The sequence below is a fragment of the Malurus melanocephalus genome, unplaced genomic scaffold (assembly GCF_030028575.1).
Source record: "Malurus melanocephalus ecotype Western Australia unplaced genomic scaffold, MMel_1.1 scaffold_31, whole genome shotgun sequence".
Classification (NCBI taxonomy): domain Eukaryota; kingdom Metazoa; phylum Chordata; class Aves; order Passeriformes; family Maluridae; genus Malurus; species Malurus melanocephalus.
The window spans coordinates 3,442,093-3,586,271 of NW_026623263.1; the positions used below are offsets into that span (position 1 = coordinate 3,442,093).

Below are 144,179 nucleotides of genomic sequence, written 5' to 3' on the forward strand. Positions count from 1 at the left end.
AGAAGGATAAGCAAACAAAAGGACATACCGTTGAGGAAAGTGTCCTGATCAGGAATGAAGAAGGCTCCTGAGCACATTGCTGCCAGAACTATGAGTTTAATAAGCCAGAATCTGAATGTGAGGAAACAAAAACAAACAAAAAAAACAAACTAGTTGTAATAGGAATTAGAGATTTCCAACTCTAGTAAATAGAGTAAAACTCTATTTAAAGCCTAAAAAGAAAAAAAAACTTACCTCTTTAGTTAGTTTTTACTTGACTGCATTATTTCTGACAATAGGAGCAAAGTAAAGATTTTTTTTCTTTTGGTTTTTTGATTGGGGGTTTTTCTCTGCCTAGTACTACACCCAAGTGGAAAGTTGGTGGCACAAACTTGTAAAGAGATGTGAAAATTTGATATATCAAACAAGACACTCACCCATTATGAATGTATGCTCGGCAGCTTTTGCTGCTGTCAATTTTGATGGTGAACAAGAAGAACAAAAAGAAGAAACAGGCCATTCCAAAACAGACTTTGTACACTGCAGAGTATCCCACCAACTTCTCACACATCTCTCCCGCCTGAATACCCTTGCACATCTCCTTGTAGAAAGGAATCTGAAAAGCAGAACACATTATGAGATGTTAGAAAGGAGATGAAGCACACATAACCAAGCATCTCTACGTCTGTGCACCACTGACTTTTCACTGTCTTTATTTAATACCTTTCACTTTTGATACCTCTTTGGTCTGGATTTCAGGTTTCAGGGGATATAACAAAACCTAAACTAGAAGGGATTGAAGTTTTCCAGAGCCTTCGCTCAGCTCCTTACAGATCCTCTGTGGTGCAAATCCACTTCTCTTCAGCTCTCTTGGCTCATACCTTCCCTGTCCATTACTGTTTATTCCCTCGCCCCTGGGGGAATTCTCCCTTCTTCCCACGCTTTACAGCAAAATACTCTGATTGCTTCAATAATTCAGCTTACATGAGACAGACCAGGGGCTGGTGCTACCCCAGATGGAAATGCAGACAGAAGCACAGCAAAGTGTCACAGGGGCAGCAACCACCATCCTCTCCATCACGGCTTCTGAAAGCGAGCTATGCCAGTTGACCTGATTTTGTTTTAAATTAACAGAAACGTGGAATATTCCTGCCTCTCTTGACTCATTAAATATTTGCCTTTGAGGCCTTTCCCCGAGAGGGGAAAGCAAACAGCTGCACATTTTGGTTTCAGCTTCATCACATGAACATGATTCTGGGTGCTCAAAAAAGCAGGTCTGTGTGGCCAGGACCCGCTGCTGTGAGGCACCTCTGTGCAGACATCCGCCCCTCACAGCCAGGGAGCTATTCAGCTGCACAGAAATACAGGAATTTAATTAGAAAACCACAATCCATTTCAAAGAAAAAAGGACTTCTCTGTATGTTTACAGCCTTCAGCTGAGGCTGGAAAGACCAGTTGTACCACATTATTAAACTCTCTGGAGCTGACTGCTGCTACCTGTACAGGTGACGGGAGGAGAGAGAAGACAACATATGGCAAGACACAACATGCACAAATCAACAGCTGTGGCAAAAGACACCCCTGTGGCAAAAGACACCCCTTCATCCAGCAAGCAGGTCACTACACAAAGCAATGACAATGAAAGAATAACAGGGCCTGGGTGCTAACCATCAGGCAGCATTCCCAGCTGGGGAGAAAGCCCTCCGAGATGCAGGAAACAAGGGATAAACAACTAAACTGCCAGCTCCCAGCCACCAGGCTCCCAAAGCCTGCCTCTCTCAGGAGTGTATGTAACTTCTATCCACTTTCCAGGAATCCAAGAGTCACGAGCTCAACAACCCTCTAAGCAGTTTCTCAAAAGGTGAAGCTACATTAGCAACTCAAAGCAACACTGAGTCGCTGAGCTAAGGGCAGCAAACCTAACTAAAACATGGAGCTGATCCTAGGTGGGCAGGAACTAGCTGAGGAAATGAAAACTGGGCTCAGAACAGCTGTGTGGTGCTACGAGAATGGAGTCAAGCTGGGCCACTCCAAGCCACTCTTTTAGCACTAAATCAGAGAGGAACAGCCACTGTGTAAAGAAACTCGATTAAATGAGTAGCTGTGGTTAATTTGCATCCAAGCATTTTTGGAAAGCTCCTGAGAAATTGTCTGAAGCATCAGTGATGCTTTTCCCAGGTCTTGGAAGGCAACGAAATGTCAGACTGGGCAAACATGCCAGCATTTGAAATGAGCAAATGGATTGACTGGAATAATTATGAGAACTATCAACAACCACAGTGATGCCAGGGCAAGCCGAGGGGCCACCGCAATGCCAGAGAAAGTGACTGAGCTATCAATTAATGCTTTCCTATTCTTTGCATATAATAACCATCAATCAGGAGAGGTTAGAAAGCAGTGTAATTCTGAACTAAAAACACTTCTGGAAAAACTATCTATTTGTTTGATACACATTTCTACAAGATCTGTTCACTTTACTTACAAGACTTACCAAACAAAACAAAACAAAAATACCACAGAACTTGATTAATTGATTAGCTAATTAAAACCAGATCTCTGGGTAACCATAAATAGGCACCTTCTGCAATTGAAGATCTATGTAGAAACTGCATAGGTTTCCACCTAGATCTTCATGGGATTTTTGACCCTATATATTCTTTTCTCGTGTAAGTATTAACTTCATTACAGGTCTGGCAGAGAGAAAACAGATGGATTCCCAAGAACATAGGGCTCAGTTTGCCCTACACAAGTAACAAAGACCTTAGTGATCATGTGGTATTCACCACAGTTGCAGCAAAAAATGATGGCCACAGGAACAGTCCTGTGTATCAAATGTCCTTTTAAGACCTGGTCCTGAAGGAACAAAACAAGAATAAAATCAAGCTCTTAAACACAAACACATTGCTGGGTACAATAGGACTGATGTAATAAAAAGGGCGTATTTCTGCAAAAGGATGGTCTACTGCTGGCAGCAATTTATCAAGTCTAATGTGACTTCAGGGAAAGACAATAAATATTAATGTTTTCTTTCAATCTATACCTCTGAAACACATTCAGCTGCTGAGAAGCCTGCCCACCCCATGTGATTTACCAAGCTTTCCATTTGCTGGGTATTTTTGACAGCTGTTAAGTCACAGATTAGTTATTTCCCAAGATACAGTGAAATAGCTACTTTTATACCTTTAAAAGCAGCAGAAGCTGAATTCTTTGCCCTCTGAGTAGAGGACAAAGCATTCTTGTTGCAGAAACTCAGTATCCACTCCCATAACACAAACGCCTCAGCTGCTGCGCAAGCAATGATGCTATCACAGCAGAGCTGGCAATTTTCCTGCATGCACTCAGAGATGATCAACAGCTTTGAGTAACATCTACATAAACAGGGTGCCCCAAATTTGCTCTTCTCTCACTGCAGGCACACGAAACCATCTCAGTGCAAGAAGCCAACAGGGCCATGCTGCACCAGGCCCTGGCCGGACAGGGTTTGGCCACCCCCAAATGGGGTCTGTCAGCACCCAAACATGTGAGTGCAGAAGAGTGTTAGGAAAATTAATCCACAAACACCAGAGGTTTATGTCCAAAAAGAAGACAGAGGAATCCTGTAACTTTATCTGAATAAAGGGAGAGGCCATGGGACATCTCCATGGGGTCTCTCAAATTGCTAGAGAAAGCAGCCTCCTTTTTATCCTAATTTCCCAGCTACATTTCCCTCTCTTTCCCCACTGGTTGAGGTACTTGAGAGGTACAGACTTCCCGAATCGCCTAATACAGACCCCCATCTGATTTGCATTCCCACCTGCCCCCTTTTTAATTTGTGTCTCTGCTCTTCTTCTTTAAGTCCAGGGATTTAGCACAGCCTTGGGTGAGTAACAGTCCTTGTCAATTAGTAGAATTCCTCTGGAATTTATGGTTCCTCCCATTGCTCCTTTCACCTATCAGTATCTGGCTTTATCTACCAGCAGGCCCTGCAGTTTGTAAAGACACCTCCCTCTCATTCCTTCCAATGGCAAAGAGCATCAAATGGGATCAGAAATAAAGAAGTGTGTAGAAATAGGCATGAAGGCGCCTGCTTTCATCTGAATGTCCTCATCCATGGAGGGAGAATAGGGCAGGAAAACTCTGTTATGGAAACAGAGGAAGCGTGAAAGAAAATCTGCATAGGTGGGAAAGCAAGCGCAAAAAAAACCCGGTAAAACCATTTGTCCTGGGCAGCTGAGAGAAGAAATTAAAACCCAAGAAACAATCAGACCAGAACACATGTAATCTTGAATCTATGGCTAAGTTTTTATCAGAAATATGCAATGAGCACCTGCACTGACAACTCTTGGTTTTGGTAGCATATTTGGGATGTAATATACAATAGTGCAGTTAAGGGCAAAGATACAAACCTAGCTGGGGAAAAGCTGAAGCCTGAAAATATGTTTCGCCAAAACATGTGTCCACCACTTAGTACTGAAATGCTTTCACACAGTTAAACTGAGTTTTACTGGTGCTTGTTTTCCTGAAAACGTCTCTCTTACTTTTCATTATTTAAGTAGGATATGAATATTTTCAGACTGAAACCACTAATTTTGGAAGAGCATGAAGATCAAAATTTTAATTTAAAAAAAACCAAAACATTGTTCTTTCCCTTTCCTTCTTTCAATTATCCTTTCAAAGCCTGTGATATGAAAGGCTTTGCTTCAACAGAACGTATGTGAGTAGAGCTGTACCCATTTTATTTTAAAAATAGCGTAACAGGAAAAACAAAATAATATATGGATCAAGGTATAGAAGCACTTCAAGCTGGGTCCGGCTTTGCTTCATTCTGGAACAGAGTCAAGTCTCTAAAGCATTTTGTGCAACTTCATGTTGGTCTTTTCTGTATTTCTCAGGCTCATGTGTCTTGACTGATGAACACCCCCTCTTTTGCCTTGATACACAATGTTGCCCCTGCAAAATCTATTTATATCCTACTATCCAAAACACTTTCCTGGACATAACCATCAGCTTCGTCCCTGTTCCTCCACTGTCTCTTGCTTCTTCTCTCAGAGACCTACTACTGTAGATTTGGGAATCTAGAGCAAAACAACTAAAGAGAAATACACATCTCTCACTGACAAAAGAGAGATTCCTTTCATATAAGATCAGGATGAGTATTTGAACTCTACACTGGTAAAAGAGACATTATTCTCTGCCAAGATTACAGCTCTGTAAAGGACTGCACTACAATTTTAAATTCTTTGCCTAAATACTAATTTTTTAAAAAAGATCTAATTAAAATTAATGTAAAATCTGGCTTCTCTCAAAAAAAAAACCCAACAAAACAGAGGGTGAGGTCCCAAAAAATCATGCAAAGTATTTGCTTACAGCCTGGCTTTAGGAGCTAGGAGAGTTGCATGGCCCAGCCAAAAACAAAGGAATCAATAAGTGGACAGCACATTCAAAACACAGCTCATCATTGGGAAGCTGAGACTGGTTAGTCTGAATAAATATTTTCAAGGTGCAGACTATCACAACTGTACTGAATTAGCTTCAGAGGTCTTTGAACTTTTAACAGCCCTGAACATAATTATTAAATTAGAGAGCAGATAAAGAAAGCCTACTTTCAGATGGTCCATTTCCCATTCAAAGACATCAAATGCTCTAAACTAAGAGAGTGATTATCTTTCCACTTCACACTAACAGCTACTCTTTGTGCCATTTCTTCCCACACCGAGCTTTCAAGACTATGAACTGGAAAAGAAATTTGGCAATACTGAAAAGCATGTTGTTGAAGGCTTCTTGAATCACTTTTCTGTTGGATAAAGACTGACTATTTTTTGTTAGGGATACAAGCTGCATTAAAACCACACTACTGATGGAAAATAACTTTATGAAATTTGGATATGAGCACATAATTTGTCTCCCACACACATAAGTTCCTTGGGTTATTCACTTTATTGCCAAGCTAAGCATCCAGTAAGTCAAAGTAATTCCTGGCAAGCAATTTCAGCATGCACATGTTGAACAGTTTTTAAGTCTCAGCTCGCAAGCATCATGTCTGTGCTGGGTGCTCCTGCAGGGTGGTCATCAATTCCTAGTAGCCCAGAGAATAGAAGGTGGCATTAGGATAACTCATTCAAAGCACTATTAAATGAAAGAAAATTAAGACAGAGCATACCAAAAGGGTACAATGGGAAGAAGGAAAGGTCACGGGAAGCAGAGCATGGAAGCCCTCAGATCAGCCTGCTACAAACCCGCTGGTTCATCTGTGTTGCAGGAAAGAGGAGCTGCCACCAGCTTCTGCATCTGGGATGCTTTGGCGGGAAGTGCTCCACAGATGACTGAAAGTCAAGTGCAGAATGTAACCAGGGCATCAGCTTGTTCAGCAACTGGTTCAAGGAGAAAGGAGCCCTCACTGTGCAACCACAGCACTCTCCTGGCAGAGTAGCACAAAACAACTGGATGCCCAAATTGAGAAAAGCCTTCTGAACCTCCAGGACCAGCACATACACTGGCCCAAAGCAGGCTCAGTGACACCTTTGGTGCAGAACCTTCATTTTTAAGAATTAAGCAATGCATACCTTGTTCCCTCTACTTAAAAGCAGACTTTAATTATTGCAGTTTGTAGCGACAGAGAGGATTTGTGCTACTTGGGTGGTTTACCAAACCAAATGTGTGGTACAACAGGACCTGTGTGTGAGCACAAGCAGGCTGATGAGCATTTAGCTTATGAAAGTTATATTAAGACTGTGAAAGAAACTTGAGTTTTAAAATCTAGCTTTAGCCACAGCTTCTTTCATGCTTCTGAAGCTCTTTAATTAAAAAGACAATTACAGATGAAGAATATTTGCTGTGGTTAGAGGCCATGTGAACACAATGACTCAATATACACTGAAGAAAACCCCTTACAAAGGCTCTGCAGTGTTGTGCTTTGCAGCAGTCCCTCACACCAGGAAGGCAGAATTAAAACCGTAACTTGAAACTTGAAGAGACATTTTCTAATTTGCTGCTTTGGCTACTAAACAAGCTGCCAGAGACAAAATCAAGGTTAGACTGAACTAATTTGTTCTACTAAAACAAGTTCCCTAATACTTCTCCTTCTTGTGACAGTGCCTGCACAGCAAATCTAGGGTGGGTTCACTGCAGCGGATTTCTGCACCAGAGAGGAAGGATGCTAGGCCTTGGCTCTTCCTGTTGTGAAACATACTCAATGGGCGACAGGAAGAGGCTAAGCATGGAAAAATCAAGAGACTGAGCATGGAAAATCATCCCATGTGSGTTTGGAAATAGATGGGTGGAGGAAATCATCCGCCTCTTCTGATGGAGCACCCCTATACACCAGCAGCTGTGGAAGGAACCACATTTTCTCCCAGGGGCAGTGGTGACCACATCTCTGTTACTTACATGAGTTTTCATTTCGTTAGCTACTGTTGTTGACATCATGACACAGCAGATGATGGTCACCAGGATGAAGTAAAGCGCATACATGAAGCGGGTGCTGGTTGACTGTTTTATCTTGGGGCAGCATTTGCAGCACAAGGAACAAGCAGCAGTACCACAGCAGCAGGCCAACTAGAAAGTAAGACAAAAAAAAACAGAGATCAAAAACCCACCAAAACCCACCATCCTAAGGTTTCTATTGCAAAAGTCAGACAGGGCAGTTGGAAGACTTCCTGAAAAACTCCAGAATTTCTCATGGCCTCTCCTCCCAGCTGAGCAGCATTTAAGCGGAAACAGACTGTCTTGTTCATCAAAACTCACCAGCTTCTAGCTTTTCCAGATTTGCTAAGTATGAGAGATGATCCCTTGTGTATTTTAGTCTTTTTCTACCAACAGCTGAGGGTCCACCAAGATAAAACCCAAAAAGCATAGAAAAAGCATGTAATTACCTTATTCAACAAGGGGAAAGGTACTGAATAAATCTGAAAGGGATCTAGATTGATGCTCATAATTTTCTTGCTGTCAGCAGTATCACTGACTTTCAAAGAACCTGTATTCACCTTCCCTGCCATCTAGTTTTAGCAAAGGAGTATATAAAATACACAGGTAAGCTTTATTTATATGCATAAGGCAGCATTGTCCATGGCCAGGCCGTTCCTTGAAATAGGCAGCAGCTCCATATGGCTCCTGTGCTTAACCCACCAGCCATGAGCACAGGAGGGATTTATGGACATCAGCAGGCAGCCAGGAACAGGGACCTGCCCTCCCAGATCTCACTGCTGCCAACCCAGAATAACCTCACCTCCCTGAACTCCCATTTGCCAGGGCTCCCTGAGGCTAGGCATGGTGTGCTCCCAGAGCTGCTTTTCACCGGTGTTTTGGAGGGGCCATGGGAACACTCCGAGGACCCTCTGATTTCAGCAAGCAGTTGTAGAAGGTGGATGTTTGCTGAGGGATTGAAAACCCACAAGTACCACATTTGAGTCATCCAGGCAAACTTCACTGGTTGTATATGCCTTCAGGTGCCCAACCATCAGGCACTATTTTCCTCCCAGGACCCTTTCTCTTCCAGCACCCATGACTTCTCTGATAAAGCGGATGGGGTTTCATGTATGTTAGCATATATATCTAACTCCACAGAGTCTCACAACCAGACTGATTGTTCAAAGAGCCCCAAATCATTTTGAAGAAGCCTCTTGAAAAGATTCCCAGTTTATCATTTCCTTGCCATGACTCCCTGTGCAGCACTCAAGCTCATGTTTCCTTGTCTCCAGCTCCCAAGAAGGGGGTGGCAGACAGGCCCTTCCCTTGCTCAACAACAGCTCTTCAGTTGCAGAAGACATAAAATGGGGACAGTCCAACCCAGTCCCCACACTGCTCCTCTCTCACTTCAGCGCTGGATTTCATGCCAGAGGAGGCAGGGACTGAAAGCACACAGCTGCTAAAACTGCTGCTGCTGCAAACAGAAATCCTCCCCAAAACACAGAGCTCCAGCTATAGGGAATAAACAGAACAGGCTCATGTTGGCACCAAAGCTGGAAATTAAAAATGCTGTGTGCAAAACGCACATCGTGCAAACATACTTTCAAAATAGAAGGTTGAATGGCAATTCCATTTTTTATAGGTAGTAAAATTACATTACCTTTTACCAACATGAGTCCAGGAAATAAGGAAGCTTATTTCAAGTTATTGATTCAGCAAACAAACGGAATAACATTTCAAAATAAATGCATAACAGAAAAGTATAATTCATGCACTTCACAATTATAACAAAAAACCCAAAAAAAACTAGTAAGACCAACGGTCCTTTTAACCTGAAAGGACTTGGTATCAGCCTGATCCAAAGTATCCACAATGAACTTGAACTGTTGGCTTTAGCATAATATTAACAACTACAGTATGGAAGTAAAAAGGTATGCAGCTTTGGCATTTGTAAGGAGAAAAACATTTTCCTATACCAGGTGCTAGAGAGCGCTGCCAGTAAAATCTCATCTACGTCCAGCAATGTCTGCTATTCTACTCCTGGGTCCCTAGAGCTGCTACTTAAAGCAACAAATACTTAAAATAGACTATATAATTAATTTATGTACTTTTCTACATTTATTTAGACTTTAATGATAGTTTCTAATACTGACCACATATCCTATAAATAGGAGATATTTGTGAAAAATACCATTATTTCCATCATTTTCCAGGTGAACCTCTTTAGGCACTGTGAATAACCATGGAAACCATAGAAAGTTGCTTAGATTATTCAGCCACAGTCCCAAATTTGGTGGTTTGTGGTTAGTTGTGAAGGGTTGGGGTTTTTTTTTTCTTTTTTAAACTGTACCGCTAACATTCCAGGCCACGATGAAATAGGTGTTATTTGAAAATAAATGAGAGCAGCTTCTGTCCCAAAGAGTAAGCTCCTGGCCACAACTTGCTGACCCTAGAGGTTTCAAAGATATTATCTTTGGGTGGCAGACTTCAAAGCCCACATCTACAAAGAGCTCTCTGTTAAAAAGTTTTGGTCAACATGCAGGAAAGCTACATTCTGATGCCACATGCTTTTGGCCCATCTCACTTCTCCTCTGCCTTTCGACTGCAGCAATGGTCTGCCCAGGAGCTCAAAACCCACTGCAGGCCAGCATCAAGTTTTTGTCACATTATAAAAAACAGTCKGTGAAAGAAAGAAAGTAATGTCAAAAACCTTTTACAGATTTAGCTTACTGTTAAACAAAAGCTCCTCCAAATGATGTGGTTCTGCAGGATGAAGATACTGGACCGAAACAACCCAACAACGAAGGTCTGTGACCACTGCCAGCAGGCAGGCCTTGAAAATCCAGGTCTGTATGTACAGAGCTCCTTCAGAGTATCATGATCCTCCCAAACCCACATTCTCCAAGAGCTCAGCACAATGGCACCTGGAAGCCAGGCTGCTCTGGCAGGTATCTGTCATCCTGCAGCAGGATTCAAGTCCTTCTCATCCAAAGGGTGGACAAGTCAGGCAGCAAACACAGCCAGCCCAGCTCTCTCTACAGCTTTACATCTCACCGGGTGAACACCACAGTCTGACAATAGTTACRAACATTAGGCAAATATTTATGCTTTTCACAAACACTCACCATCAGCCAGCTCGCTCACACTAACCCACCACACCACCAGAGCACACACCAGCCACCTGGTTTGATCGKTGCTGCTCTTTTGGAGTAGAGGGTACAGTGCCAGCTTGCCTGAGACCTCAAAATCTAATACCTAATATATCTGAAAACAGACTGCACCAGGATTTGAACTGTATGGATGATAGCTGACTTGACTGGTTTCACAACAGCAGCTGTGCAAAGCTGTGTGGGAAACTGTTCTGTTAAAATATATCCAAAGCACAGTTCCACAGACATTTCTTCTGGTAGCCAGGCTGGCTTAACAAMCCCTGGCTCCCTCCAGCCTTCCTCCTAATGACGCGAGTTGTGGGTGTGATCCCCACATAGGACATTCACTTAAGAGTTGGACTCAATCATCCTTCCAACTCAGACTAATCTGACTCCTCTGCCAGCCACTCACTCCTACTCCTGCTCCAGCATCTCATGAGCCCTGCCAGTTCTTTATTCTGCGGGGGGGGGTGACCAAAGAAAGAAGCCTAGTGGCTTTAAAATAAAACCCAAGGCATGAAAATCCTTCTCAGCTGCTGATTTATTATGCAACAGCAGCAACAGTTCTACCATTTCATGTGAGGGCACAGTGAGCGGGCAGGAGGGAAGGCAGTGGTGAATGCCTTGCAGCTGTCATACACGCCTTCTCCCTTCTCTGAACAGATGTTTTCCTACCACCTCATTCGATTTGAGCGCTGTAGGTGCCTGCCAATGCAAGGAACAGGATTGTTGACATCCACCCCGCAAAGAGCAGAAGTAAGCAGACACGTAACAGCCCTAGTTCGTGCAAACCACCTTTCCAAGTGCAGGCAGGCCCGGACATATTGCACAATCCCAATCTTACAACAGCCTGAGGAGCACCTATGGTTAACACGAGCTAGCCAGTTAACGAAAGAACGTARAAGTAAAAGCAGGCTTACCAACATGCACACAAACCATCAGCTGTCTACAATAAATACTCCACCAACACACACTTAACATCTGCCACACACTCAAGTCTTGATTTTTGCAAGCTGTGATCCAATCTGATAAATCACTGGAATGAGGTATGAGGCTAATGTTCAGCACATGTAACTGTTTACATACAAGACTGAGAAGCAAGGGAACCTATCTTGCATGCTGCTTTTATAGAGACAGTGAGATTTTAGAACGCACTTTCCACACACGGTTCCAAAAAGATCTTGAACRTTTTAGAAAATACTTTGTGTAGTCATTAAAGTGAAGAGTTTCAGGATCACTGCCCAAAATAGCCTATGGTATTTTTAAATTACACAAACCATAGGCAAGTATCAAGCTTATCACAACAAAGCACTTCCTTTTGGGAGACTTCAGCAGAAATTGCAAAAATCGAAGGGGATAAGGGTACAATGGGAAAAAAAACTTGCATTCTTTAATGAAATGAAGACTTAGCAGCTTTTAATTCCTTCCCTCCTAACTGACAGCCTGCCCAGAGCATCCRGGGAGACTGCGTGCCTTCCAGCCTGTCCACGGAGCACAGGAATGTGCCTTGCTGAAACTTCTTTTCATGGGGGCCTAGAGCAGCTTAGTTTTTCATGCACTGCWTGATTACTTGACTACCAGCATTATCTGGGCCATAAGATTTGCAGATAAAGCAGTCACTGAGCTGTTAACAGCAGCGTCTATTAAAAACATCCAAACATCTACTCTCACAGCTACAAGCAGCATCCAAGCAGGCTGGACAGGCAAAGCAGCCAGCCCAGCATCACAAAGATCCTGAAGTGGCTACGTACCTGCCCTTGCTTGGCTTGTGGTTTCAGGAAAGAGCGTCTAGAAGCAGACATTTTGTTAGTGCACTGGTTCATGAAAACAAGAGATGTCTGATGCCAGGTGTGCTGAATTAGAAGCTGGTCTCAGATTATCATGGAAAACCCTCTGCTCTTATGCATATGCATTTTCCAAAGACTTCTTCAACTGCTCACATGATTGCACAGCTGTTTGTCTCTCTGAAGCAACTAAATTCACCAAAAAAGAGGCTTTGTTTTGTCCTCTGTGTGACTTAACTGGCTTTCCACTGCTTGTTATTTAATATTCAGACTCACCCTGTGACTTAAGCTAGGAGGTTTTGAGAATCAGCATACCAGTTAATCAACTGATGACCTATTTTGAGGAGCATGTCTCATGCTGCAAACTGTGCAAAATCAAAGACTTCAGAGAAAAGTCATGCCAGCCCAGACACAATGCTGTCTGGTGAGGGTTTCCTGCCCTCAGCCAGCATGGGGCAGAACCTGGGCACGAAAGCCACACAGAAAGTTGAACTGTGGGTGAGCCACAGCCAGGCACTGGTACAGCTGAAGCTAAGCTGGACTGGAGGGTGATTAACTTCTGTCTCTGTGCACAAACGTTACTAAGTGGTGACTCAGCTCAGCACTAGAAAATAGCATCACTGCAAAATGTCTCAATTCAACTCTGCTCAACTGCTCTTCTGATGATTTTGGAAAAATCAAGTCAATTGTTTTGCCTGACCTAATAGTGTATCACATCACGCATCTCCTCAGTAGCATGGCTATTTTCCATTAGCATAGACCATCTGGATTTGAAAGCAGTAGCAGAAAGATTGTCCATCCCTCTGGTTACTTGAATCTGACACTGAATTTAAAAAAAAAAAAAAAAATAATCCACCATCTAACTCTGCTACAGTTCCCCAGGCACTGGCTCCTGGTGAGGCTTCCTTCACTAGCTTGGAGWGCCTTTTAACTACCTGGTCTTTCCTCCCTGCTCATCAAAGGAAACCAAAACATTTATCCTCAGTCTCATCTGAAGGCTTCGAGACTTCTCCTCCCAGCACCTAAGTTGTTCAGGGCCTTTTTTCCTGAAAAAAAAAATCAAATTTGCCCAGACCCTCCCACAAAATCATGGCAMTCCAACTGCAAAGAGCCCAGCAAGTGACCTGACTCCCCTCCCCAGCATTCAGCCACAAAGAGGGTGAGGCTTGGCCTCACAGTACCCCMCACACACGGGGGCAACCAGCTGCATGGCTGTACTTAAAAAGTTTTATTTTATTTACAGTGGTGTCATGCCATCAGGTTACATCAACTTCAGTAGTAGTGTCTGCTCCACCAATCCTGTGTGATTTTGGGAGCAATTTTAAATATCATCTCAAGTCACTGAGGAAAACAGACCTGATCCTAAATCTTCTTTGCACTGATCCTTTAACATTCTTCACCAACAGCAACAGGAYGACAAGTTGAGCTGTCCTTTCCTATAATTTAATATTTGACAGCTTTCTCATCTGCAGGTAGCTCAAGCTCACGCTGCAGCCACTTCTCAAATATTAACAGAAGAGGAAATATTAACAGAACAATGAAGATGAAAGACAAGCCAACACCGCAAAGTCTGAMAACTGGGGCCATCACTTCAGACAAAGAGATGATTTTCTTCAGCTTAGCTCTGAGGTTTGAGACCAGGACTCTAAAGGCAGAATGGCACATGGTAAAACGTGGTGCATCACCAGGTACAGAGAACAAAATGCAGGGCAGTAACTGCCTAAATCCATGTACCACTGGAGTGAAGAAGCAATAAAAATTACATTTTCAAATGTACAGACTGCTTTGCCTTTGAATGAACAGACAGCTTTGAGCCTTTATATCTTTAAAAGCTGGTTTCAGTACTGAGTCCAAGAGGACTTTAGGGTGGTGACTAAAAAAAAAGACATTAACACTTYGTACAGAGTGACAAAACCCAACAAATTGGTACAAAGCCTTAACTCTTTTTCATCCCTTAGTATTAAAACCAAAAAAAATCCACTTGTTCAAAGCATTGTTAAAGATGCTTCAGTTTAGATCAATGTCACAACATTCACACAATTTTCTAGACTGACAGGTTCAAAGGGGAGCCAGCTCATGTCTTGACAATGCCTGCATCTGCCTGATATAGGAAATATTCCTGAACCACAGTTTTGCCMGTGACTGCAATAAGCCAAGAGAAAAACCTTTAAGACAGGTGTTCTCAGAAAACACTAGGAACAGTTCCTGTTAAAATTCAGTACCAGAGACTACAGGCTGACACATTTTGGATCAACGCTACTGGACAGAAGGAAGAGCAAAACTTTATGTTTTCAGACTGTGAACATTTATATGTTTAAATACTTGAGGACACACTGTCTTTAATGGCTAGAAGATCCAATTACTAAACTGCAAACATTAGCTCAGACTTTCACTCAACTGCTCCCCTGAAACAAGTACCCAGAAGACGTGAGTGCATCCATTGCAATGAAAGTCCCAGTAACGGGAGAAAAATATCCTGGAATACCCAACCTTGCAAAAAATAAAACAAAAGCAGCAGTAATATTTAGATCCCTCTGCAGGAAAGTACTCTCTTGCCCTTAAAATTGAAGGCCCTGCTCGTACACTGCCTTCACTCCACAGCTGTGGAGCTRTGGATATTTAAGGCATTTCTTTAAAACCGCAATATAACAAACTCTTGGGGTGCAAGAGAAAAGGTCTAAAAAAATAGGCAGCAATTGGAAATTAAGCAGGAATCAGAAAGACTATCTTCTGCCTCTTACATAGTGACAGGGAAAGGATTCCAACCTTGAGATGCAATGTCAAGTGATATAACACATTCCCTTTCTGATATAACACTCCCTTTCTGATCACTTCTGAATCCAGCAGTAAATTTTATCCAGCTATAGCAAGCAGATGGGACTTCAGTAACAAGTTATAGTTTCTTTGAAAACAGGCAGAAGTTTTAGCATAGAAAAAAATATATCTCAACCCTAAGTAATGAAAAGGCTGGCAATTTCTATTTATTAGAAAGGGAATCAACATGAGATAGCAACCTCAATGGACGAAACTGCAGAAAATCAGGCTTTGCTAACTAAATTATTCAGAAAACCATTTCTTTAAAGCAAAAACTGCATGTTTCTGCAAACAGGGAAAATAGTCCTCTACCAGGTTGATTTTTCTAACATATTTAAGTGGAGTACACCACATCTGACTTCAGACAGCTAGTTTCATCTTCTGTGATTATTAATAATAGCAGTGGCAGAGGTGTGGAAACACCCATAGCTAAGTGTTCAGGTCAAACACACCCTGTAACCCAGGAAGACCATCTGCAGAACAAGAAATGTGTGGAGAAGAGCCAGGAACACCGCCAGCACCATCCACAGCACTGCAGTACATCACAGCATATACACATCCTGTAATGCTCTTGCGACCTCAGAGGACACAAACCTGGATGAGGGTGACAGAACCACCCTTTTCACCTTGTAATGAAAAGAGCAGACCATGGGGACAGGACTGCAAGCCCCCATGTCAAGCTGCAGGTGCAAATATGCAGTGCCAGAGAGGCAGGCAGTCTCAGAGTGCCCAGGGATCTTCCTCCTTTCCCCAAAAGCTATGAGTCACTGAAGTCATGAGATGGGCCAAGGTAAACCTTATAAATATAGCCACACTGTTTTTACCCTTTTTTCCTTTAAAAACCCCCATCAGAATTAGAGATCTGAGTATTAAATGAAAACCTGATAATCTAACTTGCAGCACACCTTTTATTTACTAMACTGTATGATTTCAAAGTGCGGAACACTATTAAGGACATCACTCAAGATTTAACAGACTTACAAAAATAGCTTCATAAGCTTTAATAGTTACCAGTTCTAATTGAAAAATCAATCTTCTTGAACAACCCAGCTACAACACGCTGCCCCCCCCAAATGAATGTTAATGATCTAAATTACATTTATTTAACTCTGGAAAAAAACATATTCATTGTAATAAAGATTTTCCGCAACAGCTGCTTTCTTTAACCATGATCTCAACTTCATTCTCTTGAGAGTAACTACTGAAGAAAAGCCAAATATAAAATCCTGTTTCCTGTCAATTTAAGCAGAGTTTTTATGTAATCAAAAGCATTATGGAAGCCCAAGCCAAACTGTATTCTCACTGCATTCTCAAAATAACTCTATCAATGAGACACAAGCAAGCTTTACATTTAGCAAGCTTATTACAGCTCAGAAACCAGAAAATCACAATTGTCTTCAAACCAAAGTTGTGCATTGCTTAATAAAAAGCAAATGCACAAATTTAAGTTTGTAATTGGCCAAGTTCCTTCAAAGAAAGGTCCCAGGATCTACTTGGCAAGGATGCAAGTCACACAGTAATGTCCATTAAGATAAATTTAAATAATTTTGCAAATGGAAAATCAGCATAACTGAAGTACACTGAAGTCTGGCAGCTTGCCACTATGGATCTGGGCTGCAAAACCTGAATGCATTCATTCTGACAGGCACCATCAACTACAGATTTAGCACGATTGGACCCCAAACCAAAAGTACCAAYCACACGTCATCTACTTCACACCAGGAAAACTTTCTGGAGTGAAAAATTAATAGTCATGTTAACTCACAATAACATTTTGATATCAGCTACACACATGCACAAATTACACTTAAACAGCTCAAAAAGACAATACCAAAGTTCTCAAGTCAGTTCTAGGAAAGCAGATACACAGAGAGASATGCAGAAGGTGTATACAGGGCAAAAATATTTCCCACAGAAAATCCTCAGGCTACAGGACATCACACCCATTAAACTACTACATTTTAGGAAAAAAAATCAGGGACCTTACATGAGAGGTGTTTTACAGAACTGTCATAAAAGTTTCATCTTTCCTTGAGCACTTAATCTCTGTTTCTGGATATAGGGTTAACTTCATCCTCAGGGGAACATTGAAGGAGAGGCCAAATTCCATCTTGATTTTCCAGCTTGATTAACAGTACCCAGAGAATGCCTGAGGAAGCTTGGTTGAGACAGAATGAAGAACTTCTATCCCTTTAGTTTTTCTTGTGTATTAATCATGTTAAACAAACAACCCTTCTTCAAGGTCTGAATAAATCAAGTAATGAAGGCAAAGACCATTTTTCATTTTAAAAATGTGTCACTGCAAGCTATTGAAACATGGTTTATGCTATTTATTATCTTAGCCTATAAAAAGGTTATCCACACTGCATTTGCTGGTATAACTCCAGCAATATGTCATATTTAGCATAGATAAGTCTTACATCAAAAGCAGTGCTTAAACCAGCAGAATAAATCTCCCCAGGGATTTCTGGCACTATGAGTACATCCACCTTGGGGCGTTTGCTTAATCTTCAACAACATTAAGGAGTTCAGTTTATTTGCAGACTCCAAAGTGACGCATCAGTGTCAATGAAACACRTTACTATCACAGATTACTACACGGGGTAGGGATAGATGCTTTAGGAATGTCTCAAAGGTAAAGCCACGGCATTCACCACTCAGCATCACAACAGTTTCATCCTCTTGATACTTAAGTTACTTCTCCAGGAGAAGTACGCAAAAAAAAAAAAAAAAAAAAAAAAAAAAAAAAAAAAAAAAAAAAAAAAAAAAAAAAAAAAGCACAATAAAATGCAAAGAGCCATGAGCCCCACGACCACAGGGCTGTTTGGAGAGGCCCAGGGCAGCTCCCAGAGGACAGGCAAGTGTATGTATGTTTACTGATCCTCCCGTCCTACTGGAGATTGAAAGAACAACTGACAGAAGACCAAATCTAGCCCAGGATTTCAACTACAGGAAAGACGTAAGATTTTTCCAGGAGGTACAAAAGAGAATAATCAGATTCTGAGGGTGGGCAGAGAGAACAAAGGAAAAGAAATACCAATAGAATTAGGGCTGTAAAGTCCCAAATAGGTAAAACAACATGCATACATATTGTATGCATATTTAAAAAATATAAACCAACAGGAATAGGCTGACCTGGCTAGTCTGCTGCCCACAGAAGTAGTAATGGGTTTCTATGGCAGAAACAGAGATTTCTGTTTCTGAGAGACAGAAGAGAGACAACTATTAGGAACAGGGTTCTTCCCTTGAGTGCAGCCGAGGATGATATAGAAAGAGCCTAACTACTGCCTATCCCCTGCAAGTCACGATCCGTCATTTATGGAATTGATTTAAATAGGAAAACAGGTGCACCGTGGTGACATGTGGGGTACTGAATCCCCACCCCATGGACGCTGAACTGTTAATGTCTTTCTTGCACTGCCCTCCATCACCACTTGCTCTCATCTTTCACTTCCTCTGCCAGTACCTGAATACGACGAAACTTTGCACAAACCGAATTCAAAGGGCTTTGTGAAAGGATCTGAGGACTGCCAGGCTGCCAGTGGCTACGGAATTAGTTAAGACCATTCCAATTCTTCTACCATAGGGTCTCCATCTCCCCAGCCAGTGGCTATTACCCAACCGCCTCTCGAGCTCTGAAGGATCTGTTTTCCCTTTGGGAATTGCTCCGTGCCGTGCAGGGCTTTGGGAAGGCCTCTCCCCTTGTCGGCGCCTCCACCCGCACGCCACTGCCCTGCCGGTGAGTGGAGCGGGTCCCGCCTGCCCGCGCCCACCTCGGGGGACAGCCTGCATCCAGCCTCCCTCCCGAAACAYGGGGGCAGTCTACCCAGGAAACAGGCAGAAACACCACCGTGGGCACTCGGGAGAGCCTGGACAGGCACCCCCGCTCGCTGCACGGRCTGCTTTCCCTCTGCCGCTCCCGTGGCCCGGGAAGCCCGGCCCGGAGCCCGCCGTGCCGCGGCTGAGGGGCAGCGCACGGACGGCGCGCCGCTCCATGCCCGCCCGGCCTCGGCTCCGGCGGAGAGCGCCCAGCGCCCCGGCCCACGCCCGGGACCTCTCTCCCCGCCGCGGCCGCGGAGCCCCTGGGTGCCCCCGGCGCCGTGCGGGGTTGTCCGCCCGCCCCTCACACCTGCCGCCTCCCCGCGCCCCCGACCCTACCTGGCCGGCGCAGCAGCGGGCGGACATGCTGGCGGAGCGGGGCGGCGCGGCTCCCTCTCTGCTCCCGCATGCAGGAGCGCGCAGAGCTGGGGTGTCCCGGGCTGGGCAGGGCTGAGATGTCCCGGGCTGGGCAGGGCAGGGCAGCGCGGGCGGAGCGGAGCGGAGCGGAGCGGCACCGCCTCTGCCCGGCTGCCGGCCCGGCCCGGCCCCGCCGCCCGGCTTCCGCTGTCGTCAGCGGGTGAGCCTCGATACCTCGATACCGAGCCGGCGGCAGCGGCCGTGCCGGGGCTGGCTCCGTGTGCGGCTGGCCTTGGCACGCTGTCCTGCTCGCAAGGACACTGCTGAGGGCACTAGCCTGCTCATGTACGTTCTAAAACACCTGGGTTTGTGTGGCTGGAATCTRATAAATTCACCGAGTGAGGCATTTAAACATGCGGATCTTACGAGGCCGAGCATCACATTGAAGTTTAACGCTGTAGTGCACCAGCCCCGGTGCAAACTGCTTTCCCGCATCGCACGGCCGGCATACCAGCCCGTGCCTGCTGGAAAAGCCGTGTTTGTTGCAAGGACAGGTGTCAGACCGTGCTTTCCGAACGACAGCTGAGACCTTTCCCCGGTTTTCCCAAACACTCTCCAGCCTCCGCCGCCAAGAACCATGCGCAGTACGAGGCAGGAGCCAGGGATTTCTCAGCTTCAAGTGGTGACAGGAACTTGCAAAGCCAAATTCGGCTATGTCAGGCATAAGAYGAATGTGTCTTTACAAACGGACTGTGTGAATCTGCTTGATATAAGGGCAGAGACTTGTACATAAAGAAATAACCCATTAATTAAAGAGATAGATATAGATAAAGAGATAACCCATTAATTTTTGAAAGCTTTACTAATTGACAGGGACTGCTTCTCACTCAAGGTTGTGCTAAACTGAATTTGGTGAAGAAGAAGAACAAAAAATTTAATAGGGTTGTGAATATTTCTTTCTCTGGCCAGGGCAGAGTTGAAGCTAATTCTAATGATCATATCTCATGTTATACAGGAGGGCTGTACATTACGGGGCCATGTAGCAGGCAGATCGGGAAGTCTCTACTTTCACAGGACTTCTCTGTCCCCTTTTACACCAATCTCTAGTGACATGAATTTTATGTGCAGCTAGAAATTACTACTGCAAAGCTGTGAAAAGTAGAAACKAAGGACTCTGTGGAAAGACTCCCTCACCTTGACTGCTTTGTCTTCTGTGTGCATGCTGTAATATTTAAGATAACTATTTAAAACTCTATTTCTAGTCTTAACGGCCCTTACTTTAGGAATTCAGTACAACTAAAAGCTATTAGCCTGAATATGGGTACATATGTGTAGATAATGCAGCAACACCCACCAAGGAAATTTGGTGCAGAAACTTGGATTGCAGAATGTAAAACCCCTTCCTCTTCCCTCATGTATGCAAACAGAGAGTTGATGCTTTAAGAGGTGGATCATATGATGAATCAGCATTACATAATTTGGTGTTACACTAGGGACTGAAGAGACCAGTTACCATAGGGGAACAATTAACAAAAAACAGACATGTACTTGGTTTTTAATGGTGCTTCAAAAGCTGCATATATTTAACAGGTATTTACCACTCCTATAAAACTAATTCTGCCAACCAGATGTTTATTAAATTGCAAAGGACACCAGTTTGTGCTGATCTGAAAGCACATTTCAGGTACTGACGTGGCTGATGCTCCTGCATTGTAGAAGCAGCGAAAGTCCCAACCTCAGGTGAGGACTCCTCAGGTCAGGACTGGGGCTGGAGGCTCTCTGATTGATAGTTCCTTTCCCTGGAAGCTGCACAGACAGGCTCAGTAATTGAACAATGGACAGGAAAGCAGCGTGAACAGCCATCAGRCAGAGGAAAACGACTGGTGTGTTTAACTTTGAAAAACAGTCAGCTTCCCAAAGAATGTGGTTAAGAGACATGGGAACACAAGGATCACAGCATAGTGAGAACTCAGCAAAACTGCAATAATTTTCTTTTTCTGTTCCAGACTTCTTATACAATTGCAAGAAGCTGTCTGGTCAGGCTTTGCTTAATTTCCACGTCTGTAAAATCAACTCAAAACATGAAGCATAATCTGAGTTTAATTTAAAAATTAATTTGTCTTGCAAAGAGAGACTGGTGAAAGTAAGGTATGGGCATGGTGGAAGAGTGAGAGTGACGGTACCACACACCAGCATGTCTGCGATAGCAACAAGCATTCGCTGGGTGGGGAGCACCATTAATTCACTGCTCTGGGAAGGTCTGCTAATGCCAGCCAGTGCTGTTATGAATAAATCCAGCCTCTGCACTGAAGAAAACAGCAGAGCTCTGTAATGGACTTTCCAATCAGTTAGAGCACCCTACAGCTCTGGGATGTGTGCCTTGGCTTTTTCAGTAAAAATCCGTCACCAGAAAGGCTTGAACTCCCCTGCTGTGTTGCTGGCAAACATTACGCAGGCTAATAGCAAAGCAATGTGCAGATGTTACTACATGGAAGGAATTGTCATTTTCAAACTATCAGTGCATTTAGAATAAGATTTATCCACCAAATACACATTCTGAAATCAGAGAAAACTGATCTGACTTACTAGACAGAAATCTTCAAACAATAGTAATTCTTGCTTCAAAATCTTCCTTTTGGCAGGGGGCCTCTTTAAAGAGATGCTAATTCTGATTTAGGGCTTTCAAGTGTCAGGGAATTCACAGCATCAGTAAGGAAAGGCTTTGGTCTTGCTTTGTAGAGAGAATTTTATGCACACAGACTTACAGAGTTCTAGTAAGCCAGGAAGAATGGAGGTGTGTCCCCACAGGACAAAGCACAGCCAAGGAGTAYCCAAGAACGGATCTCTTAAAATTCTGGTTTCCATTCAGGTGCCGTGTAGAAAGAAGGAAGAAAAGTACCAGGTTAAAAGTTATAGCCATGGTCCAACCTGTAGGAAAACCCYTGGTCAGAAGCCAGATCTACCCTGGGAACAAACCGTTTTCCTCACCAGTGTGTGCACAGGTGGAATAGCAGAACCCAAAGTCCCTGAAGAATGTCACTTTGAGGCATCTTCAGGCTGCCTACACGAGATCCAACTCGTTTTTATGCACACCAGTGACCTTCTGTGACACATCAGCTTTGCTCAGGTCACCAGGACAGGCTTTATTACCCTCCAATGCCATCCGCAGCTTCACTTGCATATGTTGCATCTTCAAACATATCCACTTTACTCTTCCCCCACTCATTTCTACATGGATTATTGCTATAAAAGCAGAGGTTCTCACCATCCTCCTTCACTGTGGATTGTGAGAACAATGCAATATTACTACCTCTACAGAGAACTCAAAAGATGTTAGTGGTGAAGCAGAAAGCTTTTTGGTGTAGCACAGAGAAATCATAACTTAGCAGGAATGCTCAAAGACTCTCTGCTTCCTCAGTATGAACCAGCTCAATGTATTTTCAGGAGAAGAATATTTTCACATTTTCTGAAATAAAGCTACAACTCAGAATGATGCTTTCAATATAATGTAACTTAAAGTTCTTTCAGTAATTAAGAGATTTTGGTTTGTGCCAAATGGCAAAATGAAGAGCATAAAAAAGTCTGCATCCTTTTAGAAGGAGAAATCTACCACTTGGCTGCWTTTCAGGTGAAATATAGCAATTTTTTTTTCCAAATGTAAATACAAGCAGAAAGAAAACAAAACCAGATTGTTACACGTTATGGTGGTCACTTCTGTAAATTTAGAATTTCTATGCCTGTTAAATAAAAAAGGCATGAAATTGCTTTTTAAGAAAATGTGTATTTTGGTTGAGCCTAGTAGTTCATGTACCAGGCAAAAACATGATTGTGGGCAGGAGGAGCAATGTCTGTGCATATGTGCACGCATGTTCTGGAAATCACATCTCAGATTCCCAGCTGAGACAGAGCCCRACACAGCCAGTGACTCCACTGTTTGTGACAGTTGTTTCCTGTGGAAAAGGTGTTCCAATAGGTAAGCACTGTGCAAAGGTGTGATCAACAGTAGAAGCTATTTATCACCTGTAGTTTTAGTTGTGTGTCACTTCAAGACCATCTATGTCATGCAGTCYAGGTGGCTGCAGATCCGGATAAAGTGGAGACTTTCTCAATTTTTTCCTAAGGATGCACCAGCACCTGATTATGAAACACTTGTCCCATTCTTGTAGGTAGCCAAGGGTTTCCAGAACACTTGGCCTTTGGACATCTTCCAAAATCCACCGCACCCTAGGAATCATGCCAGGAGCAGCCGGAACAGGAAAGTGTGTCCCAGCTGTGGGCCTAACAAAAAGAAAGTTGGAATAGCCCAGTATTTGTAACTGCTGTAATCACCCTCATGACTCCATGTGAAGACTGGTGAAGCACAGAGAGCAACCACAACAGCAACATGAGCACCCAAGGATCTGCCACTGCGAGGCAAGAGCAGCCTGCAACTGTAAATTCCTGAGGTGGGGTGATCACAGAGACCATCAGTGCATGTGGGGCCTGACACACACATGGATCTGCCCCTTCCAGAACAATGGGTCAGTCTAACGTTAAATTGTGGTATCTTCTTCTAGATCTTTATTAGTGTTCTGTCATTCATGCAAATATTTTCTAGCTGGAAGCAGTTATTAATTTCTAAAAAAATATCCATGCATTTAAGTATTCAAGTTTGGTTATATTCTGCTCAAAAAAAAAAAAACTTGCTGGTCTTGAAAGAAGGCTTTGCATAGCATTTGAAGAGTTTAGTATTTAAAAAAAAATAASGCTTGTATTTCCAGGCAAATTTGCATTAAAAACCCTTTTTTTTTTGAGAATGATAGTTTAATAAGCTGGTTGTCTAATTGTTTTACCACTCCAATATGAGTTAAGAGTGGATCAAGATCTGCATTGTCTGTTAAAGAAATGTGTCAAGTACATGTTTCTGAGCAGGTTAACTTTTGTAATCGAGGCACAGAAATGTGGCGTTACCCAGCTTTGCACTGAACTCCCCAGTGCTGCATTTGCCTGCTCTTTGTTGCCCCTTTTTACCACAATGTCATGCAATGCCATGTGTCTTTCTAAGCCCACAGCCACTGGATTTCCACATTTCCTTCCTAATCAGAATTTCATAACACAATGTCTCAGATTTTCAATCACAGCTAATACCTTAACCTTAGAAACAAGTGACATGAACATTTTAACTTGGGTGATGCTGAGAAAAGGAGAGAGCAGTGTATCCCAGCATATTTACACATTCCTGACACTCAGGTAAAGCCAGCAGCAGGGTGTTTGGTGCTGGCTGAGAGGCACTGAGTCTTACTGGAGTTAATGAGTGACAGATGGAAGAAGGGGAGCCTGTACATCCCCAATAAGATAAGGCCAATTATGAATGCTGTTACTAAGGCAGCTGTACAAGAGTGAGGTTAAATAGGCTCAAGCTGATGGACAACATGGTTCTCCATCCTTACAAGGAGCTTCAAGCTTGCAGAGTGATGACTCTCAGAAACACAAGCAAGCACTAGGTTAAGATTAGACACTTGTTACCACATGTGACCATCTGCCTTATTTCTGTCACACACAGCCTCTAGCAGCAGGAACAACTGAGCCAGCTGTAAATCAGTATTTCAACTCCTGCGATTAAGTCTGATAGATTAAAATCAGTTTCTACCATATTATATAAAGATGAAAAATATGGTGACACTGTCTTTCTGTTGACTTCCTCAGGATGCTAATGTGAGAGCACTGGAGGAAGCTCCTGAACCTACAGGTAAATTTAGAGTAGCAAGAAAAAGACAGTTTTACATTTGTCAGCTCAGCAGGAGACTTCTTCAGGACTGCCAGATTGCAACAACTGTAAATCATCTGTTAATTTTCTTTGACAGTAACTTTTTCTTTTAAAAAAGTAAATTAATTCACAGATGGCAAGTCCATGGAGAATATCATACATGTTCTTTGAGGGGACCTACCTACCAGCCTGTCCCAAAGTGGAGGTTTTCCCAAATCAGAGCACACAGCATTGATATATACCTGTTGTATAAGTGAGCTTTGTCAGTGCCAAAAGTACAATCTCCTGTGGAAGGCAATAACCTACACTACACTAATGCTTTCTAATTAAGAGTGAAGTGCCTCATCTCCTTCTTCCATCTCTGCAGATCATTCTGCTCATATCACAGTAATGAATACTATTACTATGAAGCTTTCTGGGCACAATTTGGGCTGGAAGCACGAGAAGAAATGGTTTCAATKCTAATGGTCTCTTTACTGTCCACACAACAAGCCCCACAAAAAATCCCTGTACAGGACCTGCAGGCCTGTGGATTTGAATCTTTGGAAGGAAGAGATAGAACCTTTCCCCTCATTCTGTCCCTTTATTTAAAAGGAGTTTCTAAAAAGAAATAAACAAATTTTCTGAATAAGTTTCTAACAAAGAGAAGGAAAAAAAGACGGTAAACAGTAGAATGGATCAAAGATTATATGAATCTAGTTCAAGAGCATCAAAGCTCTACTTAGGAAAGCTTTAAAATGAGAAATTGGCATTATGTGATGAAAAAAGTTTGGCCAAATGAAGTTCCCTCACTAGCAAGACCAGAGCTGCTTCAGGAATCTTCTGGGTAGTGGTGAGCTACAGGAGGAAAGATTCTAATTCCCAGAAGGTCTTCTGGAAGATCAGGATGAATAGAGGGTGCTGCTAGGCAGTGCTATGTTTGGCGCCAAAAGAGACTGCAGCCCTGTGTGACTTTTCCACAGCCACTCACACTATTGGGTATCAGCAAGGCGTGTGTCAAAATACAGCCTGCCAAAAGGGTCCAAAGCACTTGCTTTAGTTCTCTGAGAAATTTTTCTATCTCARCCTGATAAACTATATGCAGATGTGTCTGCGGTTTATCCTGTAATCTAATTACAGGCTTGTGGAGAGAACAGTTTAACTCAGAGACCAAGCTGACATATCTGAGTGTAAAATGCAAAGAGGGGCAGAGGGATTAAAAGAAGAACAGGCCCAATGATAGCCTCTTTTGTAATGACCCCTCCCTTCCCTTGGAGTACTAAAAGGTGAAACCTCCTCTGTAAAAGAATCATTACACTGGAGCACATGGAGCATAAACATTTGTGCACCAGAAAAAATGGCTGAGCTAAGTGAGCAGTGCACATGCAGTAATTCCAGAGAACAAGAACAGTAAGAAAAGCCAAGAATAACAGGTAAAAGCAAAGAATTGGCACATCAAAGCCACATCATGTATAGAAGAATCCAAAAAAATGCAAAGCAATGACTGTATTTTACATCTCAATCAGGCTCTGAATGCTCTTTGTTAAAACAAAAAGGTTGCTGGGATCACACAGCATTGGCATCAATCAAGAACCAGGGAGAGAGGAGGATGTGGTAAATAGCAATCCCTGTTCTCCATGCCACCACAAGTAATCCTGGCATCTGTGAGAACATGAAATCAGTTTTAAATCAGAGAGCACCTTTCTGTATGGTGTGCTCATACAATGATTTTTGCTACGCATTTATTGTGGCAGCAAAGTGTAAGAAGAAAACAAAGTCCTAATTCAATTGTATAAGCAATACCAGTAAAATGCCTAGAAGTCCCTCAAATTCCATCAMGTTTCGAGGTAAAAGCCATCACATTTACAAAGAACAGTCTTAACCTTTCAGGAAGAAATAGAGTAAATCATGATAAAAAGATGGTAAAGGCAGAAGAAATGTCTCAACCCAAGGGAGAAGGCATTTAGATTATGTTCCTGTTTGCTCAGATGTACTGCGAGTTTTGCACAAGCATGCACCCTGCATGCTCCAAACAAACCTTATGTGATTGTTGTGGTTCTGAAAAGAAGTCAAATATATTGTGTCAGCTGTATATTTAGTAAGCTGGTGTGAGTAGAGAGAGATTATCATTGCTGCAGCATGATTAGCATGATATAAAGCTTACAAACTAACTGAGTCAGAATTTAGATGACTAATTGCACAACTGCATATTATATTTATCACAAGTCCCAAATATTTCTTCCAGAGTCCTGACTCAAATCACAAAAGTTAAATCAAACCAGCTAAAAGCTTGAGATTTAGAAAAAATGTTATACTGCTCCTTTCTCTCATCTTACCTTACTCTGTGACACACACACATTTTATCTGTGCACAACACCACCACTAAGAGCAAAGAAAATTTTAGTCYCTGACACAGATATCTTCACTCAGCTCCACTCAATTGAAACAATTCAGCAGAACTCAGCTGAAAACCAGACTTACTGCACATACTCATGGTATAGAACAGGCTCCAACTTATAGAGCACATATACCAAATTGCTGTGTGGAAGCTAGAAGGAAACAGCCCCTGAACTGGTATTATACAAAAACATGGCACTTTTTGAGCATCTGCTGTGGCAAACATGATTTGAAGCATACAAGGCAATAGTCCTCTAATAAATAACCTCTCTCTTTGTTTTGCCAATTGACAAGTGCAATTTAAAAAAACATAGACACCATGAGAAAGACAAGTCTTATTTTACGATGAATAGTAAGGMAACACAAAAGTAAGATGACACATTCAGTAAAACAATAAGCTTACTACCTGAGCAGCTTTAGCACCATGCAAAAATAATCAAGGTAATGCACCTAATTATTACTGTATGAGAGAAAGGATAGCAATTTAGAAAGATAAAACACCAGTTGCCTAAATACTTTACCATCATCCAGAGCTCAAMATTTCTGGGGAGCCCCATTTCACAGCGAGGACCTGCAGAACCCTCCCCAGTAATGGGGAAAATCCTGCACATCCACTTGTAGGTAAGTTCTCCAAATTCACCCTGAAAATGAATCCAGCTTTTATAGGTCCAAATCAACAAGTCAAAGTGACTTGATTATATTTGTAGCACAGGCTCTGCTGGTAGAAGGGGGTCTGACAACACACTTCCCTCCCAGCTGGGGCCAGGGCTTGGCCAGAGTGCAGGCCTTGGCTGGGAGGGTTTCCCCTAAAATACCCTACAAACAAGCCTCTATTCATGTCCGTTGTGAAAGTTTCTTAGAAGGATACATTTCTTGCAGGTAACTACACAAGATTATGTGAAAGTTTCAAAAGCAGCTGGTTTGGTGATAAACTGCATAAGCATCTCAGTCATCTATTTTTAGCAAAACAACACCGATGGTGTTAGTCACATAATGGGCAGGATTCRTCTTTTAGATCAGCTCTGGCTTAGGCCTGCTGGTCAGACATTAGCACATCACCTTCAAGCACAGTAACCATGCTCTGTACATTAATACACTGGCTGCACATCTAACTCAGTTCCTACTCTACAACTTTTGCCAGTAGGAGCCTAAAGGATTGCTACTTCTTCTAGCAGAAAAGGTTGCCTTCAGGGAAGGGTATCATCTAGACAGATATAGCYTTTTACAAGAAAGAAACAGTGTAACTGTCGTACAACCCTCATCTGTTACAGCCCATAGCTGGGATACTGCATTTTTCAGTGAGTATCTGTTTTAGGGGCTGAAGGTTTCCAGGCTTTTAGGACCACTTAGAATGATGCATTAGATAAATGCAAAAGTTTACAGTACTCCTAAATCCCTCTTCCCAATTCAGATCAACATATATTTTTGAACATATGCCAGTGAGGACTGTAATCCTCTAGCCTGCAATGAGGAGGATGATATTTGATTAAACAGACTATAAAAACTGATATAACTGATGTTAGTGGATAAAACCTCTCTCWGCAGTGTCAATTAGATCTTAGGAAATTTGCTTACTTTTCAACTGCCAACAGTAGGCTACTGGGAGACTACTAACACTTCATCCTTACAAGGCCAGCACATCATATTGGCTCAAGTAGTAGCAAAATGAAGGAACAGATGAGCAAAGTGATGGCTGCTGTTCCTCTACAAGCCTSAAAGTCTTGTATTACTATACTTGCCACAAAATTAGAAAAGAGAATGCTGAATGTGGTTCAGAGGCAGAAAGAGATCAATGGCTCAGTAGGATAACCCTGAGATCCACTGCAGTGGGCACACAGATGCAGCAACAGCATCACGCAGACTTAGTTCTCTCCACTGCAGAAGTTTGTTGTCCAGCAGAAACTTTGCTACTCCTCCATACTGGAATTAAGGCAAAGCTGAGTCCAGCGTCTGCACTATGGATTGTTCAACAGACACAGGCTAACAGGAGGACCGGTGTAGTTTCCCCAGCTGAATCTCCCTTTTTTATCTCTTACTGCAATCTTTGAGGCTGTGAAGGAAACCATATTTCTATGTTCTCAGGTAACTTCTCCTGAAGACTGGAATTGCAAAAAAACCCCTCCAAACAATTCATGTTTAATCTGCACATCATACTGTTTTCAAGGCAGTGGATGTGTCTTTGGAGAGTCTCAATGCATGACTGCTGAGAGAGCATATGCAAACTTATTTGTTAATACTTGAGCCTACTAGCTAGAATAAAAAAAAAACCAGCCTTTCCTTCCACAGATGCATTTTTATTATAGGTCTGGAAGACAGTCATATGTTCATCTTAGCTGCAGGTGAGAGAAAATAGTATTATTTGTAGTTTTCCCCCTTGGCATATACATCTGTTACAGGACAGCGTGTGATTCAGCACAGAGGTTCAGCAAAATGAGTCTGTGTACACCTGCAGCCTGCAAGCAGTTTTGACAATTAGTGCCTCAGAGCACAACTCAAAGTAACAAGACAGCAAACCAGAGAAAGGTACTTTATTTTTTTTTATTCAATRAAGTTTTTATTGTAGAAAGAAGGGCTAATGAAACTTCTGTTTCAGTAAGGGAATAGTAAATTCTTATTTTACATATGAAAATATTAAAACATAACCATCCAGTGACTATTACAGCATTTCATCAATAGCTGGGACTTGGGTAATTTTCACTCAGTTTCATCCACGGCAATCAAAAAACCAGTTTTTTTGGTAATCCTGAAAAGTATAAATGACATTGTTAGCAAAGTATAGAGGTCCAGCCCCCTCCTCAAAGTTTGATACCATTCTTGAGATACATCTACCCTTAACTTCTAAATGCTGTTTATGACAGTGGCAGCTCATGATGACTTTCTAATGAATCTCTGATAGAGTGCTAGAATTAAAGCTCACTCAAATCAGGATGCATACTCCAAAGGTCACAAATTCTGTAATTAATCACATTTAGGACAGATGTAGGTATTTCTCTTTGTTCATATAAAAARTTAACCAGTCAACTGCTGATATGAAAAGCTAACCAGTTAATTCTACTTTGAAACCCAAGAAAAGCAAGTTGTTCTAAGGCTTAACCCTCTCCCACCACACACACTCTTAAAGATTTTTCTTACGTGCTGTCAAATCCAGGACAAATTCTTAATCTTAAGTATGAATAGGATGTTTCTTGTTTTTTTTTCCAAACCAGTAGTTTTGATATTAGATCCCTTATACTGCATTAACTCAGGAAAACATTTAGTGTGCTATCCTTTATAATCTGTTTTGTGCGCCTGCAGTTCTGTAGGAATGCATATTAATGGGACTAGAAATAGGTGTCATGGGGAAGCACTGCTGCTTTTGGTTAAGTGCCAGAGTGAGATGGGCACTGATGTCATCATAGGTACCTCACTGATAAGAAATAAGTGGTAGCAGTAGATACAAAGTATGCATGCTGAATACTTTTCACAGGCAGTCATCCATCCAGTGATAGTTATCCCCTGACAATAGAAGCTGCTTTCTGAGAAGTACTTAAGCATGGTGAACACTCCCCAYAGACTACAGGGATTTGTTCTTGTGGAAAAGCAGCAGATTTTAGGATAGCATGAATCTTTCTCCTGGCACACAGCTTCTGGTACCAATATTTCAGAAGATACCCATCAGCGAGCACTCAATTTATTCTGCCAAATTCCGGTGCGCTACCTCAACAGGACTAGAGGAAAGAAATGTACTGTGCASGATACAAGCACAGGCCATTCTAAGAATTTCAGGGAATGAAACTTACTTTTCTTTGAAAWAAGGCTTGCACATTTCCACCCTCAAATGCAATTAAAAATACTGTCCTTCAAATTTTTATRTAAACCTGGACTGTAGGATTATTCTTCCAAACCACTATTCAGATTTTAAATTTAGATGGTCATGCCATGTAAGAATAACAAATGAAATCCAGAGCAACAGATTTGCTAGCTCTATCACTGGCTCTCTCCTTTAATGTTTACTGGTACTAGAAGAACTACCTTTGAAACCTTCTGGTTCTGTCAGCCCAGCTAAGGCAATAACAGAACTTTATGGGAAATCCACATCAGCAAACACATTATGTTTCCATTTGCAGCTGGTGGAAATGATACTGCTTTTTATAACAATAGCCAGGGGTCTCAAAAAGTAATGCTGACTTCCTAAATGCATCATTTATATAGCCAATCTCAAAGTTCCTAGTATTTAATGCACAAGCCTGATTTCCTCTTGTTGGAGACTTTTGCAAAGACATTAAAGCAATTATTTTTCTAACTTGATACAGCTCTAGAAAATCTGTTTACTGTCAAATACATAAATTCAAATCATTAAGTCAAGAATCAAGAAAGCATTTCTCTCTTTTTCCTGTCCTTTAGATGACAGACATATTTTAATCTGTATACTCCAAAACATTAATCACAAACCCTCAAATGATCTTTGGAAAAGGAGTTAAAAAGTTTAAAATAATTGCACAAGCCAACGTAACTTAACATGTTCCCACGTGTCAGTTGACCCATGCTAAGGTAGTGAACCTAACGTATTTTACTTTTAATTTGATGAAGACTTAGAAACAACAACTCAAAGTGCCTAAAAAGTAAATTAAACCCTAGCAAGGTAGTTGTTCTTTCTGAGTTCAAGAGGAAATGCACTTTTACAGAGTAGCTCCATTCTAAAAAGTAATACTCTTGTATTAAAATTGAGTCTCATATTGGCAATAACAAAGAGCTGATGCTAACTTGACAGCTATTATTTAGTGTACTCCAGATGTTAAGAAGACCAACTTCAAGTTTAAGAACCAGTATTTGCTCCCTAATAGAAGGTCTGAGTAATATAGATACAGGTCTTGAGTCCTGAGCACTTTTCTTGCCATAAAGATATGAAATGCATGTTACCGTTTGGGGGAGACTGAGGAGGATCACAGAAATGTGCTTAATGTTCCTYACCCAGAGTGATCTTAACTGTTAACTTACCTTACAAGAGAGTGAGCAGACATCAGAGTCTCTTTGAAATCTGATCTACACTCTCCWGCCCACCACTTCTGTGCTATGTTTCAGACTTTCTCTTTTTTTTTTAAGTCATGTGAAGTTAAATTACTACCACCTGAGTAAGATATCTCAGGAAAAAGAGGCTCATCATAATATCCTATAATTTWTATTACATGATACCCTATATAGGATATATGGGCAGCATCACTCTCCATTACAGAAATTAACGGAATAGGATATTTCTTCTAATAGTCTCCTAAACATGGAAGTCTCCTAAAGGCTCATGGAAGAGCCTTTTTTGGACTAATTCTGTTAGAACACGAACTAAGTTATTCTGATCCCAAATCATGTATCATTAAAAGGTCAGTGCCCAGAGAATTAGTTCAGAATTCAGAGAGTTTTTGTTCAGAAACACAGGAAGCTTAAATAGCCCCTATTTAAGACTGGTGACWTATTAGGAAGTTACCTTGATCTATTCCTTCTGTTCTTTTCCTTTTTAAATTTACAAGTGCATTTTGYTGCTCCTTTGCAGCTTCTGCAGGACAGTTTGGTCTTGGCAGCTGATTTCCTGGAGTGGGTCCTGGTCGGTTACTGAAATACTTCTGTTTCAATGCCTTAATGATAATGGAAGAAAAAGAACCAAGTAATTGGTAGGAAGTGCCAGAACAGCATTTATAAAGAGGTTATAATGAAATAAAGCACTTGCAATTGGGACTTAAAAACTACTTGAACACTTTTATACTACAAGGTGGCCTTGAGTCAAATAAAGATTGTGTTCTCAATTGTTGTCCACCCCACCTGGATTTGTAAAGCAAGGGACAATTGTGTATTCTTGTTTTTAACTAGGGCTCAGACATCCTGACAAAACTCTAGACTATTTTCTAAGAGGTCTGGTATAAGTGTTTTCTAACTCTGAAGAGCTTACATTCTGAATAAACAGATGAGAAAAGGATAAAGAAGAAGGCAGGAATAAAGAAAAATTAAACGAATATATACGAAGTCTTGATCAGATTCATGAACTGGACACTAGCTGTTTTGTTAGCTTTTAAGATGGGTCTTTCTCCCTTATTGCTTTAACTATGCTGTTTCTACCCTGTAAACTGTGAGAAAGACATAGCTCATATTAGAACAGAAGGCAAACACTACTTAGCAAGGTTGGTTTCGCGTAGGGAAATTACATATTTTATTTTAAATTTTAGGAACCATGAAGTGTAGTTAACAAAAAGTGACTGTCTCTTAGATAAGCTTTACTCCTGCTAACACCAGTTACATGATATTCAATAYCAGTTACAAATCAAACCAATACAGTAGGCACAAGTTGTCTCCCATCTTAAACTGTGGCAATGTCAATAAAAAGTTTAGCCTAGAAAAATAATATACATTCAAATCACTATCCTACAATAYGAACTGAAAAATTAACTAATTCAGATGAACTACTACAGAGGTATCCCAAGCACAGCAGAACTAATTATCTGGAAAATAATACTAAATSTTCTTAAAGATGGTGGCCAAAACAGCCTGAAAAAGTCTTCTAGTAAAAGGATACATAACAAGTGCACTAATCTCCTGGATTCAGATCCACTGTGTCTAACTAGCAATGAGGGAGTCTTGGTCCTAAGAGGATAGCTCCTTCTTGCATGCTTCCCTATCAGCGTAAAGTGGCACAAAAACAGTTTTCAAACTGCCAACTGGTATTTCTTCTTCATTGCAGAAATCAATATTCTGAATACAACATTCTGCAATACTTTCCTGCAAGTCATTTATTTCTTCCTGTCAGGAGTAGTGAAATTGAAAGTATAATGGAAAAGAATACTTAGATCAGAATGATGGTTTAAATCACCAGAGAATTTTATGTTAAAGAAGTACCATGAACGTTTAAATGAAATTGAAGGAGAGCCTGAATGAAGTACAGACAAAAACCTTTCAAACCCAGGGAAAGTTATATTGAGATTTAACCTCAGTTTCAGGTGACTGAATTTAGCATGTCAAATATGATTGTCTGAAGGTCATGGCTCATACTCATTTTAGTTGTCTACCTTCACTGAACCCTGGGAATGAAGATGATCCATGCCTTTCAGAGTTCTCTCTGTAACACAGTGGGATTACATTTCAGCAATTGTGTGATATTTCATTTCAAACCTGGTTTACTGGCTTCAAAATACATTTATCTGATATTAACAACAGGTTAATGAACATCAGGAGATAACCCAAGTGTACCATACCTGAGTAGCTGTTACTCTAGTGCAAGGATTAAATGTGAATAAGCCTTGAAGAAGATTGAGCAAATCATCACCAGCTGCACTGAAGATATGTTGAAGTGGCATTCCAGGGAAAGGCTTAAATGTGACATAATCTGGAAGACTKGTCATCCCCTACAAAGACCAAAAATGAAATGTATGTTTTTCTGTTAGAAAGAGCTCAGCTTTTCACAGAAAGGGAACTTCATGTGGCTGTCTTTCAGCAGAAGTAACTTATCTTTCAAAACATCTTGCTAATAYTTGGTCATTGAAATAAATGTAGGAATAGTAGATCATAAAAACTTTTTTCTAATAACTGTTACATTTATTTTCCACTTTCCAAATGAACTGTCCTTCCCTTGCTTCAGTGGTGATCACTCCAGAAGGAAAAACTGCTAAAGGAAGTAYGAAAGAATTTTAGAGTGGGTCAGACAAATTAAATAAAACTTCCTTTAGTGAACTGACATGGTGGGAGGAAAAAAATTCACAAAAGAGCCAGTCTTCCCTTTCCCCACATTAGTAAGTTAACTGAACATCATGTGCATTTTGATTTGAAATGCACAACTGAAACTTTATGTGGGCAATGGGAGGAGGGAAGGAAAATATGCACTAAGCAGTTAAACAAAAGATTAATTGCATCTCTTTTTGTCCTGTAGGTATGAAATCAATCTCATTGTGTTCATATTCTAGCATAAAAATTACACCGACAATTGTAACAGACAGTTACCCAAACATAATACTTTAGTAGGGTTTTAAGTAATTTAAACCCCTAGCTGTCACACTTCAAGTTTGTCCAAGTAAAATAAAATATGAACACTAAATCAAATATGCACTCAACCAGTTATAATCCTGATAGTAAAGGTTTCAATTATTAAAATATATGGGTTTGTGAATGAACTTGGGACTGCATCATCTTTGTTGTGTTAGCTAATCTCCTGTTCTCTCTTTTCCCCATTTATATCTTAAATCTTCCTCTCCAAAGAAAGCAGAAACATCACTGCAAAAAAATTCATGAGTTCCATGGGTGTGGGGTTAGCAGTGTTAGCTCGCACTGCATTTCTCCATTCGGCTACAGCTCCATTTTGTGATCACATACCATAGCATTCCAGCACCATTTATACTAAGAAAAAGCAGCACAGAGAAGAGGCAGAGGTTTACAAGTCCAGTGAGTGCTTCCACAACTCAACAATAAAAGACAACAGCCTGATCAGGGAATTCACGACTCCCTCTGCCTGTCAGCTGGTACAAGTTGCTTATCAGATGTTATGTCCCACTTCCCTAGCGTCTGTTTAATAACCATGGTTAGATAGGTCATTGTGTGCCCCGACAGTATGTATGGCCCAGTGTTACTTGATTTGATGCATCTCAGAGGTAACTGTACTATTAATTTGTATTTGTTATAGTACCATTGTTGAAGTAAATTGCTTATCCCTAAAGCTGTTGGTCTGCGTTTTTTTACTATCCCCAAACTATAATCTACCCAGACCAACTTGGGTCCCTACAAATGGTTCCAACTTCTGAAAGTGATTAAATCCTTSCAGGTTAAAGTACACTAATTAAACAAGTATCTCAAAAACATTAAGCAACAACAATAATCTCACACCAGTAGCCTTTCCACAGAAAGGAAATAAAAAAGTGTTGTTACTGTTGCTATTGACCACAAGTTTGCCAAGAGAAACAACAAATCTCAGCTGCTTCATGACATGAAAAACTGCCCTCTGAAAATCTACTCAAGTATTCTGGTATAACCCTTTGTTAAATTTCAAGAGCTAAAACAGAGAGTATCAAGTAAAATCAATGTCAGTCTGTTAAACAAAAAGACTTACAGGCCACTGTTCTTCTGTTGGAGTGCCCAGTGTTTCAAATATCCTTGTCAGCTGGTCAAGATCAGAGTCTCCAGGCAAAAAAGGAACCTGGAAGAAGGCAACAGCATTTGAYTGAATTAACTTCTGAACTTCAATTTTAGGGAGAAATCTGGAGTGCTAACTCCTAATTGCAAGGCAAAAACCCTCTGTATACCATCTCCCCACAAAGAAGTACACTGGATATTTGTGCATACTGTTATGCCCTAATAGATTCTGAAAGTTTCCTGAACCCAGGCTTGATATCATTGACTTGATAGCAGCCAGCTCGAACATAAGATTACGACCACCATGTAAAATAACAAAACACAGAAAAGATTTTATATCTTAAWTGTCAGCCTAAAGCCAGTTGGCCATGGTGATCTTTTCACCACCTGTTCTCTGGAGTTAACTTTTATATATATTTAAAGTSAATTGTAACTCGATTACATAAATTAGACTTATGAGGGATAGAAAACTGCCTGATCAGTGTCACATCTCATTTAAACAAAGCAGAGGACCGAAAAGGGGATATCTGCCCAGTTCAATTTGTAGCTTGTATACCAGGCACACAATGCAAGTAAAAAGAAACTTGATGACCAAAGCAAATTTATGAAGAATGAGAGGCAGTGTTTAATTAATTAGAACAGAAAAACCATAATGAACATCCTAGGAGATAGCATACTAAATTTTGGCATCATGAAAGCCCCTTGAATATACCCTGCTTTCATAAAAAGCYCACATAAAAGTAGCACTGTTCTGAAAAAGGCCAGATACATTTCAAAATATCACAGTGATAAACATTGAACCATCATACACTTCCCATTTAAAGGCAAATCAAAGAATCAATTGAATTCAAGAGTTATTTGCTTTCTAACTTTGCCTAAATGTAAGCAACTTAAGAAGTTCTAATGCATATTTATGTACACATCACTGGTACTGACTGGTGACACCTATTTGGTGTGACCAATCAAAGCAAAAGATGTCTTTCAAGGTGTTTTYACACAGCAAGTTCTCCAGCAGTATGCCACAAAAGCACTCAAAGTAAGGTGCAGAAACCAAGTGGAAGGTACTTAGTCATGAAAGATAAATTATACTGCAGGCTACTTCATTCCTTCAGCTGTGTCTGTGTCCCTGCCTCCATTGCCCTCCTCACATTTTCATGTCTTCTCCAAAGAGCTGTATAACAAACATTCTACTTTGGCGGAAAATACTCAAGGACCATTACGTTTGCGTACCAGACTGAAGGAGTGCCATAGGATTATCCTGATGTTAACCTTCAGCTTAATTCCCAGATTGTCATCTAACCACAGTTCAGAAAAATATTAGTCTTCTGTTCATTACAAATAAACACAAAATTAAGGTACTGGTGATTATTATTGAGGAACAGTGTGTAAGGGACAGCCCCTGCATGCATCTGTGATGTTACATTTCTAGAAGAATAGTGAACTAAAACAGATGTCTGTGTATTGCAGGAGTTACCTATTTGACCTCTCTTGAAGGCAAGATTGAGAATTTGTTGCAACTTTTTTACGCCGCAATTTTTACAGACTTCCAATGCTTATGATGCTTATGGAACCTCAGCCTATTCAAAAAAATCACTTTAATTACAGTTAACAAGCTTTTGGAAACTTTCCTCTAGCATGTCGTCAGCTGCTGCAGTTAGCAGGAAAAAAGAAACCCACACAAAAACCATAGGGTCCTGAAAAGCAAATACAAAATGATTACTTTTCAATACTTACTCKGAGGAGCAATTCAGCTAAAATACAGCCAACAGCCCACATATCAACACCAACACCATACATTCTAGCCCCAAACAACAGTTCTGGGGCTCGGTACCACCTGAAAAGAAAACACATTTTGGGAGAATCACCTGGTTTTGCTCATGTCAAATGCTATATGCACTGCAGCAATGCAAAAGCTAAAAAAAAGGATATTGCTTCTGCCTATATACTTTTCAGACATTGAAGAGCTGTATCCTACCCCGCAGAGTGTTTTGTTTAACAAGGAATGAACAAATTTATGCATTTATGCACTCCTCACCATAGAGTCACCTACAACAACAAATTAACTGCAGTTTCAAATGATCTGGTTACAAGCAYTGAACAGCAGACATGCAAAGGAAGKAAGTTTAAACATGCAGGTAAACTGAAATTTTCTTAAAATTTTATGTTCAAGTAGTCACAGTGAGACAGAATTCCTCCCATTTTCCAAGAATCTACRTATTAACAGACCTAAGTATAGAGACTAATTTTATGCAAAATGAGCCTTGCTGTTTAAAACAATTACTTAACRCTGCCTAAGAACAATCAAATTTAATGCAATAACAACATTTGAAACTACTGTAGATTTTCTATCCTTTGAATAAAGGTGTTAAACCAGCTTTGCCTGAACAGTTTTAGCATTACAGCAGTCAGAAAAGACTGCATATTTTGCAGCCCTCCTTTTTAAAGCATACCTTAAATAKGCATGCCATAAAAAATATTTATAAGTATTTTAACTGGTTCAAGTGTTTTGTCTCAAAATAGGTAATGCGACTAGCTCCAAAAATGGTTCTACATCTTGTGATTATCAGAAAGAAGCAGCTGTCTTGCTCCAAAATCCAGGCATATAAACAGATACATACTATTTCCACACATTTCAAAAGAGTATAATTTCACTAGATACCAGAACCACCCCCACAGATGCATATTCTAGCAGTTCTTGTGGAGACCTGATTAGACAATGCTTCCTTGTGCTTTTTCTATGAGGCTCTTGCCTCATCAGAGTGGCTAGATGCCACTCTGAATATGTTGATTTCACATGGTGTATTTCAAGAAACAAAATAGAATGTCTTACCTTGTYACTACCTGGTGCGTATAAACTCTATTGGGGCTTCCAAAAGATTTTGCCAAGCCAAAGTCAGCCAATTTTAAAACCCCATTTTCATCTAGCAACAAGTTATTTGGTTTAAGATCCTGTCAATATAGAAAGCAAACAATGAGTTTTGTCAGCATTGATAAAAACAGACATACAATGAATCTCCTGGCTGATATGTCATAACAGTATTCTAAAACTAAAGACTTGATTCAATTGTAAAATCTATATTGTGAGCAGAAAAATTTAAACTCCCCAGGAGATAAGTATTTCATCACACATGAAAATCATAGTGATACAGACCCATTTTAATACTAACATATTTAAGCTGCAGAACTAAAAGATCCACTTAAACTGATTAAGTTTTGCTGCAGGAACAGCTGTTTTGTTAACTGCATAGTTGCCAACTGAATAATAAAAAGACMTTGCCAATGCTTCAAATAACTGCAGAAATTACTGAAGTCATACAGTTCAAGACAGTCCAGTGTTGTGCACTGACCTCTGGCTAACAGAAAAGTATCCACACAGCCATTCGCTCSTTCTGTTCTAATCCCACCAGCCACCCTCAGCAATACAGAGGAGAGAATAGCAAAAACAAGAAAACTCCAGGAGCTATTATCTCCCCAACAGCAAATATGAATGCTTATGGAATGAGAATGTTTGAACTACCTTCATTAGACTTTAGACTCTAATTCTATCCAATGTGATTTTTGCTGCAGGATGAAGGCTGTCAATTTAGTATGTGCTTACCCTGTGCAGAATCCAATGCTGATGTAAATATTCTAATCCTTGAAGAGTCATTAGCATATATGCCTTGATGTGAGACTGTGTCAAAACAATACTTGTATCCTTTATAATAACCTGCAGAGTTAAAGGGATAGTAAAGCTCAGCAAACAAGAAAAATTTATTTCCATTCTTTCAGCTCAAAAGTAATTTCAGCATTTAAGACAAAGTTCAAATTGGCAGTCACATATTCTCTACCATTTCACCTTTTTTCCTGAAAAACAGGTCTACTCTGGAGATAAGGAATTGAAATGATGGAGTCCAGATAGCTTACCTAAACTTTGTATAACCAGCCAATGAAAAAATGTATGGGAAACAGAAGTTTTTAATTTAATCTCAGTTCCATGTTGGTACCCAAACTTCCAAGACAAAGATGTACATGCAAAAATGATAAATGTGCCAATAAACTTGAAATTATGTTTCCACTTATCCTTTCTTTCTATTTGCAACCTAAGTAACTAATCTTCATTAATGCAATGATTTCCTCTTCTATTTCTAAAAAGGCCAGAAGGTATGGCCTATCTACTCAAAGAATGTAAAAAACTTAACATTAAAATTCTATGCAAAAATCCCAAAGCTTATTTGTTAATACCACTGTACTGTTCCGTCATAGCCTTTCATAAGTTTCAGCGGTTTGAGTTGCAGAAGAGTACAGAATGCACCAATTTCATGTATGTCACATATGCTTACTGACAATAAGCTGCAGTCTCAGTGGCAGCCAGAGCTGATACCACAATACTGTTTAAAGGCTCTGCATACCACAGCATCATGTAGTACAAGAGCATTTAATTTTAGTTTGTATACTAATCTTCATTTCTAAATGTTGCATAGCTACCTCATAAACAGAATGAAACCTCTAGAAGTCAACTCATTACTAATTTCTATTAGTAAAAAACTGACCTAACCTTTTCAAGTCTTGCATTCACCTAAATTTCTGCAAGCCTGTATCTGCAAGGTATTGACTGGCACATTACTACGTTTGAAACAATGTTTTACGTGTATGTGATTTTACCACCAGCATGTCTCTTGGTATATTTTAGTGTCACACTTACCCAAACATGTTTGATATTATGCTTATCAACTGTATTCCAGAAGCAATGATCTATATCAGAGGTTCTATTGATGCCTGATGATTTTTGCTTTACCTTTTTACACTTTCTGTACCCTCTATGCATCCACCTGTACCCCTTAGCCCACATATTTGTAATTCCTGAAGCCTGATATTCCAGCTTAGTTTAGGAGTTCTCCTGGGCACAGAGACCAAACATCCTGAGGAAGGAGTCAGYGTGCCCTGTGCTATCTTAAACCCGAGGCTCCACCCTTGGGTGAAGCCTTCTCTCTGGAACATCTTGTGTAAACTGGGCTCTGGCCTCATCCAGGGGGGGATTCATTAGAATAGGGGGGCATTACTGCATTTGTGAAGTTTCTTATTGGGGAATCCTAGATAGATATGCTAATTCCTGAAACCTATAAAACTTGTACCCGTGCTGTACACGGGTGTGCATTCTGCCATCAAGTTGTGCACCTGGGATCCCAAATACCAAGGTAAAAGGCCTTTTATCCCCTTAACCGTGTCTGTGTCATTATTAAAAACTGGCCTATCAAGGCAACACTGTGCTCTGACCAGATTTCCAGAAAACTAACATCATAAACATAATTTGTTTCTTTAAGATCATGCTGACAAGCATTTAGAAGTAAAGGAATTAATCAAATGAGAACTCACAAAAACTGAAATTAGTCAAGCTACTTTTAAGGCACGATCTTCATCAACTGACTCAATAAAAGTCACCTTTCTAATATGGGTAAATATAAGCCTGTTAAAGCAGAACTTTTCACAAGCCATCTTAAGATTTTGAAATTAAAAAGTCTTAAAAAATCTTACCTCTAGATCTGTTTCCATAAAATCAAACACCAAACTAATATTGGACTTGTGTCCAAAGGCATCAATAAGCTGCAAAACAAAATACATATGATTACAATGATACATTATAATTAACGGACTCTTCCAGTTTTTGAAATTCAACACATTGTAGCCTGCATGTGGATTTTCAGCTTGTGACAACTTGYTGAAGTTCTTTGACTTGTAACACAAAAAACCTTACTCAGTTTAGCTTCTTAACTCAGTTTCCAAACCAGAAAAATAATCCCAATTATTTTCCAAAGTCTGGAAATAACATTTTACACAAACGTCCTTCCTTCCAGGACATGGGAAAAGAGAAAGAATAACATTGTCGTGTTAACTACAACAGATGATATAATGCATACCTTGTCCTCAAAACTGCGCTGTTCTACAAAACTCCTGCCCTTAACTGAGATCAGACTAAGTTTGCCCATGCACTCAGCTCTGTGTATCCTGTAAGCATATAGTATTTAGAAATTCTAAGTGTTAGGGTTATTAACTTCAGATAGTCTTAGGTGTGTATTCATTTTTGTAACTGGTTTTCCCAGATAAATAAAACTCTTCGGAGAACATCCAAACAGCCCGTTCTTAGCTGTGTAATGACAGAATTTTTAACTTGAGAAAACACAGGTGAGATTATCTAGCCTGGTATCTTCCYTCAAGGTCAGAAAGGTATGCTCTCCATGGTGCAGCTTATTCCTTAGTCTCAGTGGGATGACCATGCAAACTGGCAAACTCAAATTGGCAAGGTACTTGTTTGAATAGCTCGTAATAGCAGTGACTGTGCCCCTCACACTGCAAAAATCCACACAAGTTTCATAAAGACTACTAAGAAGTGCACAACATTATCTATTGCTTTTAGAACTTTCTTTTGGAACAAATTTGAAATAAATTTCTCTAACTCCTTTTTGAACTGCTGATGCCATTTGCTTCTACACTGCCCATGGCAACCCATCCTAGAAAGCCATTACACCCTGACTCAAGCAGTACAATTTCCATTCCCGCTGCCACTAGGTTTTAAGTACGTCTCTTATTTCCAGTACAATAGAGTTTGGAAATAGCAGTTCTGCATGAATGCCACTACCACCTGGTCTTTGTAGACTCCTCATTCCCAGCCTTTTCCTCTCCAAAATGAATTCCTCACTTTTTCATAAAGAATACGCTCCATCCCTTTGCCATTTTAGTTGTCCTCTGCATATTCTCTAACCTTGATAGCAAAAGGAATCCCTTTGAAAGTAAGTTCACAATCCAGAAGAGAAACGTAATTCCAGTTTGAAAAGTATATGGAAAATTCATATTTGATCTACTTGGTTATTTTTGACAGGCATTCTAATCACTRCTATGAGATAACTTCAAAATGTCTTTAGCTCCAGTTGGGTATTGGTAGGTATAAGTCTACTAAAATGCAACTGAAACTGAAAAGACAGAGGTTTTACTCCTTCCAACAGAGATTTTAGACATCATGTGTTTGCTAAAACCTCATAAACCACGATTTCCCCTTTACCATTGCTTAAAAAAGCCTGCTTTTTTACTGTCCCCAATTCTATATGAAGCAAACAATCAGGTAAATCCAGTACTGTGTTCACGTGCAATTTAATCAGAGAGATTAAAAATCWAGTAACCTACTTTTCCACAATTCTTCCCACCATTAACATCTACATAGTTTYTGGCCAAAAAGTAAAAGGACTAAAAAAAATACTTTGCCTTTGTTATTGAAATAGGAGTTTTGCCGTAACAGATGTTTAACTACCAAAAGTATTTGAAGACTGAGTCTAGAACCAGCATCCATTTTACTTACACCAATAATATTCGGATGGCTTAGCTCCTGCAACAGTTTTATCTCCCTGAGGGCTGTCCTGTTGATTCCTAAATTGACAGAAAGAAGAAGATGAAAGAACAAAACTAAAAACTTTGGATTAAGCTTCAAATAAACCTCTCATTCTTGCTACTCACAGATTATTTACCACCGCAAATTACATTCTTAACACTCAACAATTTGCTAAATAACAAGTATATTACCATAACAAGTAAATTGCTGCRGAATAAAAGTGGGCACTTTATTCAACAGCACAGTAATTGCGTTAAATTTAACACCACAGTAATCACATTTATTCATTATATTCATTTATTCATAGATTATGAAGCAACAAGTCTACATTTTGGCAAAAAGAGAAAGTCCAAGCAAAGGCCTAGGGGGGAAAAGAAAAATCTTTTTCATGGTATTGGAAGGCTTGCTTTAATTTTAAAGAAAGGTTTCCTCTTGCAAACATCAGTTCCTCAATATGTCTTATTTCCAGAGGAAGGCATACTAACGAACCTCAATAAATCTCATTTCTTTTTGACATTGCACTATCTACTAATGCAAGGTATGTGTTTTTCTCCATTTAAGCTGCAGMATATGTAATGCATAGAAAAGAGAGTGACCAAAACCTACTCACTTTTATTTGATTTTTTTCACAAGCAGACTTAATAGAAGAAAAGTCAGGTCCCAACAGGGAACAAATGGTGCATTTCAACAGTCACACTGATGGCACTCTATCAAACCATGATTCCTGCAGGGTACCAATTCGTCTCTCAAAAACACTGATGTGTGTGGCTTGTATGAAAACAGACCAGCAAACAAATGCTCCTGTAGTATATCATGCAGGGAATTGCAGCTGGACATAAGCTGAAAAAGAATGTTCTCCTAAAGCATGGGATATGATTCAATGCTAAGACTAGCAAAGTTTTGGCAAAGCTACATTCATTATTTTACACTCCTGCTTTGCCTGTTTCAATTACATGTTTTGGAATCAAATTGACAATGTCTACTTTTGTGTGGGCACAGCCTTTTGAGTTAACTTAGGGAAAACAAACATGATCATTGTTTTTAAAAACGTATTTCATGTACAGACACTGTAGAGGCTGAAAGTAACTACTGTCCCTAAGGGAGGTTAGGCCACTCAAAGCCAGGTGGGTCATGACTCTCCGTCAGTCAGCTCCATTATGAAACTCTGGGATAAGTGATCAGTTTGTCTTTGAAAGAAAGGAACTGAAGAGTTGCAAAGGACTCTTCACTGGAAAGCTGGTAACCCAATGCAGGATTCCTAAAGGACATCAGCCTGCACACAAACAAAACTCTGCTGCACCACAGAGGCTATAAAAGAAGACCAAGATTATTCGGTTTCAATTTGCCGTATCCATGCCTAGAGGCACACTGCTGGTCAGAGCACGTGCTCTACAGTGCTGAACATAAAACAAACTGACAGAAACAAGAGTTTTGATCTTCTTTTTATCAACTTTAGCCTCTGCATACATCACAAAAAATAGAAAAAAGGAAACATATGAAAATGGACACARTCTCACCTGTCTTAAATATTTAAGGCACAGAGATATATTGATACGAAAAGGTATTCTAAACTCAGTACTGCGGTTGTTATTATCGATAGCAGTATTATTAGTATTAGCTATATTCATGTTTGTATTACTTTAAAATCGCTAAGTTATATAATCATATTTAGATATATACCATGCATACAGGYCCTTATGCTGCTTTTGGCTGCTCCTGCCAAAAGTTTGTGAAGCAAACCTCTACTAAGCCTTACAGTGGACATTGAGTTCTATTTTCTCAGCCAATGTATGATATGGGAAATTAATGTATCAATTTACAAAACCAAAACAAACAAAGCACAGCTTCTACAGCATGTATTTGTTTTAAAACTTACCATCTTTAGCTTCTGATCTATGCCCCAGTTTAATCTGAAAATAAATATTTCACAGTAAGTAAGATTAAGATGGTGAGGAATACATTTTTTAGTGTTGCTCTTCTAAGACAGAATGAGTTCCAGTATAATGAARCACTTTACCAGCTAGGTTGGTTTTAGTGGTTTTTTTTTTACCCTTAAAAAGTAAACTATCTCTACAGCATTAGTTTTTAGAAAAAACAGTCATGATGGCACTGAAAACAGACATAATACAAACTGATAGCATAAACTGCTTTGTAGCCACACAGCTTTATTATATCACTAATGAGATTCTCCTCAGGGAGAAATAAGAGCTAAGTAATTGATAGTTATTTTAGAATGATTCTAGTAAAATTAGCACAAGCTGCAAATTTGGGCTGGCTTAAAGTCCTTTTGTCTCGATCATGTAATGCCTGAAATTTCAAGTGCAAAATCCTACCACTGAATATTCCCAGACGATAAAGGTTAAGAAAATATTCTGATAAAACCAAGAATGCTTTCCACCACAGATGCTACCAGTTGCAACCATACAAGAGAAGTATTGCAATGCTAAAGTAAACACTAGAAGGGATTAATGCATTAAACAAAATTACTTACTATTGAAACAAGTCAATTCACCAAGTAGAGTCTTTAGTTAAAGAAACCACTGTAATATGCATTTTTCATTCCTCMAAAAAACAGCTGAAGACCCATTTTTAATACAAAAACTTCCTGCAAATCCTTCAAATAGTAACAAGTGCAACACTTTATGACAACATAAACATTTTCATCATTTGTATGCAAACAAGCATGTTGCAGATCCAAGATCACTTTTGTCAGCCATTTTTTATCAAAAAATTACCATAATGGATAAGGGATACTACTGGAAAACTCGTGTGTAGTAAGTGATTGATATTCATTACTGACTGTTCAAAGTCAGATGCAACAAAATACCAAATAGAAGACTCGGGCCCTCAAGAGAGTTCAGGTCCCCTGGAGAATTGACAGAAGGATCTCGAGCACAGGCAGTGATTTCCTTGACCCTTCCAGTAACAAGAGATATTGACAGGCAGCAAAGGCAGATCTAACAGATTGACACATTACTCTGAGGTTGGTGTAAGCCAAAAAACTTGGGGTTCTTTGACCATGGAATGGTTTCCTTAATACCTGTTCTAYTGCACCTTTCTCAGAGGTGAAAAAGAATTCTAGCACAGGAGCTAGTGGGGCTCATTGACAAGAGCTTTAAACTGGCTTGGAATGGGGAAAAAGAAAACACCAGGCTTGCTAGCAGTGATCAGCGGGATGCCATGCCAAAACTTGAGGAAATGAGCACTCATGGACTACCTCAATAAGCTTCACAAGGTGTTGACTACACAGTACAATTTGTGCAATGTTTCTCTGCCAACACAGGCAGCAGAAGGCACGAACAAGGAGCTCAAAGATTTGGCTCAGTCCCAGAGATTKGAGATCACTGACTTAAATGAAACCTGGTGGAATGAGTCCTATGACTGAGGTGCCCTGTTGAGCTGCTAGAGGCTCTACAGGAGATGTATACAGGGCTCAAGAGGAGGTGCATCATACATAAAGGAAGGGCTGGAATGTACAGGGCTTACAGCTGGCAATAGCACAGTTGAGAGCCTCTGGGTAAGTAAGAATCAAGGGAGAAACAAATAACATGGATGTCATTGTGGGAGTCTGCTATAGCCCTTCCACCAGGGATGATGATGCCAATAAATTCTTCTCTGAGGAACTAAGAGATGCTTCCAAGTCAAGTGCCCTTGCCATTACGGGGGACTACAATCTGCATCTGGAAGCACCACACAACTGGTACAGCCCAAGCCAGAAGATCCCAAAAAACCTGGACTGCTTTGTGGAACAGGTCCTRAGGGAGCTGACTCAGAAAGATGCCCTCCTTGACTTGCTGCTTGTCAACACGGAGCATCTCATGAGCCAAGCGGAGACTGGGGCTATCTTAGCCACAATGACCACGAAGCAACTGAGTTTAAAGTCTCTGTTCATAGGAGGAAAGTTCCAGCAAAACTTCAGCTCTGGACATGAAAAGAGCAGATTTCAGGTTGCTCAGTGAATTATCAAGTACAGCCACAAGAGAAAATGTTTTTGCAGGTGCTTGGGTGCATCACCTCTTAAATGCACAAGAACAGGCAATTCCCTAAAGTCACTAGTCAAGCAGATGAGGCAGAAGGTCAGCTTGGCTGAACAGGGATCTCCTCTGGATATAAGGTAAAAAAGTAAGGTGGAAGCAGAATCAGGTGACATAGGAAGAATACAGAAATGCTGCTTGCATCTTCAGTATTTATTAGAAAGGAAATCAACATAGGACACCAACCTCAATGGACAAGGCTTTGCTAATTCAATTATTCAGAAAACCATTTGCCTAAAAATGRCAGGACTTAAGGTACTGGGTAATTCGGGGACGTTTAGGTTGGATATCAGGGAACGGCTCTTCATCCAGAGGAGCTGGGCACTGGAATAGGCTCCCCAGGGAAATGGCACCAAGCCTTCATGAATTCAAGCAGTGTTTGGATAATTGTGTTGGGTATATAGTGTACTTCTTGCATTATCCCACAAAAGGATGAGAGATGATGATGCTGATGGGTCCCTTTTAACTTGGCATATTCTGTGATTCTATAAATTCTAAGGATTTAAATAAAGGATGACATTCTGGAGTGAAGAAAATTTGGCACAGCAGCTGGAAAAATTTATAATAAAAGAAAAAAAAAAMCATTATCAGGGTGTAGTAAAGTCTTCAGTTTGGAAATGTGTATGTGCTGTTTTGTTGTTGAATAACCCTAACAAATAACCAGAAATTCAAGTCACAGACTATACAAAACTCAGAAACACAGCATCTCGGCATCCAGACAGGTTAACCATATCATTTAAACAGAACTCTCTAGAAACAAAAATGCATATGATCCTATTTCCCATCAAGTCGGTCAAAAGTAATTTTTTAAAAGTCGTYAGGCAGGCAAAAACAACCAGACACCTAATGACACACTGAGAAAACATTCTGACACTCACCTTCTTAATAGCCACGATTTGGTTGTTCGTCTTGTCCTTGGCTTTATAGACGGTGGCGAACTAGGGACAGAGAGAGATGCTCCGTGAGCAGGGGCTGACGGGCCATGCGACGGAGAGGCCGCCAAGCCCTCCTCAGGCCCGGGGTGGGCACCCTGATCATCCCCCGCCCCGCTTCACCAGGCGACACGGGCCGGGCCCAGASGGGTTGCTGCAGCCCCAGGGCCGCGGGCGCTCACCTGTCCCTCCCCAAGGAAGTCGAGCTTCTCGTAGCGCTTGGCGCGGGCCCGCGCATCCATAGCCGGCGGTGAGCGGCGGGAGCGGGAGCAGCCCCGGCCCGGCTCGGCCCGGCCCTTCACCGCCGCGGCCCCGCCGCTTCCGGCCCCGCCCCGCCCGGCCCTGCGCACGCGCCCTGCTCCCCAGCATCGGCGCGCCGCTCGAGGCTGCTGCGGCATCGTCTCTGTCCCCATCTGCTGAAAAGGGCAACTGTATCCCAGAAGCTSTTTCTGTTTTGACCCCAAACTCAGGTCTGATGTTCGGGGAAAATTMTGCATACTCTGCCTAGAGTGCTCTCAGCCACTTCGTTGTGTTCTACTGGACATGCTTCATTTTACTTCTGTAGGTTTCTTTATGATGAACAATTACCTACAATATACTATTTAAAACTACTATTTAACAGCCATCAGAGATAAATACTTCCACAGAAATTCTCACTTGAAAATTAAATTTCTCTACATGTCCAAGCKTTGCATTACTGACTAAATTAGTCTGTAAAACCCATGAAGCTGTGTGAACAACAGCCATCATCTCTAAAAGCACTTCAGTGTCCCTTTCCTACCTGTAAAATTATCCCCAACAAGACACCCTGTTAAGTCAGCCTTACCTCAATCCCTGGAAAGTGATGGAGTGCCTCAAAMTGGAGGCCATCTCTATGTGGACGACAAGAATTTGATCAGGAATAGTATCACGACTTCACTAAAGCTAAGTCATGCTTGACCAACGCCACTGCCTTCTATAATGAAACTGCTACCTGGATGGATGAGGGCAGAGTAGTGGATATTGTCTACTAGCAGGGATTTTCAACACTGTTTCTCACAACATCCTCATAGACAAACTCATGGATGTGTGGACAGTGAGGTGGATTGAGACCTAGGTAAATATCAGATCCCAGAAGGGCACAGGGTCTACTTGGAGGCCTGTCACTGGTGGTGGCCCCCAAGGTTCAATGCTGCCTGTTTAATTTATTCATCCATCACTTGGAGGAAGGGGCAGATGCCAGCTCAGCAAATTCAAAGGACACCAAGCGGGGAGGAGTGGCTGATCCTGGAGTGCTGAGCAGCTCTTCAGAAGGACCTTGACAGCCTGGAGATGGAAAACTCTCAGAAATTCAACAAAGGCAAATGCAGGGTCCTTTACCTGCAGAAGAACAACCCCAGGTACCAGCACAGGCTGGGCCTGACCTGCTGAGGAGCAGCTCTGCAGAGAAGGATCTGGGGGTCCTGAGGGACAGCAAACTGTCCMTGAGCCAGCAGAGTGTCCTGGTRGCCAAGAAGGCCAATGGWGTCCTGGGGGGCATTAGGAAGAGCATTCCAGCAGGTCATGGAAGGTGATCCTGCCCCTCCACTCAGCCCTGGTGAGGCCTCACCTGGAGTGCCATGTCCAGTTCTGGGCTCCTCAGGACAAGAGAGTCATGGAGCTCCTGGAGTGGGTCCAACAGAGGGCAACAAATATTATGAGGGGTCTGGAGCACCTCTCTTATGATGAAAGCTTGAGGGAGCTGGGTGTGTTGAGCCTCAAAGAAATAMAATAGAGAGGGAGGGGACCTCATCAATGTATACAAATATCTTAGGAGAAATTGCCAAGAGGATGGAGCAGGCTCTTCTRARCTCTTGCTGAATAATAGGTCAAGATAGAATGGGCAGAAGTGGATGCACAGGAACATGAGGAGGAACTTCTTTACTGTGCAGGTGACCGTGCCCTGGAACAGATTCCAGAACAGAGGGGTTGTGGAGTCTGCCTCACTGGAGATGCTCAAGCACCATCTGGACACAATCCTGTGTCATATGCTCGAGGATGACCCTGCTTGAGTAGGAAGGTTGGACAAGATGACCCACTGTGGTTCCTTCCAACCTGTGATTTTGTGATCAATCTCAGTAGAAAAAAGAAATGACTCTGTTAGATTGTTGACTTTTCAAATGGCTAATTAGAAAAATATTTTAATGTAGCAGACATCATATATATATTGAATTGCATTAGCCATCAATATAAAATCCTTCTCGGTCACAAATCAGTGCCTTGTGTGTTGTGTCAACCTTCTCACCCATCACATGGGATTTTATTAAAGCTGTTAGTATACAATAATTTTTAATATTAAGGAAACGCCTTTATTGTGAATATAATACTTCATTCTTCAACATGGGCCAAACTATCTTCTATGCCTATTCTGGACCTCCACGCTGTAAAAGAAAAGCATACAGTTAAATATATTCCACAAATAGAATGTAAAACTGAGATAAAATTCTCTTTTGTTTGCACTGTTACAGACTCAGACGTAGTTCTAGTTTTAATTTCTGATTTAAATATTGATGTTTTTATCTATATAAAAAGAGGCACAGAGTGTCAAGTATCAGCATCTACCAGAAATGGATTTTCAAGGGAGAGAATACGAAAGAATCAACACATACAACCTAAAGTTACACCTGATTTCACATCTTTCTCTGAAGAAACCAGACTTTTAACCTTAAAGATGCCCAACAAACACKATGTGAGCAAACACAAGTTTTAAAATTATTTGCACTGCCCACATTCCAAAGTGCAAACTAAAAACAAAGCCAAGTGGAGTCATTACAGTATTTATGAAAAATCAAAATGGTATTCAGTTCATTATTTTCCCAACAAAATGATTTACAACTTACCTCACTGTTAAGTAAACTTATTCAAAATATCAAGAAGTATATGCTATGGGAAATAACTGATTTTATTTCTACCACATAGACGCAGCCTACCTACATATGAAGGAAAACTGATTTAATCTACAAACATGGTTACACTGCACCTGTCCTTATCATTTAACAAAGTTTTGCAAGAATCTTTTTAATTCAAACTCACAATCACCGCAAATTCCTCACATTTTGTGTATTCTCCCTTTTGAATCATCAGATTTTACAACTGAGAATTGTTACAGAACAGAAGCAGGTTTTTCTTGCCTTTCATATACAATGTCCTATTTGCAAGCATTGCAGAAAATATTTATATCAAGTTTAATAATAAGTTTCCACTACTACAAATACAAGAGTTAACTAACTAATAACTAACTTATAAAACAAGTTTGAGAATATTTTGGACTTCGATCACCCAGTAATAGCCTTTCCTGATCTAAGAACAGATTTCTGTGCTTCTATTAAGCACAGTCAAATTACACATTAAATAGCTGTTATAAAACAGGTAGTGGTGGTGATTAATGTAGGCTGTGACTATTGCCAGCTTACCTGCATGTCTGTTCTAAGTCCAAATTGCGCTACTTGGTGGTAGCACAAGCTGCTAACCAGCGAGAGTTGGGTACCCTCTGTATTAAGAATTTGTACCTTGGATATTGTGTATCAAAACCATGAAAGCCCAGAGCACACACTCACCAAGAATACAGTATTATACAAGAAAGTGTAGAAATAAACTAAAGAAGACAACTTACTTGAATATATTCAATCTCTTCATCTGACATTGGTTTCCTTCTGTATTTCTGAGGTAAGCTTCTGGTTAATTCAGAAGTGTCTGGTGTACCTTGTACTCTACTACCAGGTGAAACATTCTGAAACGCTGCTGATATGCCTCCTACAGATTGCTGTACTTTTGAAGCAAGGACAGATGGCATGCTTGCTTGTAGAGATTCCTGTACTGAAATGCAGATTTCAAAGTCATTTACAGAAATATTACTAGACTGTAAAATTAATAAGCAGCTCATAAAACCTACCACTGCTTGAAAATCTTATTCATTACAACAAATACACAAAAGATTAAAACACTCTATTTTTCACAACCTGCTTTTATTGTTGTTAAATGTATCAAGTGCAGAATCTAAAAATTCTGACAGTGGAATAAAGCATATTTGAGTGACAGAAATGCTGATATAGAGACAGAAAACATATCAGCCTATACCCYAACAGTGGCTTTTTCACTGGGAAGCTGTACTTGAAGAAAAAGCATAAAGTTCTGTAAATGTTTGTGTGTGGGCAATTATGTAGAAAGGTAACTGAGATGATGCTTTCCTTTTACTGCAACTGTAAGGACAGAGCTAGGGGCTTATAGAAGGGTAAAGCTCAGAACCACAACAGACCATAACATGCAATGCAGGGCTGTACTCATTTTTAGAATTACAAAATGGCACCCTATCACATTTTAATGATGTGCAAAATAAACCACCAAGAATTGGGCATCAATGATCAATGTTAATGAAATGCAGAGACTAAGGAATGCATGAAGTTCTCTGCAGGTGAGGACCAGGCGCTAAGCTTTAGGAATTCACATCAGAGAAGTTGCCCTGATTGTGCAGACAGGGCACAGCCAGCATTCCAAACCTTAGGTCTGTCCCACYATGGCTGATTTTACAATGGAAATACACCATTATCCTGCCAGATAGGACAGAGATCACAGCAATATGTTTATTTCAGTGCTCAGTCTAAGGCTAAAACACCTGACAAAGCAGAATACTTCCACAGAAGTCCTTCTCAGTGCCTCAGAAAAATGAGCATCTAAAAGCTGGACATCTAAAAGCATGAAGACTGCATGAATCAAAGCATGTGCGCAGCTAAAACACCAGTTTTGCCTGCCTCTGTCCTTCCTAGCTTCAACAAGACCAATGACCATTAAGTTTTAGCTTTAATGAGTCTGAGGCAGTTGCAGGATTGGGACATGAAACAYGTGCAGCATTGTGATCAAGCCACCACTGAGAGGCATATTCAGAAGCTGTCAGTTATTTCACTGTGTCTAAAAGTCCCAAGGTGGTTCAGAAATCATGGRTGATTCCAAACAAAGCAAGGCAGAAATAAGCTCATCAGAAGTAGAATATTCTGAACAGGGGAAGAAGTATTTTTGTTTCAAGAAAAAAAACATACCTTGTGAACCAAAAAAAAAAAAAAAAGCATTTTCTCCAAGTTTGTTCCATCTATGACAAAAAAAAGTCTGGAGATCTATCTAGGATCTCCCTCTACTCTRTGTTTCAGTCTGAAGTGTAGTTGGAGTTGGCTCATTAGCCAATTAAAAATATCACAAGTGCAGTAATTAGAAGAGCAGAYCTTTAACGGCTGCTGCTTTAGTTCTGATACAGTCTCTGCTACATCTCTCCCTTCCCTGCCTGAGACCATAAAGTTTTAGCAGTAATAGGACAGAAGCATTTGGCCRGCCTTTCACGTGCCTAGATGCTCTGAGGAACCATTTAGCTATCTAAAAGCAACAATATGGTTCATTTAAAAGCARTTTTTGCCACAGCAGTCAAGAAAGACAAAGTAGGTTGCAATTTACTAACAAGATGACAGATCAGGTCAGGTAGAAAAGTCTAATGTACTTAAAAGATACAGTCACRAAAACCTTGTGACACAGAGATAAACAAGAGGCAAGATACACATTTCCAAGCTTTTGAGAAAGTAGTTCACTGGCATGAGAGGTGACGCATTTGGCTGAACCATGCAAAATGTACAGAATTTTTACAGAAAGTTATTGCAGAAAATAGTTCTGAAGAGTTCATGGGTAAGTCAGAAGAGGCATTTACATGCACTGTGGAGACTTTCAAATGTTAAACTAAACTGCGATGTTGCAGGCTTGATAATGCTGTGGCAAATAAMATGGCATAGTATAATTTCTAAAGAAGTGAGAATAACAGAACACAGCTTTTAAAAACAACTCCTACTTTTATTTCAGATCCTTTGCTGACCCAGAAGGACTTCTAAACTAACACAGTGCTAATATAAATCGGGGGTTTAAATATAATAGTATCAGGAATACAATAAATATCAACATAGGTATAAACGTTAATGTCAAAGATTGCACTGACATTTTTTTTTTCCTCAGCATTAATCAGTAACAAAAGAAAATATTTCATAAAATGTACACAGGGCAGGCTCTCCCAGCTATAATAATGTTTTAAAAAACAGCACAAAATACATCACACTAAGAAAAAGCTAGGAAAATGCACATCATTTATGCAAATACCACTCAATACCTAAAGCTATTCAAACTGACTTGGGCACAATAATTTCAGTAAATATTAGTATTGGGAAAATGTGGCTTTCTATAAAAGCAGAAAAACAACACTGGAAATCCTTGTGAATCTTTCTTGAGCAAAAAAATAAACACATGCATGCGTTATATATGTATACACAGTTGTACAGAAAAGAAGTTGTAAAGAAAATATAAGAGTTGCCTTCAAACCAAATCAAGTATGTTTCAGAAGCCCTGCTCCAACTCAGTTCAGTTATGTACCTGAAATAGAGAAAACGGATGCTTGCTCTTTTATAAAAYAGTCCATATAAAGAAACGGGGTACAAGCTATGTCCATAAACAAAACACTTACTTTTAGGTCTGGGACCACTTTTTCTGTCTGGGAACTTAATTAATGGAGTATGTGGCTTGACTACCTAGAAGAAGACCAGGTAGTGGGAGAAACAAAGGTTACCTTCAAATAACAAAATGGAATGTACAACGTATCAACCAACCACTTGCTACAGCACTACTATGATATACTTAGTACTTCTTGAAGCTCCAAGTTTACCACAGGAAGAATTTTACTTTAGAAAGTAGTTCTGCATCCTGATGACCACATTAGGTACATGCTTTGTCTTCCTTTTCTCATCAGTGTATATGTGCAGAAACAGTCACTGCCATTGCATAACTGCAATCACATTGCAATCTGCTCTGGTGAGAACCCACCTGGAGTGTGGTGTCCAGCTCTGGGACCTCCAAAGCAAGCAGGATATGGACCTGCTGGAGTGAGTCCAGAAAAGGGCCAGAAAAATGATCAGAGGGCTGAAGAACCTCTCCTGTGAGGACAGGCTGCCTTTTTATTAGCCTGAAGAAGACTCTGGGGAGATCTTACAAGCCACAGAGGACAGGTTTGGATTAGAAAGATTATGAAGATTAGGAAGAAATGGTTTACTTCGAGGGTAATRAAGGAGGTTGCCCAGAGAATCTCTAGTTGCCCCATCCCTGGAAGTGTCCAAGGCCTGGTAGGAGGGCAGGGCTTTGGGACAGGGCTTTGAGCAACCTGGTCTAGTGAAGGTGCCGCTGCCTACGGCAGGGTGGCGTTGCAACTAGGTGACCTTTAAGGTCCCTTCCAATCCAWATGATCCTGYGGCTCCACAGCGCTTTAGTACACGGAATCGCGAYCTGTGCTCTGCCTATACCAAGTACTTTCACCATGGAGAGGCCCAGCCTAGGAAGGAGCTGCCGACCAGCTCCGCGCCCCCTGCTATCACAGTACCAGGCACCTACGACACCGCGCGCGCGCCACCGCATGCCCCTCCCCAAGGACACCGGCCGCCCCGGCGGCGTGTCCTCAAGCTGCAGCCCCCCTCCGCCTGCTGCTCAACGGCGGCAGCAGAGGCGAGCCCCGCCACCCGAGCCAGGGCTCCATCTGTCTCAGGTGCTGCTGTGCCGGGGCCGCTCTTACCTGCACCGTCCTGGTGGCAGCCGCCATCTTGCTACCCATGGTGACGAGCCTGAGGGGCATCGCCGAGCCCCGCCCACAGGCAGCGAGGCCCCGCCCACCAGGCAGCGAGGCCCCGCCCACCAGGCAGCGAGGCCCCGCCCACAGTGGGTAGCACCGGTGCCTCGCTCTCTATGGGCGGGGGGGCCCGGAGCTGTAGGCTGGCCCGCCGGATAAACCGCTTTGTGAAATAAAAAAACCTCCAAATCAAACAAAACATTTTCAGTAAAAACAGCACTTTTATTATTAGGTCAAGGCCTAAAAAAATAGCTGAAGTTAAAAGGAAAGATACATGCCAAGATAAAAAGAGACACTACACACTCCTGAAACATGCTACATCCCAGGAGTTAATTTCATATATCAAAGAAACAACAATTAATAAAAGCACAAATGCTAATGAAAATATGTAATTAAAACACTGCTTAGCTGCATAGTTGACAGTATGAAGTCACCTCTGCAGACAAGAGTAACTGCTACAAACAGCATAACATTTGTGGTATTTAAAATCATACACACTGCCTCAAAAATAATCCCAGCTGTAGACTGCCTGAGCTCCACAGCCCGCTGCTCCCCAGAAAAGGAGAGTCCACTTTTACATGAAACTTTTCTTGTGTTATTTTTGCCCTTCAGAGCAAGAGGAGCACTTGACACAGGACAGCTATGAAGTGAATCTTTCATAGTTTATCACACATATAGCAGAGTAGCTTCACTTCATCAGCTGCACTACCCAGTTCAAATGGTGTCTACCAGAAGAGAAGCATTTCAAAGAATTGCTTGGACAAATTCTGACTCTCTAGAGAGAACAAYGTCTTTCAGAAAGGTTAAATTTTAAAAGTCTTGAAGTGTGGTTTTAAGATACATATAATCTATCAAGTTTAGTTAAAATACATACATTATAAAATTAAACACTACTTCTCCCGACTCACTGAAGATAGACATTTTTTTCAAGCTGTAGAACAATTGCCTTTAAAGATGGATCTTCTGCCCAATTAACTCTGCTTCCAATTATGATGTTCTATAAATAAGAAAAATTTACAGGTTAAAACAAGACCTTGCAAAGGACATTTCATAGCCAAATATCTCAAAAAAAGTCTACTTTTTAATGTTTAATTTTAAAATCTTGAAATTCACAAGTGTTTAAAGTAGGCAGGATGGGAGGAAAAAGGAGAAAGAAGTATTGGTTTAGATACTATTGTTGATACATAGGCAAAAAACCCCCACCAACTCTATGCTTTTTAATTTCCTAAAGGGGCTTGCATATTACTCCTATTTTAAACACAGAAACCTAGCAAATGATTTTAACAAGAAATAAAGTTTGCGTCAAACACAAAATTACACAGTTAACATTTTCACCCTGCCATTCAGTATTGAAAATGGGAATTTAAATTTAACCAGAGGATTTGCTCTACTTAGAGCTCAGAAAATTTCAGGAATACAAAACCAGSAGATAGTTCTAGACTATCATCTAAACCCCAGTAAAATATTAAATTTCTCCATCTCAATTTGAGATGTAAAAATGTTATCAATGAGAAATAGTAGATGTCATAGCATGCAGCACAAAAAGAACACTTTTTCTGTCCTTGTCATTCTTATGCAGCCTGAGACCCTTCCACCCTAACCCAATCCATGGGGTGTTTTGCATCACTCCACACTCCAGGTGACCTGACAGCCAGTTGCATGGATACAGATTAGTCAGCAGCCCCTGACACATGGGTGTGAAGGCTATGCTGCTGAAAGGATTTGGAGATTKGCTGTGGCTACAGACCAAGGCTTTCATAGGGCTGTAGAGGCTGATACAGAGAAATCATGTAGTCAGAAGGGGCAGATAGAGACTCACTGGTAACATGGGATTAACACCTATCTTTTCACATAGTATGTAATCTCAAGTGTAATGAAAAATTGCAAATTGGTTCTGAAAGTCATAAAACATTACCTGGAACACATTTTGAATTATTGCAGTCATGTCTCTTTCTTTTTTAAATTTATCAAACATCTTTGTTTCAGTGACTTTCACACTTGCTTGTTTCTCCTTTTGCCTTTTCATCATAGTCTGAATTTGCTGTAGTTTCTGTTCTCCATCTTTTTTTAATGCTGTTACATTATTAGGAAAATGAAGCATTAAGAAATAGTTAGGTGGAACAGTAGAACTGAAGATAYTCTTTTTTCTTCGCAGCCACCTAAAGAACTTTCATTGCAATAACCCTAACCCGACACTCCACTCCTTCCCTCAAATGTACCTCAAGATATTTCTTTCATGAAAGAGGCAACACATGCTGTGGCTACCTGGTATCAAACTACAACTGGCTCCCTGGCTGATAGCGAAACTTGTCCACATTTCTCTCAGATGGGGATTGTAGTTTGCACATCTGTCCTATATCCTGATTTCAAGCAGCACAACTTTTATAGGACTTTTTTATACGTCTTTAAGATGCTTGCTCCTTTTTCAGATTTCACTGAAACCAAATTCCAAAGTCATATAAGGAGCATATGGGCATTACCATTGAATATTACTATTTTTATAGGAAACCAGGCTATAAACTAGATCACTATTAAAAGTGTTTAGGGACAGTCCATACATTGAAAAAATGCTGACAGAACATTCCTTCCTTTATTTGCAAAGATATGAAGTACGTTCATTTTTCCCATGCAAACAGTTATTTCATTGTATTTGTTCAGTASTGTCAACATACACACAACTCCCTATGTGTGAATCAAACARTAGCTCTTAAAATTGGTGGCAAACCTGGTCATAAAAGGAGCATTCAAAAAACGCATTTACCTCATGAAGTTCTGAATATTGGCTTCATATCTAAATTTGACCCAGACTATGGAATGCTAATATATATGCACACTTCTTTGTAAATAAATCCCCTCCCTATTCTGCACACACCTCATGAACGTGCATACCATAAAAATAGTACCTTTTAGGTGCTGTAGGGCTGATTTAAATTCCTAAACGATGTGTAATGCTTTCTGGGGAACTTAGATTAAATAATAAAATGCTGCCTCATTGTTTCTGAGTGTTGTGTCATTCTCATTCTAGCGTGTCAGCCTCACGTTCACGTAGGGAACACATCAGCTCATCTCTACAGTACTTTCAATAAGTTGAGAGTTCTGTTACTTCCCACGTAAATTAATTCTGCTACAAGAATAACTTCAGACTACATGAATTCTACATTAAAATTATAAGTCAATACAGATAACACACTTACAGAGTCTTTTCCTTTTAATGTCAATAAACTGCTGTTCCTTCTGTTGTACTTGCTGAAAGGAAAAAAAAAGTATTTCCTAGACTCCTGTCTCCAAAAATACTGAAAAGTGCTAATTCAATCCACAAAAGCAGATAAGGGCAACTCTAAAACAGACTTATTTACATATTCACTTTAAGTAATCCTCTCAACATTTTTGACAGCAGTAGGAACTGCACCCTTATCACCACATATTTAGCTTCAACTCACTTGTGCAGTCCTGTTGCTTTCAAAGTGTAYTCCTGCCCATGCTGAGGCTGGTTGACCTGAGCAACAGCAACAGAAACTACAACTGCCACTTACCTCCTGATATTTAATTATCGTCTGGCTGAGTAGTACTATGCGTTTCGCAGTTTCCAGGATCAGACTAAGGAAGAAAATAGTTACATACCTTAAGATCACTAATATGAGTCAACATCATAAGCATTTTAATCAACTTAATTTGGTTAAATAAAAAATTTCTCATTTCTCATCACAGCAAAATATTACATGCCTGCACAGTTTTTTTTTTTTTTACAGTTAATACACTAAGTATCACTAYAGAGTCCAAAGATTCTCTTACTTCCTCTCAATTTCCCTAAGATTTAAGTCTGTCCAACATTTTAAATCACAGTTTGGAAGGCATTAAGAAAGCCTAGACATCTGGAAATGGCTATGAATGAAAGTTTCCTAAATCATGGAGATGCAATCCCTTAGATGCATTTCTGACAGAATTTAAATTTCTCATATTACACTTCATATGCATGCACCTGTTCATATTGGGTAGGAAACCAAAAGCTAATTTTAAACATGTTTAAGCTTTCAGTTCTTTTGCAAAGGCATTTTGCTTCTACATGATTAATTAATAAAGGCAGCAGAGCAGAGGCAAGGCCCTTTTACATATATGTAATATATGCTCAGATATTTTAAATGCAGGTAATTCAGACACAAAAGACAAAAAAGCTCTCTTGGTAACAAGCAGTTCTCACTAGTGAATCAAGAGTTATGATCTCTGTAATCAAAGGTGGGTAAATTCAGAGCCCAACTGTAAATCTACTGTGGGCATATGAGGTCTGATCATGCAGATTCTAGCCAGAAGGTAGACACTGTATCACTGTCAAATCCAGAAAAAGGAAGCTTGCTTTCACAAGATGTAAAATGAGATAATCTAGAAATGTGCCATGATAAGCTGTGCAAAGTCCATTCTTTTCTAGCCATTTGATCCCCAATAACACCTTACCGTGAGTCCTCATCATCAACATGCTTCAGTTTGTTTCTCAGGGCATCCATAATCTGGATCCTGCATAGTGTAAGAAATAACATATGACCGATGAGAACTCGTAAGAAAATGAGAGCAGGAAACAGAGAGAAGATTTAAATAAGTAACCGAAAAAGATAATTGCCAGGATTCCACTTTGTCCACTTTCACAATGGAATTACATAAACAAAATACTCAGTACCTTTTAACTATCACACGCATTAAATAACAGAGATAACTCTCAGAAAGAAAGAAGTATCAATGATTATTTATGAGGGTGACAACTTTTTTCTCTTAACCAACATATTTAGACACCATTAATCCCAGAGGCTGCAGAAAGGAAGCTAGGCAAATGCAGTTCGTTCAAATGAACAACTGTGTAACACACAGGATATCTAACATAATCAACTTCCATTTTTTCATATGCATTTGGAAAATACTGCCACGAAATATGCTTACTGATCTGTACAGTCAGACTTTCACAATTGTGAAGGAACTTTTGGGTTTAGACATTTCAACTGGTTAAGTTTTCAGTTTTGCTTTTTTCAGCATATCTGTCTGCATTCCTATGGTTCAATGGTACTTAAAATCTCCTCAAGCTCCCATACCACCTTAAAATCTTGTTTTAATCAGACCTATATATATATATACACATCTATGTATGAACACAGACAGAGGAAACCTGCAAATAAAGACTTAATAAAATTCTACCTCTGCAAGGCCAATATCTTGTTCTGGAAAGCGACTTTTACTTCCTCCATAACTCTTTGCAAATCCTGTGCGGCACTGAAAGACAAAAAGCAACCAGACAGACAACCTGGGTGTGAAGATAACAAAGTTTAAAAGCAGTGTCACATTTTAACTTGCTTTCTACATACCTAATGTAAGAATTTTTAACGTGAGCCACAAATTACTAGGGCCAGGAGTAATTTAGTGTATACGTGAACTCTAGCCTTCACATAAAGGATTGCAAATTTAGAAGTGTACTGAAGTGTACACTTTAGAAGATACTGAAGTGTATTAGGAGAATGAATAAAGCATTYCTTTCCCATATTTTATCTTAGTTTCCATTATTTTCACCAACTTCTCCAAAGTACTGATTATCAATCCAGCAATTCACTAAGAAGGAATCGTTAGAAGAGAATTTTGAAGTTATCCAGTGACATACCTCTGAAAGTAATTTTCTTCAATTACGTGATCAGGGAGACTATCTTGACCTGCAAAAGAGAACACCACTAAAAAAAGCACAGCAGACTTTTAAATACAATATATAAAACATATAAGATCAGTATTTTTTGTGTGAATAAGTTATTTCTTACTTCTACCTCCAAGCTTTATTATCTTTTACTGTTAATGAGACTACACTACACTACATCCATCAGCTCTACCAGAAATATTTAAAATATTTTAATTTATCACTTTTTAGATGAGCTAAAACTGGTTCACAAAATCGCTCTAAATATGCCACTGGATGTTTTAGTGGAAATGCATGCACCCAATTGGATCCTGGGCTGTATCAGAAATGTGGCCAGCAGGTCAAGAGATGTGATTCTGCCCCCCGCCCGTCTTGGCAGACACCAGTGTGCTGCATTCACGCCTGGGATTCCCAACAAAAGGAGAACATGGTCCAGATGAGAGCAATGAAGATGATCAGAAGGCTGGAGCAGCTCTCCTACGAGGAAAGACTGAGAAAGGTGTTGTTCAGCTTGGCAAAAGTTGCGTGGTAACCTTACTCACACAAGTCCCTCCAGTCCCTGAAGGGAGTTTGCGAGAGAGCTAGAGAAGAACTTTTTACCAGGGCATGTAGTGACAGGACAAGGGGGAATGGCTTTAAATTGMAACAGCGCAGGCTTAGATTAGATATGCTGCGGGGTGGTGAGGTATGGTGAGGCACTGGCAGAGACTGCCCCGAGAAGCTGTGGAATCCTCATTCCTAGAAGTGCTCAAGACCAAGTTGTCAGGTTGSACGGAGGTCTGAGCAACACAGTCTAGTGGAAGGTGTCCCTGCCCGTGGTGGKGGGGTTTGGAATCAGATGTCTTTAACATCCCTTACAACCCAAATCATCTAATGACTCCACAGATAATGCGAAGACCTTAAATCTGTGTTGCTGCCAAACACTTTGGCAGACKTTTGGCAAGACTTCAGCCCCAGAGACCAGATTTCTGAAAACCATTACAACATGTAAGAAGAGTCTAAAGTTAAAACCTATGAAAGAAGTGTAAGGGCAGTGGGCAACAACTATATGCCGTCTTTGTAAACATTCAAACACGTCTCCAATGCTGCCAGAAAACTAGGTAAAAAGTGCAGCCAAGAAAAGCATTTCATTATTGTAAGGAGCACTCATATATATAAATATATATATATATATGCGCCACGTCGCATTCTTTGTTGGTGCAACATCCTCTGGGAGGAGGGATGTACTTACCGTCATGAATGGCCGCCCTGTACTCCACGAGTTTTTCCTTCATTCGGTCTCTCAGGCTGCGGCGGGTGTAAAGCGACAACGGTCAGACGCTGCCTACCGTTCCAACCCACCCATGCGCTGCTGCGCGTCCCGTCCCGCCGCCACTAACCGGAGCACAGTGAGGACATCCACGTCCTCACAGCCCTGGGGCAGCGCCGGGCCCGGGCCCGGGGCCGGGGTTGGTGCCGGGGCCGNGCCCGGGCCCGGGGCCGGGGCCGGGGCGGGTGCCGGGGCCGGTGTCGGGGCCGGGGTTGGTGCCGGGGCCGGGATTGGTGCCGGGGCCGGGATTGGTGCCGGGGCCGGAGCCGGAGCCAGGGCCAGGGTTGAGGTCCGGGCCGGGGCCCGCCGCAGCTCGCAGGTCAGCGTCGCCATCGCCGCGCCTTCAAACCCCGCGGCTCCCGGCGGCCCGCGCGCCCCGCGCCTGCGCAGAGCAGCGGCGTGCCCCCCCCCCCCCCCCGGCTTGAGGGCCGTACCGCGGCCGTGGTTGAGTACCTCAAGTATCATAGCCACTCATTTTTTTGAACATGCCCATGGATGGGGGCTGCCACACAACTCTGGGCAGCTTGTTCCAATGTCTGACAACCTTGGACAGCGGCTGTAATTGTCTAAGGGACGGTAGAGTTCAGCTCCACCAGCCAATGTCCTCCTGGAATCCTCAATACTTTCCTCTTTAAGCTCTGGCACCAGGCTGAGAGGATCATTCACCTCACACAGCTGTTTTCTCTCCTGCCCCACAAGTCTAAGCTGGCAGACACTCCACCACCACAGCGGCAGAGCCCATGCCAATAGTCCATATAGCACCCCAGGGGACCAGCCACAGCACCTGAGCTGGCCCCAGAGCTCACCCAAACTCTCAGCACTGGTCACAGCCTCCAGGAAGATGCCTCAGCTATAGGAGATAGGTAACTGACCCCTTCCCCACCCCGCCCCCCCCCGAAAAAAAAGGACAAACAAGAATAACTGCTTTAATATATTAACACAAATAGGATACTTTGTATATACAGTGAGCCGGATTCTGCATGAGGTCACACAGGAGTTACATTTTTTTAACCAGAGGCTTAGCTAGATCCCAGATAATAGGAGAGTACAACTTYTCAGTGGTGCTTATCTTGCTGTTAGCAGCGGTGGCATATTTCTCCATGATTGCCTGCCAAGAAATAAGGTTGATTATCTTTACCCTATTTATGAACTAACACTGTTTCAGCTCACTTAAGSCTTGGTGGTCAAAGCAAGCCCATCCTTATGCAAAAACCCAGTTTATGGATGGCTCAGACCATCTGAGCAAGATAAAGATCTTCAGCTCAGAAGTGAGCAGATTTTTTTCAAGTCTGTCTGCAGTGGTTGGACCAAACCAGYGCCACTGTGCCATGTATTAACACATAACCACCCCCACCCCTGCACCCTAAGATTCTTACCTTCTGCTTGGCATCATACTTCTGCACAGCAATTACATTCTTTGCCACATGCTGCATAACTGGGAGAATTTCACTCTCAGTGTAAAATGTGTACTGTTGCAGAAATGGTAACTGAAAGGAAGGGAATCCATTAGATAAGGCTATTAGAATAATACAAGTACACTTAGTTCTTAGTCTTCAGTTTTGCTTGAATAATTGTGGTCTCTTGTCTCACAGTGGGAGGTTTTAACTGGTACTGACCAACTGCTGCCCCTTTTTAGAGGACCACAGGGAGACAAGAACATGGTGAAATAATCATGACAAATGGAGGAGGCATGCACCTTATAGAAGTGGCYTTTTAACCTGGTGCCCAGGCACACTGAGTCACAAAGTAGGAAGTGGTCTGACAAGTACAACTTACCAACTTGTGTCCTTTGAGGAGTTTCAGAGACAAGCAGAAGGCAGCTGCTGCAATCCTGGATGGTGGGAAGTGAACCATATCATAATCCACAATGCACAGCTCCATCAGGTAATTGGCCATAGTGCATTGTTCAGAGTTCACCTGTAGTAAGTCAGAGTTGAATATTGGCTATCTCCAAGGTAAGAACATTCTGTCAAGCCTTGGTTTAGTTAAGCAGGAAGAAATACTTCCTTAGAGAATACTTTCAGAGCTACAGGGTTGAAATTCAAGTGGCTTAATCACATAGCAATCCTGTGGTAAACTAGGCAGCTCATAGTCCAGGAYCACCCCTTTCAATGGCGGTCTAACAGTTACCTGAAATACCAGGCATGCATTTTAACACTGAATTTTGGCAAGTTAGGTTTATCTCACAAGAACAGATAGATAAAACCCATTTCTCCATGGGCTCAGTCGCGTACTCAAAAATCTTGAGCCATTTTAACGAACTGCCACAGTTAAGTATTGCCTTTTCCAGATGCAGTTTGCAGTAATAACTATTATTAACACTACCTCTGCAATCTTTGAAGCTCTTTTTAGGAAGTGTGGAGGCAGAGGACAACCCAGAAAGAAGTCCAGGGCTTTCAGGATCTTCCTCTCCATCTGGATAATATCGGCTTTGGAGAAAGTCTGATCAGTTATACAGCTAAAGTCTCCAATACATGGCACAACAATCTCTTCATATTTGCTGGCAATGTATAGAGCTGTGACACCAAGCAGCTGCAGATCTGTCTTGGAAATAACATTGTCCTGTAGCAAGAAGCAGCAGAGATTTACCTGAATGACTTGGCTCAGAACAAGGTTTTCAAGGTAGTCAGCGTAAGGTTTTTTCTAGGGCAGGATGTTCACACCCACTTATAAAAAATAACTATACCTCCTGTTACCTCTATTGRCACCTGCAGGGGTGGTAGAAGGCCTTGAATTTAAATCAGGGAGAGGAGACAGCAGTTTTGATACATCAACTCAATGTTTTAGCCAAGAGCTTTGTGTGGTACATACAGTTGAGATTCCAATGTAATTTGTTGTTCAGCAGTATTTTGTTAAGGGTACATCGAACCATGCAGGGTGGTACTTATCAAGATTCATGCTTTAGCCTAGGGGCAAAGCATTGCCTGSCACTAGATGAGAGACACTCACCTGCAGGAAGCGATCGATGATGGAAACTGTCAAGAACAAGGTCTCTTGCTGGAACTTGAAAAACATGTGAGTTTGGACAAGCCAGTCTACTAGTACGGCACGCATGTCCCCACTGATTTCCYGTCCAGCCAGGTACTGGTATCTGACAGGTCGATTTTCCTGTGTGGAAGGAATAGGGTTAATAGATGTAGTCACTCAGGTGAAGCATTTGCAAAGGCTAGCCTCTATGGTATTGTAAGGTATAAGCCTTAGAATCATAGAATCATCTAAGATTAGAAAAGGCCTACAAGATCAAGTCCAGCCTATGAATGAATAACACCAACTGACATGTCCAGTCATTTCTTGAGCACTTCCAGAGAATGACTTTACCACTTCCCTGGGCAGCTCATTCCAATGCCTGACCACCCTTTCAGTAAAGAAATTCTTCCTGTTGTCCAACCTGAACCTTCCTTGGCACAGTTTGTGGCCATTTCCTCTTGTCCTGTCTTTATCCTTATGAGGGAGTTTGGTACAGACATAGACCTTAGGTGTAGACCACAGAGCACGAGGTTTCATGGCTCATGAGACATGGGCTACAAAGAACGCAGTACTCATACTAATAATTGATTGGTCTAACAACCAGAGTTCAATCCTGTATTTTAAGGCTGAAGGAGACTTACTAATGACTCTGGAGAAATCATGGGTGCAAGTGAATATCAACTCCGAGGCAAGCCATGCCTACAAGGACTGGTTAACTGCAAATGTCAGTAGATGTCTACCAACCTCCATGCATCTCAGATACTTGTAGATGTCCTTCATATAGCTGCTGCACTGGTTTGGGTCACTACTACCTTCCATATCTTGGTCATCAGACTGAAGGTGGACTTCAGAAAAAGCCTGACACAGCATGCCTGCTGTTGGAACAGATTCACATCTTTCCACGGGCATTGGAGACCGATGCTCTGACTACAAAGAAATTCAGAAAATCACTGCAGACAGCACCTCCCTCCACAGGTCAGTGTGGGCCAAGGTGCAGCCCTGCAGCACGGAGCACTGCAGGGGCTCATGACACCTATTTCAGGGCACCAAACGAGGGCACAATTCTGCTGCAGTGGCAGCCAAGCCCTGGGTTGGGGAAGGGGCACACAATATAAGGAGGCTGCAGGCGGTACCTGGGACGGCTCTGGCTGGATATTCGGGGCTGGAGGAGGCACGTTTTCTTTGGCGGCAAGCCTCATTATGCTCTTGGTGACCACTCTCTCCGTGGGGCCGTTCTTGACACTCGGGTGCCCGTGGTCCGCCTCCAACGCCGACTTCTTGGCGGCTGGCCGCACTTTCGGACGAGACACGCAGTTGCCGATGTCCCCCAGGGCGGCACGGGAACGCGACCCCATCGTGACGTCGGCCACCCTCTTATAGTTGAGGATGACGACCGTCCTCCTTATACGCGAGGCTGGGGAGCGGGGCTGCAGGGGAGGACGAGAGAACGTCGGTCAGCGGGACCGCGGGTATGGGTGTGCGGGCAGGCTGCACTGCCGCGCCCTCGRGTCGTGGGGATCGGGGCAGCGCTGCAGGTACCATCGCACGGCTCCGGAGCCGAAGGACTGTAGATGCGGAGCTAAGCGGCTTTACAGCTGCTGCACTTCGCACTGGAGAGCTGAGGGGCAGGCGAGCGTGGCAACTAATGGGCTTCCTACGAGAAGGCGAAACGGACACTCACTGCCCTCCCTGCCCGGCAAAGGCCGGGCTGTCCCCGAGCTGTACCCCACACTGCCCGCCAAGCTGAATTGAGGGGGAGAGCAGGACACGAACGGCCGCGCGGCTGCCTCCCCCCGTCACAGCGACACCCCTCTCCGCAMCCCCGCGCCGAGCCCCATCGCGCACGTACCTGAATGACACGGCTCTACATGATTGCAGACGTWCGGGACACGGGACGGGCGCCGCGCATTTAAAGCATCCCGCCGCCGCCGCTGAGGCCGCCCCCATCCCCTATTGGCCGCCGCCGCCCCGCCCCATGCGCAGCCGCGGCCGCCAGCGGGCGCTCTCGCCCGCGAAAGTCGGCCTCTGCTTGCACGCCTATGGCTTCTGTGACGAGGAAAGCCAAGGTGCAGGACGTAAAATATTACGGCAAAAACCACTATCTTCTGCCTCCTTACGTACACACGTACTGCTCGCTCGGAGTTCGTTTCAAACCTGTTTAATCGTTTAAAGTGTTTTGTTGCAACTACCTGAATACAGATCGGGTACTAGATTGAACCTTCTCATGCCCTTCCAGTATTAAGATATGAATCAACTGGCCTGTACCTGTGATTTGGAAACCTGCCCATACAGCACCTTTCCAATAGATCTTGTGAGGAATCCAGWACCCTTCTTTGGAGGACTATTGCCAGGTAAACAAATTTAAGACAGATGTTATGAAACAGACAATGCTTATTGCCACTGTCTTCCAGACAGGTGATCCAGGAAGAACAATGCATGTGTGCTGGGTAACATGCAAAAACTTGCCAAATGCAAGCCAGGTATATGCTCATCTTCACTGCTATGATCACAGAACCAGCCACCTTGATTTGTTTTGGGTTCTGCTGCTAGCAGCTGAAGCAGGAAATCRCCATTTGCTCAGAGGAAGCTGTGGCAAGCACAAAAGCTTTATAGCTATGTTAATGACTTCAGAGACAGAATCTCCCCCCTCTTCATCATCTTCATTTCATGTCACAGTGGAGTTTGGTGAAATACTGTGAAGTCTAGTACAATCACCTCAAAGCAGGAGTGGCACTTGTAAACATTACCTGAAGCTTTTTGTTTTTCAAAACCAAAATATCATCCTATTTGTAGACTGTGCATATGGTAGTTCATCAAGTGATGAACCTTCTGGAGGAGGCAAGATGAGGAATACTACCACATGTGTAAAAGGGCAGAAAACAGGATCCAGCTTTGAGTGACTGACCCTCCCCAGCAGAGTCCTGAGACACTGTGGAACTGTGATTTATGCATGCAATTTTTATCACTCTACACAAACGCAATGCAACTTCTAGAAATTTTCTGACCAGAATTTTACAAATCAGTCTTATACTGCAGACAGTGTTTTAACAGCAAGGTAGGAACCCCTTCAAAACAAACCATGCAATTTGYATAAACAATCTGATGAGAAGAGAAACAGAATGGCTCATGGACTTCCCTTACTGCATTCCTGGTAAATCTGCTCTGATTATATAATTATTTTATCACTCTGTTCTGTCCTTCAATTTCACTATTCTTATTCTATTCTTATTACAATGGTATTCAAAAAAAACTGAGTATCAGAAACAAAAAAAATCTGTATGACAAAATAATACAGCCCTGATACATGGGATGATGGAAGATATATTYACACTTGTTATATTAACATGCTACAGACAGGCAAAAGAGGCCTGTAAACAGACATGTTTTCTTTGCAGTATTAAGTACTCAACATTCATAATTCTGTCTTAAAGATCCTCTTTCACTTTCCAGTCAAAAAGTCTCAACTCATTTCAGCAACTTGTCAAGTCCAAGAGTACTATCACAGTTTAGCATTCTAAATCTGAATGTCTTCCTTGACTAATACCTAGAGGTAGAGTTGGCTACAGTACACCTGCAGCTGTGTCATGTTATTACTATAAAAAACAAGTACAGGACAACATATCTTGAAGATGTGAAGTTTAGCTGAGTGATAGAATGCTCACTAATTTATTACTTCTGGACCTCAAATATTGCATTTGCAGTTATTCATACAAAAAGTACAAAATATTTATTTTACAGAGTGGTTTGAGTTACAATTCTGAATCTTCCCAGGAAAGAGAAAAGTGTCTTCACATTTTCCCCCTTCCCTATTTCTCACTGTTAAATCTGTGGATTTATCTTCTTTAAAAAAAAAGTTGGTATCAATGTAAAATGGTAATGTGTATTTGCTCTGCTGTATTAAGTGTAAAAATCAGACTGGTGTGCTGAGACATAACAAAAAACTGTGTATTTACATTATCTAATGAAGTATGCAAAACACAGGACTCCATGTTTTTTACTCCCCATAATAAACCTTTTTTTCATTTCAAGAATCTTCAAGCTATCCTTGAAAGAAAGAATAGTATTTTCCTGTTGATTATGTTTGCATTTCAATATAATCTATTTCCCGCTGCTAAAAAGAAATTACAATACAGAACTTCCACACTTAAGAGAAAGTATGGAATGTATCTGCACTCATCTGCAAGTTGCAAGACTACTGTTTAATAAACACCAAGTACAGTATATAAGATTTCAATTATTTTCACATACACCCAAGTACTTAAGTCCTTATTTCCTTTATAAAAGCATCTCAGTCCAATTAATAAAGATAGTACACTTAAAAAATTTCAAATATATAGTACATTTGTTTCCGTGCATGTATGTCCAAGATCTCCCAGCAAAAATACAAATATGGAATCCAACAGCTTGACCATTTACACCTCCTTTGGCACATACAACTTCGTATCACATGATGTAAGTACCATCTTTGTAGTATTTCATAGATTCCAGTTGCTGAGTCATTGCAAGGAYATCCTGAAATCCTGTACTGAGTCCAGACATATGTTGAAAATAAGCCTCCTTCTCCACTTGGACAGTTAAGTTGTTTACTCCAGCATCTTTCAGAATGGCCGTGACCTGAACAGAAAGGTGTAACATTACTATTACACTTCATATGTATCTCACAGTAATTTGTAGTATTCTGGCTCTGAAATGCTGAAAAAAGCCCCACATAGCATTGACCAGAATTCAGTTCTCTGGAAAGCAGAAAGTAGTTTAACAGGGTGTGGCTTTGCAACTTTGGCATACTGGGTGATTCTCAATGCTCTCCATAGGGAAATATATATCTTTTTAATGAAAAGAAAAACCCACAGCAAATAGGTAGTGGTAATCCAGTTATAAATGCATAATTAGCACCCAGATATCCSTACTGTTTATTGCCTGTTTTGCAGGCCTGCTTTTCCACCTCCCCTTCTTTTCTCAGAGCAGATGTAGTGCTACTTTCACCAGTGAGTGTTTTGGCAGATGTTCTAGCAAACAATTCTTTATGCAGCTAATTTCAAGCTAGCAGGCAAGGGGTACAGTCTTAGAGACCAACTCTGAGCCACAAAAAATTTATACATGTCAGCTTGAAACTTCAGTCTATGACTGAAAGGCAGATGCCAAATAGCAAATTAAGAAATTAAGAGTCTGAAAACCTTGCACTTTACCTGCTGTACAATTCTCTGTTCCATCACATCTGATACCACTTGCACATGTATTGTGCCTGCCACAACAGTTGCAGAGTGGCACCAAAAATGAGGATCTCTGTAGGATATGACTCCCTCTATTTTTTGAATCTGTGAAGAAATTTCATTAACAACAATTTAGTAGTTTTAAACTTGTATATGTACATGGCTATTAGTTGATAGTATTCCACAAGGAAACAGAAGTGTGTAGTACAGCAGCTTTCCAACTAAGCTATATTCAGAAATATCTAATATTAAAAGGTCACCTTGCTACTCCTGTAAAATTCTAGAAGGTGAAAGTCAAAATTAAAACCCCAGAAGAGCAATGCTAAATAGAATAAGGAAAAAAAATCCCTGACATAGTGAACAGATCACAGAAACATACATATACAGACCAACCAGAACGCTGGTTTGGCATCTACCATTTCTAGGGCACTTGTTACCTCACAGTTTAGCAGCAATATTTAGTATCATAGCTCACTTAACTCAGAAAAATAACTTATTTTCCATAATTTATAATTTTTTTCAAATTTATCTTTGTTTTGGGTTGGCTGTGATAGCTTTTCAGAGCAGCTGATCAGGCTCTGTGTTTTGCATTTCTGCTTAAAACTGTTTTGGTAACACACCAATGCTTTGGCTATTGCTGAACCGTTCGGGCTTTCTATCACGCAGTTTCAAGGCTTTCCCTTTTTCCCACTTTGCCCTTGCCCAGGTGGGAGGCTGGGGGTGGGCAAGTAGTAGGGAGGTGACAGAGCTAGGGCAGCTGACCCAAGCTGTCCAGAGGAATACTGCATGCCATAGAACACACCTTGCTCAGCAGTAAAAAATGGGGTAGAGGATGAAGTGGCGATTTTGGCTTACAAGGTGGCTGTTGTTTGGGGACAGCCTGGGTATTGGTCTGCCTGTGGAAGGTGCTACACCACTCCTTTTCCCCATCTCTTCCTTCACCTGTTAAATTATACTGTTCCCAGAGTTTCTTGCTTATGCTCCCCTGTCCCATTGGCAGTGTTGGTGGTGGTGGTAGTGGTGAAGAAGGGAGTGAGCAAGTGGCTGCATCGATGCCTGGCTGCTGGCTGGGGTCAATCTACAGCAAGCAAATGGTTTTATTGTGATGTAATTTTTAAAATGCTTTTCCTATTGTCTTTTAATGAATTGGTCTTTGATTGCTTTCAAAAAGTACTTTCTTCTTCCCCAGCATCTCAGAATTACTGTCTTCTCTAGTCAAAAAGTGAAACCATACTGGATCTCACTTTCCTTTAACTACACAAATCTCTCCCAAACAATTCCATTTCTCATTTTCTTTCTCACGCAGACAAGAACACATTTGCCCTTCTAGTAAGCTGACAGGACACCACAAGGATAGTCTTCCTTGAAGCCTCTAGTTGACAGCACCCTCCAAGAACTTTTAACTCATTCTTTTATAGAGGAGCTCTCCACACTGAGGTCCACACTCTAATTTTGGGTAAGAACTTAAAATGAGGCAACAGCAAAGACTAAGTACAGCCTCAAGGCAGATGTCATACTGCACCAGACAGGAAGAGAACAGACTAGAAYGAGAAAGTAATTAGAAAAAACAGCTTAACTTTTGCCATCCCACCTACTGTGAACTAGTATACCCTTTATGGTACAAACAAATCAGAACACCTGAAATTACAAGCTCCCATTGCCTGAATTTCCATAACAAGTTAAAAAGGTTAAAAAGGGCTGTGGGTTCAGGAAACTGCCACTGTTTACCACACTGTTATCCTACGTGTCTGAAACTATGGACTACCCACAGAAGCAAAAAAAAGTGCAAATCTTTTTAGCGGCAAACTTTAATCATTAAAACTAGTGATCCTGTCACTTCTCTGCCAAATAGATTTTAAACTACTTGAGACAAGAATTTGTCCAATACAACAAAAGCTGTCTGAATGAACTGCTTGAGTTGAATAATCACTGAAAAACGTTACAGCTTTGTATGTTTGTACATGAAAACATTTAGAATTGTACCTTTTCTAAAGCAGCATGCAGATCTTTCTCCTGTTCTGGAGGTATTCGCAACAAAAGCACTTGACAGGCATCTTTCAATAGTGGGATAACACTAAGAAAAATCAATGTAGCAATAAAGAGAGAGCAGAGTGGATCAGCTATGAGCCATCCAAATTGCTGAATAAATATCGTGGACACGATAACACCAACACTGCCAAGAGTGTCTGCTAACACATGCAGAAACACACCTAAAACCAAAACAAATAGATTGATTAACAGTCCTGTCTAAAATGTATGTATATGCTCAACAGCAGAAACTGAGTAAGGCTTACTAAATATCCTCAAGCTAAACAGAGATGACTCTCTGCCTAACCTGGGACAAAAATACACTATAAACATTTAGCTTTTTTAATGCTTAATTACAAATTAACATAAAAATAATTTTTACTCTATAGGGCAATGATCTAGGTAGGCATCCACAGACTAAAGTAAATGTGAATAGTCTTTAAATTGTTAGTGGCATTTGTACAATATTGCTTAGTAATTTAGCTCTGTATACAAGGACTCAGTGATCCTTAACAGAAAGGTAGAAGTACACAATGAATTGCTAATGTGGACACACATTAATGTACTGGCTGGTTTACCTATGCCAATTCTACTCCAGTTTTACAATTGTATTTGTGCTACTGCTACAAATTTAATACTTTATACTGCTTTAATTGTGGGTTTATTCTCAATGTACACTCAACGGGCATAGAAAAATACTTGCTAATCACTGGTAAGATTAGTGCTAGTTAAGTGTCAGGATTTTGAAGAATATTGAAACATGAGTATAATCAGACTTTACAAAAATGACAGACATAATGAATATGAATAACCAGGACAATCAACTGAGTTAAGACATAATATAACTTAAAAATATGAGACTATTCACCATATTCTGACAAGCTTACAYAGAAAATATTATTCCTTATAGGTTTTTTTAATAAACCAGAAAGTTATTTATTGGTAAATAACTACTTTATAACTACTAGAGAAAAAAATTCTATGCTGAAGTGTTATATACAGTGCTCTACTCAGCTTATGATTTCAGATTTGAAAGTTTTATCTTTACCACCTAATCTTCTGATTCAAAAATAAAAGCATATTCAACTGCTGGTCTGTATTTGTTCTGCTTCTTATCCCCTCTGCAGTGTTTTTGCAACTGTCACATGATACCTAAAAGCATGGTAGTATCTTTATAGATAGAGGCCTTGTACTTTCATTTCCAGTTTGAACTTACAAACAAGGACTTTAAGCTTTTTGAATGTGGTTTATTTGTGACCTTTAGTAATGTTAGTAAAGACTGTGGATTACTGCTTTTTAGTGTTCCTAATGTACTAGCATATATGCACAGAAACATCTGGTATTCAAGTTTCTTCAAGGTAAATTCATAAATGTTTTGAGCAAGTCCTGTATAGCACATTTAATAGCTGTCAGATCACTCCAGGAGAGCGCTTTTAAGATTGATGCATAGTACTGCATAGGTCTGATTCTAAAAATGTTCACTCTCCTGGAATTGCATTCATCACTTATGTTTCAACAATCTGTACTTGCCTCTCATGTTGGTGTTCATGCCTCCTCCAGAAGACCCATGGGAATGTCCATGGCTGTGCCCATGGTCGCTGTGGGAATGGCCATGGCTGTGGCCATGGTGAGAATGGCTGTGATCATGTGCAGGACAACCTCCCCGAGAAGCCCCGTGGGAGTGTGCATGGCTGAAGGCACAGATACCAACAAGGTTTACAATCAGCCCTCCAACAGAGACTGGCTGTGAGAGAGAGAAAAGCCTTTAACCTCACTGCATCTTTATAGGTGTTCAAACTTATTTTTTAGAACATGGTAACCAGAAACACCATGCACTTAATTAAGGAAAAGTGGGGAAGCCCACAACTTCTCTGGGCAACCTGTTCCAGTGCCTAAACAACCCCACAGTAAAGAATTCCTTCCTAATATCTAATACCTAATCTAGKAATTTCTTCAGTTTGAAACCATTCCCCCTTGTCCTATMATGAAATTTCCTGGTAAAAGTCCATCTCTAGCTCTCCTGAAGGCTCCCTTCAGGTACTGGAAGGACTATTATCCTGGAGATAAACATAAACTAACCATTAACTGCAAAAATACACTGAAACAGAATGACAAAACTTACAGTTAGCATGTTTGTATCTATGTCTGGAGGATCCACCAGTCTAGCCACTGATTCCATGAAGACAAAGAAAGCAATCACCATCAGAAAGAGGCCATTAATAAATCCAGAAAGAATTTCTACACGTCCATACCTGAAAGTAAATGTATATACTTTTGAGAGTGAAGAATGGGTACTCTGAACAAATGTCAAAATTATAATATAATTCTTTTAATACAGCATTAAGAGTGCTCTAATATTTTCCTCAATGTTACAGAATCATGCCACAACTTCCGAGTTATTTTTTCTGATCAAGAGGTTGCCAGTTTTCAACTGTCCAAACTCCATTAGAATAAAGCAGCATGTAAGTATTCTCTTATATACTGCCCATTCAGGGCTTCAAATTGTTAMACAGCTATAGATATAAAGTTTAATTACATCAACCAAATCTAAATCGTCATATGAATGAAAATTTTTAACATAGATTTTTGTTTGACATAAATGCATATATAGAACGAGATAATTTCTAAATAATATTCATAGTGATAAAGTTTCACTTGTAGAGATAAATGAAAATTACATTTTGGGCACTTTTTTTGCAGGGCTAAGAAAAGAATAGCATGAGTACAAATGGAACAGAAGAGACACAGCAAAAAACCCACAGAAGGACGCATTAGTAAAATATCCCATACACACGAGAACATTTTGAAAATGAGCAAGAAGAGTTAAGTTTCAAACAGTCTTTAAAGAAACCATGATACATACCCATAGGAAAATATGCGAGTTGCTTTCCACCTTGTCATCAGAGCTGCAAAAAGCCCCATCACTAACGCAGAACAATCAAAAAGCATGTGAAATCCATCAGAAATAAGACCAAGGCTATTAGTCCATACTCCATAAAAAAGCTCCACAAAAGTGAAAGCCTAAAACAAAACAGAGTTTGAATTTTTCCTCAAAAATTAACTTRTGTATTAATGTTTTGGTAGATAGGAATTTGTTTGGTAGATAGCAGGACATTATTTTCATAGAAGACTTGATATTTTGCAAAGGTACTGTTCAAAGTCTTTCTAGACCATTTTTTCTCTCTTCCAATGAAATACGTGATGCATTCCAGGTCTGTGAAGAGCTATTTTTAACCTACTCTCCTTAAAGSCTCATACATAAAAAACTAACTCTTYACAGGAGTAAATTTAAGTTTTCATTTTGAATTTTAAACTGACATTCTGTAGACCAAATTCTAAGCGTTTTATCATTAAAAATGTAAAAGCTCTGAWCTGATATACAATTAGTGTTAAAGTAATGCTGTTAATAAATCTGTTACACCAACATTTTCTTCACCTGTAAACTGTTTAAATCTTAGTAATTAGTTCTGAGAGGGTACACAAGGAAACATTTTTAATGCATACGTTTACCCTGTATATTTTATTATTATTAATCCATCTGCTAGAAACTATTTTCCAATCTTTCATATTCGATAATAGAATTCCTTAGAGCTAAGAAGCATAGTTCAAGTTCCTCCCCTTATTTTCCTGGAGATCTTTGCAAAAGAGGTTCTATCAGTTTTGAATACTGCATAATCTTTTCCTGTTTAAGACAGAGAGAAGCTAGAAATAAAATTAGCCTACTCCAAAATTACACTAATCAATCCCATACCTTCTATTTTGTCATTCCCATCCTTGAAGGCCTTATCAGTTTCAGCTTATCTGCTGGCAACATTGAGGTATCTCAACCTTGAACATAGTATCATACAAGGATTCAGTTACTGCTGTAATGCTTACACAGAGAACCAGTGCTGCACTGACAACAAATTATTGACCACTAACTAAATTACTCCATCACACATCACTTTCAAACCAATCAATTATGGGAATCTATTAWAGAGTAACTTCTTTACAGTATCTGTATAAACTGTATATATATTCTATTATAGATGCACTGTTCTGATTGGGTTTGAAGGAAAAAAAACATGCACTTACCAGATTTAGGCACAAGAAATAGAAGATTTGCCTAGAATCATACTCCTCAAGAATTTGTTTCAGTGACTCCTTAATAAACCGGGGCAGTGACTGAGAGCTCTGCTGTAATGCATCACCCATGAAGTTATAGAGAGGAGTGCCTTCAGGGGAATAGCCAATAAGGGTACCCTTCTGCCCTTTCCTGGAGGGGGAGGACAGGATATTGGCAGCTGCAAGGAAAGTATTGAAGTTTTTGTTGCTGTTTCTAAGCTTCACAGCTATGTTATAATGCGTTTAATCAGCAATCAAAGTTTATGTGAAATTTGCAGGCAGCAAAGTGATTGTTAATTTCATTTTGAAGTTTATCACYAGATTTCATTGCTATGCAAGATTAGATCATCACTTCCACATTCCTTTTCTCTACAGACAGCAAAAGAGCAAAAAGATACTGGCTGCCTTATTCAAAAGTATCCAAAAAAGCTCATCCAAAAGAATTCTGCACACCTCAATTTTCTGATTGGCTTTCCAGTCACACAGACCACAGACTTATTGGAATTAAGACAAGAATACGTACATAAAACGAAGAAGACAGCACTCACTACCACCCCTCCAGAAAGAACATGCTCTGTGCTTTCATGGTGTGGTGGCTTGTTCATAGCTCGAAGCTGGTCTGTTATTGGATGTGTCCAAAAATTTCCAAAAAGCAGTGCACTAATGAAAATAAGAAAGGATCCGTATCGAGCACATGTGGAAGCTTCCATCTTCACAGAGCATATGGACTCCACATAGAAATCCAGGATCACAACAAAAAAGATGACTGTTACGAAAGGCATGATGAGAGAAGACCAAGACTCTACTTTACTCTGAAACAAAAAATAAATTTCAAACAGGACTGCTCACCAGAAGAGTGATTGTGTATGTAGCATTAAATCTAGTTTGCTCAAATTACAAGTGCTTTCACTAATCCATAAAACAGATACTTTTGTACTTTCAATTTATCATATAAACAAAACATTTCAGTTGTAAAAGACACATGCACCACAGTACATTATTTTAAGTATKTTCACATTCTTGAAAGGAATGCTATATGCAATGGTCTACTCTCCCTATGCATGCAGGCAAAAAGTGCATTTCTTAAAATAAAAATACATAATCTGCTTCTTAGGGATAAAAGAGCACTGTATTTATATAGTCATTAACACTTGTGTAATATTAGTAGATGAACCCAAGATATAGTATTGAGCTAGAAGGATGAAATACAGTTATTACACRAAAGAGGAAATTAAGGTATTGAATAGATAAAAATCAAATATAGAAAAGCATAAAAAAAGCTTACTACAAAAAAAAAAAAGACAGCAACTTTGGTAATTTTAAAGATACTTTAAAGGAAATATTTAAATTGTACTTCACAAGCACTACAAAAAACGATTTGTCTTTATACTTATGATCTTACCTCTGTTGTCAGAGAGAGAACAATAACCCATGGGCACAATAGAAGGACAGAAACAAGATGAGACAAAGCTTGAAGACGCTTGGCTCCACCTACATCTACAGATAGTTTTCGGGATGCCATGTGAAAACCAACCTTGCAGCACAATGCTAGTACCAGAAGCAGTACTCCACCCTGGAGACATAAAGGGATTCCATTAGCACTTCTTAAGTATCAAAAGCCTCACTCAAAACACAATGAGGCTTACAAGGACAAAAGATTAATGTGCTTTCCTTAACCTGGCAACAAAAGCCAAAACTAGGACATTTTCTGTAATTTTCACTCTAGCTAAAAACAGTAACATACCATGCATAGTTATGCCTTAGCTCTATTCACAACAGCTTAATATGAGTTTAATTTCAAAACTCTCAATAGTGTTAACTGGCATACATCAGCAGCAAAATGGTAGCAAAAGGTACCTGAGAAAGAAGAAAAATCACCCAAAGTTTGTTTTCCCATAGCCCCTTATTTAAAGTGTGGTGAAAGCATATATAAACCCTCAAAGGTTCACACCACCTTGTCCTCTAGACCCTTCACAACCTTTTTATCCACTTACCTTTGATCACACCATATCATATTTCTTCACAATGTACTTTTTCAAAATTGTTCGAGATGAATTATGAGATACACAGCATCTCATCTTCCTTAGATGACACTTGCTTTTGTGCACCACTAACCAGTGTTTCTAATATTTGATTTATATTTATATTAACACTTTTCCAGCTGCTMCATATTTTTGCCCTCTTTAGTCCTCAAATGCAGCCACTTTAGCAATACTAACACAATTCAATCAGCTAGGTCAATCACATACAGTAAGATGATGATATTCAGCTATTTATATCACCAATTCCTATGGGACTATCTTATCAAGAAGTATCAGAATCTGTGTCTTCAAATACAGATCTAATGTAAAGGAAAGACTAGGAAAAACTAAAGCTACAGCAACAAAACACAGGCCCCAAAAGTCAGTAAGAAATGGCTTTTATGCAAAGCATTATAAACATGCAGAACATTGATGACAGAATATTTCATGGTAATTTTAATGGGACTTTTTAGGTTATGCATTACAGTGAAGTCCTTTTCTGCTACAGAGGTTGACTATTCTATGGTTTGGCTTGCTGTACTGAAGATCCTCATAGTCCAATCAGTATGTAAAAATTACAACACAAATTCAGTTCCAACATGGGATGGGGATGTTCAACCTTTTGGGTTTGATTCAGGCTTGGATTAGCTCTGAGCTGGTGAAATTTTTACCTACAAAACTTAGATAAATATTCTATAATACATGTTATTTACCTTGTGATCTGCAACACCCAGGAAAGCAATGATTGTATAAAGAACATGGGTAAGAGCACTGTCATGATGCCCCTCAGCTAAATAAAAAATTAAGGAAAAGTTTAATTTGATTTTTAAACAAGAACAAGAACAACAAGAAAAGGCAAAGGTAGCAGAACACAGAAATCAGAAGTAAGCAAACTGAGCTTTATGGTGTGTTGGCATGTGCAGGACAGCAATGGGATTAGGCCCAGTTCTCAGAATTGGTTTATGAAAGCCAAGTCCTGACTGACCAGCCTTACCTTCAGTGAATRAAGGAAAAGCTGTGGATGCATGGACTCCAGTAAAGCATCAGACACGATTTACCATACAATCTTCCCAGAGAAACCAGCTGCTCATAGTTTGGACAGGCGCATTKTTCACCAGGTAAAAACTGCCCGGATGGCTGRGCCCAGAGTGGTGMTGAGTGGAGTTCCATGCAGCTGGTGGGCACTCACCAGTGCTGTTCCCCAGGGCTCAGTACTGGGGGCAGTTCTGTTTAATGACTCCATCAGTGACCTGGACAAGGGGATCGAGTGCACCCTCAGTCGTTTGTGGGTGACACCGAGCTGGGTGGGAGCTGATCTGCTGGAGGGCAGGAAGGCTCTGCAGAKGGATCTGGCCAGGCTGGATCATGGGCCAAGGCCAAGGGTGTGAGGTTCAACAAGGGCCAGGGCCGGGTCCTGCCCTGGGGTCACAACAACCCCAGGCAGTGCCACAGGCTGGGGCAGAGTGGCTGGAAAGCTGCCCACAGGAAAAGGACCTGGGGGTGCTGGTGACAGCGGCTGAACATGAGCCAGGGTGTGCCCAGGTGGCCAAGAAGGCCAATGGCATCCTGGCCTGGATCAGCAATGGTGTGGCCAGCARGAGCAGGGCAGGGACTGCCCTGTACTGCGTGCTGGTGAGGCCACACCTCAAATCCTGTGTTCAGTTTTGGGCTGTTCACTACAATAAGGACACTGAGGTGCTGAGGTGTGTTCACCCCTCAGAAGGGCAACGGAGCTGGGGAACACTTACAAGGGGCAGCTGATGGAGCTGAGGGTGTTTAGCCTGGAGAAAAGGAAGCTCAGGGTAGACCTTATCACTCACTACAACTATCTGACAGGATGCTGCATCCAGGTGGGGGTCAGTATTTTCTGACAGGGTAAGAAGAAATGGCATCAAGATGCCCAAGGGGAGATTAAGACTGAACATTAGGAAGAATTTCTTCACAGAAAGGATTATCAAGCTGCCCAGGGAGGGGCACACCCTGGCTGAATAAACATCCCTGGGGTACTTAAGACATACAGATGTAACACTTAGGGACATGATTTAGTGGGGGGCTGGCAGTACTGGATAAACTGCTGGACTTGACATYTCAAGGTGCCTTCCAACCCAGGCCACTCTGTGATTCTATTCCATGATTCTACTCACTGAAAATTAAGTAAAATCATCAATAAGGCTCCAGAATACAGCATGTGCATCTGTAATTCCTTGCTTTTATATATCCTTGGTAAGTTTACTTTCACCTTGTTCTTTTTTACTGCTCATTCTTAGATGTATTACTTTGTACATACTACACTATGATGAGATGCTCAATTCAAAAACTTCAAAATAATTTCTAATTATAATTTAATTCAGTACACTCRATTTCACATTTTCTCTGCTCCAGTACTAAGAGTCACTTGCTCTTACACATAGCAAGAAAGGATACGATGTTCTGCTATTTTAGCCATGAGGTCATCATTATCAAAAAGTAGTAAGCAGATCACAGCTATGATGAAAAATGCAGCACCTCTTGTCTGTAAAAAAACCCCAAAAAACAATAAACAACCAAACAACAACAAAAAAAAAACCCAAATATTTTTTAATTTGTTACCACGGATAACTATTAAAAAAATCCAGGAAATCAGTCCCTTCCTTCCCTGCTTCCTGATCAATGTAAGCATACTACAGTAACAAAACCATGAATGAAACTCCTATTACATTTAAGAAAATGAACTTGACAGTACATTTTTACATTTTTTCTGGTTTTGAGACTTAGCAGATCACTCAGAACATATCACCACTGCAGAAAGCTAGGAGTGTGTTACAAATTTTAAGTGTGATTACTTTCTCTCCATGGGGTGTTTCTGTCCACCAGAATGCACTGCTACTTCAACCTGATGATTTAATATTTTGTAGCATCACTGAGCTACAAAAAAGATCTGTACAAACTGYTGAATTTTGTCGTATGGCTAGAGTACTATGCAAAGGTTATGAGAAAGAACTCTGAAGTGCTTCTGTGGGGAAAGGACAGAAGCAGCTATGAAACTCCAGCTGCCAGCTTAAACCACTGCAATTTTTGGTATTCATCATCTTAGCTAGATACTAAGCTCTATGTCTGAAAAATAATATTAAAATTTATCTTTTAAAGCCAAAGACAGCTATTACATTCTGATTTCAGAAAGTTAGCTGACCAGATCAGTTCATAAAGCTGAAACATTCAGAGGACAGGGTTATGGCTCTCTTGTTTCTGTGGCCTGAATATATGCAGCTTATTTGTGAAATGTGGCTCATTAAGATACASATTGACAAAGAATCTCTCTCAAGCTCTACACCTATCCTTTGAGTACTCGGCTGGAGAAAATAATTGTCTTTGAGATGAAGACCTTCATGCTGGATGACATAAGCTCAGTTTGCAGGGAGGTGAGCATAGAGTCTCAGCACAGATGAYTGTGACTTTAAGACTGCCTGAAAGTCTTAGGGGACTTCAGTGCAGTTATGAGATAGATTTCCGAACTGCCAGCCTGAGATGGCACCAAAGTAAGACTTCCCTTCTAGCCTCAGGTATGTAACAGGAGGTTACAGCTCCTCCTATCATTATTGTTTTTGAGTGAAAGTGCTCAAGTCTGCTAGCTATGGGGATAAATTTGTSCATTTAAGGCTGATTGGGCCCATTTAGAGAACACTTGCAAAAGTACATGCAATGGGAGGTGAAACAAAGCATATCTCAAGTAAAGGTCTTCAATTAAATGGAAGGGTCCAAGTACTCAGCACACACGGGATCACACACACATAAAAGTACTTGGAGGACATTTTGGCAGAAAGAAACAATGTATGTGAAAAGCTAAACACATTGAAGATGCTAGGCCAGGAACTGTACTTCTGGGCTTCAGTGTCTAAGAGTCAGGACCACTACATGCACATRTGTTCTTTTGTCAGTTTGAATCCAAAAATAATTCTCAAGGTTCTTTTCTGCCTATAAACAGAAAAATTTCTCAGGTACCTGCTATGGTTATCCAATAGCTTCACCTACTATTTCTCTCTCGATATTTATTTATTATATTTATTTATTTTATTTTATTTTATTTATTTATATTTATTATTTCAAGTAGTACATCTTAAAATTTCACCACTAATTAAACTAAAAAACATTTTCTATGAACATGGATCCAAAATACAGTTTATTCCAGGTAAAGAAGTAAGTGAATTTATAGGGTTCAGTATCTTTTACATTTGGTAAAACAGATGTTTAAATACCTTTGCTGGTCCTCCCCCTGAGCTTGTGAACAAGACACTAAGGAGTGACAACACAACCACATCACTGTGCTCAAACAGTAACAATGTCCTATAAAAAAAATTAAACAAATACTTAATTTACAATGAGTTTACCTCACAATCTTGATATACACTATTTCAGCTAAAATTAATGACACAACAAAGATTTATCCTGTGATTACAACAGCACGTTTAAACAATTGAAAAGAATAAACACAAGCAAATGATTTGCCATCACCAGCATTAGATCTAGCTGCGGACAACTATGTATATTAYGAAACAAGAACATCTTCATTCAAGGAACAGATTTAAATTATTAATTTCTAGATAGCTTTAAATTGTACTTTCTTTTAGCAACACAAGATACTAACTTGCTTAAGATAGAGTTATTATTCCCACTAAAATACCTCCTATAAACCAGTTTCTTCTCCCACCGAAAAAAAAGAGATCCTGTACTGTACTACATCCTGTTTATTGAGGTGCTGATGATCTAGCAGTTTATGCCACCTCAAAACCTCTTAATTGCTGAAAATAAGGAATTCTAGCTTACATGCTACCTCCTTCAGACAGCAAGGGCTGACTAACAAGCGGTATTGACAACTTTCCTGAGCAGAACATGAAAGTAATTATTGTTGTCAAGTTTACCAAATGCTTTTGTAATCCTCTGCATAGCAATACAACATGCCAGGACCCATGTAACTGGTTCTGTTTGAGAAGACTGCCAGCATCCAGAAAGACACAAAAGTACTAACTACATTAATATTAGTAATCACAGCAGTATTGCTGTTGAGTATACCTTCTCCTGTCTAGGTGATAAACTTCACCCTCATAAAATGTATTCTTTAAGGCTTTACTTTCCTCYTGCTAGTGAAACATGCTTTCAAGTATATTAACCTCCAGTTTTTGGAAGTCTAGTTACTCTTTTATAGCTACTTAAGTAGGTTGTATTACATACAGGACAAATGGTTTTACCTGTATGCATATGAACTAATGTAACCCTAATTCAACACAGAGCACACAGCCAACCAAGAAGTACCCTGCAACAAGTGCGGAAATTGATTCTATCACGTGAATACTAGCTGCTAACACTAGCCATCAAACTGTTGACTCCCAATAGGTAAATAAACAATTGGCATTACATTAATAAGAGTAGGGAAGTGACAAAAACTTCAGCAACCTTGATGTATCATTCACATCAAGTGTTTAAGCAYTTGCAAGAATTTCACTGGCATCTCATAAAAGAAAACTGCCAGTTCTACAGAAATCACACTTCACAATCACTAAAGATTTCACAGGAAAATTCATAAGGTTTCACTTAAATTTTTGGACTATACATCAAGTGACTAGCAGCATGGTCTGACAGACAGAAAATAAAAAATGAAAGAGAAAGATAGAGAAGGATCACAAGAGAAAAACAGTATTTACTGTTTTTATGTAGATACGTATTTACCTCAGTGGTCCGCAAAGAGTGAGGCCAAAAAACCACAGGAGTGAAATGATACATCCAACAACAGCATGCTTAAAAATTTTGATCCACTACAAAAGAAAGGTATTTCATTATTATTTTCTCCRGAGCTTCAAAATAAACATTCCATGACTAGCATTCTTTTAGCACGATAGCTGTAGAAATTGTATTTCGCACATTCTGTAAATATAATCTAGAGTATGATTATCTTCTTAGCTACTTTGCCAGSCAACTAAGATTTATTTGGATATACTATGAACCAGAGTTCTTTTCTACTAGTATTAGATTTTGTAACATTGTCTGAGTTCTCTTACACAAAAATCCTGGAAAATGGTTGAAGAAGAGTCAAGTCCATTTACCTGTTTTGTAGTCTACTGTATGTATCTGCTAAACATAAAAAGAACCACAAAATGGAGACTAAGACCTTATGCTTACAAATGTTTTATATGTGTGTTAAAATCTTTCTTCAGGAAGCAGGCTATAATTCTGATATTCAACACATTATTAACTTCATGTATAAGAAAAGAAATTAATTTTGGCAGTATGTAAAACAAGACAAAGTACCTACAAGAAACACTGTATGTACAAAATCCAGGACTTAAAATTTTTTAGCAACAGTAAAACTATACAGGGACAGACTTCTCTGAACTCACATGCAGCTTATTTCTGTTTTTACAATTTTGTCATACGTGTCTAGTCATGAAAGCAGCTGACGCATGGAACACTTCGAGGCTGTCCTTCAGATTCTATCTACTTAGTGCATGCACTGGGTCAAGTTTTTGTGCAYGCAATTACATAAAGCCCATGAATATGAAGCAAGTGAAAAAATTTATTTTTACAAATCAGCAGGTTCCAACCTAGCCTTACTCTTAACTCCTTGGGATACTGGGATCAGTTAGATCAAGCCCTCATCACATGCAGAAAGGACTCTCTTGTTGTGATGGACAAGACTGGAGCATTTTGACATTCTGACAGTCCAGAAATTGCCCATTTGACTATCCAAGTCAGCTGAATAGACTATGCTTTTTTTGAAAATCTACTCCTCAGAGTAGACGTTTGCATGGTGATAAGGATCAACCTTTTCACTATMCTCTCAAAAGAAGCTGACAAAAATTAAAAATGCTGAGTGTTCTAGCTCACACGACACCGAGTTAGTTACACACCTCTAGAAACAGTAACCCCATTTTCTCAGTGAAGCAATCTTTGTTTCCCTTTCMCTTCTGGCAAGAGCCATGTTGCCAAGGTTATTTATAAAGATCTTTATACATGTCAACTCACCTGACGCTTCGTTATCACTTTTCCAGAAGAAAACGGTTTTTGAAACAAAACCATAAAAACTGCAGACCTGTCAAAGGAGAAAGTTTTCTCTGTCAGTGTATTAGCAGTCAGTTTCTATTCAATTTCTATTCAGCTCTGAACAACTCGGTCTCTCATACCTGGCTCTSTTAACAAAATGGCTTCCTCTATTTTTTTTCCATTAACAGGCCTCACTGACCACTTTCACTGCTTTTATTTCCCCTGCTGCATTACCAGCATCARATACCAGTAGTACAGTGATGACAAATGAACTTCAGTTCTGGTCAACTTCAAATTCAAGTTCTTTAGAGAATGGATAATGAGAAGTCTATTTGTGATTTACAAAACTCAAAATAAGTCACAAGTTTTGAAAAGAAATAATACTCTGATTTTTATTAGCAAGACAGATATATCAAAAGGCTTACTCATATATGGAATGCTGAATACACAGTCCTGTATGAATGGAAGACACACACAACTTTGAAGTGAGACCAAAAAATGGGCAAATGATGGAAAAAAAAAAAAGATTGTGGTGCTAGAGAACACACAAGAGAGAAGTCCAGAAATGGACACGAATTTAAAATAAAAGGGAAGAACTAAGTTCCAAATGCTCCAACTCTGTCAAATTTAAATAAGCATAAATGCTCTTTCACATCTCATCAGGTAAACATGAAGCAGGATTTTGTCTGCAAAGGTTGTTTTGGTACATTTGCTATCAGTTTTCACACCTCAGCCCTCAAWCTGGGAAAAACAGCAGCTGAATCTCACAGGAACTATAGGAATACAATCTACAAAGAAGAAACCTTATCTTCTACACCCTTGCAAACAAAATCAGGACATGCCTGAGTGTCCTGGTTTCAGCTTGGACTAAGATAATTTTTTCTCACTAGCTGCTACCCAAGTGCTACTGCTAGCAGTGTTGTGTTTTGGATTCAGTGTGAGAATAATGTTGATAACACAGTTACGGTTGCTCCCAATACTGCTTATCTGAAATCAAGGACTTTTCAGTTTCCCATACTCTGGCAGCATGCAGGTGCACAACAAGCTGTGAGGAATCATGGCCAGACCAAGCCTGAACAGGACAAAGGGATGTTCCATRCCATAAATGCTACATACTCAGTATATTGACTGGAGGAGCTACCCAGAAAGAGGCTGATTGTGGGTTGGGGATGGGCTGGGTATTGGTTATTGCGAGGTGGGCAGTTGCATTGTGCATCATTTGTTTTTATTGGGTTTTCTCTTTCCTTTCATTACTAAATTTAGTTTATTAACTTATTAATTTCAATTATTAAAATCTTATCTCAACTTGCAAGTTTCATGTTTTGTTTTCCTCCTAATTCTCCTCCCCAGCCCCCTGGGGTGGGGCAAAATGAGAGCACAGTTGCCTGATGTTTGATTGCTACTTGGAGCAACAGTCATACCATGACCAACAGCATTGTCAGCACTGTCATCTATGCCAGAGTAGGCCCAATTCTGACAYTGGAAAAACACTCAAGTTTCTTAARGGCAGAGAGGCCTTACAGAAACATGTGGAAAGACTAGAGAGCGGGACAATCACGAACGGTATGAAACTTAAGAAGAAACAGTGGTGGACTTTCCATCTGTGGTGGGGTAACCCTGTTAGTATGCACAAAGTAAGGGATACAAGGGCGGTGGGCAGCTGCACAGAAGGAAGTCTGGAGGCCTGGGTGGATGGCAGTTTGAATATGGGTCAATAAAGATGCGACAAAAAGGGTCTGCTGTGTCCTGGGGTGCATTTGCACAGCATCACCAGCTGCTTGAGGGAGRTGATTGTCCTACTCTGCAATGCACTGATGAGGCCTCACCTCAGCTCCTCTATGCAGCTTCAGGTGCCTCCATATCAGAARGACATCAAACTATTAAGACTGTGTTTGGGGGAGGCAGCCAATCGTGTAAGGTCTCAAACGCAATTGCACATCTGAGGTTGCTTGGTTTACTCAGCTCCGAGAATACTGAGGGGTGACCTCTTGGCACCTTCCTCAATGGAGGGGCAGTTGAGGAGCAGGTGCTCATCCCTGGTGACCAGTGACAAGGCATGAGATGGAATCACACCGCATCGGGGTAAATTGACACTGTGCATTATGAAAAGGTTCGTCACTAAGGGTGGCTGGCCACTGTAACAGGTGCCCCGGGAGTGTCACAGCTCCAGTGCTGTCAGAGTTCAAGGTGTATCTGGACAACACTATTGATCACGTTTTAAGTTCCAGGTGGTTGTGTGAGGAGCAGAGTTGAACTTAATGAACCTTATGGGTCTCTTCCAACTTGAAACATTCCAAGGTACTAAACTACAGTGAACAGAAATGTGAAGCAAAAACATTGCTATGAACAGAGTATTTCCTGTATTTACTATCCTTCTCTTCGAGTAAACTGTCACAGCATAATGCCGGGTCATATGCTGTCAAAGAACACCGACAGTAGTTGCACGGGTGGGGGACAAAGCTCCGCCCCCTACACACTCACCCCAGCTGTATTACGAAGATAAACTGCACGAGGTGGACCACTTTCAGGAGATCATAGGATTCAAACAGCCCCACGGCTTTCAAAACCTTGGCGAAGGACAGCAGCACGATGTACCGAGTCAGCCTGCAGAAGGAGAGACGCCGGTTCGCACCTGCCACGCCACCGCCCGGGCCCGAGGCCTCAGCGGAGGCCGCCGCCCCCCCGCCCCAGGAGGCCGCGGGACGATGCCCGCTGGCCCCCTGAAGAAGGGACGGCGACAGGCCGCCCGCCGGAGCCAGCGGGGCGGCCGCTCCCCCCCGCCGCCGTTACCGGGCGCTGGGCACATCCACAGGCCCCAGCGCGCCGCCGCCGGCCAGGGCCTGCCCGCCGTACGGCTGCTCCATGGCGGGACGGAGGGAGGGAGCTCCTGCAGGGCACGGCTGCGAGCGCTCAGGCGCTCAGGCGAGACCCGCCTGCCCTGCGCTGGGGGCACCGCATCCCCCGCGGGCAGTGTGGTGGGACGGGAAAGGGGCAACGGGATGGGAATKGGGGCAGCGGCACGGGAACCGGGAACGGGAAGTACGGGAGGGAGAGCGCCCGGCCGCGCGCGTGCGCGGKAGCAGTGCGCAGGCGCGGCGGGGCCGGGGCTCTGAGGGGCGCGGATCCCTCCGCTCGGGGTGGCGAGCGGCGTAGTGACGGCCGAATTACTCTAAAAAAAAAAAAAAATCTTAAAATGCAAATCAGATTATTTTGTTGTGTTATGGCGCAAAGCCCTGCGTCAATATCAAGCATCAGGAGATTGTCTCCTTACCGACGGGTTCAAGTATCCAGCTGAATGGGAAATTAAGGCAGAAGATTTGAAATGTCCATATTGTGAGCTAGCTGCTTTCTCCGAGCCGTGGCTCAAGCTCTCTGGTTTTGGTTCCCAACATGTGATTCTGGTACATAATTCAGCACCGAAAGAAATCAAGAATGTAGTGATGTATTGAATTAGCTCAGCAATGGTCAGCTGGATATTGGATTTCTTTGAAATAGACTTGGGTAGACTAATTGGGCAGAGATGGAGGGATAGGCGCATAGAGAGGTATGACTCCTGGCAATGAAAATTTCATAATTTCACTGGTCAAAAATCAAAGATTTTTGAAATTTATTTACAGATTTTCAAATTATTCCCAGTGGAGGTGAATACGTCAGCAGGGCAGGCATGAGGCTATTGAGTGAAATGCCGTCTCTGCTGTTCCAGCTGCCTTGTGAAAACCCCTTTACAAAGTTTAATCCACAGGTCTTGTCTCCTGTGAAAAAACCTCTCAGTTAACAACTTGCAGTCCCTGAAGCCCGTGGATCCACCACAAGATGTCGATAATGTTTGTTGGCAGGGGAGGGGTGAAATAAAGTTTAGTTTCGTGCCGTGTCCAGGAGATGGAGGTGTCGGCAAGGAGCACACGGGAGGGGAGCGCAAACGAGAGACGGCCGTGCCTGATGTGGAAGAGGGCAGAGGGTGGGAATCAGCGCATTGTGTCASAAACATGCGGAGAAGGGCAGAGAAAAAGGCTAGTAAGGCACAGGTGAACTTTCTGGGACTTAAATGGGGGGAAACACAAAAAGCAGAGGTGTGAGTTAAATGACAACATTGCAAAGACCAAGGGATGCAGACATGTATTTTCAGCCCTTTTTAAGGATGGGCATATGTGGCATGCTGGGGCAGGCTGTTGCTCATCCGTGGCTCTCCTGCAACTTGTGTGGTGACTTGCTGACACAAGCCTTGTAGYGTTACAGTCTCTGGCCTGCCAATTCACTTAGCTGGTCCCCAYTGAGTGCCTCCCCAACAGGTGTCTCAAATGCCTGTTGCCAGGTAGGATTCTCTTGGCTACTGGGGGTCCCAGGCTGGAATGGTGGCACGGCACCCCTGCCTAGGCTCTGCACTCCAGCAGGACCCCTGGCTCAAAAGAACCTCCTGGGAAGACATGTGTCCTGCCACATCAGCAATCCTGTTTCACTTGTATGTACATAAACAGTACATGTTCATGCCTATACATAAACAGTACATGTTCATGCCTAGGACATGAACTTAGAACTGTGTGTAATCTTAACATATTGGAAATCCACTCGTGGCTTGTTAGCCTAGTGCAGTGGTATTTGGTTTGGCAAAGAGGTATCTTGCTGTCTGCATTCTCTGSCTGCTGTCTGTGAACTCTATTCTGCCTGAAAACATGTTATAATTATGTAGTTTTGAAAATACACATTACTAGGCCCTGGAAGGGTCGATGAAATGGGCATGTTGATATGTTTCAGTGGAGCACCACTGCACGCAAAGGTGCCTACTACCCTGCTGCAAAGATGGGGTCCAGGTAACTAACAAGTAAAATTGCAGAATCAAAAACCACACGGTAAAACTGCTTAGGGTTGTTCAAGGAAATGGTGAAAATAAATTACTACTAATAAGAGCAAAGTTAGTATCTGCAGGAACAGCTGAAGGMGAAAGAAACTAAAGTCCTAGAATGGATAGACCCAAACCCAGAGACTTCATAATTGAAAAAAGCTATATGGAGGGTTTAGGGCACTTGGACAGGATTTGAAAGGGCTCTTATTTACATCCTGCAAAATGTACAGCAATGATGAATTAATCTAAACATAATATATAAAGATCTATTATTTAATTTAGTTCTAAATGTGTATTAAGCTATAGTTTCTATTTGCTTGAATGTTGCATGCTCCTGAGGACTTAAATTGTGAAATCAGGGTATCTAAAAGGTTAGAATTCTGGGGAAAAGAGTTTTGAAGTGTTTTCAGTGGTCCTAGTTACTCAGTGTCTGTTACTCCTCAATGAAAATGTGATGTATTAAGAAGGAGAACACAGGCCTAACAAACATTCTATGAAATGATAAACCTAATTGTTACCACAACCTAGCGAGACCAGGGGAAACGCAGAAGGAAAAGGCTCAGAGATATTTGGGAGGAGAAATTTTTCCATTTTCTCCACTAAGTGAGATCTTGGGGCAATTGAAGCAAAAAGGACCACTTTCTAAGTGTTGTACTTCTTTTTGTTATCTTAGGAATACAGTTAACTGTGGTAGATTAAGGGGGAAAGAAAAAGATTCCCCTCCCTGTGAAAGCAGAACTACTCAAACTTGTGTTCAGTGTAGAGCTGCAGTCAGTTCATGTATGGACTTTTGATCTGTCAAGAAACATCAAGCATTTTCCTTCTGTGTTGAAAGAAGCAGTGTCTGTGGGTGCCACCAAATGCTGGAGCTGGCTTTGGATTTAGGTCTGGAGAGGCACATTCAGGATGGTGGCGAATGTCCTGGTGAGGGAGCTGTGGCAGAGCTGTGCTGCCAGTAGGCATTTATTTCAAGTTGTGCTTTCATGAAGAGTTTTGTTTGGAAAATTTCTTAACAGCTTGGTGTTTATTGAGTAATGATGACACAGATATCTGTTCCAGGAAATCTCACTGGGATTAACTAAGTAATTGGAATGGCAGAAAATGTCTTTTCTCTTTGACTCGGCATGGGAGCACTGTGACTTTGCTAAGACTTGGCTTCTGCACTTCTTCCTTCTGATTCTAATGCAAGCTGTGGTCTTTCATTTTTCAACTAGCAGAGAACAACTAAGTAGAGAGCAGTGTTACTGGGAACTGCACAGATATCCCTGGTTCCTGTCATCATACTAATCATACACACATGATTTTGCAGAAAATTTCAGACAGTTGGTGTCTGGGGAAGTGAAGAAAGGAGGGCAAATGACTCTGAAATAATGTTGTGACTTGGATTGCTRTGAATCTCCATCTCTTCTTGGGCTGCTGCTGTTGTGTATACATATCACTGGGCAAACTAGTGAARTTACACTGATAGAAATGAAAGTAAAAAAAAAAAAACAACTCTGATGTAGCAATTCAGAGAAAATGACGTAGAAAGAAAACCTAATTGTGACTTAAAAGTGACATTTCTTTTTTGTTATAAAGCTGCAATATTAACTATGTAGCAGGCATGAAAAGGGAAAAAAAAGGGCTTATAGAAAACCAAAAGTGCTTGAAAAGAGGGTCATTTTAGAGGCTTCTGCAATTTCCTGTAATGTGACATAAACAATCTATTATATTTTTGCTGGGAAATTTGTAGCTGAGGTCAATATAACAGAAAATAAAATTTGAGGAAGCAGACACAGGGCTTCTGTGCTAGAATGAGAGTTGTTTTCCTTATCAGGCCATTCACAGAGGATGGTGCCATTTACAAATTTACATAAAGTAAATTTTACATGCTAAAATGTGTGTCAGGCTGTATTCTGCCACGTTTGTTGCTTCCTGTCATCAGGAAGCAGCAAAATGTTTAATTTTGCATTATCAGAATGCTTGTATTTAGATATAAACAGCCTTTTTTACTTTGACTTGTTAACACAGGTCTCTGGCAGTGGTTTTCCCTCCTCTCCCTGCACTCGCTGCCTTCCGGGCACCATCTTCTTGCTGTGGCTCAGGCTCTGCCATGCTTGGCACAGATGGAGCCACTGGTGGGGCTCTGTCTGGTCCCGGCACTGCTGTTTTGGAGGTCAGTCAGCCTCCTTCCTCCTAGCTCTGTGCTCAGGTGCATAGCTCTGCTGAGAGCTGGTCTGCAGTYTGACCTGAATTTTCCCTGTGAAAAGCAAGAGCTCCCAGGGATTGGTCCTACCTTCTGTGTTCTCAGCTTCAGGGTTTGTCCCTTTGATAGTGGTGATGCATGCAGAGAGCTGAGCATCTACCAAGGTCATGTGTGTGGTTTGAGAAAAATTTAGTGAAAGGAACCCATGCAGCAAGAGCCAGAAAAGTGGTGTGGTTTCACAGGGAGCTGAGTTGATGACTTGAGTCTCAGTTGTAGGCCAGTGATTTAACAAGGTCAATTCCTCATTCATTTAATCTTGTTTAATAATAAACCTGAAATAAATACTTGAAATTTTCTTAGATAATTTTTGCAGCTTTCCACTCAGGACTAATTAGGTGCTATGAGTAGAGCAACTGAATCATTAGAAATGATTCACTGTTTTCCTTCCTAAGGATGTGAATTAGCATATGTTCTGTTTTGCTGATGGAGTGCATCCACTTCAGGAAACCCATGGAGTACGGCTAGTGTGAGTACAGACAAATACATGATGCTAACTTTCTGTCTAAATCCAGCAGCCTCAGTTAGCTCTTATTTTGTATTGTCTTCCAAGTGCCAGACCTGAGTGATAAAGAACTTGTGTTGCTGAAAAGGTGAACCACATAAACYCCCTTCAATGGCATTTTGTCTCAAATTTCCCCATTCCCCACATGACTGAAGGCATCAATTATGGGTTCATAGTCATGTGAACATTGGCAATAGAGCACTGTCTTCTTCAGCATCTAGGATGATACAGAGTCAAAGATATTGATGGTTATATTACTCCAGATCACCTATGTTTTCTAGAAATAATAGAAAATTGAAGAGAGCTGATGGTGCAGGCAGGGGAAATGATGGAGATGTGGTAAGTTCAAGGCAATAGATAGTCCAAACCTGTGGCTTACTTCACCACTCTCCTGCCTTTCTCCAGAAACTACCAGGGGCTTAAAAAATAAGCTCTTGGGCATCTGTTTAAAGAAAAAAAAAAAAAAAAAAAAAAAAAAAAAAAAAAAAGGAAGCTTTAAAGTCCCTGTATTTGGGCTTTGTTCTGGCTGAGTGTGCATCACTGCATGTGCTTCATTATAGTGTCAGCTGTGTATGGCCTGCAAGTGGCTGCTTGGACCTCTGGTTCCTGGCTGTGGAGGACAGCAGATGTATGGGCTGGACATGATGTGGATGGTGAGCAAACCCTGCCTTGGGAACAAGCCTGATCCAATGTTTAACTCACAGTACAGGAATATTCAGAAAGCCCTTCATGCTGACAGAGATAAATGGAAGCTGTAGAAAAGTGATAGAAAGCAGAATTCAGAGTATTGTCTGTGGGTGATATTCCACTTCATGTTTTATTTCCAGTTATTTTAAAATTAAGCCATAAATCGAAGGCARAATTCATATTACACATTCATCTCCTCTTCTGCAGGCCTCAGGGGAATGGCTGGACTACTTTRTCAGGATGGAGAGTGGAAGGTTTCTGACCATTGCTGAGCTCTTGTGTGTATGTATGTGTACTGCTTGAACAGGCAGGTGTTTTSTTTTATGTTGTTCTGGGATATATCATTCTTTTATCCTCCTATTGTTAATAGTCAATATCCATACTGGTATTCCTCAGGTCTTTTGACACACTATATAATAGGACTTGGTCCCTGGAGARCCAGGACTTGGGGATGATTTTTGCTCTTATTGGAACATAAGGTTTTTATTTTATTTTAAATTACAAACCTCATTATGACAGCAAGTAATGTGAGGAGAGGAGGGAAGAGAAATTAAAACAGGCACTGTGAACAAATAAACATTTATTTCAACAAAACCATCRCTAGTAATGAGAAGTAGATTATCTGGAATGACTTTCTAACCACTGAATCATCAATCAACCCTGAATGAAATTTTACCTATTATTGAGGCATTTAGGATGGTCTTACTATGTGTGGATACTCATTTGTCTGGTAGTTAGGTCAAACTCATACTGAAGACTATCCCCAGTGGGATGACTGTCTAGATCTCTTTCCTCCATTTGGGTGCGTACTTTTACAAAACTCTGTGAACTGAATGTCTCTAGGAAGTCTGTTGCTTTGTCAGTAGCAAAGGCTGGCCAACATGTCAAAATATCTTAGGAGGAGATGAAAGCAAAGCCAATGAAACTACCTTTAGTCAATACTTGGGAGAGGAAGCTGGTAGGAAAGCACACACAGAATCATAGGTTGTTTTGGATTGGAAGGGATCTTAAAGGTCATCTAGCTTCAGCCTATGGGCAGGGACACCTTCCACTAGACCCCACCCCAGGTCACCTCATCCAACCTGGCTGTGAACACTTTCAGCAGCAGTGAATCTAGCTAGGAAATTAGGCTGTGAAATCATTTGTTTGGCTTCTGGCACATGTGGCCAGGCTTTCTTGAGATATGGATTTGGCTCTAGCCCCAAGGGTACTCACCGGCATGTGTGCTCACACCTAATTCACTCTGTGAGATGTCAAAGGTTGGCATGATGGAAAACTGCTGACTGGCTTAAGGAGGGGAGGTGTGTGGAGTTGCTGGSGACCAAATGAGGTGTCTTATAGTGTTGAGGAAGGAAGGGAACCTGAGGGGTAAGTCCTTGTTGGAGTAACAATGGAAATAGAAATAAACAGAAGAATCGCTACGCTGAGGATCTTGAGGAAATCTGTAGTTGAATTTAAATGGAGATGCTCTGACAAACTACTTCTTGCTTCTTTTTCTTTCGTAATCTGATCCTGCCTACAGRTCTGAACTCATGTTTTTGAGCTCCTCAGCTTGTTCCATCTGCTCCTATTTGCTMTTTGGCAAGGCTGAATGTTTTCATGACTGGGCTACAGACCACTAGGCTTTTTGGCACAGCTGGTGGCTGGGATCAAGAATTGCTTTGCATTCTGGCTTGGCAGGCCATGTGTYCTCTCAAAAGTCTTTTTGGCTTTTACCACCCAGGGTTGTTCTTATCTGGCTGAGTGTACCTCCCTCCACCCAGCTAGTGGTGCAGCATTACCCTTCCAACAAGTTAGCCCTTGCAATAAGCACTGCTCCTCTCTCACTGCTTCTCTCCCAAATGGACCAAGTGGAACCTGGGGAGCAGAGGCTACAAATACATCCTTTATTTCCTGACAAATGACAATCCTTCTCTGACAGAGCTTCCTTGCATTTGGGGGAGTCTGAAACACTGCAGCTTTAGACTGCACAACCCACAACTTTCCACAATCTTCTGTGATACTCTCTTTGTTTCAGGCAAGGAAAGGGTATGATCAGCAAGACAATTCTCCTGATAATTGTGGAAACGTGTCTAATCTTATGTTGCCGTGAGCCCATTGTCTGTTTCTTGATGGCAGTAGTCAGAACATTTATCATAACTGCTCTGAATTATCTCAGCATGCCATGATGTCAGGCAGAGAAAGAGTCTCCCTTTGAAATGACCTTTCTGTCAGTAGGTGTATTTAGCAAAGAAAAGGAGAAAGGATTTTAGTAAAGATTATTGAAACAATCTGCAATCAGTGAGCTCACTCRCAGTGGATGCTCCTGCTTGAGCTTTGTGTGCACTCAGAAAGCAGCAGAGTGGGCTGGGCCTGTAGGATCATGGATSATGGAGAGCAGGGTCAGACACTGGCATCCGCAAGTGTAGTCCACTGAAACCAATGGAGTGGCCTGTTGTGTCAAATCTGGGTTTGGTAGTGAGTACAAAGACAGATGGGATATGGAAGAAGGAGATTATAGAATTCAGGATAAAGCATTGGGCTAGGTAGTTAGTCCACACTGGAGGTGATCAAGCTGCTTTCTGTCTCCTGATAAACAATAACTGGGTATGAGCTGAGGGATATGGCATGTCTCAGTCCTTCTGGTGCGACACGTTAAGAAGACTCATTTTTCTGGATGCACTTCAAATATATGATGGCATGGAGAGCTTGAGTATCCATAGCTATTAAAACACAGCCGTAGGCAGGCTGTGGTGCTAGCCACACAGGGATGGTGCTAGCTCTGCCTGTTCCCAGAGCTGATTGGGCACCCAACAGCTCAGCCTGAGCATGCTGTGGTCAGAGGCTTAGCCAGAACAAGTGTGTGCTGCATGCAAATAGAAGGATCCTTGCTCAATTCAACCTTCCCATGGTGGCATGGCCAAGGGAGGTAAAGCAAGCCTGTTCTTCYGTTAGATCTGACATATCTGTGACTGTGCTGGTATAAAACTGGCTTCAATCTGGCCAGCTGCTGCAGATTCCCCTTGTGAAGGTGAGGACATCAGAAGAGTGATGGAACCTCACTGGGGAGATATGTTGGCCCAGTAGGTTCTGGAGATGCAGCTGCTGGAGAAACCTGAAGCTGCAGAGGGGATTGAGTGATGAGAGTGGCAGAGCAGCATGGCCATCTGAGCTGCCAAGAGAGAGATTTCAGCTTTGATAGCAGCATATTGCACAAGGGAATCTGAGGAAAAGCCTGAAAGTGTAACTGGGACAACTTTCACATGTTACAGCTTCATATCCTCTGCAGCACCAAGACAGCAATATTCCTCCCCCTGTATGAGTTCCTGTCAGAAATTCTGGTATTGTTGCCAATAATAGCCAAGACCAATCATTTTTGTCCCTTTTCTACTTAAAAATGGGCCTGCTGTAGATGTGCAGAGTGCATCAACATCTAAATGCTTGCACTTCTCATCAGGACTTATGGATTAATTTTAGTTTCARATGTAGAAGCACTTATTTAAAATAATTTTATTGAAAATGACAGTCTGCATAGAGAGAAGAGATAACATAAGGGCACCTTTCAGGGGACACCCTGTGTGCAGGGTGTGCATCTCTGTGCACACCCTTCACTGAACTTCATAGAAAACCTGCATGTGAAAGGTATATTTTTGATATTTCTTAATAAAAGAAATCTTCACCTGGAGGTGATGCTTAATTGGAAAAACCCAGCCTGAGAGGTAAAGTGTCAGGAAGCCCGACTCAAGTAGCTCATTGACTTCCAGGGCTACTTCTGCCTCCCTCTCTTGCTCTCTCCAGGGGACTCAGTGTGAGTTTGGCTCAGTTCATGGGCATCCTCACACCAAAGGAGCTGAACTAGGTGGAGAAGCTCACCTCATCTGCAGTGCTGCYGTAGCAGAGATGTGCTCTGAGTGGGGTTTGGAGGCACTGGGCAGGAGGAGGGGAGGACTAGAAGTGAACCTGAGGGATGGAGCAGGTTTTGTTTTTGAAGGCATGGAAGAGCCAGCCCCATCCTACATTCTTTAGGGGTGCACCTATAAAGTCTAGTTCACTGAAGGGCATTGCTCCATTTGCCTGCATGTTTTGACAATGTTATTGTTATCAGGTTTTATTGGTGCTCTTTGGGGTTTCATTGGTTCGCAGACACCTAGCCCTCAGGGCATATGACAAGGGATATGAACTAGAAAGACAAGCAGCCTCATACTGCAAGAAGTCAYGTTTCTTTACTGTAAACATCTGGAAGTTCTTTGCTAAAAACACTGTATGGGAAAACAAATTTTGATGGAAACTAGATCAAGGAATGACTGAGCCTACACAGTTCATATGAAGATAAAAAATGCTCAGCTAAGGAAAGCCAGGAGCTTTCTTGGCTGTCATGCAGTGATTTGAAACATTTTAATTGTGAMTACAATTACAGTTTGTGTTTTTTCTGAGGTTTGCAAAATTCTAGGTCGCCTTTTTGTTCTTTTTTGCTTCTCCTTATGCTTCCTGATTTTAGACATTACAGCAGAAGAAGCCATATATAATGATAAATATTGCTGTAATATTACTGAATATTACTGAAATATTACTGTATTTCTGGCCAGGCTGAAATGACGTATTTTCAGATTCTTATCTGGAAAAAAAAGGCATGGGATGTTGTCATTTTTCTAAATCAAGTGGATATTTGAAAAGTATGCCTCACAGTGTGGTAGTTGCTGCTCTGCAAATAAAATCACAGGACTCTGTATGCTGGAATATTGTTTTAACTTATTTGCTGAACCATACATTGCACATGTGACTATGTCACAGGGACTAATTTACCATTTGCATGACTGCCTCTTTGTCACCTGGGCAGTGCAGTTCGATACTTAATGCTGATCTTTGTATGGGCACACAGCTGCACCCACAGCTACACAGACAAAYGCATTTATCACTATGTGCACGATACATCTATAGATATATATGTTACAAAGAAATCCAGACAGCAAGTGTGCAAGTTTTCTGTTATGTGTGGTCATTGTGGCATTCTCTTGACACCAGTGAGAGAATGGTCAAGTGAAAAATCAAGGGTGAGCCCCTTTTTGTCATATATGTACAATACAAACATTGTATTCTAAATGCTCATCATATGGAAATTAATGCCAGTTCTATCATTGATTCCAGAGGAAGGAGGAGTTGGCCCAAAATTTCAATTTACACTACCTTCTTAATAGTTTTGTCTATTAAATTTAAATTGCTGGAGACCATAACATAAACATGGGGGGTAAAAAAATGTAATAAAATGGTTTATTTCTGTGTCTATCAAACATTTGTGCTGATAGCAATTTGATGTTTTTAGTTTTCATTTTAAAATAAAAACACTGTGATGGGTGATGTCCTAATTTCCTGTTAATAGACTTTAAATTGAATAGCATTTTTCAGTGGGAGAGCTGCCTATTGAAATTATAGATAGCAATTTTATTCCATTTTTAAGCTCTTCTTTTCTGGCTGGAGATCCTTGAGTCATAAGGCAGTTATCGTTTCTTTAACAATACATAACAACAACAGAATTCTCATTTCTACATACATCTGTAAAGATGTTTAAAGTGTATTTTGTTATAACAAAGAAGGGCAAAATGAAGGGTTATGAAAGAGAATTCCAATCACCTGCAACTCCTTCCCAGCCTTGAAAGCCATGTCTCTGTCTGCCCTGTGGTTCACCTGTGTCAGTCCACAGCCAGACGAGCAGAGGACTACTCAAAATGAGAGCCCCAGCTGGCCCGTGATCCTTGGTGAAGGGAGGACAGGATCATACCCACGATCTTGACCACATATCAGACCTGCAGGTTCTGCATTCCAAGTCCCACTTAATTTAGAGGAGAGGGAAGAGAAAATCTGGAGACTAGGAGATGACACGTCTCCAGTGTACTGGTGCTCCGATATAACCTGGGCTGAGCAGCTGGAGTGGGCAGGATAACTGCATGAGCTGATAGGGCATTGGGGTCTATRCACATTTGAAATCTTTAGTTTAGCTGTACACACTTCATCTTTCCCTCCTTGGAATCATAGACACACGTGTGTATGTACCTGAGCCATGTGCTCAGTAAGAGGTAGGAATTTCTTGCTGCTGATGTAGCTGTGGAGATATTCGGTGGACAGTGGTTTGGGGAGGTAGTGGGCACACATACAGGGCCCCTGCAGGGTTATGCCAAGCCACAGGCCCTATAAAAACCTAGTGTGAGGTCCTGGTCCTCCTGAAATGAATGGAAAAATCTCACATAGGCTCTAAAACCAATACTTCATGTGGTATAAGCAAGATATTAAAAGAGAGCTGATTAAAAGGAAGAAGCCCTGGTAAACGATGACCATGAAAAGGAAAGCCGGAAGAGTACATGGCATCTTAATCAGGCTTTATTTTAGCAACATGTTTTGTTCCCTTAGGGAGTGATGCAGTGTAAAAGTGATTCCTCGATTCCAGATCTATCTGCTTTATTGGTTTTGTGTCACTGTCATAATTTTATAGATTTTTTTTTAATAGTGATACCATAAGAGGCCTCTAAAGCTAAAATATATAGTAAATATATAGTAAATATATAGTAAATATAGAGTAAAATCTTCTACCTTCATTTCACTTTGCAAGTCAGCCTCCTGTGTTTCAATTTGGTGTTCTTAGGTGTACTTTGAGGCTTATTGTAGCTATAGAAATGGCCATTATGTGGGAAAAGGAGAATTCTGTCCTTGAGGCTCATTTTTGATGTCTCTGATTTGAGATTATTGCCACAGTGGGTTGCATCAGTCATGTTGGATATGCAATAAATGACCTCAACTGTTTGGAAGCCATTAATCAACAAATCATCAAGATAAAACTCAGTGTTTCTTTTTGTGTCTTTGAATGTGAGGGACAGCGCCTGATTGTTCCCGATATGATATAATCAGCAGAAAATTGCTGCTGATTTCCTTATGGGTTAGTGTGGTTTTATTTTCCTGGTACCAAGCTTTCCTGGTGAGCATGTGAAGTCCTGTGGGCTGATATCAAGGGATGTTTTACTGGCTGCTCACTCATTGCAAGAAAATTCAGAGACTGGAATGCCTTGATTTTATGGATGAGAGCAAGTTGTTAGGGAGATTTTGCCTGTGGCCTTGAACTGAGCAAGTGCACAAGTGGTGTTGCTTGGAGCAYTGATTTTTAAGCGTGAAGGAACACAAATCCCCCAACATAGTGCATTCTTCCACAAAAGCATTTGGATATTATCTTCTATCCCATTCTGAAGAGGTGCAAGGAGCTAAGGAAATATGTTTTGTTATGGGAGATAGGACCTGAGGGAACGGCATGAATCCATGTGAGGATAGGTTTAGGTTTGAAATTTTAGGAAAAGCTCTTTTGTCCAGAAGGTGGTTGGACATTGGAACAGACTTCCCAGTGGTTGTGATATGAGGCCTGCCAGAGATCAAAAAGCATTTGGAAAACACTGTCAGGAATATGACTTGATTATTGATGTCTTGAGCAGGGCCTGGAGTTGAATACCCTTCTGGGTCCCTTCCTAGTCATTGGAAGGGATGGATGGAAGTCAATGGAAGGACCCATTCTATGATTCTGTGACCCTAAAATATGATTTACAGTCCACTGGTTTTTTGTATTGCTGGTCCAAAGCACTGACTACTTCAAAGATTCCTTTCGTTAGGCCTTTCAAGCTCAGTTCATTTTTCCTGCTGTATGTATTTGCATTTTGCCTTTACTATCTCTCAGATCTTAAAATAGGTTTTTGCTATGGGCTTTTGCAATGTGTCTGCTGCTTATRAGAATGCTTTAGTTAGCATAGTTGTTCTGTCTGATAGAAGAGGGATAGTATCAGAAAAACTTGATTTCAACAGCCCCGAAATGTGGTGCCTAAGTCTGTAACATGACTCAGTGACATGCACTCACCCCAGATGCTTTTTAAAACACTTGAAGGTCAAACTCTCAGACAGTGCAGCTTTGTGCAATTCTTCCTTGCATTTCTAGTATTTATTCCRTAAATACATACTCATCTGCACCAAACTTCAAAGAAGTCTTGTCCATTCCTCCCGGAATCTCTGGATTTCATTCAGTATTTTACAGTGTAGAAGCGGGCTTCAAAACCTGGCTTGGGTGTGTTCACAGCACAATTTTTGGAGGAGACAGATTCACTGCATAACCAATAATCGCCACAACTGAGGGAATGTGCAGAACTTGTCCTTTGTTTCTTGTAAGAATGTATCAAGAAACACAAGAAAATCAAAATGATGGAAGATTGTAATAAATGTTGGTTTCTAAGTACCTTTATCTCACTTTATGGAGTTAAATGATTTGCAGTGAACCCACTTTATCTGCTATTGGGTGATGCATTGCAAATGAATTAGCAATTTTTAGGGAATGGACTGCTGAACAGATACATGTGTGAATGTACTGTGGAACAGGATGAGCAAGGTTTTTAAGGGTTACCGCAGTGGTTATGCATTCTCTATGCCTGGTGCATCTCAATTAATGGTATAGAGATATAACACCACATCCATACTTCTGTGTTGGAGATTCTGAAACAAAGAATACAGCACCAATAGAGCAAGTGTGATACTAAATGTTGTGGTTTGCATAGTACATGGTAAAACCATGACAGACAGTACTACTACACACCCATGGWATTTGGTGATAAAGAGGGAGCGGGACAATTAAGATTTCTCATGTTAATTTAGAAATCAGCTGGTAATTCAGCTAAGTTGCAGTTTTGCTAATGCATGCCTTGGCTGATGAAATTCTGCTGTAAATTACTGAATTGCATATATCTGCAGATGCATGCATCAAAACCATGAATAGGATTATTAGGTTGTCCTACAGAATGGTACATATGCTTCCTTCATGGACTGACATGGGAGCTCAAGATCAGTAGAAGGCAGGAGAATTAAATCTTGGTCTTCCAAACACTTCTGCATGTGCTCATCTTTAAGGTGGTGTCTGCATTTATTGCTGTRAATGGCACTCCTCAAGTGCTTGGAGGTGAATTGATTTTAAAAGCTTGCAGGTATGTAGGCTAATAGTGTCCCAGTATTAGACCACAGGAGAAGAAGAAAAAAGTCTATCCCAAAATTTACCATATTAATTCAACAAATGTATTTAAGTTTTAATTATTTATAATATTTCAGAGTATATTAGTAACTCTTCTGTAACATTGATAATAATAATAATAATAATAATAATAATAATAATAATAATAATGAAGTCTGAGTAATTCAAGATCTTACATCATCTTGCAATTAGGTTGTACTTAGAAGTAGAAGAGAAAGCACCAATGTTAGTTCAAATGACAAAACATGATTCAGCAAAAAAGTGCCAGTTGTTCAATATTTCTAAAACTTTTAGGGATATTGAGTAATAAGTGTCTCTGCTTTTCTTAATAGGTGAGTTTATTTAGTTCAAATGGATAATTTGGAGTCTTGGTTTAATCGCAGTATTTGTGGTAGGAAAAGCAGACTGCCTGTATTTATTGTATTGAGAACCCACAAAAACCTCCCAGATCTGTTCCCCATGACTTTATTCATGGAAGAGGCTTTGCTCTCTTGCATGGGCCAGGTTGGAACAGCATAAATGGGAGCTTGCATCCTCATGGAGTTTTGATATTGCTTGTCACAGCTGTGAAGGCTCGTRCTAGCACCAGCTGTGGTTTGCCAGGCACACTGATGGTGAGTCCAAGAATTTGTCTTGGCCTGGGTTGATGAGCACTGTGAAGAAAAGATTTCTGTCACAGCAAGAAAAGGCCAGAACCCCCAGGAAGGCATCTGTCTTCCTAACAAAGTACCAGGGTGGTGAAAAAGGCTTTCATGGCTGACAGGCAGTTGTGTCTGAGATGGCTTCGCTTGTTTGTCTTGTGTTGCCAACTTTGCAGTGCTCTCCTTTGCCTCCTCCCTGCTGTCATGAAGATATCACCAACATGTACCCTTTACAAACAGATCAATAGACCRAAAAGGTTGATCATTAGGACATTGCCAATTGTTTTATGATGTTTCTGATTAATGATTCTATTTTAGCCATTTCAGCGCTCAGCAGTCTTACTTTGTTAGTGTTGATAGTGGAAGTCCACCCCTTGCCTGAATCTGAGTTATTTTGACCAACAAATGTGAATTAAAATCGATAGAAATGTTATTAGCATCCCAGTACCATGAAAGATAATACAAACATTTCTCATGTATTCAGTTTATTAAAATTTGCTAAAGTGTGAAATATGTATGACAAGTAATGATGTTTTAATCTTTCACCAAGGTAACAATTGAAAGCTGATTGATTCCATTCAGTAATTATAAAATCAAAATGATGGAAGATTGTAATCAAGAAGGATTCTGTCTCATACTTCGTCATGCCTCCATGCAAGATAAAATTCTTCTTTGTAACATCTATCTGAAAAGTAATCAAACTCCTATTTGCCCAGTTTAAATCTCATGGCTAGTTGGATATCAAACTTTTTCTAAAACTCTGATGAGAAGAYGAAAACAGCCTGCATCCACCAAAGCTGCCAGCTTTACCAAGAGAATGCCATGGGAGACAGGATCAAAGACTTTACTAAAGTCCAGATCAACAACCAAACCCTTTCCTCATCCACCAGGTGAGTCACCTGATCATAGRAGGAAACCAGGTTCATCAGGCAGGACCTGCCTTTCCCAAATCCCTGCAGGCTGGGTCTGATTCCTTGGTTGTTCTGTATGTGCTGTGTGATCACACTCAAGAAGATCTTTATTCTATAATCTCCCTCACCACCAAGGTACTTAACTGGATCCTCCTTCTTGTGGACACGCATCACACTGCCCATCTTCCAGTAATCTGGAACCTCTCTGGTTAGCCTCTCTGGTTAGGACTGATGATAAATGACAGAAAGCAGCTTGGTGAGCTCTTCTGCCACCTCCCTCAGGACCTTGGATCACATCTGGTGTCCTACACTTATGAGTGTTTAAATGGCTCAACAGGTCGCTAACTACTTTCCCTGGTTTTCAGGAGAATTTGCTGCTCCCTGTTCCTGTCTGCCAGCCCAGGGAAGTGGCTGCCCTGAGGATATCCAGCTTTGTAAATACGATATCCAGTTTGTAAAAGRCAAAGGCAAAGAAGGCATCAAGCATTTCAGCCTTCTCCTCATCCTTGGGGAACATGTTGYCCCCAAGTCTAATAAAGTATGGAGGTTTTCCTCGGACCTCCTTTTGTTTGCAGTATTTATAAAAATACTTTATTATGTTTTAAAGTAGTGACCACATTGAGTTCTAGCTGAGCTTTTACATTTTTAAATTTCTCTCTACTTATAACATCCTTGTACTCTTCCAGAGTTGCCTTCACATTCTTCCAAAGGCTGAAACCTCTTTTTATTTCCCTAAATTCATACAAAAGCTCTCTGTTCAGCCAGGGTAGTCTTCTTCCCCAACTAGCTTGTCTTTTGGCATATTGGGATGGCCTGCTCCTGCACCTTTAAGATTTTCTTCTTAAGGTGTGTCCAGCCTTCCTGGACCCATTTGTTATTAGGACCCTATTTGTTGTTAGGACTCTTTCCCAGGGAACTCTATGAACCAGTGTTTGAACAGGTAAAGTTTAAGATTCAGGATTTGTTACCTCTTCCTTACTTCAACTCAATTATTTCATGTRCATTGTGTTCCAAGACACCTCCTGCCCACTACTAGTGTCCCGCTAGCCCTTCTTTGTAAACACCAGGTCTATCAGGGCACTGCCCCTGATATGCTCACTGATGAGCTGTGTTTGGAAGTCATCTTCCACACACTCTAGGAACCTCCTAGACTGCTCCTCTCCRCTGTGTTGAGTTTCCAGCAGATGTCCAGCAAGGTAAAGTCTCCCGTAAGAGCAAGGGCTAGTGCTTGTGATACCTCAGTCAGCCATCTGGCTCTTCATTCTGGTTGTGTAGCTGGTTTTATCATATTCCCACTTCAAACTTAGTTTAAAACCCTCTCAATCAGCCCTGCCRACTCATCAGCTAGGATCCTTTTCCCTCTTATAGACAGGCAAACCCTATCTGTTTACAGCAGGCCTGATGCCATATAAAACATCCCATGAGCCAAAAAGTCAAAATTCCACTGGTGATACCAGTCTTTAAGCCACATGTTGATCAGATGGCTGTTCCTTTTAGCATTCTTCCYTGCTGCTGAGAGAATTGAGGAAAACAACACCTATGCTCCTGTCCTTACAACCAGTCATCCCAGTGCCCTGAAGTCCTTTCTGATTGCCCTAGGACTTCTCTCTAAATGTCATYACTGCCAGCCTGGGCAGCAACAGTGAATAATAGTCAGATGCTGAGCCATTCAGGGAGTCTTCAACAATATCTCTCACCCAAGTCCCAGGGAGGCAGCAGATTTCCCTGTGAGATGGATCTGGTTGGCACACAGGAGCCTCAGTTCCCTTTAGAAGGAACATAACACTGGGGATGTTCCTTTTATATGCCCAAGGGGGACACACAATTTAAAATGTCAAAAACAAAATTTAAAAAAAAAAATAAAGATTTCTTTGGTTTTCTAGTGACACGGCAAAAGCAAAATCTGGCCCTGTGGCCAGAAGAAGGAAAGAAGGAAAAGGAAAGGAAAGGAAGAAGGAAATTTTACATTATTTTCAGCTGCAGCTTCTGACTGCAACATTTTGCTTGATGAAGGTTAATGGCTGACTGCTAAAAATGAGGACTYCTCTCTTTAAGTTGTCTAATGGGATTTTTGGCAACCTGCTTGTTGGAAGGATTATTTTCTTTAACAATATTGCTGTAGGAATGCATCTTCTAAATAGCCTGCTACATTATTTTGACATGTTCTTCATATCTTTTGAACTTACAGTTTCTGGAATTCTTCTCCCGATAACAAGTGATGTTGCTGGATGTGCTTTTTTTAATAAACCTACRTGGATGATCAGGAAAAAAAAAGCTGATATGTTCGATGACTTGATAATTTCAGGGTCAAAACAGATTTTATGTGTTGATCTTCTTTCACTTGCTGATGCACCTGTTTGACCAAGCAGCTGGTGCATAAGATYTAGCTGGCAGCAAACAGAACACGTTAGGAGAACAAAGAGAATGTGAGATTAAACCAAAAAGAGGCAAGAGCAGCCATTTCCTCACTGTTCTGCATGAAGGCAGAAGCTGCTCTGAGAGGATACAAACTGAGTTTTCTTATTGGACTTATGGCCTCTTCTCCCCATCAGATTATACAAAGGTAAATTTGCTTTTCACTCTCTCAGAAAGACCATTTTCCCCTCACTGGTGTGTTTATTTATTAGTAACATTATTTGTAAAATGCTAACTTCATTGGCTGCACTGTTATGTTGTTATCTYTATGTGCTTCTCTGAGAACGTAACAATGTCATGAAGAAAAATGATGTAAAAATGATGTGGGTACATAAAATGGGATTGACAAAATGTAATAAATCACTGCTGGGCTGAAGAGCAGACCTGCATGTRTAATGAAATACTTCAGCATTACATCATCGTTTATGTAACATCTGGCAGAGCCTTGTATTTCAGCGCTGTTTTGAATCAGGATCATTTCTTTCTCTTTGATAAAAGACAAAAAACAAGCCTCTAGGTTTTTCACATAGAAAACTGGAAAGAAAAAAGAAAAACCCTACCCTTAAATACCCATGTGAGTTGCCCCGTGGGAAGCGCTGCAATTTCCAAATGGATGCAAATAATATAATGACTGAGATGCTTATAAAATAATTGACATACTGTAAGATTTTTTCAGTTTTATAAGAGAAATATCTCTTTAATATAGAGGGGACTTTTTGAAGTTATTTCCCCAAATAAGAGTTTTTTCTAATTTGCATCATTATACATAGATTGGAACCAGACTTCTAGCGGAAAAAATACAGGTGTAAATTTTACGTACTTGAGTGTTTTCCACTTGTGTTTTTTTTCCAAAGGACAATTGAATTATCTTTATTGTGGACTTCTGATCCTGTCTTATGCAGAAATGTTGGTGCTAGTTCAGCATGATTCCTTCACCCAGGCTTCTAGCAGAGTCTTCTTCATCCCTAGGGTGGATTGCTCTGCCCYGTTCGCATGTGGTGCTAGGCAGGACAACATGATGTGCTGGTGGGACAAGGAATAATTGAAATGTSTTTATTTGGCTGATGAGTAGATTAWATCCMAAATGTGAGTGTCTGCTGCAAAAATGTCTGGATGACACACTCACCTGTCTGAATTCAGCAGAAATCTTGCCATCAGTTTCTAGGATTCTTGGCTCTCRCCTTGTGCCTGTTGCCTCTGAAGGCTTTGGGACATCCTGGTGTGGTGGTGGTGGTGCTGGGAGGGTGCTGCAGGGATCCAGGCTCCCAGCTGTCTCAGCAGCTGTGACTCTCTCTCATTTTTTGCTTTCTTTTCTTTCCATATTACGAGGAAATAGAACACGTTGTCCAAAATAAACCACTGTTTCTTTAGTTCCTTTTCAGTTAATCAAATAGCATACAGATAAGCATGGTTGCTGTATTCGCTCATCTCCCAGGGATGTATGGGAGTATTTGTCCAGCATTATAGGACATAGAGCTGGTTGTTGCAGCTACTTTGCTTCCCCTCCATGTTTTCTCCATGTTGGTACAGAATGGTAGAGTTTGATACACATCAAGTAAAATGTTATAGCTGAGCTTTTTTCTTTTTTTTTCATGATGGAAAAGGCAAAGGGAGGAGGAACAGTCCCAAAACAGCAGTTACTAAAAACCTGATGAGGTGCAGGTGTCTGGGGTGCATTTTTTTTATCTCYTTCTGATCAATGAGAGTTACTGAAAATATGGTTTCCTTCATTTTTTAAACCTGCAGTGAGTTCTATTGATTTTCATTTGGAAGAGAAAGATGTTGAAGGGCATGAAGATTGTTGCAAATAGGACTGTGTAAAACTGGCAACAGCAGAAGAAGGAGGCAATGGCCATATGATCGAAGTGTAAGGTTCAGAGTTAGGATATATAATTCCTATTTSTGATTTTCCAGCAGGTGACTTTGGAAAAAGAAATCGCTATCTGGGGTGAAAGCTGGCTACGTGCAGGGCCGCAGGGACTCTTTCTGGCAGCTGAGGCAACAGTGGGATAGTTTAGAATGGAAATCCCTCTTTCCAACACCTGAGGATTTTGGATAAATATATTTTTCCCTTATAGAAATGTCATGACAATGTACCAATGACCTGTGGGTTTCCAAGGGCAAGGAGGAAAACATTTTTACTKCTCAGAGGATGTCCATGACGTTTTTGATCCTGAACATTGCAAGAGTGGAAGCAGATTCTCACATTATGTTACTGAGCAGGGGTGGTGTCAGGTGGAGTCCAAGACCATCTTGAGGTGAAAATCGAATTGGGATGGTGCCATCTCCACCAACTTCTTCTCCTGTAATGAAAAATAAATTGCTGTGGTTTGAATGGCAAACCTTTGCAGTGAGGTGATATCTCCCCACAGGACTTTCTGTGAGATGCCAAGTGAGACGACTGCCACATTTTCAGTTTGTACCTGTGCCCCTCATGCTCTGTGATGGCTGCAATTTGAACATGTTGATAAAGCACTAAATTATCTAATGCTAGTAAGGTTCTCTTAGTCCCCTGGGAAGGATGAGCTGACAATACAAGAATATCTATGAGCATTATTGAGAACTGGCTTTCAAGGAGAAGAATCCTTTGGTAAAATACTGTCTGAATGGAAGGTGATTTTTTTTATCTCTGGGTGCTTCAATTTCTGAACCTTGACTGTGAAGAAGCCTGGGACCTCTCCTAGCCTGAGAAGACCAAGGAAAAGCAGGTAGGCAGCTTGCTTTCCTCCAGTGGTTTGGTCAACAGGAACTTAGGTCTTTAGCTTCATCTCTGTCCTCCTGGGATCAGAGGCCTGGTATTAAGGTATGCCTCCATGTCTAAGTCTGAGCAGTATGTTAGTAAAAGAGAATGAAGAGACCCTCTCTGTTGCTATTCTTTGGCCATAGCAAGAYCAGAAGCTGGTGAGGAGCTGTTGCTACAAGAATAATTGCTGTCCTCAAAACTCAGTGTAGGATCTGCCTTTTGCAAAGGGCTTGTCTTACCTGCCAGTCTGTGGGCATTAACCTATATGGTAAAAGACCATGTCTAATTCAGTATATGGCAAGGCTTTTGGGTAGTCCATTACTGTTCTTTTAAGTAGTCCATTCTCTGAGCAGGAGAAAGCATTTTATTCTTTAATGGACCAATAATGTTACAAGATTTAGTCAAGCACTGGGGCAGGTGCTAATAATACACAGCACTGGGACAAGGAAATGAGTATGCTCAGTCTGCCAAGAAAATGAGAGCAATTCTGGAGAAGTGAAAGCACTCTGGGCGGGTGGCTGAAATAGCACCTGGGTGGCCAGAAGTGCCAGAGTTGGTTCACTACTGCTGCTGGCCCAATGTGAAAATAATTCCCCACAAACCCCAATGTCCAGTGACTTCACAGCAATGGCAAGATGCCCAGAGTGATTTCACTCTGCACAGGAGGAGAAAAAGCATCGGTTTTTTCCATTTCTATCAGCCTCTGTCTGTAARAACTTTGCAACCATGCCACCTGTTGGGATATATGGCTACCTTACTTGCATTTGCTTGCATGATGGCTTGGTTCAAATGAAGGGTGAGTTGGTGCTAGGATCCAGGCACCGCCATTCTGGCAACACCTAAAATAGATCCCACTCTCTGAAGCCCAGGGCATGTCTTGAGGTCCTTGTCACCTGTGCCTGCCCTTTCACTGAGCATGGCAAGCTGTCCACCATCATTGCCAYGGTTCTCTTCCTGGACAAAAAGCTGTCAGTAATCACTGTGGCCACACCAGCCTGCGCAATTTGGGACAGTAATCAGCCAGCCTTTGACCATTGCTCAGCAATCAAAGCTTTAAATAATCTTATTGAGTTAATCCACCACCTAGCAAATCTTTCCCTGCTGGTGTAACAGATAAAGGAGCAGTAGTGGTTACAGGGAATAAATTTTGTGTGAGGATGCATGACAGTGGCATTTCAGATTTGTTTCTTTTCACTTCTTGACAGCTGTTTAGCATTTCACAGATGCACATAGTGATAATTTTCCCCATCATTTCTACGTCATTAAGCTGCACTTATTTCCCTGGTCTTCTGTTAAATTCTGCCAAGCAATATTCTGTTACCTATTTTAAAAGGAGATTGTGGACAAACAAGGCTGGGCTGGAAGAAGAATTTGTTGGTAAAATCACAGCTAACTAAGGAAAGGTGCCTCCATAAGAGTCTGCTCTCTGCTTCCTTTCCTCACCATTTTGTGGAGCTGTAGGGACAGGGAAAAGCAGAAGGGAGGCAAACCCTTCATCTTCAACCCTTGCCTGTGTCCATGTTCATTGTTCCCACTAGGGAAGTGTTCCATGCTTGGTACTGTTTATCAGGACTCTCCGGGCAGGAGAAGTATTGAAGTGAAAAACTATCTTCATCAGTTGTTAGCCTAAAGATTACCACAATCACAGCATGTCAAGTCCATGAAAAATATTCAAAGAATTTCTGCTGCCTAAGATTGTTTCTGCTTTGTTTCTTCCCTGTGCTGGTCAARCAGGGTAACCTTTATTAAAACTATTGGGCCGTTCCATATTGCTCTTACATTGTGTTTTGTTTCTTTGAGCTGGTGTCACGTGCCAAGTTATTCCAAATTTGTTGCAGATGAGGTTGGAATCATAAAATTATTTGAAAACAATAAGTTTGGGTTATATGGTTTGGTTATTTTTTCACTTTGTTCTCTGCTATTTGATGGTTTGCTTCCAATGTTCCTTTCTGCTGATTTCCAATAGAGGTTTCTTGCTTTATAAACAACTGGATTGATTTCCAATATAGACTTTTACTTCCTTGAAAACAGATCTTCTCAGGGGAAATTGGCAGTTCTCTCTGTATATATTTTCTTATTTGTATTTACTTGGAGGGGTTTGAAGCCCAGAGACAAGATTTATGTCAACAAATCCCTCTCCCGCTTATCCAATTTAGTTGTTTTAACATAATGCAATCATTTTCTAAATCAAACTGATGGAGTGCTTCCTAAAGGCATTACACCAACTGTATATCTGGAATCATATTTGCCTTCTTTTATTGCATTAGCACCAGGCTTGAACTTTTCAAATTTGCATTGTGCTTTGCAGAAGTTCTCAGGATATTTGAAGCAGTTTATAGCTAGAATGTGGTGTGTTTTAAACAGAGACCAGAGAGTGAATTATAGAGCAAAGCATGTGTAGAAATGAGATTTTAGTTTCATGGAACAAGTAGAAACTGGAATGAGTAAGCAAAAGGAATATTGCATTTTCTGGATGGATTTGGAGACTCCACAAAATGGGAATGCTGTGTTACAGTGCTGATCCTGGGTGTCTCACCAAGCTTTCTGAATGGTTTAGTGTGTGCTTTTTGAAGAAGGTGCTGAGTAGGGATCTGACATACGGTGAAAGTGTACGAGCAGAGAGTGCCTGGGGCAATGCACTTAACACCTGGGATGTAATGTGGTGATGCCTCTGCGCAGACTTTTGGCAAATGTGTCTGTTATTTGAATGCTGTCTTGCTTTTCACCATATGGTCTGGCACTATCAGGCATCCTTCTGGAGATATACTTGTAATACTAATGAGCAGAATTTTCAAAAACACAAATGAGATTCTCTTGCTTATCTGTGCTTTTGAATATCTTCTCCCTTGTTCTTGTGTGGCTATTTCAGTGAACATTGGTCACACAGAGCAATGGGTAGTTTGGAAGCTGGCTAAAGCAAGCTATACAGAAAGTAAGCCCAAGAACATACAATGGAAGGGAAAAATAAAGCTCAGATGGAACAGATTCAGGCACAGAAGTGAGTTCCCCAATCTGTGCAATGGAGAGGAATGTCAGCGCAACAACTCTCTGTGTGAACAGGGCCACAGTACCTGTGGTTCCCAGGGAGCTTKTGTGCAACCTTTCCAGTTTCTCAGTGCGTGGGGCATAGTTAAACTACAGCTCTGATAACTCCTCACGTGTTACTGCGAGGTGTCACTGAGATCATGAAAATCCCATCAGAGCTTTAGGGCACTGTTGAAAGGCTGTGGAAGCAACCTCTTCCAGTGTGGTTCCTTCTGGTAACTCTTCCCATCTTCCACAGCAGACGCCAAGTAATCCTGGCATAAGTTCCGCCTCTTTTGTGTGCACTGTAGACAAATGGGTGAAAGGGAGTATCTTGGGGTGCATGACCAGGTCCAAGAAATCACATTGAAGAAGAGGAGTAAGCCAGCAGTGAAGCAGTGAGAGTCCTTGCAATTGCAATTCCTGCCATGGGTCTAAACCTGTTTCAAAARCATTATTTTCCATTCCCCACCCTCCCAAAATGTCACAACGAGCTATTGGATAATAGCTTAATATCTAAAAAAAAAAAAATAAAATATAACAAATTGGCAGAAGATAGCTGAAAGATGGAGAACATTCTCTGTTTTAAGTGCAAACTTTAGATTTTAATAAACAAATAACATTACACTGATAAAAACCAGTTTGAGGTTTGTACTGCAATTCTAGGAAAAAGGTTACTTTAAAAAAAGGTATCCACTACCTGCAAATGGCACTTAGATGAATGTCTGGTCTCCCAGTATAGACAATGAAAAGGAGGCTTATGGTATTTTCCTGCATACAGGAAAACACAGATCTTGTCAGGTGTGGAAGGCATTCCTGGAAGATATGAAAATCGCTTTGGGCCTGATTGAAAGATCAAAGAAACATGTGTGCTGGCCTGTGCCTGGGATTTTGATAGTCAAGGGATAATTTCTGATGGTTTGGTGATCTCTTCACAAAGCCACTGAAGGRGAAGGTGTGGTCAATGGAGAATGATCAGGAAAGTTACCAGTCTGGGTCCTGTTGGCARTGAATATTCATGACATGGTTGGTTTTTTTTTTTTGGGTCAACTGATACTTTTGCCCCTTTTGCCCTATCCTTTCTATAGTGTGGCTTAGCTCCACTCTTTGGAATAAGCAGTGGGCAAAAAGAAGTTAACCACTGCTGAATTTATAGTCAGTGCACTACTGAGTATAAATTTTGTGGTGTTACAGAGTTGTGTGGTCTAACTGATGCATTTCCTGATGACACTGCGCTAAACCAGCCCCACTGATGGCTGCAACACCTTCTCTGAGATGTTAATTGTTATTAAGATGTTTAAAACATCCTCTCAGTCTATTGAGTGCCCACAAGAGCAATTTTACTTACAGTCTTTTACTATTGATTATATTAGCAAAGATGAAAAATAGGAAACCAGCATTGGAGAGAATAGATCAATTTATTAAGGCTCCCTCTCCAAATTAGCTGTTTTAAAATTCAATATATGAACATAAAAATCTGATCTTAGTGAGAAAAAAAGTCTTCACTCAGTTTTTTCTTCTTGCTTTTTATTGTCGCGCTTTGCAAGGGAAYGATGAAGCTGTAGAGTGCTTGACCTCTTGCCAAATAAATAGTAACATATTTTTACATCACATAATCACATTTGTCAAGGTTTCAAACTGCAACAAGTTATCAGCATATCCCACTTGTATTTCCCCTTGCCATTTATCAACCATGTAGTGTTTCTCTGTGTTATCAAGCAGCTTTTAGATCAATGCTTAGCCTGTGGTGCTTGGTGTTAATGAAACTTATAAATTTTGAAGGGGTTCACAGAGTCATAGCTTTGAGCAATCCCTCGCTCCTCAGGGCAGTCCCGTACAGATGTGCAGCTGTGTCTCATATGTGGCCAGTGACTGAACAAAAGGTGACACCCATCACAGCTGTGGCCATAGGMAGTGGTAAGGAAAAGGCCACTGTGGGCATTTTTAATTTGGTCTTGTTAGAGAAAGATAATGGAAATACCTGAAGTGTAGTATCCTTCACCCTTTTTCATGCTTTTCCCTTTCTGTTTCATATGTTGTGGGTAACTGAATGGCCAGATTGACAGTGAAATCCCAGAAAGGGATATGATAAAACAGTGTAGAGAAGGAAGGGTTGCCTTCCTGCCCTAGAGTACGATCCTCTTTCCTCACAGAGGAACGCCACACTGATTGCCTTCCAGTCACACACCACTGCCAGACTGCACTTAATTATTTCTCTGCTGTCCCCTGGGTTTATTTCAATCCTGAATTTTCGAAAGTGGTATTATTGTCCTAATGGAATTGACACACTGCTACATGTACTGAAATAGGACTGAAATGCAGTCTGGGGAAAGCAGTGTTCATACCCAACACTTGGGTGACAGTCCGTGTGGCACAAATGGTGGCTCAGACTCATATCTTGTGGGAGAATTTGCTATTCATGACACGYACAATGCACCTAGAGAATCTTTGTGTGAACAGGGAATGGGTAACGTGTCCTCTCCTCTTCTCCCCAGCCTCTTGCAGCACCTTCATGTGACTTACATAGTAATGTCACCTCTGATGCCAGYGGGTTTTAACTCAACAGTTAAATCTGCCTCAGTAGATGGGTAGTGAACTGTCTTGATTTTCCTGACCCGGGGACCTCATTCACCACTGTCTTCCCAACACACAGATTTTCAGATGTCATTGTCCCCTTAACGTGGTTGTGAAACAGTGTGGTTTTGTACGACCTTGCAGATCTGCTGACAGGATAGAAAAGAAACCCGAGTGGGATTTTGCCGTTTCTTCTTCAGCCAAAAATTAATTTACCAGCAGGGGGCTCCCTCATGATTATGGCTGGGTGTTTTCCTCTATCAATGTTCTCACAAGGTTCAAAATATAGGATAGAAAAGGTGTGAAGCTGTGTATGTATTGAGAGTTTAGGACTGATATGGGCTCGAGGTGAGTTTTGACTCTCTGAGTGTGTTTGTATCTTGTTTCTCTGTGTTCGAGGCTCATGTAGGCAGAGGGCCATGCTTGATCRTGGGACCTGTGCTCTCTTGGTGCTTTGCCCACCTGGGAAGGACAGCTTTTGAGATTGCTGTTGGAATAGACAGCAGGATTTTCGAAAAACCATTGTGGGGGAGCTCTTTCCAAAACTGACCTGGGCTTCAGACAGTTTTGCAGAAGAAGGCCCAAGTGCCTTGGACATTGAAGGAAAGGTGACAGACAGAGGTGGCTGCTCCAGTGTCTCATCCACTGGAGCCTAGTGACCCAAAGAGCAGAAAGGGGTGCCTTGGGGTGTAGTGGGAACAGGGATGTCCCCTGAAGCCCCTGAGCCTTGGCCCTAGTGCTCCTCAACCGCCTCCTTCACAGCGGGCAGGGCACTGAAGTTGGCATGAGGTCTCCTGTCTCTTTCCTGCCCTAGGCCTTTAGTAGGAAACGCAACACTTGGTGTCTCCAGCCCTTCAAGTAACTACTAACGCTAACACACAGAAAACACTGCATACTGTCACAGGGGGATGTTATGTTACATTTTATTACTGGACTAATCGTATTTTTGCCCCTTGCTGGTGTGGTGGGAAGGCTGTTTTCCCTGCTTTGCTGCTTCTGGCTACCCTTTATGCTCTCTTCTGCTGTTGAGATACACTGTTTATGGTATATAAGGCACTTCAAGTGATTTTTGCTAACAGTACACTATAAAAATCTCATGAGTTTGTGGCCCCATGGATCCTGTTGTAATCCAGCTGTTCTCCCTTTTTAACTTAATAATTTCTATTTGCTAATAATGTATATAGTGAAAGTAATTTTTGCTTACAGGCACAAGTAAATGAATAATTTCCTTCACGTAACTGATCGCAAACCCTGCATATGCCCTCTTTTCCCCATGTCTCTTCCCCTCAGGGACAGCCCGGCAGGCTGCACACTGCCATGACAGCTCCAAGCGGTGTTAGCTGCACTATCAGCTCCTGCTCCCACCCCTGCTCCACTAGGACATACATCCCCTCTGCATCTGGAATATCCATCTTCACAAGCACAAGCTTGGGGTACAGATGATTAGAGGGTAATACCAGGGGGAAGAGCTGATGTGGGCTGTGGAACAATGACTGCTGAGAGCAGGATAACAGCAGGGCATGGGAATCTGAGAACAATGTGATTACTGTGGCTACTTGGTAGCTAAATGCTATGATGATTATTAAATAGTGTTTGAAATTGGGTCACAGGATTTGGCTTCAGGATCCTCAGCTTGTCYTAGCTGCACATAGGTGGGAGGTAACTAATTTTATTCTAGTCCTGGTTTTGATGTGTGGACATTTGATTTTAAGCATGAATGACAGTTGTCAGGTTGGGAACCAGCCCAGATCTCGGTGTTGGCAATGCCAAAACAAATCCCCTAGAACAAAATCTGGGATCAGAACATGCAAGCAGAAAGTGCTGGCATCTTTGAATGGATTGAACATAGACATTACCTTTATCTCCCCCAGGTAGATCTACTCTGTGTTCAGGAAAGGTGTTTTAAGAGACTGCCCTTGTACGTATTGATACTGCTGGTGGGGAAAGGTTAAGTCCTTTCAAGTGACATCTGCCTTAAACAGTGACAAGTGAAGACCAAATCACACCATTTTGAGAGAGGTCACTGGATGAAAGTTTATCCTGGTCAGAGTATCCCCGTGGATCCACAGTTACACTTCACAAGCCTGTTGGGGGGAATGGAATGTGGGCTTTGGGTGTTTCAGCCAGCTAATATTGGTCTTTGTTGTGGCTTTTGCAGTCTTAAAGGAAAATTCTAGTGATTTTTCAAAATTCTAGCAGTTATTGAAGGCAGTTGAACAGCCTTTGAAAAAATCCAAAATGTTGTATTTATGAGCCCAATCATCAATCAGGCAAAGAAAGAAAGAAAACCCAACAACTCAGGAAGGCAAAGGGTGATAAAGATCCCAGATAAAGCCACTCTTCTCAGTGGGCAGAAAGTCTGATGAACTGAAATGGAAAGTCCTTCTCATTGATTTCACTGGGAAAAGTAATTGACTTTGAACTCTTTGAATAAGTTGCAATCTGTATTTAATTCTTTGTCCAAGGAAGAGAATGTAATTTTGTTTTTCTTGTGGCTACTATTAGCTTTAATGTCAGTTGCACAGCTGAATCTCTTGCATCAAGCTCCAAATTTACCCTTGATGTCAGTGTGCTTGGGAATAAAGCAAAAATCAGCCTTTCATCTCTCAGTTGCTTAAAGGATCATGCCATAATACCACATTTATTAATTCAAAATCTCTCCTGTCTGTACATGCACAAATGGAGCTAAATATTCTAAGGAAAGGCAGAGAAAATGTAAAGACTGTAATTTAAACTTTTAGACATTAATGCAACTCATTAACTGAAAATATTCGGAGAGTTCTAGCAAACATGCATATTTTTGCCCTTGGACTRCCTGCATGGAGAGGTTCAGTGTTGTAGGCTGTCAAGGTCACAGATACGAACTTCTCGCAGTTCCACATTAACTTTTGAATGGCATGCACACAATGCTCAGTTTGTCACCATCTGTTCCAGCACAGGCAGGGAGATCTGTGTCTGACACTGGTGGACCCACAGAGCAGTTTCCTCATGCAGATGTATTTTGGTGAGGTCTGGTCAGTTCTGTATTGGGACAGCCATCTGAAGACACAGGAGCAGTGCTTGAGCTTGTGCACCATGTCTTGCCCTTTTCAGTATGAAGGATCTGATCCTTCAGACCTTCCTGAAATGAAAATCTTACATTTGCACTCACTGTCCACATTGCCTGGGTATGTACTATCTGTCTTCTTCATGTGTCATGTAGGCTTGTTTAGCCAGRGATTACAAGGAGAAAAAAAACAGTTTTGATAATTAAAGTTTAATGATTTACACTGGAAGTCTGAGGACATCACACTTTCAATCACAAACACAAACAAGATCAGAAAGCTCATCTAGAAAGACATCTCTATGGAGGAATAATGAGTCTTGTAAAGGGTCCAGATAGCAGTGTGTGCTGGAAAGGCAGCAAATGTTAAATACCAATCCACTTGAAAGATCATTTAAAACTACAAAAAAAGTATAAACACRCCATTTTCTGAATGAGGATTGTGGACTTTTTGTTTGCATTTGTGAGCCTTTGTTGTAAAGAATAAGGGACAAAGGCAGTCCARACTGTTTTTGAAGTACTCTGAGAGGGAGAAGCCATTATCCTGAGGCATGGGCAGGTGAGGTGGCCWTGCCTCGGTCCCTGAAGAGGCACCTTCTTTACACAGGACAGAACACCCCCTTGCTCATAGTCATACAAATAAAAAAGTTCRTGAGAAACTGGAAAAGCAAATGACAAATATACTTTAAAATGATGCAAAACTGTTTTAAATGTCTCTTTTCTCAAAGAAAGGAAAAAAAAATGGTGATCCAAATACATCTGCTCCTCAAGAGAATATGTCTTCTTGTGTGCAGAATCAAAAATCAGAAGAAAAACTTCAGTTTGTTCCAGAAGTGTTGTTTGTCTGACACTTTCTTGCATTTTTCTCATAAAAACAGATGAGCAAAAGTATTTCTGTACGTAGTCCRTAACATGAGGCTAATGTGTTCCAGGGAGCCTCAAGCTGCAGGAGCAGCCTGGATCATAGAAGTTCATGGCTGGCGATGTGCAGTCCAATGTTTTGTGCTGTTCTTCATTGTGTTTGTTTTCCTTTGGTTTTTAATGACAATCAATACACTGCTTTGCTCCACAAATTCTGACAGCTTAATGCTGTTCCTGCAAGGACATTCTTGTACCAGCAGAGTACCAGTTATGGTCTTGCTTTTTACCTCTTTTTTTCTTCAGTCATATACTTTTAATGCTGGTTGCATATGAAATTCTTAGAACTTGGTCTCATCATGTTTATTTCAAAATTCTTTTTGTCTATTTTCACGGATTTATACCAGGAACTTTTAAGAACTTATTTTCTGCACCACCACTAGTGACTTTGCATCAAGTTCTGCTACAGAATTTTGCTTTATCTTGTTAACAGACTTTTAACTTATCTTTTGGTAGTTTGTTGTCACAAGTTGTTTTGCTTGGGAACATGACTATTATCACCAACTATAATGACAATTTTGCCATTTGTATTAAAATCCTGTGAACGTCGGAGCAAACAGGACAATCTGGGAAGTTGTGGGGTAGCTCCACCATGGAGGTCAAACCCATAGAAACTTCACTGGACAAACGATGTTCAGCAGTGCAAGGACTCAGAATAACCTCTTTAAATCAATGAGTAACAAACTAAACCCAGAAATAATTTTTGGACAGAAAGGCCCAAGGTGATGTATCTGAGGTTGCTTTTACCAGCATAACCAAATTTACTTGAGTATCAGAAAGGCTGCAAAGAACTCCATTCCATGGCTTTCCAGCATCTCTTGTCTTTCAAAACAAGTCCTAAACCTTTATGTGTAGCTRAGGTGAACGCCTACCCAGCCATCATGACAAGCAGATGTGACTTGCTGGAAAGACTTATCTTTGTGGTGAGTCTGGGTAATCCTCTTCTCTACAATAAAGGCCCCCTCCTGACTCTGAGGTTTCATCAGGTTTCATGATATACAGCTAGTTCTGTGATGAATAATTCCTTGTGCTTCTCTGCTTCCCTGTGCTTCCATTGCTTCTTTGCAACAGGCTACACCACCAGGCAGATTTTACTACTGATTTTTAGTTAAGATCTTGTCTGAAGCTCTTGATTTCATCGACTGGGCACTATTGCTTTGATGGCAAGCAGGTGATGTGAGTGGGCCATGGTTTTAGTCCATTCATGGCAGAAGCAGGGTGAGCTGTAGAAATGTCTGACTGTACGTTGCTAGACTGCCATAGATTATTCCTGGAAGTCTTACCTGTTCTGTCTTCTTCAATGTGTTCATGAGACMTTTCCTTTTCATGGCACCTATGCTATTGTAGAATTTCAGTGTCTGAGCTGGGTGTATCCTTACAACCTGCTGTAACTAAAGCAGCATTTTTATCCTCAAAATTTTATATATAGTGAAAAATTGCCAGGAAGTTAGTAAGTAGCTTGATGAAGATCACAGAGCTACTGTAGGCCRGGAAATCCTAAATGCAAAACTTATATGGTAAATTATACCATTTGTAGGAAGAGAGCCAGAGAGCCATTTGTAGGAAGGCAACTTGTATTTTCTTCTGGTTTCTGCCCCTGAGGAAATGTAGTTTGAGGCAACGTGCAGCAAGAGGAGCTTTGTTGTGTTTTCACCAGGTTATTTATAGACATAGGAATGGGATATTGGCATTTTCTGTACACTGCATTGTAATTTCTAGGTAGACTCTAATTATCTTCTGATGAACCTGACGCAGCAGAAAAAGATGAACTTTTTCACCCTCTCTTTTTGGGAAGCAGAGGAAGTGGTCTTTCAATGAGTCACAGACATTTGATTTCCAGAACTGGCTTCCGATTAATACAGCTCTAAGCAAGATTTTCTGAGACCATCTTTGGATGAAAGGAGATGTATTTTTGTATGGCCTGGCACTGAAGAGSTAATATATGAGGTACTTGACATCACCCATTATCAAAATCTTCTAATCCATCTCTCCTTTTTTTTTTTTAAATAAAATAATATTTGGAAAGTCCATGGATGGGGTTGTGCTTAGAGGTCTGGAAGAATAGTTAGTCCTGGGGAAACATTACAGGGTTGAGGTGACTGTAATGCTGAGGTCAGTTCTAAACCTTACATGATCCAACACTACTATCAGAGCTCCTTTTGCAAGGATAAAAGACTTTCTGTTTGTTAATTTTATGTCACCCCAAGGATTACCAAGGGCTGCYGCACTGATTAGTAATTTCTCCTGGATCAGCACACTCAGAGGGACATGCAGTTAAACGAAGTAGGCTTTATTGCATGAAAAGTAAGTCATAGACCAAAGACAGCAGACTGCTGTGCTTTCTCTACAAGTGGGACACCTCGGACACCAGCTTAGACCAGGGAAAACTTAAGGACTCCTATCCAAGGAGCTTCATCCTTTCTACAGAATATTATGGAAAAGCTGCTCCCACTAAGCTCACCTCACTTCAGTATGCGCAGAATTTAGGAACAAAACATTTTCTGTCTTCTTGTCTATCGGACARGTGATTTACTTGTGGTGAAAAACTCTTCTATGGGGAGATAGTAACAGCTATTAAAAGAGAATTTAATGTAATGGATAAAGGCATAACTGGCTGGACTGCAGGGAGAGTAGTACTTCTGGAGTATACCATGGGGGCAGAAGATGGAATTTCTGTTTCCTGATGTTTTCATAACATGACTGGGATGTCCAGACAGACTAAAACATCTCAGTCAGTCCAAAACCAGCTGCTCTTGGGTCAGATGCAAGAGTGGGATCTGTCTACTTTGGGCATCTCAAGAACTCATTAAGTAATGAAATTAACCCTGACGAGAATCCTCTGTAGAAAAGATGGTCCAAGTTGAGTTACTGCAATGCTGTTTATGAACTTAACTGTCTTTGATACTCAGAGACATCCTCTGAAGGACCATGGCTCCATTTGCACATCACTAACTRCTCAAACACCCTCTCCTCACACAAACAGACAGTGTCCTACACAGACCTGTTTCCCAGTCCCTRTGGGCAGCAAATCCATTATGCTGGTCTGCTGTGGCTGCTGCACTGGTTCCAGCTTTGAAGGGAGCCTTCTTTATGGTTTTTATTTAGAAATAATTTTGTATCTTTACCAACCACTCTTATGTTTGTTATTTCATGAAGCCTATTGTGAGTCTGACGTGTGTGAGATCACTTTATTTGCTTCTTTTTATTTCTAAGAAACATATCCATAAGTAACACCAAATAAGAGATTTTTTTTTAACACCTGCCCTTGCACACAGATGGGTAGAAAACAATAAAGTTTAGAAATAACATCCCTATATAGATAGTGCAAAATTTACACTGCAGGTAGAATGACAGTCACAAAAGAAGCTGTTTTAAATGTTCCACTTCCTAGCAATTAAAGGAGATTTCTAAGCATGTAGCAGGGGCAGKCCATCAGCTGACGGTCAGTAGGACCTTCTAGAAAGTTCCTCCTAAAGGGAACAACTGTGTATGTGAATGGAACTCTGGTGAGGGCAGATGGCTGTGTGCARGTGTGAGGTGGCACAGTGTGCGGGTCTGACGGGCTCACTGCCCTCTGTGAGGAGGAAGGTTGCTGACATGTGGGAACATTGGCTGTTGGGGCATTTGACAGGAGCTAGAGACAAGACAGGCATATAATTCAGTACAATTTTAGCCTGGTATTTACATAAGTAATTTACTTTTTGCAATTACACCCTATAATGTTGGTCACCTGGGGCTATGTCTGAGGCTGACGATGTCACAGTCCCCAGATATCTGGATTTTTGTGTTTTGACTGCAGGCCAGAGGTGCTGACAGGTAAAAGCAGAGCTGTCCAAGTAGCTGGGCAGGAGGTGCCATGGGCTCTCAGGGTGTGGGGCTGGCAACTGGGATGGCTGTGGGGAGCATTAATGGGGTCAGTCCAAACACCCTGCCCTGCTGCCCTGTCAGCAGGCTGGGAGGGCTGCCAGCTGAGTGCCAGGAGTAGGTTCCTGTACTCCTGAAGCATCTTCCTCCTGGAGGCAATTTTTCACTTGTGAGAATTTCATGTTTTAATGACATCTAGTGCAGGCAATTGTTCTGGATCACAAGATAGTATTTAAATTTCTGTTGGTCTGACAACTTTCCTCTCTTGCTCACCTTTCTGTGTAAATGTTGTCCTGCTCTCTCTCTGAGGTGAATTTAGCTTTGTTAGTGACTAATTGCTGTCATCTGAATGTTTTCCTTTCACTCCTCCCAACAGGTATTGCCAATGGACACTGAAGAGGTATCCAGGCATCTGAAATTGCTGTAGATGATTTATTTGTTCCTATACACCCTCTGGAGGGCTTCTCTCTCTCCTAGAGAAGTTGTCCAATGAATGACACATTAGACAGGGCAGTTATTAGCACATGCTTTCTGATACAATGGATAGCCTGGAGCATTCCTGCTTCCTTCTCTGAAATGAAACAGTCCAGGTGTGACAAGAGGTAGAGTTTAGTGGTGTTGTGTAGTGCAGGACCATGCATGGGGCACATTTGCCCCTGGCCAAAGCAGGACAGCAGGTTTGTCACCTGTGGAGACGACCCAAGARGTGGCTGGTTCTGCCCAGGACACTGAGAGGCTGGCAGGGAGYGTCCCACCAGCTTTAGAGCCATGGCCTGTGGGTATGGGAACACAACTCTCAGTGGGGCAGCACAGAGCAACGCCCTGAGGACAGTCTGCCTTTTGGATAAGGCTTATCAGTCTTTTCATGATGGATATTACCATCTGCATAAAGCAAGGAGTGATATTTATTCTCTTTTTACTAGTGCCTTTAACTTTTAAATAGAACAGAAGAGAAATCGGTTTTATATGGATCCTTTCACTCTTCCGTATTCCAAAGCACTTTTACAGAGCAGTTAAGTTAGGATATAGTGCTGGTAATTCAGTGACTCTGGGCAAATGGGGCAGTCTGAACTGCACCATGTATCACAGCATCCACCTTTGCTGGATGTGATGTGCATGCYGTTTGATCTTTTTTAACAGCTGTTCCATACCTGCCCTTGATTTTGACTGACTAAATCCAACCTGTTAAATCTGTCCCTCAGTACATCTTTAAAACACCTTTAAAAAGCATGATAAGCACTTGTAAAAGTTGCCAGATTAGGGTAGGCTTGTGGAATACAATTTTACCCCCTAATCACAATGCCAAGGCRTTCAAATATTCAAGAGGATTGTAAGAAGCATCAAATCAGCAGCTGAAGTCTGCTGAGCTTTTTGTCTGTAGGGAAGACTGTCCTGATTTGGCGTCCTTTTATTGTAAAAAGTTCTTTTCCCAGTGATAAAGAAAAGGGTTTTTCCTTGCAGGGAATAACTTCTGAAAATAAAAGACAACTCTGTTTCCTTGCAAATATCTTTATTCGCCTACAAGATACTGGTCCTCCTGTGTGTGTGGGAGTCGTGGAGGTGCTGTTTATTCTTGTGCATTGGTGGCCGTGAGAGGTTAGCACAAACAGCAGGGAGCACAAGGCAGCTGCCCCGTTGTGGGAGCTGCCTCCGCCAGCCATCCTCAGCAGAAGCAAACACTGTTTCACCAGATTTTTAACCCAATCAGTGCTGCACAGCAGCAGGTGGTGCTTTCTCAATAAGTCTGAGCCAAGGCTGTGGCAGCTGCAGGAAGCTTTGCAATATTATTATTCATACTGAAATACAGCTAAAGATTTTATTAGTAGATATATTCCTAAACACACTGCTCCATACCAGCTTGTAACTCTTGTGATCATTCATTTTTTTGTGTGCCCATTTGTGCCTCTGAAGTGAAATAGTAAATAATTATTTCTGTATCCTAGAATCTTCCCATTAATCTTCATTAATGATTATTTCAGTAATTTTCAGGCCGGGTCTGTAAAAATTGTGGTTGTATAATTGGTCAATTCCCTCTCTCATTTCCTCTTAGGCCACCTTATTGATGCCAAGTGAGAAGAGAATCCCCCTGAAGTTTGAGTAAGAACTGAATTTGGCTCTAAGACTACATTATGCTAAAAGCTTTCCTGTCTTATTATAGGTTGTATCCAGTATTTTTAGTGAAAGTAATCATGAACTGAACAGAAATGGGGTGTTGTAGTTCTTAAAAGTTATCACATAACAGATACAGATGAATGACAAATTAATTAGGGTTTAAACAGAAAACAGAAAGAAAACCAAAACCTTTAGGGCTGGTATAAAATGGCAAGCAGACTGTATTCCAGAGAAAGCTACTAATGGTTAAATTCTTCTTTCAGATCCTCATAAATCAGAGTAGCCTCACAGACTTTATTAATAGAGTCATGCCAAAATTACACTGGTGTAGTCAGCTGATTTTGGCCTTGCAAACTTGGCATTTTTCAGTATAGGTCTAATCCAAACTCTGTGGAACCCCTTGGGAATCTTTATATTTAGATAATGGGATTTGGATTGGATGGTATAAGTTTAACATGAATCATAATTAGCTCAATTTGGTGTTTTTATGGCTCATAGTATGCAAGAGGGCCACATGAGCCAGCTGGAACATTGATCCCGTTGCTTAGGAATGGAAGTGAAACCATGAGTGTTTCGCTTAGTCCACCTAATTTCAATCAGATGGTACCTAAGTAATTACCAAATCAGAACAAGCTTGAGCCCTGCCCTCACATCATGAATTCTGTCCTCTGGTGCCTGGTCTCCAGTGAAGTGATTCTCCTCTTTTACTTCTCATGAGTCTTGACCATTCATAACACTCATCTCATAATGTTGATGTTGTTAATTGCATTAGTATTTAATATGCTTCAGGGATAGCATTTTCTTGTCTGCTATGTTTGCTTAGTTCATTCTATTCTGTGCATGTAGTGAGCAAGGGACCCAGACATCACAAAGCCTTTTTCTAATCTCATTTACATTGAATGRTGAACTTAGATGAAATTATTCTTGGTATATAGTAGCACAGCACAAGTACAAGTCTGAGGTCTACAGTAATTCTGTTGATCTGCTAGAATGACATTGCTCATGCTGGGGGTAAGAGGGACATGTATATAGTGGCTGTATATATGTATAGTGTTGTAGTGGACATGTATATATGTATATTTACATAATGATTCTTTAAAATGGCTGTTCTTGTTCAAAAGCAAAAAACACATTCTCTGTTAAAACCATTCTCTGTTCATTGGGAGTTTTCTGGAGGTATTAGCCTAGTGTTAATAGCAGCAAAATTTAGCCCAATATATTGCATGCTTGGAAGCAAAATGGCACACAAACAGTGCATGCACCCCTTGTCCAAAACCCTTGTGCAGTACAAAATGTCTGTCACATTTTGTACAGATGAAAGCAAAACAGCTTACTGCCAATTCATATGAAGAGAAGAAGCCTTTCTTCTACTCTTCATCTAAGAAACAAGCAGATGAAAGGAAAGGATGCTTTTGTATCAATATCACATAAAGGCTAATGAAATTGGAAATAGATTAATGATTTATTGTTCTTCTAGCAGCACTCTTACATATATGGGAAAATTGGCTTTCAGTATAAACAGTAGCTGCTAACATAGCATGACTAAAGAAAGACCCTGTGAATATGAAAGGTCCCAGATGAATGAGGCCTGAAACAGAAAACCTCTATTTCTACAGCAGGCAGGATTGTGTGGCTTTCACGTGCCTTGCCAGTAATTTGCTTACATTTACATTGGGTCTTTGGCTTGCAGAATCATTGATGTAGTAGGTGCTAAAGAACCCTTTCTGCACCTGCTATTTGCACCAATAAAAATTACTATGTTACAACCATCTCTTTTTCAGGTGTCAAGCAGGAAAGCCATTACCTAGGAAGAGGGGAGAAGTGTTGGTGTAAATCTTGTGCAAGGTTCCACATCACTTACTACACTGAAGAAAATGAGAAGTGCATCTCTCGGCTGCAGGATAATTTCACCATGGAGAGGAGAAAGGTGTTCCGAGTTGTCAGGAATGGGGGAGTGTTTGCTAGCAGAGAAGATCTGGAGCAGGAGAGCATAGGGAGGGGACAGCCCCATTTTTAAATGCCTGTTGTCATCCCCAGTGAAGCTGCTGTGCCTCCGCAAGAAAAAGTTCTCCATTCTAAGTGAATGACCTGGCTGCTGGCATCTTTTTTTAGAGTGAATKGCAACCTGTTTCCTGAGACCTTGGTGCTGGTGACTTAGAACAGGAAACCAGATTAAATCTTGAAATGCTGTGGGGCTGGAAAGCCTTGTTTCTAAACCTGACTGGAAGCAGCACCAGCCTGCTTGAGGTGTTGTCTCTTTATCCAATATGTGTGATGGAGGAACAGGCTTGGGTGCAAAAAGTGCTCTTTGTGAGGCCCCAGCTGGTAAGGAGRTATGTGGTACAATTTCTTTTCTGAATTAATATTCCTTGGGAGCAGACCTTGGGACTGTATCTGTTTCTTAGATCTCTCCAGTTAATGAAATGGCCAAATACAATCATCTAGCAATAGAATTGCACTTCAGCAATGCAAACAAAAAGATACTAATTTACATTTGTGCCAATACCATTAATGTAAATTGGTTATTAGCTATTTATGCTAAAAGCTGTAATAAAAATCATAAAGGTAGTTTTATTAACTGCATTTTGTACTATGAAATCCATGCTAGAAGGCATGCTTTGCAATCAGTTGCAATCAGRCAATATGGAATTTGCTCTACCCGACTAACATATCTATAAACAAATTACTTCCTCTTTTTCTTCACTTTGCATTTTATAACACATCACTCTATGAAGCTAATAGGACAATGCTTTTGCAATGCTTTTGTAATTCGATTGCAATGTTGTATTGTTCTTTATCCTATCATTCTCATGCATATGTAGGAAGGGGTAATTAAAGAAAAAATGGCGTTTACAAACAATTATCATGCAGAAATAACAAGGAGGGAAATGTGTTTCAATCATTGCTTTTAAATAGGGATGTGGGTAAGACTGGTGATAGCAGGAAAACAGAGCAGCACCTGATCTACCCTTCTGGTTTCAATCCCTTCATGCATCTGTGGGGATATTTTCTGTGTTGCAGAGGTCAGATTTTCCCTTATGTGGTCATACCCCTGCTGTTGGATGGCAGAGCCTGTGACTTCCTTGATTCCTAGCACAGCCATTCCAGTGTCAAGCTGTGTCTCCTGAGACTTCCTGCAGCATTTGGGTACTGGGTCCTCGTAATGCCRTGGAGATTTTCTGCCTTTTTCTTTTGTTTACCTTTTGTATATCCTCTGTATTTGTAGAATACATAGTTGTAGTTTTGGTAGCCTGATATTCTAACTTAGTTCTGATATTTTTCTAGGCAGGAAGACAAAACATTCTGAAAGTCTCCCACGTGCAGTCCGGAAGCCCCTGTGTATCTTGGTTCTCCATAGAAACCAAGGTTGAAACCAGCTCTCTGAGACTTATTTTTGTAAAGAGCGTTGAAGCCTTATCTGAAGGAAGAGACTTTAGAAGTTGCCGGAATAGGGGGATATTACTTCATTTATTAAGCTACTTATAGGGTARTCTTTGTCAGATATGCTGATTTGCAAGGTCTATGAAAATTCTATATGCATCCTGCATAGTGTGCATCTTTGGTGTTTTCCACTTTGACAAACTGTGCACCTAAGGATCCTGATTAAATATCGAGATCAAACCCCTTTTATTCCTTTAATTGTGTCTGACTTATAATTCTAGGACCAAAGAAAAAGCATCACCCAAGTCAGGCATGGAGGCAGTAATGGCCAGGGAATGGGAAGAGGCAAAACTGCAGGAATGAGGAGGAAGTATGTTGGAAATGGCATGCTCTTTGGAAAGAAGTCTAGGGGTAGAGTGTATGCATACAAATAGGACATCATGCCACCTCTCTCTGCATCTGTGTGAAGTGTCAGAGAGGATTAAAATGCTGCATGGGATGCCCAGTCTCAGACATCCCWGTTCATGATGTTACTGGGGCTGGATTTCGGCAAGGCTTTCTTCCGGCAGCAAAGCCAGAGACAGCACCACTGACCTCCTGCTCTCCTTGGTCTGGCTCCCTTGGCCAGCAAGGTGTCACAGAAACAGTTCCCCAAAACCCAGCGGAGAAGAAAAACCAGCAGAACTCAGGCTGATCCCACAGTCCAGTTGTACCCATCCCAACCAGCTGGCCTGGTGCAGCAGAGGGGGCTTGTGTGAAGACCATCCCTGTGACAAGGTGACGTGCCTGTGTGTRATTTCTGCATCCTGCCCTGCCCATCACTGCATCAGGCACTTGAGGTTCTGCTCTGTTCCTCTCCCAGGAAGAGCTGCATTTGAAAAATTGATGTCAGTTCCTCAGCATGGGAGAAATTCCAGGATGTTTTGTACTGGACAAGCCATTTTGAGCAAACAAAAGATGCTGGAGTGTGGTTTGAGGTTATCAGCCACCTRCCCCTTTCAGTGGTGGTGCTTCAGACATCCAAACTGCACCTTCTGATTTGGCTTCACCACTGTGCAGATGCAGTTTCAGACAGGTCTTTGGGTTCTTTGCCTACTCCTYGGACTGATGTTCCTTTGGGGAAAATAGGATGAGAGAGGTGAAGGTGCATGCTTTTCCTTTTCCAAAAATTAAAGAGTTTTTAACTCAAACAAAACTACAATATCCCTAATAGCAACTGTAATTTTGGAGGTCAGTTTCTTATTTGTTTAAAGAACTTACTCTAATGAATGAAAATGTCTTCAGTTTAATTAATTCAGTGGGATTTCAATCTTTCACATTGGAATTAGAAGGTCACATGAAATTATATTCTTAAATTRTAGTAACATCTAACCCAGCTATTTCTGATCTCTAATAGGCTGATGTTAATTGTTTTAAGGGAAAGTAACTAGTTTGGAAAAGAGGGAAGTAAACCTATTTTTTGTCCAAAGAGATTTATAAAGCCATGATAAGTAAGATAGTAACTAGCTCTGTGTGTGGGAATATTTTTACCCCAAATACGTTGGCATTCTCCACGTGAGGATATAGAGGAGACGGTGAGTGTTTACATTCCACGACACAAAATAGTCTGGTTCTCCTTTTGTTCTATCAAGGAAGACCAGTAGACTGTTTTTGTGGTGAGTTGATATCAGACACTCTTCAGTTGTTTGCATTCAGTGACCCTGCAGCAGKTTGTTTTTAGAGGGTTTGTGTTGATAGCAGGGAGTGGGGGTGCCACGCTCTCCTGTGACCACTTGCTTGGGAATCAAGCTGACTGCAGGGTAGAGCATGAAAAACAAGTTAATAATTGACTTATTGTCCTTGTTTTTCATTCTTGGGACTAGAGACATAGAAATGATAACATCTGTTTTTTCAAGAACTTCTTATAATGAATAGAATGTTTTTACATCTTATGTTAAAAACAACAGATGTGGTAGGTCAAGGAATGAACGATTTGCTGTCTGTTTTTAACGAGTATTCTTTAAGGAAGGAGAGATCAGATACTGCTAGGGAGGATCATGCAGCATTCAGAAAACTTTGTGAATCAACTGCAACAGACTGAGACTGCCATTTTTTTGTATGACTTTTCAAGTTCACATAGAGGTTACAAGGCTACTAAGATGAAAAGTGCTCATCTGTTCTTTTCTACCGCAGCCTTTTTCCATTACTAAAAATGAGGATTGTGATGAATCATGTACTYAGATGAACATCAAACACAAGTCCACAGTCTTCTGTGAGCATTAAATATAGATGTGAATATAAATAGAGAAGAGGAGGTTTTTATGTAGGAAGAAGGAGGGTAATAGCTAGGCACAAGTCAGATATTTCACATGTGCTTTCTATTCTCTCGGTATCCTACATTCTTTTGTTTGGGGAGAAGAGGGCAATGGGTTAACATGACTCTATTGTRGACTAAAAAATTGGAATGAATAGTTATTATTATCTATGAAACACTTGTGATTCTGCTCAATCTCTCTAAATATCTGAATGGATATTTCATCCAGCTTTGTACTTACATGTCTTCATTAAGTAATATTTTGTGTCATGGCACAGGGGAACCCCAGACTTTAAATCTTCTCTATTCATCAAGGGGCCTGGTTGCAGAGAGTCTGCAATGGCACTTTGTTTTACCACCCTCATCTCTGCTCAGGACCTCAAATCTCTGCTCTTCCCTCCCAGCCTGGTGCAAGCAKCTATCAGCAGTGCTTTGCTTTTCCTCTTTTGACACACAGTGTGAGTGGGTCATGTCTGTGATGCAGGTTTGTTTAAGCATGTCTGCTCAGCATGCTGCCACTACGCTGGAGCACTTGGCTTCCTGGCTGTTTCTTTTTTGAAACTCTGTCTCCAAGAGGCCTCAGTACTCCCGTATTTGACTCCAGGACCACTACCACAACCAAATCCAGTGATTTTTCTCTCTCTATTATATCMAAAAAATTACGGGTATAAATGCTGAGATCACTGCCTTAGCTGCACCCACCAACTATCTGTTTTGTTGCAGACTACAGGCTGAAAATGGGATKGTATATGGATCCTCTATATCAGGTTTAGGGTAGAACCCGAGAATTGTGTTAGAGAAGGTAAGTGAAAAGTTGCATTGTGTAGGCAACCATCTCAACCAGGCTAAGGTGAAACTTATCACCAGCTAGCTTCCTCTTGATAAGAAGAAAGGTAAGGAGGCTTGAGACCCAATCACTCTTGGAATCTGATGGGTGTTCTTGTATTTGAATGTACATCAAATCACTGTTATCTGTTTCACGTGATAGTTCAATTGTCCTTCTCTTCTTCTATTGAAAAATACCAAGCAGCCTTGTTCATTAAACCATACATGAACCTTTAATTCACAGTTTACCCAAAACTATTTTGTGTTGAAATARCAACACATTTTTACTTTTTGAGGATGGAGTTGGGACACTTTTCCTTGTGACTTTTTGGAGTTCCTAGAATACAAAGTTTTAAAGACCTGGTTTATCTAGTTATTCAGAGTTAGAAACTTAACACTGAGATATAGTGGAGCAGCCTTCCATGATTAAAAGTACTTTGTAACTCTAGGTTAAGACAGGAAACTTTTCTAAAACCATTTAACACTTTGGAAAGAGAATCAAAAGTCATCATTCAAATACAGCCCCTTTAATTAAATCTTCCAAAGATAAAAAGGGTCCTCTAGAAACTCTGTGAAGATCTTTCTAACAGAAAAAAGAGTCATACTGACTTTTCATATGTGTCTTCAGTGGACGACTTCACTGATCAGAAGAGCTTTTAATGATTTGGCTTAATTGTTACTCATCAACGCCACTGCACCATCTGTCCTGAAGTGGTAATTTTCTGTGATAGCTGTATAATACCACAACAGCAGTGCTCTTCAAATATCAGGATACTGAATTAATCATAAAGGGGTTTTCATTAGCACTGGGAAAAGCTGCCTCAATTTAAAAGACTTTCTTTAAAAAATATCTGGTCAAGCATCATTTRAGCTTGTCAAGGAAACTCAAATGCATGTGAAAAACAGCACGTGCCATGTACTGGTCCTGACACCTCTGGGAATTCCTATTAGTAATGTTTCTGGTCTTTCCCTGAGAGTTCTTGCTTTAAACTTCTCATTTCCTCCTGCTTATGGTAGGGCACAGCATTTTCTTCAGACTCTTTACTTGGCTTTAGCTACTGAGAGATTCGTGTGTACTTTTCAGAAACTTTCAACTTGATATACTTTGATAATGGTTCTTCATCAAAAGATGAAAATCTCTCACCAAAAAGAGATGCTAGTAGGGTTTTGAGGTTTCTCTGCTAGATTTTAGAGGTCCACACAGTCCAGGCAAAACATTTGTCATTTATCTCTAATGCCTGCCAGTTTTGAAGTTGTCTGGGGGGTGCAAACTAGCTGAAGACTTTGCGGGCAAAGAAAAGTGGATAGGAGAGACCTGGTAACTACATAGAGACTAGGGAAAAGGATTACTTCAGTACACTGTGAGCAGGTACAGATAGAGCACAATCCTTCCAAGTATGCAACCATTTGAGCTATGAGGAAGCCAAGCATGCATATTCTGGGAAACTTCTCTGAAATGTACTTTTTTTTTTCTGATTTGACTTAAAAGAAGGTGTGTGTAACAATYAACATGATGTAATTTTAGTATCTGTAGGGTTTTACTGCCTGTGAAACACGTGAAAACTTGAAAGTTTGGCAAGACCCTCAAGAGCACCCCATGTCCATCTCCTTCCGTTGTGAMTAAATGGGTTACTTTTGTTACCGTCCCTACGCGCAAGGCTTTGCAGGCAGCCTTGCAGRTGGGTTGTTCCAGAGTCTCGCTATGCCCCCTCCTGGAGGGTTTCTCATCATGTCCCGCTTATATCTAGCTAGCCTGCTGCAGGAAGCCCCTCAGTCTGGTCTTCTCCATCGGCACCGGGACAGCTGTTTGTTTCCTCTTTGCGGTAACCTTTTATGTATTTGAAGTTGAATTCCCTGCAGACTCATTCTTCATCAGTGCTTTGGAGATAACATTCTCTACAAGTGTGGGTCCTCAAGGCTTTCAGACAGGCCGTGGAAAGCAGCAGCTGCCTAAACTCTTCAGATGCAGATAGTAAACTTCCCACTCTCGGCCCTGAGCTATCTGATGGCACATGCTGTGAAATGTCAGGAAAGGAAAGCCCCTTTGGCAAGGTGCCTGTCTTTTCCTTGCACGGGTGAAAGGACTATGAACCTGTCTGGGCTGCTGTAATGATGCTAAGCACGGCTCTTTGTACTGCTGCCCAGCCAGCAGCCCACACAAGCCTGCAATTGTCCTCTTACTCATTATCTGAACACAAGGCTGCTAACCTGCCCAAAATGCCTATTTATGGTTTAGGTATCACTCCCTGCTGGACCCTACTGTTCCTATTGAGGGTCAGCTATTGGTATTTTGAGCTCCAGTTTGCCCAGGAATTAAAATACAGATTTTTTAATTCTTGCCTTGTCTTCTCTTTCATATGGTGGGAGATGTGAGAGTTTTTTTCTGCCCACAGTGAGAAGAAATCAGCACTGTTACAAAGAGTGTGCTGAAAGCAGTCAGGCCACCTTGTGTGCACTTATAAGCACCAGGATCAAGTCTCAGCATCATCAACACACAAATGACCTTATTACAATGATTCTTCATTCAAGTATCTAATTGTAAAATGCTTCTTTATTCTGTAGCTGAAATTGCCAGAAATACAGGAGATTCTTGTGAAAATAAAGCTTATATTGAAGAGTATGAGTCAATTGTTTCCATCCTATTGATGGGACCAGGAGATAAACCCAGGAATAACTCCATGGGCAGTGGGATCACAGACCAGCTGACAGATTTTTAAAAAAGATTTTTKTTATATGTGGGGAAGATCCTTGCATGAGAAGTATGTCTGGATGCATCCCTACTGTATTCTTAAAGCCACTGGGAATGAAGAGTGACATCACACTTCTGCTGTAGCTTTTCAGCTTGACTGTCTATTGTCTTCCAGAAAAGCACAAGGAAAAGAATCTTGAGCTCTTACAGGCTCTAATAAATATCTGAGGTTTAAAAGGAGACACAGGCACCATGAGAGACAATAAATTGCTGTGATTTCAACAGTGTGAGGACTTAACCCTGGAAGGAYTTTTTGGGGCTTGTCTGCACCTGCTTTGGAATAGCTAAGCCTGGTGTTTGGGGTGCCCTCATCATTCCCAATAGCACAGTCAGGGAATCAGTTTGCCACCGCTAATGCAGTCATTGCTTTTTCTCATGTTTTCTCCCTTGGCTTTACTTTACTTACTTTACTGATATTTTTATTTTGTTACGTATCTTTTCTTATTTCTTTTCCTTAAAACTCTCCCAAATGACAACAAGAATGATTTTCTGCAGGAGCAAAGATACGCACCTAGGTCCTTTTATTTTACCTTGTTTGAGGCTGACACGCCAATTGATGTGTAAACAGTGTAACTAGTAATACTATTGCTTTCTGCTCCCTTAAATTAAGCCTAAAGATTATTAGTTTGGAAAAGCCTAAATATTATTAGTTCCCTGAAGTGTATCGTACTGCAGCAAAGTCTCTTGAAAGTAAAAGACAAGAATGACCTGTTGCATGTAAATTTGTCTTTTCCCTCTCCTTTCTGTCCCTGCTTTTGTGTTATTACTCTGTTAAGAAAGAGATTTTAAACCATGCCGAGTCAGGACCTGTGGATATATAATGGAGATTTTAAACCATGCCGAGTCAGGACCTGTGGATTATAATGTCAATGATATTTGAAAAATATCATTGGATTTCATGTATGGCCTCATTTATTTCAGCAGGTAAAGCTAAATAGAGGAACTCAGCCTATAGAGGGTTGGTTCCCTAAAAGGTGCTTACTTTCCAGTTGATGAGGAAGCTGTAATAGAGACCAGTGTGGAGCGGAAAGTCCTTGGGTTATGAGCATGTGATTCTCTYCTGGGCAGCAAGAGGGAATCTCCAAAGCCTGGCTGAAAATACTTAAAATGTGCAACAACAGAAATACRCATTTCACACCTAAGTCCCGTTCCTGCAGTGCCACCAGTGCAGGCGAATCACTTCTGACCTGGGTTATTTAGGGTTTTTCCTATCTCAGGAGCACCAAATGGGGCTCCTTATGCCACACCTTGTTCTGCTGTTGGGAGCAGGACTGTGAGAGTGCATGTTTCCTATGTCACCTCCCCTGGGTACAGCTTCTTCTGCATCTGGGAAGCCATGTGGGAAATACTAGAAAAATCTGTTTTTCTCTTGTTTTACTGAGAAGCTCCATGTAGACCTATGGTGCAGCGTGCAGGAAAACATAGTAAGGAATTTGCATGGTCTTTGGTGTGACATTTAGGCTGCTGCTTCATATCAGTGAGAAATATCTCTGGGTTTGGGGGAACAAAACAACTTGTGCCTTGCTCTCAGAAATAATGACRGGGCAAGGAAAAGGAGAAAATGTGATTCTTTCCAGAGTCTCTATCGATGTGCCTGGTATGAGTCAGAAAGAATCATGCTGATTCATTACCAGTGGAGGTCATGGAGAGGGAATGAGAATGGAAAAACAGGAATGGAAGGAAAAGTCCTATTTATTTATATTTCTTTTCTCTATGCACTAATACACATTCACTGACACTGGAACTGCTGTTCTCTAGAACAGACATAGATCAGCTCAAACTCTTCTCTAGCATTTCTCATCCTACAGAATGCACAAAATCCCGAGGAGCAAGGAAACTTGGGAGCAGGTGTGCTGGCTGGGTAGCCTTGTTAGCACTGAGTGAAGCAGGGGGAAGGCAAAGAACCAAGGACAGGGTGGAAGGAGCAGGAACGGGCCAGAGACAAGCCCAGAACTAAAATATGGCTGGTGCAAACCATTTAGTGGAGTCTGAGTTTGAATTCAGGCATGGCTACCAATCACCATACACCTGTAGCCACGGCTGCTCCTGTTATTTTGGGATATTTTTTCACCTGTAATAATTTCTCCTTTCTTTGTGAACCCAAGGAAATACACCATTTTGCCTGGCTGATACCACTGCTGGGATATATTCTAAACATTTAAAGAATCTCCTTGTGCAACAGGGATCAGAATGTTCTTCGTCTTGACTGCTGCAGTGGTCTTGATCTCTTAATATTTACTCCTTATGAGTGTCAATGAAGAACAGGCCTGGTTCCCAGACAGTTATAATCTGAATCTATGTGGCCAATCTGGCTCACAATACAATGCGATACAATTGACATTTTCATCTTTCAAAGTGTACTTCATTTTGCTAGAGACATAATAGCAAAACCTTCACCAAATGATACGATTTCTAAAACTTGCCCTGAAAGTTCCACTTTACTGAGGCTCTTGCAGTACTTTTTTTCTGCACTGCAGCTCACACTGTACATCTTAAAGTCTGAGTTTTAAGAAGTAGAATGTTAAAAAAGCATTTTAATGTTTTGATCTGGTGTTTGACTAATCTGAAATGAAGCTTCCAGTGGGAACTCTTCTGTCTGACCTCAGACTCACTTACTACACAATTCAAGTTGAAAAGGTTTTATAGCTCTGTTAATTTGTCAGGAAACTGGGATAAGATCTGTGCTTGCAATCACACTTGAGGAGCAATGGTAATCTATCCTGATTCTCAGATTCTCAGGAACTTAAATTTAGCTGTTCTTTTCAGTGAAGCTACTTGGGTATTTGAAGTTCAGCAGGAGCTGGTGAATTTTCCAGAACTAGATCCTAATTAGCTTCTGAATTTGGTACAGTTCAAATAATTTCAGAAATAATAAGCAAAAAGCATCTGTGTATTGTGTTCTAAATGAGAATACACCTTTAAGTTTTCATCTGTCTAGCAGGATCCTGTGATACAAAACAGTCACATCTGTCTTTTCTTGCATTTTCYGTGACATCTTAATGAAAATTAAGATATGCATGTTTCCTGTGCCAGCATCACCCTGGCTTTTATTAACTGGCTGGGCTAGAAACTAGCCTTAGATAGAAATAATGAAAACATGAATCCAGTGTGACTTGATGATCGCTATAGTTAATAGTCTCATTAGTGATGTAACTGTTTTAAATGATGGTAGAATAACTCAATATGCACATTAATGTAACACATTGATAGATTATTAATGGTCCAAATGCTGAACTAAATTAGTCCCTTATATGATTCCAGGGAAGTCACATCATGCCAGAAATAAAACTGATGCATATTATTCTCATTATGATTGTTATGACTAAATTAATACTGGTTTACTATTTAAATATCTGATGAAAGCCCTGACAGACTTCCTACACAATCAGAAAACCATGGAATGAGTATCAGGGTCCTTTTCAGAGTTGCAGAGCTGGATGGCCTCAAGAGGTTGAGCAGCCAGTTTCTTGCTGGAACACAGGAGCAATGATGCCCAGGTTATTCCTGGTGGAGATTTGTCAGTCTGGTCTAAGGAAATCTTTAATAGTAGAGATTCCACGACCTTTCATGACAGTCTATTCCCCTGCTTGACATCTGTAGTGTACATAAATCAGAGGACATTCAGAAATGCTGAAAGGCAGCCAGATGCCTGCCTCTTCTAACAATCAAAATATATTACTCAGATAATTTTGATGATTTGCTATTTGACCTTGATTTTTATTTGTTATATGTTTGCAGGTCTATTTACTAATCAGATGCATTGAGGTAAAACTAAAATAGGATTGTCTAGCATTACACTCTGGATAATGATGTTATGATATGAATATACAACACGTACATCCAGAGGGTTGTTCTGTATTCTGATTTATTGCTAGGCAGGTGTGTGCTGGGTCTGGTTTGAATGCCTCTTACTCAATGCTGATGGCATTGGTGAAAAAAATCTCACCCAGAAAAAACTCCTTTATGGAGCTAGAAATGAAGATTCAGAGGTCCAAATTTATCATAATTCCACGGTTGGAATAAGTTAATTTTCTTAGTAGCCATTAGGGAACTAGTATTGGGGTGCTTTAATGCTATCAGCGTTTTTTATAGAATTGCCTTGACTGTCACATATCGAGAGTGCCTAACTGATTGTCAGACTCCTTAAGCAGCATTGATTTTACTGCTGCAATATTCAGATGATGAGGTAATTGCATCTTATCAGCTTATTGAAAAAGTCTCGTTAAAGCAGTCAATGGTCATGGACTTATCTAGCTTTCTCATTTCTCTTTGTTTCTGTTCTGTTTTTTCTTTTTTTACTTTTTTTTTTTTTTTTTTTTTTTTTTTTTTTTTTTTTTTTTTTTTTGATCCATTGCATCTGAGTTCTGGAAGGTGGGATAGAGGTCATGACATTGCTCTTTTGCACAAATATCAAAGGTTACCACTATTGGTTCCTGTTCTTGGGAAAGGTGTTGGTCTGTGGTAAGGTTCTGACAAACACAGACTTTCAGAGCCGCTCCCTGTGTCTGACAGAGGAAGACAATGGAGTTTAGCTCTGCAGAGAACTTGCACACACAGACACTCACACTCACACATGTGAATGGTATGCCACCTGCATGAGATATTTACAGCAATGGCCTTTGCAGTGAAAATGGGAGTTCTGGTAGTCACTACTGGTGTGAAAACAGTTTTCTCCATGCTGTGAAACTGTACTGTCTTCTGATGCTTGCATTGGCAGGAATGTTATTAAATGACAAATTGCCCATGCTGATTCACAGTGCTCACAGCCATCCAACGGCACCCACAACTCTGCACTACCTGCAATTCTTAAGACCCTTGCTTCAATATAAGCTTTATTTTCACAAGAATYTCCTGTGTTTCTGGCAATCACCTATTGATCACTGTCTGCCAGAAACTTTATTCTGAGTGCAAGCAATAAAACTGTTTTCTATCCCTGGCGCCTGACTCAGGTTTCAGAGCAAAGTAAAAAGTATGACATCAYCCCTGCTTGCATCTGTGTTGGTAGCTAATGAAATTACGTGAAGGGTTTGAAGACCATTAAAGTCAATGTTGATCCTTATTATTATTAAGAGCACTTTCCAATTTACTGCGCCACAGGGCAAGCTTGAAAGCATCATTTTTCAAAGGTGTGCACATTGCACTGGATTGCAGTGAAGAGCCCTGCCGGTGGTAGAGGATGCCGGCAGAAGAGAGAATCAATTCTGAAATTAAATGAAGAAAAGTCTGCATAGCTTGTTTCCTGCACGGATCCACATCTCCCACTGTTTGGTGATAATAGGCACAATAGTGGCCTTGGGCTGAGAAAGCCCTAGGTTKGCTTTCGTGTCTGAGGAGTGGGTGGCTTGCAGAGGTTCCCTCTTGCAGCCTGCTGCGSCTCTGGGGCTGCATGTGGCATGGCTGAGGCTCTGTGCAGGTGTACAAATGCCTGTCATTAATTGCAGAAGTCTGTGAGTCCTTTCTTTACCTGCTCCACCAGGATGGTTGGGATTTTTTTCTTCCAAAAATTGGTATTGACATTTTGAGGCTCAGACTAAAGATACTTAGATGCTTGATATCCTCTTGCATGAAATGCCTCTGATCCTAAGTATTTTCCCTTCTGAAGCTGCTTGGATTTCTCTGTTTTATATGAATGGGAATTAAGCTGAATATTATAAATACTGATACTACCAAAAACTGGAGATACCTCATGTCAAAGTCTTTATTCACCTCCATGATTTAAAGCACATTGCAAAAAAAAATTACTTAAGGCTTTCACTGGATTATTTTGGTATCTGAATATTTATTGCATCTCATGACATTGTTTCTTCAGTCCACCGATAAAGGAGAATTTTACTCCAAGTGATGTAGATTTTTCATGAACTTTATGAACACGTAAAACTGTTCTTTGTCTTTTAGAACTTTGAAAAGTGGAAGGAAGAATTCTTTGCATTGGTTATGGTAYGATCCCCTCTTGGGATCCCTGGGTTTTGCTTAGGAAAAAGTATCAGGCTCAAGATATGCAAAAAGGTTTTACAGGCAATGACAAAAATAGAAACTGCTTAAGTCACATGTGAGCTTTCAAAACCAGGAAGGTGGTTTAAAAACTTGACCAAGCATACAAAGATTTCTTTAGCACAAGAGATGGCAGGCAGATAGAGTCAGGGAAGGATGCAGRTATCTTCCCTGCAGGAGTTTTTGGGGTGGGTCTGCCCAGCCCAAATGTTCCAGGGCCCAAACTGCCTGCTCTTTTAGGCAGTGCTGGCAGTGCAACTACAGTCATCTTTGCTCCTCCAGTAAGTTTACCACGTAGTAAAGGGTGACCTCAGCAGATAGGACGAACTAGGAGTAGTCTAGAACCACCTCTACCCTTATCCTGACTTGTTGCTTCATTTCCTGAGCATCTGTTGACTGGCAGCACAAAACTGAAAAAAACTAAGCTTGCTATGTCTTTTCAGCAGGATCATTTTGTTCATACAAAGGCAGTTTTCAAGTTCAGAGATGAAAACAGGRACAGAAATCTCAGAGATGCTGTCCCTTTAGCTTGCTCATCACACTAACTYTGTGACTTTCTCTAAGAATCTGGCAGTAGCTCTGTAGCTCTGCTAGGCATCTTCTGAACAGGAATCACCCCTGGCTGACGGACACACTTAATCTGCTAGTACACAGCAACAGGTTTAAGGTAAGCACATGGAACCATCGGAGCTTGGAGAAAAACCTTCTATTATCATACAGTTAGCTGTTTACTGGTGTAACTKAAATGCCCATCCATGCATTTCCTTCCTGCTTTCTGATGCATTCATGAGGAGAGGGGAGACATATCCACAGGAATCCTTATGAAGGGTTATTTCTGCTTTTCAGCTTTGCACTGTGCTGTCCCATCTGGCTTGCAAACCTTTCTAATGGACTGAACTATCTAAGGAGTGGCTGGGGGAATAGTGTTGGGGAATAGTGTTCTCCCCAGAGTGAATAAGGGTGCCTGGTTTTCCAGTGAGGCCATTTACAATGGTGAAAATGGTGTAATCAGAATGAATGTGTCATTTGAATCTCTTCTAAGCATTCCCCTATCAAATTCTTATTTTATTTGAAAGATGTGTAACACCAGCCTTAGCACAACATAACAGCATCAGTTAATGCTGGGTGGATAAGGAACTGCATAAAGAGATAGCACAGGCAGAGATAGCCTTAAATAAATAGACTGGAACTACCAAGAGGTCTGCCTCTCACAAAAAAAAAAAAAAAAAAAAAAAAAAAAAAAAAAAAAAAAAAAAAGTCTCCTTTCTGCAGACATCACAGTTGCTAGACACAAAAAGAGGATGGGACAGAGGCAAAAATTTAAAATAATACATGCTAACCCTCAAATATATTTTTGCTACCCATAACATCTTTCCTATGTGTGAATTTGTGTGGAGAGGACTCTTGCATATGATAGGTTTTCTTACCACATATTTGCCATACTGGATCCTGAAGGCTCTGTCCTGGGGACAGGTGGGTGTAGATCCTAAAACAGAATCAGAAGGGTCAAAAGCAGTGAGGTATACTTTTCTGGCTAAAAGCTGTAGATTTTCTTTTTTTTTTTTTTTATGTTGGAATTCCACTATGGAGATATTAAACATTATGACTGCATTAATATTAGAACCAATGTTCTGAAAATCAGAAATTTCAGTGAAATAATGTACTCTACAAGGTATTTTCCAGCCCTCTGCACTGCCATTGAACCCTTCCATATATTTTGTTCCCTCATTTTCATATATATTCTATTGCCCATCAGTGTTCTGCCAAGTGTTGCAAACCAGTGAGAGTTAGTGGTGATCTGCTTGGAGGCAGAGATCAGACTACAGGCATTTGTTCTGTGCTTGAGCCTTGTCACTTTGAAATAAGGAAGTTCCCTTTGAAAACTGAAAACAGTAATATTCCCATTTTAGGCAAATGTCCTCTGAAACACTGGTCCATTTGCCCATGCACTAAGGCTTCAGTGGTGCCTGCAATTCTGAAGAAAAGCTAGTTACTCAGGTAAGAAATTAAGAATATCTGTTCAGAAAAAGCCTCCATTCCTCCCCTAAAAAAAGAAATCTCCAACCTGCAGGGTCCTTAGTTTAGAGAAAGCACATACCCCTGCCATGAAATAATGACTATGGCTCCAGAGTCACAGTATGTAACAGTTGTTGGGAATTTTGGGGCAAGTTTCTGTCAAGCCTGAYTAAAACCCCTAAGAAGCAAGTGCTGCAAGAAGGTAATTACAAGAACAGGAGGTGTTAGCTTAAAACTCAACTGAGCGTAGCCTGGCAGCTAAGTCTGTCAAGGCTTTGAGTGTAGGGGAACCCTYGGATGCCACAATACTGTGAGGGCAGGCTCACGGCTATCCTTTCATGAGGAAAAGACATTTCTGGTGATGCAGGAAGGTAAAGGGATAAGCAACCCATTTTGGTGGATTTGCTGCTTACCCTCCCTAATTACGGAAGAATGCAAAAACTTAGCCCTTGTTGGGCAGCCTCCTCAAGTGAGCAGCTGCAACATCTTACCTTGCCCTTGTTGAGACATTGCATTTGTCAAGGGCAAAAATCCTGATCAAAGATCCAGCTGAGATTGGGTGAAGCAGCTCAAAGGTCAGGACTGTCTTTCTCTGTCAATTGTACTTCT

The 144,179-nt window shown here is 41.0% G+C and overlaps 6 protein-coding genes across 6 annotated transcripts in view; all 6 read right to left on the reverse strand.

The window, feature by feature from the left end:
* Positions 1-19,438, reverse strand: part of SERINC5 (serine incorporator 5) — a 40,422-nt gene extending 20,984 nt beyond the window's left edge. The window contains exons 1-4 of the mRNA XM_057363873.1: positions 19,268-19,438; positions 7,345-7,512; positions 417-595; positions 29-111 (exon numbers count right to left, since the gene is read on the reverse strand). Coding sequence (XP_057219856.1) covers positions 29-111; positions 417-595; positions 7,345-7,512; positions 19,268-19,294 — 457 coding nt within the window. The 5' untranslated portion in view covers positions 19,295-19,438. The remainder of the gene's footprint in view (positions 1-28; positions 112-416; positions 596-7,344; positions 7,513-19,267) is intronic.
* A 10,276-nt stretch (positions 19,439-29,714) lies between these two features.
* CDK7 (cyclin dependent kinase 7) lies at positions 29,715-49,130 on the reverse strand. Its single transcript, XM_057363874.1, has 12 exons — positions 48,994-49,130; positions 48,758-48,817; positions 45,722-45,755; positions 43,816-43,883; positions 42,000-42,068; positions 40,084-40,194; positions 39,316-39,434; positions 38,220-38,319; positions 36,463-36,549; positions 34,622-34,771; positions 32,866-33,013; positions 29,715-30,150 (listed from the first exon to the last, which is right to left on the reverse strand). The coding sequence occupies exons 1-12, from the start codon at positions 49,051-49,053 to the stop codon at positions 30,125-30,127; spliced, it is 1,032 nt and encodes a 343-aa protein (XP_057219857.1). The 5' UTR covers positions 49,054-49,130; the 3' UTR covers positions 29,715-30,124.
* Positions 49,131-50,935: 1,805 nt separating this feature from the next.
* MRPS36 (mitochondrial ribosomal protein S36) lies at positions 50,936-56,498 on the reverse strand. The gene is made up of 4 exons (XM_057363875.1): positions 56,412-56,498; positions 55,317-55,380; positions 52,443-52,645; positions 50,936-51,210 (listed from the first exon to the last, which is right to left on the reverse strand). Exons 1-4 carry the CDS (start codon positions 56,469-56,471, stop codon positions 51,193-51,195), a joined length of 345 nt encoding a protein of 114 aa, XP_057219858.1. The 5' UTR covers positions 56,472-56,498; the 3' UTR covers positions 50,936-51,192.
* A 185-nt stretch (positions 56,499-56,683) lies between these two features.
* Positions 56,684-63,769, reverse strand: CENPH (centromere protein H). The gene is made up of 9 exons (XM_057363764.1): positions 63,507-63,769; positions 63,359-63,414; positions 62,101-62,149; positions 61,644-61,718; positions 60,915-60,974; positions 59,999-60,062; positions 59,660-59,711; positions 58,381-58,538; positions 56,684-57,462 (listed from the first exon to the last, which is right to left on the reverse strand). Exons 1-9 carry the CDS (start codon positions 63,767-63,769, stop codon positions 57,370-57,372), a joined length of 870 nt encoding a protein of 289 aa, XP_057219747.1. The 3' UTR covers positions 56,684-57,369.
* Positions 63,770-64,353: 584 nt separating this feature from the next.
* Positions 64,354-67,883, reverse strand: LOC130572228 (G2/mitotic-specific cyclin-B1-like). The gene is made up of 7 exons (XM_057363766.1): positions 67,537-67,883; positions 67,148-67,330; positions 66,386-66,544; positions 65,762-65,998; positions 65,213-65,353; positions 64,813-64,923; positions 64,354-64,544 (listed from the first exon to the last, which is right to left on the reverse strand). The coding sequence occupies exons 1-7, from the start codon at positions 67,756-67,758 to the stop codon at positions 64,434-64,436; spliced, it is 1,164 nt and encodes a 387-aa protein (XP_057219749.1). The 5' UTR covers positions 67,759-67,883; the 3' UTR covers positions 64,354-64,433.
* Positions 67,884-70,327: 2,444 nt separating this feature from the next.
* SLC30A5 (solute carrier family 30 member 5) lies at positions 70,328-89,860 on the reverse strand. Its single transcript, XM_057363877.1, has 16 exons — positions 89,568-89,860; positions 89,259-89,381; positions 86,760-86,826; positions 85,467-85,552; positions 83,999-84,086; positions 82,191-82,278; positions 80,480-80,556; positions 79,148-79,318; positions 78,269-78,557; positions 77,716-77,924; positions 76,505-76,662; positions 75,764-75,893; positions 75,172-75,385; positions 73,597-73,823; positions 71,590-71,718; positions 70,328-71,017 (listed from the first exon to the last, which is right to left on the reverse strand). The coding sequence occupies exons 1-16, from the start codon at positions 89,639-89,641 to the stop codon at positions 70,847-70,849; spliced, it is 2,301 nt and encodes a 766-aa protein (XP_057219860.1). The 5' UTR covers positions 89,642-89,860; the 3' UTR covers positions 70,328-70,846.
* Between the last annotated feature and the right edge of the window lie 54,319 nt (positions 89,861-144,179).

Excerpts from the sequence above, each read along its gene's own strand:
- MRPS36 (XM_057363875.1), bottom strand. The coding sequence starts at position 56,471 with ATGCCCCTCAGGCTCGTCACCATGGGTAGCAAGATGGCGGCTGCCACC. Across the intron at positions 55,381-56,411 it reads CTGCCACCAGGACGGTGCAG|GTAGTCAAGCCACATACTCC; the intron begins GTAAGAGCGGCC and ends GTCTTCTTCTAG. Across the intron at positions 52,646-55,316 it reads AAGTGGTCCCAGACCTAAAA|TACAGGAATCTCTACAAGCA; the intron begins GTAAGTGTTTTG and ends TCTGCATTTCAG.